Below are 144,179 nucleotides of genomic sequence, written 5' to 3' on the forward strand. Positions count from 1 at the left end.
TTTAGAGTGAGTATTGAACTATGGAACAATAGCACAAGTGATTAAGCGAGAACTCGAGAGAAGAAACCAATCACACACAAGAGCGACGCAAGAGACACAGTGATTTTATTCCGTGGTTCGGCTAAGTATAACACTTGCCTACTTCCACATTGTGGCATCCAATGGACGAGGGTTGCACTCAACCCCTTTCAAGTGATCCAGTGATCCACTTGAATACCACAGTTTCTTCCTTATAGTGGTTTTCCCGTTTGTGAGGAATCTCCACAAGTTGGAGCCTCTCACCCTTACAAAGTCGATCACAACACAAATGTCACACCCGGATTTAAGGAACAAAGCCAGGTGCATCTCATACATGCGCCAAAGAAGACAACATATATAATAACAGAGTGTATAGAGATAAATGTCACAAAACATCAGAGTATTTATTACATAGCGGAAGACTTATTACAAAATAAAAGAATAATTATAAAACGAACTAAGGATCGTCGGCGCCAATGTCGACCGAGACACGCCACCTAGATCAGATCGAACTCCTCAGTGTTAGGCGGCTCCTCTTCGACCACCTGTTCTTCTCCTGTGGGGGGGGGTGAGACAGCAAGAGTGAGCTCACATACGTTCATAGCTCAACAAGTCGTGGGGAATAATGTGGCATGAACTCACCAAAGGTGGGAGTTCATGTAGTGTAAGGCTGATCAATGAAATAGAGGTTGAGGCTGAGCATTGCTTTTATAAGTTGGTCAAAATTTTATTAGCAATTACTAAGTGTAAGTAAATACCAAACCTTAATAATAATAAAGAACAGTAATAGTAAAATAATCCCAAATGCGATGCAAATGTCAAATTGAATTTAAGTTCCATAATTAATCATGTGAGGGTCCGAGCCGCTCTTGACCGTGAGCACGGCTAGTATACTAGTTTTACACTCTGCAGAGGTTGCGCATCTTTACCCACAAGTCGTGTATCCCATGTCGCCTGGGTTTGCAAGGCCCTTAGACACTACCGAGGTGAATGGCTAGGGATCCACTACGAGGCCTTTACAAAGTTCCACTAGCTTCCGAAAACCCGCTACAGTTTATAGGAAGATCCAGTACAGAGTTCCTGGCTGACAGCCATCGCAGCAAAATCAACCAGGGACCTCCCCGCACTGACCTCTCCCCTACTGCCCTTGCCCCTTTCGGGTAAGGTAGTCTTCCACTAGCTTTCCTAATTAGTCAGCCAAGGGCGTCCCATTATACCCTTGTGGTAGCACTGTTTTCCCGGGTGGTCGCTCCATGTTCCCATTAATTTAATGATCTTAACATGAACAATAATAATAACAAGTTAATAACAGAATAGTCATGAATAGTGCATCTCCATACCCAATCCACATAAAGCAATAGCAAGTACTACCCAAAAATATTTCAGGGGTGAACAAGGTATAGAGGTAATCAAAACTGGGGTAACATAAAGGCTCCCATCAAAATTATCCTATGCAGATCATTAAAATTAATAAGAACATGGCTGGGAAAGTAAGTGATCAAGGGCACAACTTGCCTGCAATGAGCTCCTGCTCAGCTACTTCTACTTGTTGAAGCTCAGGTTCCACAGTGGGTTGCTCGTCTACTCGCATCAACACAATACATACATAGTATAGCCAAAATCAACATCACACCAAACAGATGAATGAAATATACAGTAAAAATCTACACATTAAAATGAAACCATAGGAACTGGAATCACTAAATTTTGAGTTATAGAATTCAAGTTATGAATTTCCTAAGATTTAAGGTGATTATAATAGGATTAGATGATAAATTAATTTTCTAACAGAGTTCATGTCGAAACAGTGATTCTAAATGATAGAGAATATTATTACCAAATTTTAGGAATTGGAATGACTCAATTTGGAGCTAAAATGAATTTTCTATGAATTAACTAAGTTCTAGGAATTATTTTTGTATTAATAATACCTTTACTAATTCATTTATATGTTTTAAACGTGCTCTGGACTGGGCGCCAATTTCTGGAAAGTCCAGGGGTCTGCGCGAATAAAATCCTAGACTCAGTGAATAGTAACACATGGACTGCGGGTTGATTCTATAATATTCCAGGGGCTCTTTAACAAAGTATACCCGCGAAGGGGTATCGACGATTTCTGGCCGTTGGATCTAAATCAAGCGCCCAGATTACACTCCGTCGTTATAACACAGTTGCGCTCCTTGTGACCGTCGGATCAAAGATCTGGGGCCGAGATCCAATCACGCGCGCCAACCCTGCTGGACCATCCGATATGATCTAACGGCACAGATGCAATCTAGCGAAGGGGTACGCTACTTCTAATCTCAGCCGTTCTCTGGGATATCGACGGCGCATAAGCCTTCATCTCCCCTGGTGGCCGAGCGCGACGGCGCCCGCTCCCACGGCGACCCGTTCGCCGGAGAACCGGCCAATCGGTCACAAACCCGCCCGAATTTCCAATCCAACCGAGCCACACTGAGCCAAAGGTAGGGCGAACCCGATAGAGCCCCCAATTTGATGTTTGACTAACGCTACCGCCCTGGCCACGGAGTAGGGCGGATACGCGGCGGCGCATGGACTCCGGTGAGCAATTGCCGCGATTAGACCGGTCGGCTTCCCCACCGGCTAGGTACTACACGTCAAGAAGAGATAGGCGGAAATCGAGGTGGCTTCATACCGGTCTATTGCCGCGAGGAAGATCCCGACGACGTGAAGGCGCGGTTCCTCGATCCGGTACGACGTCGACGAGCGATTCAATGCCCCAGGGACGAAGATAATCCCGGGTGGTCCTTGCGCTGGCTTCAGGAGATCACGGAGGGGAATCCCGTGCGCTACACGAAGGGCAAGTCGACGGCTAGCGAGTCTTGGCGCGCGGCGGATTGAGCTCTAACCTGGCGGCGGCGCGTTTGCGTTCCAGGGAACGGAAAGCGGTCAAGGGTGTCGGGCGATGGGAACGGGGCCTTTAAGACGTGCAGGAGCACGGCCGTTGCCCAGCTCCGAGGTTCCCGGAGGGCTCCCCGCGCGAGGTAGGCGCGGTCCGCGCGGCGAGGATCACGCGGCGTTCTGTTGAAGACGGCGCTGACGACTGGGACCAACCGGTCAGTGGCGGAGGAACGGGGCGCGATTCTGGGTCCACGCGCCAGCGGACGATCGCGGCAGCGAGCACACGAGAGGCCGTTCGGCGGGGACCCGTGCGGCAGTGAGGGAGCGAGGCGCGGGCGCGAGGGAGGCTGACGAGAAGGGCCCAGGTGTCGGCGCTTCCCTCCCCCCTGGTTGATGGGCCGCGCGTGTGAGAAAACGCTGGTGGGCCAAAATACGGGGTTCCGGCCCAGGTAAGGTTTTTATTATTTTTTTTTCTGCTTTCTTTCTTTTAAATTTGAATTTAGTTTTCAACCCTTGTGCACATTTGTTATCAAATCATATTCTGGAATATGAAATACAAATTTTTGGAATATATTTACATTATTTTCTTTATTTTCATAACATTTCTCTTCTTCCTTTAAACCCTAGTTTTCAATGTGGCTTAATCAAGCTTCAAATAATTATTACCTTATCATTTTTATCATCATGGTTTTATTTAATGCACAACACATAAAACTCCAACAAATGCACTTTTTCTTTATTTTAGAATAATTGTTTTATTTAGTCACTCTCAATTACATAGGTGCACTTTTTATGATGCAAATGAAACACACAAAATGAGGAACTCTCTTTATTACTCTTGGTATACAACTTGAGTGTTACAAATCCTACCCCCCTTAAAATAATCTCGTCCTCGAGATTTAAGAAGATCTAGGGAAAAGGTGGGGAAAATCTATACGAAGTTCTTCTTCTCTTTCCCAAGTTGCTTCATCTTCACCGTGGTGACTCCATTGCACTTTGCACATCTTTATAACCTTATTCCTCGTAACTCGAGTCAGAGTATCCAAAATCTTGATGGGGTACTCAGCATAAGTCAAGTCCTCTTGAACACTAAGGTCTTCCATTGGTAACTGTTCTTCAGGCACCCTGAGACATTTCTTCAGCTGAGATACATGAAAGACATCGTGAACATCCGCGAGATGATCCGGTAACTCCAATTGGTATGCAACCTCTCCCACTCGCTTTAAGATTAAGAAGGGTCCAATAAAGCGAGGGGACAACTTTCCTTTGACTTTGAACCTTCTCATGCCCCGGAGTGGTGACACCTTCAAATAGACATAATCTCCCTCTTTAAACTCAAGCAGTCTTCTCCGGGTATCAGCATAACTTTTCTGCCTGGATTGTGCAGTTCTCAAATTCTCCCTTATTTGCTGAACTTGTTCCTCTGCTTCTTGTATAATCTTAGGTCCAAACAACTGCCTTTCACCAGTTTGATTCCAATACAAGGGAGTCCTGCACTTTCTGCCATACAAAGCCTCAAACGGTGACATCTTCAAGCTGGCCTGGTAGCTATTATTATATGAGAACTCCGCATACGGCAAACTCTTATCCCAACTACCACCATGTTTAAGAGCACAAGCTCTTAACATATCTTCAAGCACTTGGTTAGTCCTCTCAGTCTGCCCATCAGTCTGGGGATGGTAAGCCGAACTGAAATTCAATCTTGTATCCAATGACTCGTGCAACTTCTTCCAATACCGAGAGGTAAACTGTGATCCTCGATCAGACACGATCTTCTTTGGCACACCATGTAAGCATACAATCCGTGCCATGTACAACTCTGCCAACTTGGCACCTGAATACGTGGTCTTCACTGGAATAAAGTGGGCTACCTTGGTTAGCCTGTCCACAATCACCCATATAGAATCATAACCAGCAGACGTGTGGGGTAATCCAACAATGAAGTCCATGCCAATCTCTTCCCATTTCCACTCAGGTATCTTTAGTGGGTGCAGTAGTCCGGCTGGCCTCTGGTGTTCAGCCTTAACTCTTCGACACACATCGCACATAGCCACATGTGCAGCCACATCTCTCTTTAGTCCATACCACCAATACTTTTGCTTTAAATCCTGATACATCTTAGTGCTCCCAGGGTGGATAGAATAAACTGAATCATGTGCCTCCTTCAATATGGTTTCCCGAAGACTATCGATATCGGGAACACAGATCCGATTCTTGAACCATATCGTGCCTTGCTCATCCTCTGTGAACTCTGGGCCTCTACCCTCTGTTACCAGATCCTTGATCTCCTGGATTTTGGCATCACCAACCTGACCTTTACGAATTTGTTGCTCCAAGGTAGGTTCCAATTCAATAGTAACTCCTTCCGTATGTGTAACAATTCCCAGGTTGAGCCTCTCAAAATCCTTTGCTAATTCATCAGGTAGCTGGACAACGAAAGCGGAGTGAACATGCTCCTTCCGACTCAAGGCATCTGCAACCAAATTCGCCTTGCCTGGGTGATAGTGAATCTCCAAGTCATAATCCTTAATGAGCTCCAACCAACGGTGTTGCCTCAGGTTGAGATCCTTCTGAGTGAATATATACTTCAAACTCTTATGGTCCGTGTATACTTGGCACTTAGTTCCCATAATGTAGTGTCTCCAAATCTTAAGTGCATGCACAACGGCAGCCAACTCTAAGTCATGGGTGGGGTAGTTCAATTCATGCTTCCTCAACTGACGAGATGCATAGGCAATCACATGACCATCTTGCATAAGCACACATCCAAGTCCTTGGCCACATGCATCACAGTAAATGTCAAATCCCTTCTGCAGATCTGGCATAATCAATACTGGTGGAGACATCAATCTCTCCTTCAATTGATCAAAGCTCTCTTGGCACTTCTCATCCCACTTGAATTCTCTTCCTTTCTCCAAAAGCGATGTCATGGGCTTAGCAATCTTAGAAAATCCTTCAATAAATCTCCGATAATATCCTGCGAGTCCCAAGAAACTCCGAATCTCCGTAACTGTAGTGGGCACTCTCCACTCCATTATCTCCTTTACTTTAGCAGGATCCACAGCTATTCCTCCATTAGAAATAATATGACCAAGGAATGGCACCTTGTCAATCCAAAACTCGCACTTGCTGAACTTAGCATAGAGTTGATTATCTCGTAACTTCTGTAGCACCAACCTTAGATGTTGTTCATGATCACTTTCATTCTTAGAATAGATAAGAATATCGTCGATGAATACCACGACGAACCTGTCCAAATACTCCATAAACACCTTATTCATCAAATTCATGAAATATGCTGGTGCATTGGTCAATCCAAACGACATAACAATGAACTCATATAATCCATATCGAGTCGAGAAAGCCGTCTTGGGAATATCCGATGGTCTAATCCTCATCTGATGGTAACCGGATCGGAGATCAATCTTCGAGAATACTCTAGCACCTCGCATCTGATCAAATAAATCCTCAATACGGGGCAACAGATACTTGTTCTTTACCGTAACATCATTAAGAGATCTATAATCCACACACATTCTTTGTGATCCATCCTTCTTCTGCACAAATAAAACCGGCGCTCCCCAAGGTGAGGAACTCGGACGAATGTAACCGGCCTCTTGTAACTCCGTCAACTGCTTCTTCAGTTCCTTCAACTCCTCTACGGACATTCTATATGGCCGTTTAGAAATAGGGGCGGTTCCAGGTAAGAGATCAATAACAAACTCAACTTCTCTATCAGGTGGCATCCCTGGTAACTCCTCTGGAAAGACATCCGGAAAATCTCTAACCACCCAGATGTTATCACCAACAAACTCCTCAGGCATAAAGAACATTGCACGCATGGATGAGGAGGTCACTGCAATATTAACTTGAAATCTTTCTCCTTTAGTGGTAGTGAGCTCTATGGTACCTCTACCACATGCTATAACGACCTTTGCCTTTCTTAGCCACGACATACCAAGGATCAGATCTATACTGCTTGACTCTAATATTATAGCAGTAGCTCCAAAATCTCTACCCATAATGGTTAATGTCAATCTACGTGTCATTTGATTCGCCTCAACAGGCCCTTTAGGTGTAATTACTATCATGGGTTTTCTCATATTTAGCAGTGGTATTTCATTTGTGTTGGCATATCGAGCAGACATGAATGAATGTGTAGCACCAGAATCAAATAATATGGTTGCAGGAATTGTATTAACATAAAACATACCAATTACGAGGTCCCCACCATCAGGAGTATCATCAACGCTGACTTGATTCACCCTGGCTATAGAATATCCCTTGCTAGGGGTCTGTTGCTTGTTCTGAGCTGGAGTAGTAGCAATCCTCTGTGGGCAGACATTTGCATAATGACCAATCTTCCCACACTTGAAACATTGAGTGCCCGGACTCTGTCCTGCAAACTTTGTCGGGGTGCCCGTGGGAGTAGCCTGTCGAGGAGGTGGAGTCCTCAGTGGTGATTGCTGAACTGGGCGTGGTCCTCCGGGTCGAGTCGGTGTACCCTGTGGTGAACTGTAGCGAGGACGAACACTGCTGCTACCCTGTCCCTGTGAGATAGCCTTCCTCTTCAAATCGCCCAGTTGAACACGCTTGTGTTCAATAGCAAGAGCCTTATCCAACAGTCTCTGAAATGATGGAAATGTGTGTGCCACTAGAGCATACTGCAAGGGTCCATTAAGTCCTTCAATGAAATGCTCCTGCTTCCTCTCGTCTTCAGCAACTTCTTCAGGGGCATATCTGGATAACTGAATAAACTTGTCGCGGTACTCGCTGACTGACATACTTCCTTGCTTCAGCGACAGAAATTCCTTCTTCTTGATCTTTATCATCCCAGCTGGAATATGGTAGTTCCTAAACTGCGTACTGAACTCTGCCCAGGTAATAGTATCAGCAGCATCATGGGCAGCAGTATAAGAATCCCACCAGTCAGCAGCAGGACCCGTCAGACGTCCAGAAGCATATAAAACCTTCTCTCGGTCAGTGCATTGTGCAATGTTGAGCATCTTTTCAATTGCTTTCAGCCAATCATCTGCATCAAGTGGATCTGGAGAACTGGCGAAGGTCGGTGGCTTATGACTCATAAACTCCCGGTGCTTATCACGAGGTGGAACTTGTGGTGGTGGTGGAGGCAATGGCACTTGTTGCTGCTGTTGCTGTTGTTGCATTTGCTGTTGCAGCTGCTGCTCTTGCGCCCTCCTTTCTTGGCGTATCTCATCTCTCTCCTGGCGCAACTCCTGGCGTATGTCTTCTCTTTCCTGACGCATCTCTTGGCGTTCTTGCTGCATCTGGGCACGCATATCAGCCATAGTGTCCGCCATTTGCTGCATCACCGCCATCTGAGCAGCAACTAGTGGGTCAACTCCGCCTGGTGGAGGATTAGGAGGATTCATCTCTGCAGGCTGCGGCTGAGGTTGTCTATAAATTCTTCGAGTGTGTCGGTTAGGAGGCAAATCAATTCCACCACCCCTCCTGGTATTGACCATCTGAGTTAGATACATATGGTAAGAAAGAGCAGTAGACAAGGCAGTAATTACAATCGTGTTACTTTGGGGGATTTATTAGCTAAGCAGATTAATATTTCACCTACTATAGCTAATTCAATACCTTATGTTGGTACATGCTAAGATGTCCATCTATAATAATTCAATCAATCAAAGAAGCAAATCAGACATTTAGCATCAGCACAATCAACCAACATTTTTTTAAGAAAATAGTTTTAACTTTTGTTTCGGGTTCCCTAACTCTTAAGAATGTCATAGGGGTAGGGATTCCAAGGTTTGAAATCCATCTTGTCTCAGAGTAGAAAAGGTAAGAATGATCAGAGTAGAACAGTAGAAGGTGAGATAGGATCAAGATAAGGTAAGTATGGAATGAATCAGAGTAAGATAAGTAGATAAGGGTTTTGTCCATTTCTATCTAGGTTTCGTCCTACAGTCAACATTTCCTCTGATACCACTTCTGTCACACCCGGATTTAAGGAACAAAGCCAGGTGCATCTCATACATGCGCCAAAGAAGACAACATATATAATAACAGAGTGTATAGAGATAAATGTCACAAAACATCAGAGTATTTATTACATAGCGGAAGACTTATTACAAAATAAAAGAATAATTATAAAATGAACTAAGGATCGTCGGCGCCAATGTCGACCGAGACACGCCACCTAGATCAGATCGAACTCCTCAGTGTTAGGCGGCTCCTCTTCGACCACCTGTTCTTCTCCTGTGGGGGGGGGGTGAGACAGCAAGAGTGAGCTCACATACGTTCATAGCTCAACAAGTCGTGGGGAATAATGTGGCATGAACTCACCAAAGGTGGGAGTTCATGTAGTGTAAGGCTGATCAATGAAATAGAGGTTGAGGCTGAGCATTGCTTTTATAAGTTGGTCAAAATTTTATTAGCAATTACTAAGTGTAAGTAAATACCAAACCTTAATAATAATAAAGAACAGTAATAGTAAAATAATCCCAAATGCGATGCAAATGTCAAATTGAATTTAAGTTCCATAATTAATCATGTGAGGGTCCGAGCCGCTCTTGACCGTGAGCACGGCTAGTATACTAGTTTTACACTCTGCAGAGGTTGCGCATCTTTACCCACAAGTCGTGTATCCCATGTCGCCTGGGTTTGCAAGGCCCTTAGACACTACCGAGGTGAATGGCTAGGGATCCACTACGAGGCCTTTACAAAGTTCCACTAGCTTCCGAAAACCCGCTACAGTTTATAGGAAGATCCAGTACAGAGTTCCTGGCTGACAGCCATCGCAGCAAAATCAACCAGGGACCTCCCCGCACTGACCTCTCCCCTACTGCCCTTGCCCCTTTCGGGTAAGGTAGTCTTCCACTAGCTTTCCTAATTAGTCAGCCAAGGGCGTCCCATTATACCCTTGTGGTAGCACTGTTTTCCCGGGTGGTCGCTCCATGTTCCCATTAATTTAATGATCTTAACATGAACAATAATAATAACAAGTTAATAACAGAATAGTCATGAATAGTGCATCTCCATACCCAATCCACATAAAGCAATAGCAAGTACTACCCAAAAATATTTCAGGGGTGAACAAGGTATAGAGGTAATCAAAACTGGGGTAACATAAAGGCTCCCATCAAAATTATCCTATGCAGATCATTAAAATTAATAAGAACATGGCTGGGAAAGTAAGTGATCAAGGGCACAACTTGCCTGCAATGAGCTCCTGCTCAGCTACTTCTACTTGTTGAAGCTCAGGTTCCACAGTGGGTTGCTCGTTTACTCGCATCAACACAATACATACATAGTATAGCCAAAATCAACATCACACCAAACAGATGAATGAAATATACAGTAAAAATCTACACATTAAAATGAAACCATAGGAACTGGAATCACTAAATTTTGAGTTATAGAATTCAAGTTATGAATTTCCTAAGATTTAAGGTGATTATAATAGGATTAGATGATAAATTAATTTTCTAACAGAGTTCATGTCGAAACAGTGATTCTAAATGATAGAGAATATTATTACCAAATTTTAGGAATTGGAATGACTCAATTTGGAGCTAAAATGAATTTTCTATGAATTAACTAAGTTCTAGGAATTATTTTTGTATTAATAATACCTTTACTAATTCATTTATATGTTTTAAACGTGCTCTGGACTGGGCGCCAATTTCTGGAAAGTCCAGGGGTCTGCGCGAATAAAATCCTAGACTCAGTGAATAGTAACACATGGACTGCGGGTTGATTCTATAATATTCCAGGGGCTCTTTAACAAAGTATACCCGCGAAGGGGTATCGACGATTTCTGGCCGTTGGATCTAAATCAAGCGCCCAGATTACACTCCGTCGTTATAACACAGTTGCGCTCCTTGTGACCGTCGGATCAAAGATCTGGGGCCGAGATCCAATCACGCGCGCCAACCCTACTGGACCATCCGATATGATCTAACGGCACAGATGCAATCTAGCGAAGCGGTACGCTACTTCTAATCTCAGCCGTTCTCTGGGATATCGACGGCGCATAAGCCTTCATCTCCCCTGGTGGCCGAGCGCGACGGCGCCCGCTCCCACGGCGACCCGTTCGCCGGAGAACCGGCCAATCGGTCACAAACCCGCCCGAATTTCCAATCCAACCGAGCCACACTGAGCCAAAGGTAGGGCGAACCCGATAGAGCCCCCAATTTGATGTTTGACTAACGCTACCGCCCTGGCCACGGAGTAGGGCGGATACGCGGCGGCGCATGGACTCTGGTGAGCAATTGCCGCGATTAGACCGGTCGGCTTCCCCACCGGCTAGGTACTACACGTCAAGAAGAGATAGGCGGAAATCGAGGTGGCTTCATACCGGTCTATTGCCGCGAGGAAGATCCCGACGACGTGAAGGCGCGGTTCCTCGATCCGGTACGACGTCGACGAGCGATTCAATGCCCCAGGGACGAAGATAATCCCGGGTGGTCCTTGCGCTGGCTTCAGGAGATCACGGAGGGGAATCCCGTGCGCTACACGAAGGGCAAGTCGACGGCTAGCGAGTCTTGGCGCGCGGCGGATTGAGCTCTAACCTGGCGGCGGCGCGTTTGCGTTCCAGGGAACGGAAAGCGGTCAAGGGTGTCGGGCGATGGGAACGGGGCCTTTAAGACGTGCAGGAGCACGGCCGTTGCCCAGCTCCGAGGTTCCCGGAGGGCTCCCCGCGCGAGGTAGGCGCGGTCCGCGCGGCGAGGATCACGCGGCGTTCTGTTGAAGACGGCGCTGACGACTGGGACCAACCGGTCAGTGGCGGAGGAACGGGGCGCGATTCTGGGTCCACGCGCCAGCGGACGATCGCGGCAGCGAGCACACGAGAGGCCGTTCGGCGGGGACCCGTGCGGCAGTGAGGGAGCGAGGCGCGGGCGCGAGGGAGGCTGACGAGAAGGGCCCAGGTGTCGGCGCTTCCCTCCCCCCCTGGTTGATGGGCCGCGCGTGTGAGAAAACGCTGGTGGGCCAAAATACGGGGTTCCGGCCCAGGTAAGGTTTTTATTATTTTTTTTCTGCTTTCTTTCTTCTAAATTTGAATTTAGTTTTCAACCCTTGTGCACATTTGTTATCAAATCATATTCTGGAATATGAAATACAAATTTTTGGAATATATTTATATTATTTTCTTTATTTTCATAACATTTCTCTTCTTCCTTTAAACCCTAGTTTTCAATGTGGCTTAATCAAGCTTCAAATAATTATTACCTTATCATTTTTATCATCATGGTTTTATTTAATGCACAACACATAAAACTCCAACAAATGCACTTTTTCTTTATTTTAGAATAATTGTTTTATTTAGTCACTCTCAATTACATAGGTGCACTTTTTATGATGCAAATGAAACACACAAAATGAGGAACTCTCTTTATTACTCTTGGTATACAACTTGAGTGTTACAACAAAGCACAAGAGTAAGGAAGGGAAAGAAACACACACAAGACTCCAATCGCAGCAAGCACACGCACACAAGTTAAGACGTGAGCACACAAACACGGCGCAGGGAGTTTACAACTCAAACGGTGCTCAAATCTCAAACACGATGATCCGATTGTGTGGTTGCAGAGTCTAGGCGTCTTAGGATGTTTAGTGAATGCTTGGTTTTCTGCTCCATGCACCTAGGGGTCCCTTTTATAGCCCCAAGGCAGCTAGAAGCCGTTGGAGATCCAATTGGAAGGCAATTCTTGCCTTCTGTCGGGTGGCACACCGGACAATCCGGTGCACCACCGGACATGAACAGTAGTTGTCCAGTGCCTGATCTCCTTCCTTATCGAGCACAGCCGACCGTTGGTTCTTTGGTCCCGTTGGCGCACCGGACACTGTCCGCTGCACACCGGACAGTCCGGTGTGACCAACTGACCGTTGGCGCGGGCCACACGTTGCCCACTGATTGCGCTGCCATCCGTTGGCCGCGGGCGTCGTTGGCTCACTGGACAGTCCGGTGATTTTTAGCCGTAGTGCCTTTGCATTTTCTCGAGAGCGACGAGTTCATCGCCGGGCCAGCCTGGGCATCGGACACTGTCCGGTGCACCACCAGACAGTCCGGTGCACCACATGCTAGTGCTGGTTTGGCTAAACTCAGCCAAAACTTCTCCAATTTATTTCCACTTTTCTTGGCAGTGTGCCTAGCACTTAGAGAGATATGTTAGCATCCAAAAACAATTTACTAGAACTAGAAACATACCTTGATTCTTGATTTGCACTTCTCAACCACTAAGCACATATGAACTAAAACAATATGTGTTGGGCATCTAATCACCAAAACATTTATAGAAATGGCCCAAGGGCACATTTCCCTTTCAATCTCCCCCTTTTTGGTGATTTATGCCAACACATTAAAAAGCAACTAAAAGTGCAACATCGTTCTCAAAAGTGTAGATTTGAAGACCAAATTTTCTCACTTGAGATTTGGCATATTTGGATCACTTTTGCCACCACTTGGTTTATTTTCGCAAATCAAATTCTTCTAAGTCAAAAACACTTGTTTGGGCAAATAGAGAGATGTTTCAAGAGTAATTTTGATCAAGTGCCAAAAACTTCTCTTTTTCCCATAATCAAAATTCTCCCCCATAAGAGACCAAATTTTGCAATAAGAGGATTTTGGACAAAATACAAATTTTAACTCTACTATTTTCAAAGTTCACAAGTGGTTGGCTGATCCATTTGCTTTGGCCTTAATTTCTCCCCCTTTGGCAGTAAGCACCAAAATGGGATAACTTTTGGCCTTTTAACCCCATTGCCTCACCAAACTGTCAAATAAGAGCGAAAAGGCAATGTGAGTATAACAAAGAACTTAGGACAAGATACATTTTACCGAAATGAGTGGAAGCTCTTTCTTTGTCCTAGTTCACTTTTGCCTTTCAATATCCCTTTGAGACTATTACAAGAGTACTCACAAATAGGTTAGTCTCAAGGGAGTCAAGTTGTAACACATCCTCCCCCTAAATAAGTGCATCATTTGCATAGGGACTTGTGAGGTCCAGGGATGATTTGTACAACTTGAGCACCAAATATAAGCAATAAGGACAATAAAGCTTAAAGTAACATGATCAAAGGCATAGAACACATGTATGATATAGATCAATCCAAGTTATGTGAATCTAAGACATTTAGCTCACTACGCAACCTGCAAAACCTTTTCTCATCTAAAGGCTTGGTGAAGATAACGACTAGCTGGTTCTTAGTGCTAATATGGTAAATGTCGATATCTCCCCTTTGCTGGTGGTCTCTCAGGAGGTGATGCTGGATGTCTATGTGCTTAGTGCGGCTATGTTCAACAGGATTGTCCGCCAAGAGGATTGCACTCTCATTGTAACATAGGAGTGGGACTTTGCTCAGATTGTAGCCAAAATCCCGGAGGGTTTGCCTCATCCAAAGCAGTTGCGCGCAACACTGTCCTGCGGCAACGTACTCGGCCTCAACGGTGGATAGGGCAACAGATGTTTGTTTCTTAGAGCTCCAGGACACCAGGGACCTTCCCAGAAACTAGCACGTCCCTGATGTGCTCTTCCTATCAACCTTGCACCCGGCATAGTCAGAATCTGAGTATCCAATTAAGTCAAAGGTAGACCCCTTTGGATACCAGATCCCGAAGCAAGGCGTAGAAACTTAATATCTAAGAATTCTCTTAACGGCCACAAGGTGACATTCCTTGGGGTTGGATTGAAATCTAGCACACATGCATACACTTAGCATTATATCCGGTCTACTAGCACAAAGATAAAGTAATGATCCTATTATTGACCGGTATGCCTTTTGATCAATAGACTTACCTCCTTTGTTGAGGTCTAGATGTCCGTCAGTTCCCATCGGTGTCTTCACGGGCTTTGCATCCTTCATCCCAAACCTCTTGAGAAGATCTTGAGTGTACTTCGTTTGAGAGATGAAGGTGCCTTCCTTGAGTTGCTTCACTTGAAATCCGAGGAAGTAGTTCAACTCGCCCATCATCGACATCTTGAACTTTTGCATCATTACCCTGCTAAACTCCTCACAAGACATTTGATTAGTAGAACCAAATATAATGTCGTCGACATATATTTGGCAAACAAAGAGATCACCATCACAAGTCTTTGTGAAAAGAGTGGGATCAGCTTTCCCAACCTTGAAAGCATTAGCAATAAGAAAATCTCTAAGGCAATCATACCATGCTCTTGGGGCTTGCTTAAGTCCATAGAGCGCCTTAGAGAGCTTGTACATGTCGTCGGGATACCTGTCATCCTCAAAGCCAAGGGGTTGTTCCACGTATACCTCCTCCTTGATTGGTCCATTTAGGAAAGTGCTCTTCACATCCATTTGGAACAACTTAAAGGAATGGTGAGCGGCATAGGCTAATAAAATTCGAATTGATTCTAATCTAGCCATAGGAGCGAAAGTCTCCTCAAAATCCAAACCTGTGACTTGGGCATAACATTTTGCCACAAGCCGAGCTTTGTTTCTTGTCACCACTCTGTGTTCGTCTTGCTTGTTGCGGAACACACACTTGGTTCCCACAACATTTTGCTTTGGACGTATCACCAGGCTCCAGACTTTTGAAGTTGTTGAGCTCTTCCTGCATGGCCAATACCCAGTCCGGATCCAGCAAGGCTTCTTCTATCCTGAAAGGCTCAATAGAAGAAACAAACGAGTAATGCTCACAAAAATTAGCTAATCGTGAGCGAGTTGTTACTCCCTTGCTGATGTCACCCAGAATCTGATCCACTAGATGATTTATTTGGATCGTCGCTCAGACTTGAGTTGGAGGGGCCCGTGATGCTTTTTCCTCCAAAACTTGTTCTTCATGTGCTCCCCCTTGATCCTGCCCTTCTTCTTGAGGTACCTGTTCATCGTCTTGAGTTGGGGGTTGCACCACCATAGAGGAAGAGGGTTGATCTTGTTCCTGTAATTCCTGTGGTCGCACATCACCTATTGCCATCGTTCGCATGGCGGCCGTCGGAATCTCATCTTCATCTACATCATCAAGATCAACTTGCTCTCTTGGAGAGCCATTACTCTCATAAAATACAACATCACTAGAGACTTCAACCAATCCTGATGATTTGTTGAAGACTCTATACACCTTTGTATTTGAGTCATATCCTAGTAAAAAACCTTCTACAACTTTGGGAGCAAACTTTGAATGCCTACCTTTCTTTACCAAAATGTAGCATTTTCTCCCAAATACACGAAAATAGGAGACATTAGGTTTGTTACCAGTTCATAGGAGGTCTTCTTGAGGAGGCGGTGCAGATAGAGCTGGTTTATGGCATGGCAAGCTGTGTTCACATCTTCCGGCCAATACCACTCAGGCGTCTTGTATTCCCCGAGCATAGACCTTGCCATATCAATTAGCGACCTGTTCTTCCTCTCTACTACACCATTTTGATGTGGTGTGTAGGGAGCAGAGAATTCGTGCTTGATGCCTTCCTCCTTAAGATATTCTTTGACCTGAAGATTCTTGAACTTAGACCCATTATCGCTTCTTATCTTCTTCACCTTTAGCTCAAATTCATTTTGAGCTCTCCTTAAGAAGCGCTTTAGGGTTCCTTGGGTTTCAGATTTATCCTGCAAGAAGACTACCCAAGTGAAGCGGGAAAAGTCATCTACAATAACAAGACCATACTTACTTCCCCCGAAGCTGAGATAGGCCACAGGTCTGAAGATATCCATGTGTAGAAGTTCCAGTGGTCTTGAAGTTGTCATCACATTCTTGCTATGATGAGTGCTTCCCACCTGCTTTCCTGCCAAGCATGCTGCACAAGGTATGTCTTTCTCAAAACAGACATCGGTTAGTCCTAACACATGTTCTCCCTTTAGAAGTTTATGAAGGTTCTTCATTCCAACATGTGCTAGACGGCGATGCCAAAGCCAGCCCATATTAGTCTTAGCAATTAAGCATGCATCTAGATCGGCATTCTCTTTCGAAAAATGAACTAAATAGAGTTTGTTGTCTAATACACCCTTAAAGGCTAATGAACCATCACTCCTTCTAAAGACAGATACATCAATATTTGTAAATAAACAATTATAGCCCATGTTACACAATTGATTCACATACAATAAATTATACCCGAGCGATTCAACTAAAAACACATTAGAGATTGAATTCTCGGATGTGATGGCTATTTTGCCTAAGCCTTTGACCTTGCCTTGGTTCCCATCTGCAAAGATAATAGTATCTTGGGAATCCCTGTTCTTGACGTAGGAGGTGAACATTTTCTTCTCCCCCATCATGTGGTTTGTGCATCCGCTGTTGATAATCCAGCTTGAGCCCCCGAATGCATAAACCTGCAAGGTATTTAACTTTGGGTTTTAGGTACCCAACTCTTGTTGAGTCGTACAAGGTTAGTTACAACAACTTTTGGAACCCAAATGCAAGTCTTGTCTCCCTTGCATTTAGATCCCAATTTTCTAGCAAATACTTTGGCATTTTTGCAAGACAATACAAAAGAAGCATTACACATTTGATACATAGCAGTTGGACTAGTGTAAACTTTCCTAGGTGCACGAGAAATAGTATGATTGCGCCTAGGCCTACTCTTATCATGAACATATTGTAACACCTCAAATCTCGATTTTGGGATTTAGCAGAGTTTATCTTAATGTCTAAATAATTGCGGTTTAAAATAAGAGATTTAAATAAAGGATCCTCATATAAGTTAATAGTTTCATTAAATCATATATTCAATATATATATATATTCTCCCTAAGATTCAAAGTAAATTATCTCTCCACAACAATCATACTAAAGAAGTAAGCATAAAACATTAAATTTTGAATAAGAGTTTAATGGGCAAACCTTGTATCTCTTGAAAATTTAAAAGTTCTTTGTGTGTATAACACATTTGCAATACTATAATTAATATAAAAATATAATAATAATAAGTATATATTGCATCATTCTGGGTTTTCGATTTTGTATTTTAGTTAAAGTTGAAATTCAAAACCAGAATAAAATTTGAATTCGGAATTGAGATAGAAAATGGAAAATAGAAAATAAAAGTAAAGAGAAGGAAGCCTAATGGGCCGAATTCTTACCTTGGCCCACCTTTTCTTTTTCCCCTTACGCCAGCCCCTAATTCCCCTTCACCCACATGGGCTATGTGGCGGCCCAATCATGGACTGCACGCCGCGCTCTGGCCTCCCATGGGGTCGCTGTGGGGTGGGTCCCATGTCGGGTGATTTTCCCAGCGCCGCCAGGCGAGCCCCGCTCGCCAGTCTTGACTTCATGTGGACGTACGGGCCCATTCACCAGTTGCAGCGTGCGCGCCACCCGTGACACCGACTAGTGGGACCATTTCGTCAGGTGCTTTCCCCTTTCCCCGTTCGCTTGGCTCAACCCAATCTCAACAGATCGCCATGCCGTCAGGCCGTTGCAATGGCCAGCCATACCCGATGCTTGCGGATCCTTGGGACTCGGGGCCATATAAATCTAGGACGCATGACCTCCTCTCCTTCTGCCATCCATGGCACTCGACACCCAGTGCCCCTGCTCCTCTTCCTTGGTGGCCGAGCGAAGCTCCCTCCATGGACGAGCCTCCTTTCCTGTCAAGGCTCCTTCCTCGCTGCTCGTTGTGCCCACTCCCGTGCCTCTCCTCCATATCCGTCTCTGCCACGCATCGATCGCGTCCTAGGCAACCACGTCACGGGCTCTGTCGCGTCGGTGTGCCTCGTCGCTCGCTGTGACACAGCAACGGGCTCGCGGGCGTGGTTCTGGGGATGTCCAGCCGCCGTCATTCAAGCGCCCTTGAAAGGACCAGGTGGAGTTTGCCTAGTTGTGTGTTAGCGCGTGGTGGAGAAGGGAAGAGTAGAGGAAGAGATCCGAGGTAGGAGAATGATGAGGACATCACCTGCAACATGAGTATGACTACACCAGCAGCACCTCCACATCAAGCGCCATTTCCTTCATTAGCTGGGCCAATCACTCGGGCCCGTGCCAGAGATCTTAACTTCGTCATGCTACTGAAGAATGAGGGCCCAGAAGAATAGATGACCAGCCCAACTGCGGCCCTTAGTGGACGACCTAGGGTTGGCCGCCATTAGGGGCTGTGCCCCCTCTATCTATTTATCTAGGAGCTGCGCCTTCTTTGTTCTTTGAGTTTTGTTTTACGTTAGCTTTAGCTACTCTCGAACACGCGCAAATCAGCGCTGTCTTCGTGTATTCAGAACTCCACCCTCGAGTAATAGATTAGATTGCTCGCATCTTTTTCTTGTTCATTCTTCGATTGCGCACAGGAAACGATCTTTGTGATCAGGCCGATCTCGCATCAGCAAGGTCGGTAACCACAGGGAGTTGGTTCAGCGATTGCATTGGCGCCTCGGGCTTGCTCGTCGTAGTCGGATCGCGAGGGTCATCTTTCGCCAAATCGGAATTATCTCCACTTGCCGAAAGATCGGGCACCTCAGCTATATCAAGTGGTATCAGATTTCCAAGTTGATCAGTGAGTTTATCAAGTGTTTTTTTCTCCTACAGTCCACAAAACCACATAAAAATTCAGGTTAGACCTTATCCCAGCACCCTTTTGAGTCTCGCACCTTCTTTCAATAATCTGCATTGTTGAATTTGTGTGCTTTCACGTCATTTGTTGCTGGTCGCATTGTCTTTTTCTCACCATCCTTCTTTCTTCCACCATTCAAACCCTAGCGCGCCGCCACCATCTTCCGTTTGAGCACGCCACAAACCGAGTCAACGCCGCTTCCTTGTTTTTCTCCTTCGGTTATGTAAAAAAACAGAAACAAAAGAAAAAAAAGAAAATGAACGAGAAAGGATAGAACCAGAGAACAAACAAAAAAAAAGAAAGGAACTTATTGACTCATCCAGGTCGTTTTAAACATTACTTGAGGTAATTTCCTTAAACCAGGCATAACTTTTCGCTCGGTTGTACAAAAAATCTGAAATTTTTACAGGAGCTTGTTGACACCATTCTGAGGCCAGCCAAACTTGCCTATGGCTTGTTTGGTTTCGATAAAATTGTCAAATAAATTCAGGAAAATAAAGAAAAAATTCGTCAAAGTTCTTGCACGCTTTTCAGAGAACTTGCTCTTTTTCTGTAGACCACATCTGATCTCTGTTTTAGGTGAAACTTGGTGTAGCTCCTATTTTGTTGCTTCTTGAGAAAAATATCAAAAAAATCATACAAAAAAGAAAAACAAAATCACCTGTGATTCCTACTAGTGCCTTTTTGGCCTCGCTAGTACAATATTTACGGTACTGCCATTCTGCTAGTTCCCTCCGTCCTTTGCACTTGTGGCCAACAATATAGTTTCGTGTTTTGCACTATAATTCAACTTTGCATTATTGTTTGATCGTGCTGATCCTTGAATTGAGTGTAGCCTACCCAGAACTCCACATATTTCTACAACGAGTAGGTTTCTGTTTCTCTAGGCAATCGCTCATCCAATCTTTCACCGGTTCCACCTGTTGGTTGCAGTTCACCACTGTGGCTTGGTAAGAATTGATAAGAACTTGATAACAGCATTCCATTGAGCGAGTTGTCACCACCATTTCCCTGTTGTCGTCGGTTTTTCTCCTTTTGGTGTTTTGGTGTTTGCGCTAACCATGGCAGGAGCACACGACACGGTGGATATCCAGTTGCAGGAAGTAAGGGGACAAGTTGATGGACTTGCTGCTGACATTAGGACGATGCATGAACGGCTTGATTCAACGGTCACTTCGACGACCACGCGTTTCAACCAGCTTGACCTTGCTCAAACGGCGACTCGCACCACACTCGACACCATCCTGGCACGCCTTGATGCGTTGACCACAAAGATGGAGCAGGACTACGACGGTGACACTGAGCAGGACGATGGAGATTGCCGTGGTCGTGCACGCCGTGTGGTCGTCATCCTCCTAATGACTCATTTGCTAAGATTAAATTTAAAATTCCATCTTTTAATGGTAAATATGATCCTACTGCATATCTTGATTGGGAATTGGAGATAGAACAAAAATTTTCATGCCATGATATTCCTGCTAATAGCCAAGTGAAGGCTGCCATTAGTGAATTTACTGATTTTGCTTTAATTTGGTGGCGTGAGTATAAACAAAAACTTCCCATTAATAGTGTCACTACTTGGACCCAATTAAAAACTGCCATACGCCACAGATTTGTTCCTTCCTATTATGCCCGTGATTTGCTTAACAAAATGCAGCGTTTTCAACAAGGTTCACAATCTGTTGAGGAATATTACCAGGAGTTACAAAAGGGTATGTTTCGTTGTGGTTTGGTTGAGTCGGATGACGCTGCTATGGCGTGTTTTCGTGGTGGTTTGAACAGGGAAATTCAGTATATACTTGATTATAAGGATTATTTTGATATAACCACATTGTTTGAATATGCTTGCAAAGCTGAACGTGAAGTGCAGGGACGATGATCAAAGACATATACTAACTCTTTTGCAGGCTGAGGTTTGACACATAGCTCAACTCCTTCCAGCCCTGCACCTTCTACGCCTAGCACTACACCGCGCACAGGGACGGCCAAGCCAACGGCGCCCCCTGCCAAAGGCGTCGTTTCTTCCATAGGACGTACACAGGATATTCAGTGCCATCGTTGCAGAGGGTTTGGGCACATGATTCGGGACTGCCCAAACAAGCGTACCTTGCTTATACGTGACAATGGTGAGTACTCTTCAACTAGTGATTCCGAGGAAACTAGTCATGCTATGATTGCCACTAACCATGCAGAAAATGAGGAAGTCCACGTTGATCCCATCGACGCCGATAGGTATAAGAGTCTTGTTGTGCAGTGTGTTCTCAACACACAGGTTGCCCAGGCCAAAAAAAATCAACGACACACTCTATTCCATACCAAGGGCGTTGTGCACGAACGGTCGATTCGCATCATCATCGATAGTGGCAGCTGCAACATTTTGGCAAGTACAGCTTTGGTAGAGAAATTATCCTTGCCCACTCGCGCACACCCACATCTGTATCACATTCAATGGCTTAATGATGGTGGTAAAATAAAGGTAACACGTTCGGTACGTGTCCCCTTTTCGCTGGGTTCTTATTCTGATTATGCTGATTGTGATGTTATTCCTATGGAAGCATGCTCTTTGTTATTGGGTTGACCTTAGCAATATGATACTGATAGTTTACATCATGGTCTTTCAAATCATTATTCTTTCATGTTTAAAGGCTAGAAAATAATTATACATCCAATGACCCCTGACCAAATTTTGAAAGATGATCTTACTAGGGCTGCTAAAACTGTACAACACATCAAATCGACATCAGCCGCACCTATTAAATCTGAAATCAAGTTGCACTCTCCTGTTTTACTTGCTACGCGTACTGATTTTGATGATCTCCATGAAGCTCATATGCCCTGTTATGCACTTGTATGCTCACGCATGCTTGTTCCGCTTGATGATGCACCGTCTTTGGATATACCCCCTGCTGTTGTTAACCTTTTGCAGGAGTATGCTGATGTTTTTCCTACAGACTTACCACCGGGTCTTCCTCCGCTCCGTGGCATTGAGCATCAGATCGATCTCATCCCTAGTGCTTCTCTTCCGAACCGCGCCCCGTACCGTACAAATCCAGATGAGACGAAGGAGATCCAGCGCCAGGTGCAGACGCTGCTTGATAAAGGTTACATTCGTGAGTCTCTTAGCCCTTGCTTGGTTCCTGTTTTACTCGTTCCAAAGAAAGATGGGTCATGGCGTATGTGCGTAGATTGTCGTGCTATTGATAACATCACTGTTCGTTATCGATATCCTATTCCATGCCTTGATGATATGTTAGATGAGTTTAGTGGTGCCGTTATTTTCTCTAAGGTTGATTTGCGTAGCGGTTACCATCAGATTAGAATGAAACTCGGTGATGAATGGAAAACGGCTTTTAAAACGAAATTTGGTTTATATGAATGGTTGGTTATGCCATTTGGATTGACTAATGCTCCTAGCACCTTTATGCGTTTAATGAACGAAGTTCTACGGGCCTTCATAGGTTTGTTTGTTGTTGTTTATTTCGATGATATCCTTATTTACAGCAAGTCTATAGAGGAGCATTTAGAACATTTGTGTGTTGTTTTTGTTGCTTTGTGTGCTGCTCGCTTGTTGTAACACCCAAATACTGAATTTGGGATTGGTAGAAGAAGTCGGAGCAAAGTACCCTTGATAAATAATTAAACTTTATAATTCACCCTTTTTAAAAGGTAAATGATCATAATAGAATAACGATGGTTAAAATAAATCATAATAAAGATTAGACATTGGAAAAAAAAGTTCCTATCAAAACAAAGGGGGAATTTTTGAATATACCTTTAATTCGACTACACACTCAAATAATAATATATTGCTATAATGTGGTGTGTGTACTTCATGTTGAAAACATTACCTAATTAAAGTAAAAATAAATTAATTGAAGAAATACTAAGTAGAAATTGTGCATCATGTGGAGTTTTTCTTGTGCATAAATTTGAAATTTAGAATTTAAAACTTGGTTTGATTTGAAATTGAAATAAGAAAGGAAAATAGAAACAATAAAGAAAAGAAAAAAAGGGAAAAAACTCACCTTGGGCCGAATTCTCGCGCGCCTCGGCCCAATACCATTTTACCACCGCGCCAGCCCAGCTCCCTTCAACTCCACTGGCGCGCGCTTGGTCACTTACCAGTGGGCCCCGCATCGAAGACTCTACTCCTACCTCGTAACGACCCCCCAAACAGACTGCGGAGCTCTCGGCAGGGTCCTTGATCCGAATTCCGTGCTTCGCCAAAACAAACCGGAGACATCGGGCGGGCGTAACAACTTTCCTCCCCTTCGGACTCTGCTTTCCTCGGCTTCGGGGTATAAAGCCGGGGGCATGTGCGGAAGATCCGCCGCTGTCCATCCCATCCGTGCATCGCCGCTGGGAGCCATAGAAGGGGTCAGGGGCGTTCGCCTGCAACCAAGGAGCGTGCGCGGGCTTGCAATCGGACGTGAGCGTCGCCATGGTCCAACGAATTCCTCGCCGTCGCTCCTACGCCGCCGCGGGTCCGCTCCTCGCTATGGCTAGCTCTCGTCACCAAATTTCTAGTCTGGTAAGTTGCATCCCTAGGTTCGCCTTTATCCTGTAGTCGTATTGCGCGCGCATGTGGTCGGTTTGGGTAGCGGAGTGTGGGGTTGGACGTTCGCCGGCGAGTACGCCGCCGGGCGAGCTCTGTTTCTCGCGCGGGGTGTTCTGTCGATGGCGTGGGGCGTATCCTCCGTCGATCAGTGAACGAACGAGCGCGATTAGTTCATCTTACTGGTGCGAGGGGGACGAAGTTTGGTCGTTGGATCATAGATGAAGGAGTGGGATCGGATCTCGCGCGTATTAAATCTAGGGCCTTGGATCTAGATCCAACGATCCCTGGCACATACAGATTCCTCGACGGCAGGATCTAATCCTTGCCACAGGACTCAGATCGTGTGGCTCGGGTTATCTCGTACCCCTTCGGGCGACGACTTTGCAAAAGAATCCCTGAACCTTGGAGAATTAAACTCGCAGTCCACCGCGGGTAGGTTCTGAGTCTGTGGAACCTTTGCGTTTTAACCCCAAACTCTCTGCAAATTATGCACGCCATCCAGGACTCGAAAGAAAGAAATAAATGAATATAGAAAATGAATTCCTAGTGTAAAAATAATCCTAAAACTTGTTTAATTCATACAAAACTCATTTTAACTCCTTTTTAGTCCATTCAGGTTCTCATAATTTTGTATTAATATTGCCTACTACTTGGTAACACTGTTTTGACATGAAACCTATACTAGAATTGATTACTCAATAAATTTTGTAGCAAGCACATAAAATCTTCGGAAATTCATAACTCCTCTGTTTTAAATCCGAATTAACTCGTTCAAGTTGCGTTAGTCTCGTATAAATATTTACTATGCAATAACGACATTTATTATACCATATCTCATTATTTTATGACTAAATCTTTATTTAACTTATGTGGTTTAGTCTTGTTAATCTACTTACCATTATAATCTACTAGAATATGATCTAAGGTCAATTTATGACTTAGATTAAAGTTGAGACAATTATTTATAGAATAACCTCTTATATTATTTATATTAACCAATTTATAATATAGTTTAATATTTTAATCACATAAATCTTATATACATTATAACTCCTTAACCGTAACTCCGATTTTAGTGGATCTCGTTCCCACGATCTCGTAGCGACACGTAGATCATTATTACGTAGTTTATTCTTATGTTTGGCGTGATGTTAATTTGCCTATCCCATGTTTGTTTGTATTGCTACGACTAGTGCGAGGTTACAAGTCACCTGAAGAGCAAGTTGGTACCTGGAATCTCAAGTCCCAGGCAAGTTGTGCCCTTGATCACTTCTTTTTACCCACTCATGTTCTAATTAATCATAATGATCTGCATAGGTTAATTTTGATGGGACCCAATAGGTTATCTTAGTTTGATTATCTTTATACCTTGTTTACCACTGAACTTTTTGGGTAGTACTTGCTAGTGCTTTATGTGGTTTTGGGTATGAAGATACATTATTCATGATTATACTTTTGTTATCCGTTGTTATTTACTGTTCATGATAAGATCATTATGTTAATTGGAACATGGAGCGACCACCCGGGAAAACAGTGCTACCATAAGGGTTTATGGACGCCCTTGGCTGATTAATTAGGAAAGCTAGTGGAGGACTACCTTACCCGAAAGGGGCAAGGGCAGTAGGGGAGTGGTCAGTGTAGGGAGGTCCTTGGTTGATTTTGCTGCGATGGCGGTCAGGCAAGGGATCCCTGCATTGGAGCTTCCTATAAACTGTAGCGGGTTTTCTGAAGCTAGTGGAACTTTGTAAAGGCCTCGTAGTGTTACCCTGCCTCGCCTCCTCGGTAGAGGTGTATGGGAAGTCGCGATCCCTTGGCAGATGGGTAACATGACTTGTGGGTAAAGATGTGCAAACTCTGCAGAGTGTAAAACTGGTATACTAGTCGTGCTCACGGTCATGAGCAGCTCGGACCCTCACATGATTAACTTATGGAACTAAATTCAATTTGTCATATGCATTGCATCGCAGTTGATGTTGTTACTTCTGTTCTACTATTTAATTGGGTTGGTATTTACTTATACTTAGTAACTGCTAATAAAATTTTGACCAACTTTAAAAGCAATGCTCAGCTCTAACCATCCTCTTTGGTAAGTCTTACACTTCACGTGAGCTCCCACCTTTGGCGAGTTCATGCACATTATTCCCCACAACTTGTTGAGCGATGAACGTATGTGAGCTCACTCTTGCTGTTTCACACCCCCCACAGATGAAGAACAGGTACCACAGGATGAGGCGCATGGAGGATGCTGCGATGTGTTTGTGAGAGGTCTAGGTCGTTGTCTCCCAGTCAACTTTGGGTTGCTGGACCGTTGTCTCCTTATAATGTAATTATTTATTTATTTTGTATAGAACTCTTGTTATGTAGTAAAGATGTGACATTCGATCTTGTGCCATGATTCATCATATGTGTGAGACTTGGTCCCAGCACACCTGGTGTTTATGTTCGCGCCCGGGTCTTGGTGCCCCTGAAATCCGGTTGTGACAGAAGTGGTATCAGAGGAAATGTTGTCTGTAGGACGAAACCTAGATAGAAATGGACAACCAATACTTACTTACCTTTGCTACTCTGATTCTTTTCTAAACTTTTCTTAATCTGTTCTCATCTATTTCCGCTTTACTCTGATTATTCTTACCTTTTCCTTCTAAAGACAAAAGTGGATTTCGCACTTTGAAATCCTGTACCTGAAGTGACCTTTAGGAATAGGAGACCTACTCTTAGGAAAAAAAATCAAAACTATTTTTATAAATATTTGTATACTTGAGTGTTTGTTCTTATGATACTTGTATGATTTGGATCTTTGATTGAGTGTGATGGGTTGTGGAGTAATGTCCACAATTACATCTACATATATATAATGCTTATAAAACTAACTAGACAAACTAGATTATCCCTCATTAAAATATCTAGCCTAATAATATCTATCTCATCTTAAAATATTCTATCCTACACTCATAGATCCATCTTATCTTAACAGATACTCTATCTTGAAAAGATGTTATCTTATCCTAATAGATCTAACTGACCTCATATCTTAACCGATCTAATCTAGATCCCATCTAATCTAATATTATCTAATCTAAAGGAGTTATTAGCAGGTTAGTTAATCTGGTGATATGGGTTAGACACTGCTTCTACAAACATAACTTAACCTAAATTAATGTATTATACCAACTCGTCCGTGAACAACAACATAACCTACACCATAGCCTGCCTAGTCCATTTGTCCCAAAAGCAAAGTAAAACTCTGTTCAAACCTACCTACCTCGTGTACCCCGGCTATCTTAACTATATGTCCTTAACTCAGATGGCAACTCCAAGATTAAAGGCCAAAGAAGACCAACCACGTCAAAGGGGGATAACCATCAACTCAAGTCGTCAAAGATCAAGTTGGATCGCTAGATGAAACAAGATCCACTGTACATGATGGAGTCTTTCATTACCATAATCCTGGTTATCCCAACCTATACATTGATTATCTCACATAATAAGTGGCTAGATATCTATACTCTCATGATCACCCATTAAGGATTATTATAAAAAATGGACTCTTAATTTTGAACTAATGGGAAACTAAAAGCTAAATTACATACAGATCTCTCTACATCCTTTTTCTTACAAATCTCGAGGACAAGATTTTTGTTAAGGAGGGTAGGATTTGTAACACCTAAATTCTGAATTTGGGATTGGTAGAAGAAGTCGGAGCAAAGTACCCTTGATAAATAATTAAACTTTATAATTCACCCTTTTTAAAAGGTAAATGATCATAATAGAGTAACGATGGTTAAATTAAATCATAATAAAGATTAGACATTGGAAAAAAATGTTTGTATCAAAACAAAGGGGGAATTTTTGAATATACCTTTAATTCAACTACACACTCAAATAATAATATATTGCTATAATGTGGTGTGTGTACTTCATGTTGAAAACATTACCTAATTAAAATAATAATAAATTAAATGAAGAAATACTAAGTAGAAATTGTGCATCATGTGGAGTTTTTCTTGTGCATAAATTTGAAATTTAGAATTTAAAACTTGGTTTGATTTGAAATTGAAATAAGAAAGGAAAATAGAAACAATAAAGAAAAGAAAAAAGGGAAAAAAACTCACCTTGGGCCGAATTCTCGTGCGCCTCGGCCCAATACCATTTTACCACCGCGCCAGCCCAGCTCCCTTCAACTCCACTAGCGCGCACTTGCTCACTTACCAGTGGGCCCCGCACCGAAGACTCTTCTCCTACCTCGTAACGACCCCCCAAACAGACTGCGGAGCTCTCGGCAGGGTCCTTGATCCAAATTCTGTGCTTCGCCAAAACAAACCGGAGCATCGGGCGGGCGTAACAACTTTCCTCCCCTTCGGACTCTGCTTTCCTCGGCTTCGGGGTATAAAGCCGGGGGCATGTGTGGAAGATCCGCCGCTGGGAACCATAGAAGGGGTCAGGGGCGTTCGCCTGCAACCAAGGAGCGTGCGCGGGCTTGCAATCGGGCGTGGGCGTCGCCATGTTCCAACGAATTCCTCGCCGTCGCTCCTACGCCGCCGCGGGTCCGCTCCTCGCCATGGCTAGCTCTCGTCACCAAATTTCTAGTCTGGTAAGTTGCATCCCTAGGTTCGCCTTTATCCTGTAGTCGTATTGCGCGCGCATGTGGTCGGTTTGGGTAGCGGAGTGCGGGGTTGGACGTTCGCCGGCGAGTACGCCGCCGGGCGAGCTCTGTTTCTCGCGCGGGGTGTTTCGTCGATGGAGTGGGGCGTATCCTCCGTCGATCAGTGAACGAACGGGCGCGATTAGTTCATCTTACTGGTGCGAGGGGAACAAAGTTTGGTCGTTGGATTGTAGATGAAGGAGTGGGATCGGATCTCGCGCGTATTAAATCTGGGGCCTTGGATCTAGATCCAACGATCCCTGGCACATACAGATTCCTCGACGGCAGGATCTAATCCTGGCCGCAGGATTTAGATCGTGTGGCTCGGGTTATCTCGTACCCCTTCGGCCGACGACTTTGCAAAAGAATCCCTGAACCTTGTAGAATTAAACCCGCAGTCCACCGCGGGTAGGTTCTGAGTCTATGGAACCTTTGCGTTTTAACCCCGAACTCTCTGCAAATTATGCACGCCATCCAGGACTCAAAAGAAAGAAATAAATGAATATAGAAAATGAATTCCTAGTGTAAAAATAATCCTAAAACTTGTTTAATTCATACAAAACTCATTTTAACTCCTTTTTAGTCCATTCAAGTTCTCATAATTTTGTATTAATATTGCCTACTACTTGGTAACACTGTTTTGACATGAAACCTATACTAGAATTGATTACTCAATAAATTTCGTAGCAAGCACATAAAATCTTCGGAAATTCATAACTCCTCCGTTTTAAATCCGAATTAACTCGTTCAAGTTGCGTTAGTCTCGTATAAATATTTACTATGCAATAACGATATTTATTATACCATATCTCATTATTTTATGACTAGATCTTTATTTAACTTATGTGGTTTAGTCTTGTTAATCTACTTACCATTATAATCTACTAGAATATGATCTAAGGTCAATTTATGACTTAAATTAAAGTTGAGACATTTATTTATAGAATAACCTCTTATATTATTTATATTAACCAATTTATAATATAGTTTAATATTTTAATCACATAAATCTTCTATACATCATAACTCCTTAACCGTAACTCCGATTTTAGTGGATCTTGTTCCCACGATCTCGTAGCGACGCGTAGATCATTATTACGTAGTTTATTCTTATGTTTGGTGTGATGTTAATTTTGCCTATCCCATGTTTGTTTGTATTGCTACGACTAGTGCGAGGTTACAAGTCACCTGAAGAGCAAGTTGGTACCTGGAATCTCAAGTCCCAGGCAAGTTGTGCCCTTGATCACTTCTTTTTACCCACTCATGTTCTAATTAATCATAATGATCTGCATAGGTTAATTTTGATGGGACCCAATAGGTTACCCTAGTTTGATTATCTTTATACCTTGTTTACCACTGAACTTTTTGGGTAGTACTTGCTAGTGCTTTATGTGGTTTTGGGTATGAAGATACATTATTCATGATTATACTTTTGTTATCTGTTGTTATTTACTGTTCATGATAAGATCATTATGTTAATTGGAACATGGAGCGACCATCCGGGAAAACAGTGCTACCACAAGGGTTTATGGACGCCCTTGGCTGATTAATTAGGAAAGCTAGTGGAGGACTACCTTACCCGAAAGGGGCAAGGGCAGTAGGGGAGTGGTCAGTGTAAGGAGGTCCTTGGTTGATTTTTCTGCGATGGCGGTCAGGCAAGGGATCCCTGCATTGGAGCTTCCTATAAACTGTAGCGGGTTTTCTAAAGCTAGTGGAACTTTGTAAAGGCCTCGTAGTGTTACCCTGCCTCGCCTCCTCGGTACAGGTGTATGGGAAGTCACAATCCCTTGGCAGATGGGTAACATGACTTGTGGGTAAAGATGCGCAACCTCCGCAGAGTGTAAAATTGGTATACTAGCCGTGCTCACGGTCATGAGCAGCTCGGACCCTCACATGATTAACTTATGGAACTAAATTCAATTTGTCATATGCATTGCATCGCAGGTGATGTTGTTACTTCTGTTCTACTATTTAATTGGGTTGGTATTTACTTATACTTAGTAACTGCTAATAAAATTTTGACCAACTTTAAAAGCAATGCTTAGCTCTAACCATCCTCTTTGGTAAGTCTTACACTTCACGTGAGCTCCCACCTTTGGCGAGTTCATGCACATTATTCCCCACAACTTGGTGAGCGATGAACGTATGTGAGCTCACTCTTGCTGTCTCACACCCCCCCCCACAGGTCAAGAACAGGTACCATAGGATGAGGCGCATGGAGGATGCTACGATGTGTTCATGAGAGGTCTAGGTCGTCGTCTCCCAGTCAACTTTGGGTTGCTGGACCGTTGTCTCCTTATAATGTAATTATTTATTTATTTTGTATAGAACTCCTGTTATGTAGTAAAGATGTGACATTCGATCATGTGCCATGATTCATCATATGTGTGAGACTTGGTCCCAGCACACCTGTTGTTTATGTTCGCGCCCGGATCTTGGTGCCCCTGAAATCCGGGTGTGACACTTGTTTGGTAACATGGAAAAGTGCACATTTTGCACGCAACGTGTCTCGTTTCTTGGTTATGTGGTTACTCCGCTGGGCATTGAGGTGGATAGCAGCAAGGTTGAAGCCATTCAGGACTGGCCTACACCAATGACGGTCACCCAAATTCAGAGTTTTCTTGGACTTGCAGGATTTTACCGCCGTTTTGTGCGTGATTTTAGCTCCATCGCTGCCCCTTTGCACGAACTCACAAAGGAAGGTGTGTCTTTTGCTTGGGACCCCCCACAAGAAGAGGCGTTCAACACTTTGAAAGATAAGTTAACCCATGCTCCACTCTTACAATTGCCCGACTTTCAGAAAATGTTTGAACTTGAATGTGATGCTAGTGGTATTGGGTTAGGTGTTGTTTTGTTACAAGAAGGAAAACCGGTTGCTTATTTTAGTGAAAAATTAAGCGGTGCTAGCTTGAGATATTCTACTTATGATAAGTAACTTTATGCTTTAGTTCGCACTTTGCAAACATGGCAGCACTACCTTTGGCCTCGTGAGTTTATAATTCATTCTGATCATGAGGCTTTAAAACATATTCGTACCCAAACAAATCTGAACCGTCGTCGCTAGTTGGGTAGAATTCATCGAGTCCTTTCCTTACATCATTAAACACAAGAACGGGAAGGAAACTGTCATTGCTGATGTGTTGTCCCGTAGATATACCATGCTTTCACAATTAGAATTTAGAATCTTTGGCTTGCAAACTATGAAAGATCAATATGTGGATGATGCTGATTTTAAAGATTTCTATATAAATTGTAAGGATGGCAAACCCTGGGGAAAATTTCACATACAGGATGGATTTTTGTTCCGCGCTAACAAGCTGTGTATTCCAGAAAGCTCGGTTTGTCTTTTGTTGCTGCAGGAAGCTCATGGAGGCGGTCTCATGGGGCACTTTGGCATTTACAAGACACATGAGGTGCTGGCCGCACACTTCTTTTGGCCTCGGATGCGCCGTGATGTTGAGCGTCTTGTTGCACGTTGCACTACTTGCCAGAAAGCTAAGTCACGTTTGGGCAACCATGGTTTGTATATGCCTTTGCATGTTCCTTCTTCTCCTTGGCTTGATATTTCTATGGACTTTGTTTTGGGCTTGCCTAGAACTAAGAAGGGGAGGGATAGTATTTTTGTGGTTGTTGATAGATTCTCTAAAATTGCTCACTTTATACCTTGTCATAAAACTGATGATGCTAGCATTGTTGCTGAATTGTTCTTTAGAGAAATTATTCGTTTACATGGTATTCCAAAAACAATAGTCTCTGATCGCGATGCTAAGTTTATAAGCCATTTTTGGAGATCTCTTTGGAATAAATTGGGAACTAAATTGCTTAGGGCTGAGGTAGTAAATAGAACTTTATCTACCATGCTTAGGGCTGTTTTAGACACAAATTTGAGACGTTGGGAGGATTGCTTGCCTCATGTTGAATTTGCTTACAATCATGCCACGCATTCTTCTACAAAGATGTGCCCTTTCCAGATTGTTTATGGTTACATCCCTAGGGCACCTATTGATTTGATTTCACTTAATGCTGCGAACGCCCCACATGTAGATGCTGCTGCACATATTGAACAAATGATTACCATACATGAACAAACGAAACAGAACATTGCTGCTACTAATGCAAAAAATCAGGTTGCTGGTAGTAAAGGAAGAAAACTTGTTACTTTTGAGCCAGGTGATATGGTTTGGTTGCACTTGAGAAAGGATCGGTTTCCTACTTTGCGCCGTTCTAAATTAATGCCTCATGCTGTTGGTCCTTTTAAGGTGCTAACGAAGATTAATGATAATGCTTATATCCTTGACCTGCCTACGGAATTTGGTGTTTCCACTAGTTTCAATGTTGCAGATTTGAAACCTTATATGGCCGAGGATGAGGAGTTGCCGTCGAGGACGACTTCACTTCAAGAAGGGGAGGATGATGAGGACATCACCTGCAACATGAGTACGACTACACCAGCAGCACCTCCACATCAAGCGCCACTTCCTTCATTAGCTGGGCCAATCACTCGGGCCCGTGCCAGAGATCTTAACTTCGTCATGCTACTGAAGAATGAGGGCCCAGAAGAATAGACGACCAGCCCAACTGCGGCCCATAGTGGACGACCTAGGGTTGGCCGCCACTAGGGGCTGCGCCCCCTCTCTCTATTTATCCAGGAGCTGCGCCTCCTTTGTTCTTTGAGTTTTGTTTTACGTTAGCTTTAGCTACTCTCGAACACGCGCAAATCAGCGTTGTCTTCGTGTATTCAGAACTCCACCCTCGAGCAATAGATTAGATTGCTCGCATCTTTTTCTTGTTCATTTTCGATTGCGCACAGGAAACGATCTTCGTGATCAGGCCAATCTCGCATCAGCAAGGTCGGTAACCGCAGGGAGTTGGTTCAGCGATTGCATTGGCGCCTCGGGCTTGCCCATCGTAGTCGGATCGCAAGGGTCATCTTCCGCCAAATCGGAATTATCTCCACTCACTGAAAGATCGGGCACCTCAGCTATATCAGAGAAGGAGATTGGGAGACAGCGGCGACCAAGACAGTCGGCCGCCAGAGAGTAATTTATTATCTCTTCTGTTTTTCGATGTCTTCCGTGAGTTCGTTTCCAGGTTTTATCCTCCTTATTACAATACGGCCCATCAGGCCTACACAGTCCACTCTAGCCCAGATACCCTCACGTTACAATGCTTTACTCGTTGTGGACGTGTAGCCGCTCCATCCTCGTACTTGCCATCCGCTTCATTGTCCACTTGTCCGATGTCCTGGCCGCCGGAGCTGACATTCCCTTGTTCTTGAAACGCTGCTTGTCCCCAAGCTGGCGCGTGTGGAAACCTGTCCTGTAGCGCCTTCAAGTCTTCCCAGGTTGCCAAGGACTCATCCATGTCGGACCATATTACTTTGACTTGCGCCACCGTTGCTCCTCCCTTTTGGATCAGCCGACTTTGTAACAGCTGAATAGGTATCTGGAGAGCGTCAGTATGAACCGGAAGGGAGGCAGCCACCACCTGGTTGCGGCTGACTGCAGCTTTGAGCCACGAGATGTGAAAAACTGGATGAATTTGAGCTGAATCAGGCAGTTGCAGCTTGTACGCGGTGTCACCAACTCGCTGTATAATGGTATATGGGCCGAAATATCTGAAGGCTAGCTTTTGATTGGCGCGCCTTGTCACTGATGACTGGACATAAGGTTGCAGTTTGAGATACACTCGAGCACCCATAGTGAAAATCCTCTCAGATCGGTGCTTGTTAGCATACTTCTTCATTCAACATTGAGCTCTGAGCATATGCTGTTGTATGAGTTTGGAAACCACTTCCCTTTTCTGCATCCACTGTTCTAGATCTGTCACAAGAATAGCTGAATTTTGATGCAGACCGAAGTGTTTAGGAGGATGCCCATATAACACCTCAAATGGAGATCGATCCAGCGAGGAATGAGAATTGGTGTTGTACCAGAATTCAGCTACAGGAAGCCACTGAATCCATTAGCTTGGGCATGCATGAACGAAACATCGGAGGTATGTCTCAGTGCATTGATTCACCCGTTCCGTCTGACCATCCGATTATGGATGATACGATGAACTCAAGCACAGTTGTGTGCCGGACAGTGCAAATAGTTGTTGCCAGAAGGCGTTGGTGAAGACACGATCATGGTCTGAAACAATTTTGTCTGGCATACCATGTAGCCGATAAACCTGATCCAAAAAGAGCTTGGCAACTTTGGGTGCTGAAAAGGGGTGAGACTAAGCTAGAAAGTGTCCGTACTTGGAAAAACGATCCACCACCACCAGTATACAGTCCACCGCACCAGACTTCGGAAGTCCCTCAATGAAGTCCATGGAAATGGAATGCCAAGCATGGGGAGGCACTAGTAGAGGTGCCAGCAGTCCTGGATAACGAGATCTATCTGGTTTGGCCTGTTGACATGTGCTGCACGACTGAACATAAACATGCACTGCCTATTTCATTCCTTGCTAATAGAACAGTTGTTTAATTCATCTATAGGTTACTGGAAAACCGGAGTGGCCGCCAATAGGTGAATCATGAAGGGCCAAAATGATTTGGCGTTGTCTATCCTCAGAACTCCACAGCCACACTCGTCCTTTGGTGTATGGAGCAGCAGCATCCGCAGATACGGCCAGTTTTGTCAAGAGTTCCTGCGCCTGCGGATCATCTCTGTAGCTTGCGACAACCTCTTGGATCCACAGTGGAGTACCCTAAGATATGTGCATGGCTTGCCCCTCTGTTGAAACCCGAGAAAGAGCATCAGCAGCCATATTGTCACAACCCTTTTTATAAATAATGCGATATTGCAAATCAGCCAACTTTACATATAATTTCTGTTTCCAGATAGTATGGAGCCGTTGTTCATTTAGTTGCATCAGGCTTTGATGATTGGTGTAAATATGAAACTCGGCCAATTGTAAATAGGAACCCCACTGCGTCACTGCAATCAGAATGGCCACATACTCTTTTTCATATGTAGAAAGTTCTTGATTCTTGGGTCCTAGAGATTTGCTTAGAAATGCCAGTGGGTGGCCTCGTTGCATGAGAACCGCGCCAACACCAGTGTTGCAGGCATCAGTATAAATGCAGAAGGGAACTGAAAAGTCTGGCAAAGCAAGGACTTGTGCTGAACTTAAGGCCTGCTTTAGTAACTCAAACGCTTGTTGGTGTTCCACAGTCCAAATAAACATCACATTTTTCTTTAACAAATCAGTCAAAGGACGAGATATCATGCCAAAATGCCTTACAAACTTACGATAGAAACCAGCAAGTCCCAGAAAACTGCGCAACTCTTTGGTATTTGCTGGTGTAGGCCATTGTTGCACGACAGTTATCTTGTCTGGGTCTGTTGAGACACCCTGTGCACCGATTATATGGCCGAGGTAGGTGATACTGGTTTGAGCAAATTCACATTTCGACAACTTCACCTTCCACTAATCTTTCCAAAGCAAGTGCAACACATATGACAAGTGATTCAAATGAGAATCAAAATTGGGACTATATATTAGAATGTCATCAAAGAATACCAGAGCACATTTACGTAATAGTGGCGCTAATGTAGTATTCATGGCCTCCAGGAAAGTGTTGGGTGCTCCAGTGAGTCCGAAAGCCATCACCCGAAATTCAAATTGTCCCAAATGCGTTTGAAAGGCTGTTTTCGATTCTTCTCCTGGACGCAAGCGGATTTGATGATAACCGACCTTCAAGTCTAATTTGCTGAACCACTTAGCTTGAGTGAGTTCGTCCATTAACTGATCAAATACCGAAACTGGATATTTTCCTTTAACTGTGATAGCATTGAGATAATGGTAGTCGATGCAAAATCTCCATGTCCTATCTTTTTTCTTCACCAATAAAACTGGGGATGAGAACGGACTATGACTTTTCTGAATTACTCCTTGGGCCAGCATCTATTTCACCTGTGTCTCAATCTCGTCCTTGAGCACTGGGGGATAACGATAAGGACGCACAGCAAAAGGGTTGGCGCCTGGCAACAATGGAATGGCATGATCACACTGCCTGGTCGGTGGTAAACCAATCGGATCATCAAATACTTCTATGAATTGTGATAGCACTGCTTGCACCCTGTCGTCGGTAGTGATTTGTTGTTGCTCGCTGGTTGGTGCTTGAGAATCAGAGAACAGACGCAGTTCGATCACCGCTCCCACTGGCAAAGTAGATAGCATTCCTTGAAGACAAACAGTGGTGCCCGATAAGGAATAGTAATCCACTTGTGATACCAATCAATATGCATGGGACTATAATGCTGAATCCAATCCATGCCCACCACTAAATCCACGGATGGAAGAGGTAAAAATATGAAGTCTAAAATGAACTGGTAAGTAGCCATAGACCAAGTTGCTTGTGGTAGATGTTGCGAATAATTGATGATTTATCCATTAGCCACCCTGACCGCCATGGGGCATTGCAAGGGCTATATGTCCATCAACAGTGACACAAATCAGTCGCTAATAAAAGAGTGGGTTGATCCAGAATCAATAAGTATCATCAAAGGATGCTGTTGAATATTGCCCTGAAAACATAATGTGGATACTGCATCTGTCCCTGTCCACGCCGCCTCAGACAGTGTCATCAGTAATTGAGGCTGGCTGTCTTGGACTGTTTCACTATCCTCTAGTTCATCCAACAAATCCCAAACCTCTTCGATAGCTTGTAGTTCTACAGTATTGGGGCATTTGTGTCCCCTGAACCACCTTTCCGCACAGCGATCATAGAGACCCCGAGCACGACGATAGCTTTTCAATGAAGCTACCCGAGCAGTAGAAGACCCCAGCCTATGGGCTTCATGCACCAGCTTGTCAACTCCTGGAGCAACGCCATCAGCACGATCATGGTCAGTCATCGTTGCGGTATGAGGCCAAGCCAGCCGGTTGGAAATAGGCTCGACCCATCGGCATCTTGTGGATTCCAGCACCTCTTCCTGCACAAGAGCTAGAGCACAGGCATCATCGAGGTTTGGGGGATGTTGTACCATAATTACAGCCTTAATGTCATGCCTAAGACCATCAATGAAACACATAGTGTAATACAATGGGTCAGTGTGAGATTCATATTATCGGCGTTTCGACCCCGGGGGGTCCCTGGACCGACGAGTAAATTGTCGTTGCGTGTCCCAGCCCAGATGGGTCGGCGCGAGACGGAGCACAAGGGGGAAACAATAAGGGGAATCACGGCCTCGTGTTGTCATGCGCCCAGGGCGGATGCGCTTGCAGTAGGGGGTTACAAGCGTTCGTGAAGGAGAGAGAGAGAGCCTGTGCGTCAGCCCGTCCTCCCGCGCGGCCACCTTTTCGTACGAGGGCCCTGGACCTTCCTTTTATAGATGTAAGGAGAAGGCCTAGGTGTACAATGGGAGGTGTAGCAATATGCAACGTGTCTAGCAGAGGGAAGCCAGAGTCCTATGTACATGCCGACGTGGCTATTGGAGAGGTGTTGCTGCCCTGTTCATGTGATGTCGTGGCCGTCGGAGGAGCGCTTGAGCTCTGTGGAAGCACAGCTGTCGGGTGCTGTCGGATCCTTGCTGACGTTTCCTTGCTTCCGTAAGGGGCTGAGAACTGTCGTTGTCATTTAGCACGTGGGGTGCCATCATTACTTGTTTACTGGGGCAAGCCAGATGGGACATCGGTCTTGTTCCCCGTAGCCTGAGCTAGCTAGGGGTAGGGTAATGATGGGCCCCCCTGTAGCGTGGTCGGTCCGAGCCCAAGGTCGGGCGAGGCGGTGATTCCTTCGAGGTCGAGGCTGAGTCCGAGCCCTGGGGTCGGGCGAGGCGGAGTCCGTCGTCCGAGGTCGAGGTTGAGTCCGAGCCATAGGGTCGGGCGAGGCGGAGACCGTCTTCCGAGGTCGAGGTGGAGTCCGAGCCCTGGGGTCGGGCGAGGCGGAGACCGTCTTCCGGTGTTGAGGCTGAGCCCGAGCCCTGGGGTCGGGCGAGGCGGAGACCGTCTTCCGGTATCGAGGTTGAGTCCGAGCCCTGGGGTCAGGTGAGGCGGAGCTTCCTATGGCGCCTGAGACTGGACTTGGCTGCTGTCAGTCTCACCTTGGCGGGTGGCACAACAGTCGGAGCAGGGCAGGCGGCACTGTTTTCCTGTCAGGTCAGTCAGTGGAGGGGCGAAGTGACTGCGGTCACTTCGACCTTGTCGACTGAGGAGCGCGCGTCAGGATAAGGTGTCAGGCGATCCTTGCATTGAATGCTCCTGCGATCCGGTCGGCTGGCGACGCGATCTGGCCAAGGTTGCTTCTCCGCGAAGCCTGCCCGAGCTGGGCCTCGGGCGAGTCGAAGGTGTGCCCGTCGCTTGAGGGGACCCTCAGGCGAGACGTGAATTCTCCTGGGTCGGCTGTCTTCGCCCGAGGCTGGGCTCGGGCGAGGTGAGATCGTGTCCCTTGAGTGGACGGAGCCCTGACCTAAATTGCGCCCATCAGGCCTTTGCAGCTTTGTGCTGATGGGGGTTACCAGCTGAGATTAGGAGTCTTGGGGGTACCCCTAATTATGGTCCCTGACAGTAGCCCCCGAGCCTCGAAGGGAGTATTGGTACTCGCTTGGAGGCTTTGTCGCACATTTTTGCAAGGGGACCGACCTCTCTCGGTTGCATTTTGTTCCGGTGGGTGCGCGCGAGCGCACCCGCCGGGTGTAGCCCCCGAGGCCTCGGAGGAGTGGTTTGACTCCTTCGAGGTCTTAATACCTTTCGTGATGCCTCGATCGGTCTGATTGTTCCCTCATGCGAACTGGTCGTAGCCCGGGTGCATAGTCAGGTTCCGAGTTCTCAGGCTGGTATGTTGACGCTGTCAACGGTTTGGCCGGAGCCGGGTTTGCGAGAGCAGCCCCCGAGCCTCCGCACAGAGTGAGAAGACGGTCAAGGACTGACTCGGCTTTTTTCATACGCCCCTTCATCGCCTTTTCGCAAGGAGGAGGGGGGGGGAAAGCGCCATGTTGCCCTCGGAGGGCGCCGAACATGATGTCTCCAGTGAGTTGCTAACGGGTGATCCGAGTGGACGCCCGTGCCCCGTTCGATAAGGGTCGGCTAGTGGCTCAGAGACGTGCTCCAAAATTACCTGCAGGTGATTTGCCAGACCCGGTCCCGTTTGATAGGGTCCGAGGGCTCGATGCCTCCCTCTAATGGGATTCTGTTACAGAATCGCTCCTGCTGGTCTCGGAAATGTCCTAGGGTACCTCGGGAGCGTAGCACGAGCCTCGGCCGTGTATCGGACGTACCCAGAGTCATCCCTCGCTCTGTGTGCTCTGAGGCGGCTGTCGAACCCTTCGGGGGCCAGCCTACGAACCCCTGATCAGTAGTAGGCGCGGAGCCCGAGTGGCCTGAGGTGGCTGTCGAACCCTTCTGAGGGGCCAGCCTTCGAACCTCTGACCAGTAGTGGGCGTGGAGCCCGAGTGCTCTGAAGCGGCTGTCGAACCCTTCCGAGGGGCCAGCCTTCGAACCTCTGATCAGTAGGAGGGCTCGGGGCCCGCTTCCTTAACAGAGAAGGATCCCTTTCGGAGTATCCCCTTTTTGGTCCCTGTAGCAAGAGAGAGAAAGGGGAAAAGGACATGAAATTGAACGACGTGGCACACCTCTTTTGACGCGGTCATTATGGCGGAGGTGAAGCGTCGCCTGCTTCGCCTGCCAAAGGTGTCGCCTGCCCTGCCGCAGAGTTAATGCGACAGGACGAGTGGTTGGCGGGGCAGACGTAGTGCATGCGCGAGCCGTTTGAGGAACGGAACACGGGCGCGTCGTCTTCACGCGGTGGGAGAGGGCTCTCTCGCTGTCCCAGGAGGGGACGTGAGCCTGTAGACGATTTGACTGCTGCTTCTGTGGCGGAATTGCCCGAATTATTCCAACTTAAGTTACTAAGTCCCACCTTAGAGGCTAGACTACACTTAAATGGGAATAACCCATCAATCCCTCGGATCTAGTCCGACAAGGCCACTGACAGGATCAAGTACCACAATCTCACTCGACGGTGAGTCAGAGAGCAAATACAATAAAGCATAAAACCATGCATATAAGAGTATTAAATTATTACATCACCATCGGAGTTTTGCAAAAGTAGTCATCATTGTTCGAGTGCAGCGGAATAAAACTAACGATAAATAAATAGAGAGATGGGGAAGCCTGTCCCATCACTCCTCATGCTCCTCCTCGGCCGAGGCGAGGTCCCACTCGACAGTCCAACCCGGTGGCAAGATGGACGGCCAAGTCACTCCAGCAACCATGTCCTCCAAAGAACCTGTAAAATTGTGCCACAAGCAAGGCTGAGTATACTAATACTCAGCTAGACTTACCCGGTGTGAGGAGTCTACTCCTCTACCTCTAGACATGCAGCTGTTTGGCTGTGGGGTTTGGTTGCCAAAAGCACTAGCTGAGTTCTAAATCAAGTTTTAGCTTTGTCAAATTTAAGTGTGACTCTCTTAAGGCTAAATATGTACTATCTACTCATACATAGTAGCAAACATTTTTAGCAATCAACATCTTATATGAACTCATCATATTTCCACTTGTTACTCAATGCAGTACAATGGATCAAGCAGTCTCATTAGCTGCGAGAAGCAGACGATTCGAATCGATTTTTTATCCTTGCAAGGTAAACCTAAACACACGACATGCAGGGGCACTCCGTCCCCACACACATCAACCGTCCCCATCGATTCCCTGGCAACAGATCAGGGCTCACCGCCTTGGCGTACAATGCCTCACTGACCCCGACTGCCGTCGTGCAGTGACCGCACTTGTACCCACCATAACCGGAATGGGAGACCACGTCTCAGGTCGCGTGAGGGGATATGTCTGCGGGCAGGTTCACTCAGGTACTAGGCTTACCGATTTACCATATTTCTCAGTATGTGTTTAGTATGTTCAAACGCTTGACACAGGTATCCGCACGTTAATCCTTATTCAAATTTTCCATCTCGTAGACAACCAATCCCCATGGATTGTTGTCCACAGACCAGCATCATGATGATCTGAAAGTGGGTACAACCAATTCCTGATCTCGCGCGAGTGCTAGAAAAATCACTCGTCTTCTACCGAGATCCTAATTAAATAAAGCAGCTACTCGACCTAGCATACTAGTATCCATCTCAATAGGATTCCTGGGATCATGCAACTAGGGTTTCAAACAACTCCTATACCTAAGTGCACATCCATTCCTACAATCATTAAGTATAGCAAAATAGCATAAATAACAGGTTATGCATAAACTGGGGCTTGCCTTCCAAAGCTGTGGCAGGCAGATCCTCTGGTGCAGGCTCTGGTGCTGGATCCGGGGCTACCTCCTGAGCAGCTCCTTGCTCCGGCACGAGGACGTACTCTCCGTCAGCGAGGTTACAATCTATCGAAATGCAAGGAATATGCATGTCATGATTATGCAGGATTTAATAACATTATGCTAAAGGAAGGAAAACCAAGTTAATGAGTAACTTAGGGTTTTCTTGGTCATACATGGCTTCTAGTGGTTTATGCTTATCACTCTAGGTTTTGGTTTGTTAAGGATAAGCATAGTGGATTGGTATTTCCTTTATGTAGTTCAGTGGACAATTTACAAAGGGTTTTAGGATGACACTAATTCCCATTATTCATTTTTTCTTTCTTTATTTTGTAATTATGGTTTCTAGTGTAGGTTTGAACTACAACAGTGGTTTAACTTTTTCCAAAAATTCTGTAAAAATTACAGTGGGTTGCCATTGGTCATTATAGCCCATTCTAGGAATTTGAGGTTCAAAATAAAAAGACTATGCTTTAGACAAAAATAACAAAAGTTGTGTAAAAGGGCCACTTTGTACTACAACTCTCAACTAGAAGTGGGTTATGTCCTAAGGGTTATTTTTGTTGGCATCTAACAGTAATAATAAGCTTTTGTGCCAAAAATCACAGAAAGCTAAGGGATGGTTATTTAGTTGTGATTTTCCAAAGTTTTAATGCCAAAAAGGCACTTTCTACTGCCTTGCCATTTGAAAAATGTCAAACAGCAGATTTCATATTTTTCCTAAGTTCTTAATAACAAAGCATTTGCTATCCCAAGGGTTGGGGTGTTTTCACCTTGGGGTTATTTTTGTAGGGTTTTTCTAAGTTTTCCTTGTTTTCTTAAATTAAAAGGTATCCTATTTATTTTATACTAAACCAGAGTATAATAGATTTTTCTAGTGAACTACACTGAATAAGTATCCGAACAAAAATAGGAGTGCCCCCTGGTTCATCATTTTAATCACCTTTTTTATTTTTCTTAACCTTAAGCATATTGTAAAATAAATGGCAAAAGCTACCTTAATGGGGTGGACAGAAAGGTTAAGCATTTTTAAACAGGTCATAAACTTCTCTAAATTTTCTTAACCTTAGTCAAATAGTGCAACTATTTTTCTTCCTATTATTTAGCTTTTGGCCAAAACAATAATTAAATCAAAACCTTAAAGTTTTCTGTAGTACATAGGGGTTTTATATTTTTCCTAAGTAGTTTATATTATTCAAGATCTGACAAAATTGGTTTGACTAAATTTGGATGAATAAAACAGAAGTTATGAATTATTCAAGTTCTGTTCAAATTTTAAATCAGATTTAATAAAAGGTTTCCTGGAAAACCACTTTGCACCGAGGTCCTTGGGTTATTTCTAAACTAACTCTCTCAGTTATACCCCCGCGCTACTATTCATCCGAGTCACTGACATTGCGCAAAACCCCCTGGCTTTCTCTTCTTCTCCCCCGCGGTCCCTCCCTAGGTTTAAACAGTACCCGCGCGAAAGAAAAGGGTGGCGTGGCTTACCGGCAGCGAGAGAGGTCCGGCGAGGGGCGGGGTTGGCTCCAGGAGGTTCTAGCGGTCACAATGATGTATGGCTCGATGGCGGGGGTGGCCGAAATCGCTCGGTCCACGTGCGCAGGCGGGTGTCCTCGTCGGCGGCGGGTGTGCCGGCCAAACTACGGCGACCTAGTCCAATCCGATGGCACGGTGAGCTTCACGGGGTGATGTAGAGGCTATCTGTGCATTGAATCGAAAAATGGCACAGTGGCTTACCCGGTCCACGTGCGCCGGCGGGGTTCTGAACTTCGGCGAGCACGATTTCGCTATTCCGGTGGTGCGGGTCCTCGGTTTAAGCCTTGGCAAGCTTTACGGCCTCCCAGGGAAGCTATCCGAAGGCTTGGATCGAGCAAAGGAGGGCGGGAAAGGGGCTAGCCACGGTGGTTGCCCTCGGGCGGCTCTGGCGGGTCGCGGGGAGGTCGCCGGAGCTAAGGGCGAGCTCGGGGGAGTTAGGCGTGGTACGGAGGAGGCAACGGGGAAGGCAGCCGGGCACTGGGACGGGCTTTATAGCCGTGGCGCGGGCGTGGTCACGGGCGGCCGCGGGCGCGCGGAGGTTTGCGCACGGGCGTGCTCTGAGCATGCCCCCGAGTGTCAGCCCGCGTCGAACACGTGGGAGCTCGCTTCTGCCATGGTTCAACGGCAGATTTGAGCACCTTAGCGTGCGTATCTTGGCAAAACCACTATGTACGGTCTCTTCCCTGCTCCATATCCTACCTTTTTGCTGTTAGTTCCAAGTCAAGATATGGTCGGGGAAGGGAGATAGAGGGGTGAGAAGTTGCCTATGTCATAGCTGTGCAAACCGGGACAAAAGCAATGCCAAGTCGTGTCAAACGACTTAGGGTAGGTGTCAACCTCCTCCAGGGTATTCTAAGGGTAATTTGGCGCCACTTTGTCAATTGGGTCGAAGTGTTTTGAATTTTGGATGAGGGTGAACATGGGTGATCTTTGTCCAAGGGTTAGTTTTGGACTTAGGCATTTTCTGATTTTTCTTTTGTGTTCAAACCTTTGGTGAACATTTTGGGGTTACTTTCTTACTATTATTTGTAGGTTATGAAGTATACTACAACTTTTATATTTGGCCCAAGTCATGATCATAAGGTTTTCATGACCTTTTGGTCATACTTACATCTAGGGTTCCAATTGTCCAAAGGGGTTTGCTTAAGGTTTTTGGGCAATTCTCCCCTTTTTATGTGCATGACAAGTTAGGGTATGATATCCAAGATGGGTTGCACTTGCTTAGGACCTTGAATTCCAAGTTTGATGTACTTTGCTCAAACTAAACCACATGTGATAGTAGGTTAAATGGGGTAGCCCTGGGTGGACACCCTGAGTAACACTTGGGGTGTTACAGCCCTCCCCCCTTAAAGGAATCTCGTCCCGAGATTTAGGTAGGGTCCCTTGGAGGGGGTACGTGAAGGTGTGTTGGTGTGCTACTCTTTCTTTCATGCAAATTTCTCTTGTTAACTGCTCTTCGAATGTCATTCTCTTTGCAACTTCAGAAGGAAGTCCTTTTTAAGTTAAAATCACAACTTAGACTATCCTTGTTATCTAAGTTTTTCTTATAATTGGATTCAAACGGCAGGTGGCGGTGGGGTTTTGGGTCACGTACCGACTCCTTTGGGCAGAACGTCGGGGAAGCGAGAGCTTAGAAAATCCTCAGTCTCCCATGTAGCTTCTTCTATTGAAAGGTGACTCCATTGAACTTTATACATTCTGATCGACCTTGCCCGTGTTGATCTCTCCTTCTGATCCAATACCTTGACGGGGTACTCTTGATAGGACAGGTCTGGTTCTATCTCAATGTCTGGTTCAAGTAGCACTTCAGTGGGTAGGCAGACACATTTCCGCAGCTGAGATACATGAAACACATTGTGAACTGCTGACATGTGAGGTGGTAATTCCAATTGATAAGCTACAGGTCCACAACTTGCTTTGATCTCATAGGGTCCAATGTAGCGAGGAGCAAACTTGCCCTCGATCCCAAATCTCTGGACGCCCTTGGTGGGTGATACCTTAAGATAAACATGTTCTCCTACTTCAAACTGTAGGGGCTTCCGCCTCTTGTCATGATAGCTCTTTTGCCTGGCCTGAGCAGCTTTTAAGTTCTTTGTAATAACTCTGACCTTTTCCTCGGCCTCAAGTACCAAATCTGGCCCAAATATTTCCCTTTCTCCTGCTTGAGACCAATTCAGCGGGGTCCTACACCTTCTCCCATATAAGGCTTCAAAAGGTGCCATCTTCAGACTGGACTGGTAGCTGTTATTATAAGAAAACTCTGCCAAAGAAAGACACTTGTCCCAATCCTTTCCGTAGTGTAGGACACATGCCCACAACATGTCTTCCAAAATCTGATTTACCCTTTCCGTCTGGCCATCTGTTTGAGGATGGTATGCTGAGCTTCGTATTACCTGGGTCCCAAGTGAGTCTTGCAGCTGCTCCCAAAAGCGTGCCTCAAACAATGCTCCTCTGTCAGATACAATGGTTTTTGGAATACCATGCAACCGCACTATTTGATCAACATAAATTTCTGCATATTTCTCTGTCTTGTGGGTGGTATGCAGTGGTAAGAAATGAGCGATCTTGGTCAATCTGTCCACAATAACCCAAATGGAATCATGGTGCCTGGAGGTATTGGGCAATCCCACGATAAAGTCCATGCAGATGTCCTCCCATTTCCAAGATGGTATGGGAAGGGGTTGCAAAGGGCATGCTGCCTTCAAATGACTGGCTTTAATCCTTTGGCAGGTGTCACACTCAGATATATACTTGGCAATTTCCCTCTTCATCCTGGTCCACCAGTATAAGGATCTGAGATCATGGTACATCTTGTTGCTACCAGGGTGCATGGAGAATTTGGAAAGGTGAGCTTCATCCAATATCCTCTTTCTGAGTTCAGGGTCCTTGGGGACAACCAATCGATCTCCAAACCATAGAATTCCCTTGCTGTTCTGACAAAAGCACTTGTATTTCTCTGCCTTCTGCTTGATCATTTCCTTGATAACCTGAACACCCTTGTCTTCAATCTGTGCCCTGACTATTTGCTCTTGTAATGTGGGCTCCACCGAGATATAATTTAATTCACCTGAAGGAACAACTTCTAGGTTCAGCTTGCACAATTCATCACACAGGGTGGTAACTCTTGCATCCATGCTCATACAATTGCACTGGGCCTTTCTGCCCAAGGCATCTGCCACAACATTGGCTTTGCCCGGATGGTAATGCACCTCCAAATCATAGTCCTTGATTAACTCCAACCATCTCCTCTGCCTCATGTTCAGATCTGCATGGGTGAAAATGTATTTGAGGCTCTTGTGATCAGTGTAAATATTACAGTGAGCTCCCATCAAGTAGTGTCTCCATATCTTGAGAGCATGAACCACGGCTGCTAACTCCAGATCATGTGTAGGGTAGTTCTGCTCATGGGGTCTGAGTGCCCGGGAGGCATAAGCAATTACTTTGTTATCTTGCATTAGTACACATCCCAATCCAGTGCCGGAAGCATCACAATAAACTTCAAAGGGCTTTGTGTTATCAGGTTGAGCTAGCACTGGGGCTGTTGTCAAATGCTGCCTTAGTGTATGAAAAGAATCTTCGCACTTTTGGCTCCAATTATACTTGACTCCCTTCTTTAATAGTTCAGTCATTGGTTTGGCAATTTTGGAGAAATCCGAAATAAATCGTCGATAATACCCTGCCAATCCCAAAAAACTCCGAATCTGCCTTACTGTAGTCGAGGGTTTCCAATCCATTAACTCTTGTACCTTCTCAGGATCAACTGATATCCCATCCTGAGAAATTGTGTGACCCAAGAATTTAATTTCCTTCAGCCAGAATTCGCATTTAGACAATTTGGCATACAACTGATGGTCACGTAGCCTCTGAAGTACAGTATGCAAATGTTTGGTGTGCTCGGCTTCATTCTTGGAATAGACCAGAATATCATCAATGAAAACGACCACGAATTTGTCCAGCTCTGGCATGAATACTGAGTTCATCAGGTACATAAAATAAGCCGGGGCATTGGTCAGCCCAAAAGACATCACCAAAAACTTATAAAGCCCATATCTGGTTGAGAAGGCCGTCTTGGGAATATCACTGGCACGGATCTTGATCTGATGGTAGCCCAAGCGAAGGTCTATCTTGGAGAACACTTTGGCTCCCACCAACTGATCGAACAAAACATCAATGCGGGGCAGTGGGTATTTGTTCTTGATAGTCACCGCATTGAGAGGGCGGTAATCTACACACATCCTCAAACTCTCATCCTTTTTCTTCACAAATAAGGCCGGACATCCCCAAGGGGAAGTACTTGGGCGAATGAATCTCTTGTCCAACAACTCTTGCAATTGCTTTTTCAGTTCTGCCAATTCCGCGGGAGGCATCCTATAGGGTCTCTTAGAAATAGGAGCAGTCACGGGTTGCAATTCGATTGCGAATTCGATGTCTCGGTCAGGTGGCATTCCTGGCAATTCATCTGGAATAACATCTGGATATCCACAGACTACTGGGATCTTTTCCACTAGGGATTCTATCATAACGAAGGCACAAGAACGGGTACATCCTTGGTCGGGCAAATATAATGTGGTTTCACCACAGGTCGGTGAGGTGAGTGCACTTCAATGGCCCTAGCTGCAATATCAATCACAGCCTGATGTTTGGTCAACCAATCAGTTCCCAATATGATATCCACACTATCCAAACCCAAAATGAGGAGGTTGGTTTTGATTATCAGACTACCAAACTTTATAGGCACATTCTTGTTGATTTGGTAGGTGGCAACCCTGCCCCCTGGTGTTGAAATTGTAATACCCCCATTGGTGTGGTGAAAAGGCAATTGACACTTGGCACTAAATTTTGCACTCATAAAACTATGCGATGCACCAGAATCAAAAAGAACAATAGTAGGATAATTCAAAACTGTAAAGATACCAGTCAAGACGGGTGCTCCCTCTGAAATATCAGCCATGGTGGTGAAGTTCAGCCTGCCTTGCCTCACTTGCACTTTCTGCCTCTTGCCTTGGTTCTGATTAACATTCTGCCCCTGCCTCTGCTGGTTTCTGGGGCAATTCTTGGCATAATGTCCGGTGTTGCCGCACGTGAAACACCTGTTGTCATTTGCCTGGCGATACTACTGCTGTTGTTGATTGTTCCTCTGAGCTGAAACTAGGTACGGTTGGGTGCCTGCTGCTGCTGTTGTGGTCGGATCACCCATCACCCTTGCTGCTGCTGAGGTCCCTTGTTCTGAGTGTCAGACACAATCCTGAAGCGTTGTGGCTGAGCTGAAGGTCCTACCACAGGGATCTTCCATTTCTTTTCTGCCTGACGAGCTGTGATACATTCCTCCTGGGAGATGGCCATATTGACCAACTCATTATAGCTATTGGCCCTGACGGTGTTGAGACGGTCACGGAGCTTAGTGCTGAGCCCCCTCCTGAACCTGTCTCTCTTCTTCTCGTCCGTGTCTGCATGATACCCGGCATACTGGCATAGGTCATTAAAAGCCTGAGCATACTGTAACACTGTCCTGTTGCCCTGAGTGAGTGCCAGAAACTCGTTGAGCTTTCGGTCCATAATTCCGGCTGGTATATGGTGCCCCCTGAAAGCTGCCTTGAACTCTCTCCATTCCACCTCTCGGTCATCTGGCTGCATAGCAAGAAAATGGTCCCACCAAGTCCTTGCGGGTCCGCGAAGCTGCTGGGTGGCGAACCTGACCTTAGTGACCTCTGAGCAAACTCCATGGAGTAGCGAGAATTTGGATTCCACTACTCTCAACCACACATCTGCATCAAGTGGGTCCTCTGCCCTGGTGAACAATGGAGGCTGGGTACTGAGGAACTCCTGGTAGGTAGCTGCCGCGGGGTGACGGTGATGATCTCCACCACCATAGTGCTGAGGTGGTGGCTGACGCGGAGCTAGCTGCCTCAAGATCTCATTCTGCTGAGCCATTAGCTCCTGCAGAGTGGGAGGCGGTGGCGGCGGTGGAGGAACGCGCTCATTCTGGCCACGACGTGCTCTCCCGGCCACCTAAAAAATCACATATTTTCTTAATACCACATCTTCAAGTTTAAGGTTTAATCGCGGTGAAAGAGTCAAAAGGCGAAATTGATAGATTCTTGCATAAATATAAAGGATTTCTTAAGGCATAAACTTTTCTTCCCAAATTAAGACTAACATCATCCATCAACCATGTTTCTAAAAGGGTTTATCACGATTACATCAATGGCCCAAAAGACTCAACTCTATCTAGCCTAGTACCCCAAGGGTGCAAAAGCTAAGCTAGCTATGAGGAGTCCTACCATCACCGACTTCTAACTCTATTCCTGATACTCAATGAGCGAACGAGGCAACACTCGACTCGGGGGAAGGTGGTCTCCCTGAGCCAGCAGTGTCCAAGCTGGAGGCAGGCTCCTCTCCTCCCTCAATGTCGACGTCCTCGTTGGCCTCCATGTCCTGGATCTCCTGGTGATGCATATCCAGGTGCTCATTAGCCTCGGCAAGCTGCTGCTGGGTGTTAATAAGCTGATCCTCGAGAACCTCTATGGTGTTCTCCCTGGTTCCCACTAATTCCTCCAGCTCTTGGATCTCATTTGACAGCTGTTCCACCTGCAAGTCCTTTTCCACCATCTCAGTGGACAAATCGACTACAAGCTCCTCTCTGTTGTCCAGGGTGATCTTTGTTGCCTCCAACAGTGCCATCAGATGGGACATTGCTTCGCCACGCATCACTTGCAGACGATACAGGGCATTCATGCACCGCACGGTCAAGTGAGCAGTCTGTCCCAGGTAGATAGCCCAGATGTCCTCGGCATGCTCCACCCGATCCTTCCACATTGGGTCGTCCTCCCTTTCCGCGGGGAACAAGCCAATGGGGTGGGTAGACAGCTCCAAGGGATGGAATCCGCAGAAAGTGGTCAACCCGTGCAGAGCAATCGCCTCAATCGTGTCCTCAGCCCGGTATCCAAAGGACTCAGAGTCCAGTGAACGCCAGCCTGGCTGCAGGAGATGAGGCTCCAAGGTCATCCTCACCCTACAGCGGGGCACTCGGTGCTTCTCGAACTGCTGCACTGCGTACTGAGGAGGTGTCGTGTATCCGGCCCCCTGAAGTACCTCCCACAAAATGCGGGGAAAGCCCTCTCGTGCAAGCCCGTCAGTGTGGGACCGTGCATTCCCGTCGTCTGAGGATCCGTGGGAAGTCATCTGTGTACGGTTAAGCGTAAGTAAAAGGAAAAAATTATAAAAAGAAAAAGGAAATACGACTCAGCCTCTCTCTAATTATAAAAATGGTACTGGGGTACTTAGTTGGTCATCATTTTGTATTTAAGTCTTTACTCAATTATCTATCTGTTTATTTAAGAATGCATGCATGCTCGTCCTGAACGACCTCACATCAATATAAAGGGAATAGGGAAGAATTCCCATCCCTTATAGTAGCCCGTAGGGCTTAAACACTTAGCCACCTAGCTACCCTTCTATCATCCTAAGGCTTCACGTCCTAGGTCTATCCTGATCGTCCTACGATCTATCCAACATTGTTTCTATCAAGTTTTACTTCGGAAAAGGATGGTATTTATATTTTATTGATTCCTCTGTGGTGGTACAAGCTCCGATACCAGCTGTGGCGGAACTGCCCGAATTATTCCAACTTAAGTGCCTAAGTACCACCTTAGAGGCTAGACCACACTTAAATGGGAATAACCCGTCAATCCCTCGGATCTAGTCCGACAAGGCCACTGACAGGATCAAGTACCACAATCTCACTCGACGGTGAGTCACAGAGCAAATACAATAAAGCATAAAACCATGCATATAAGAGTATTAAATTATTACATCACCATCGGAGTTTTGCAAAAGTAGTCATCATTGTTCGAGTGCAGCGGAATAAAACTAACGATAAATAAATAGAGAGATGGGGAAGCCTGTCCCATCACTCCTCATGCTCCTCCTCGGCCGAGGCGGGGTCCCACTCGACAGTCCAACCCGGTGGCAAGATGGACGGCCAAGTCACTCCAGCAACCATGTCCTCCAAAGAACCTGTAAAATTATGCCACAAGCAAGGCTGAGTATACTAATACTCAGCTAGACTTACCCGGTGTGAGGAGTCTACTCCTCTACCTCTAGACATGCAGTTGTTTGGCTATGGGGTTTGGTTGCCAAAAGCACTAGCTGAGTTCTAAATCAAGTTTTAGCTTTGTCAAATTTAAGTGTGACTCTCTTAAGGCTAAATATGTACTATCTACTCATACATAGTAGCAAACATTTTTAGCAATCAACATCTTATATGAACTCATCATATTTCCACTTGTTACTCAATGCAGTACAATGGATCAAGCAGTCTCATTAGCTGCAAGAAGCAGATGATTCGAATCGAGTTTTTATCCTTGCAAGGTAAACCTAAACACACGACATGCAGGGGCACTCCGTCCCCACACACATCAACCGTCCCCATCGATTCCCTGGCAACAGATCAAGGCTCACCGCCTTGGCGTACAATGCCTCACTGACCCCGACTGCCGTCGTGCAGTGACCGCACTTGTACCCACCATAACCGGAATGGGAGACCACGTCTCAGGTCGCGTGAGGGGATATGTCTGCGGGCAGGTTCACTCAGGTACTAGGCTTACCGATTTACCATATTTCTCGGAATGTGTTTAGTACGTTCAAACGCTTGACACAGGTATCCGCACGTTAATCCTTATTCAAATTTTCCATCTCGTAGATAACCAATCCCCATGGATTGTTGTCCATAGACCAGCATCATGATGATCTGAAAGTGGGTACAACCAATTCCTGATCTCGCGCGAGTGCTAGAAAAATCACTCGTCTTCTACCGAGATCCTAATTAAATAAAGCAGTTACTCGACCTAGCATACTAGTATCCATCTCAATAGGATTCCTGGGATCATGCAACTAGGGTTTCAAACAACTCCTATACCTAAGTGCACATCGATTCCTACAATCATTAAGTATAGTAAAATAGCATAAATAACAGGTTATGCATAAACCGGGGCTTGCCTTCCAAAGCTGTGGCAGGCAGATCCTCTGGTGCAGGCTCTGGTGCTGGATCCGGGGCTACCTCCTGAGCAGCTCCTTGCTCCGGCACGAGGATGTACTCTCCGTCAGCGAGGTTACAATCTATCGAAATGCAAGGAATATGCATGTCATGATTATGCAGGATTTAATAACATTATGCTAAAGAAAGGAAAACCAAGTTAATGAGTAACTTAGGGTTTTCTTGGTCATACATGGCTTCTAGTGGTTTATGCTTATCACTCTAGGTTTTGGTTTGTTAAGGATAAGCATAGTGGATTGGTATTTCCTTTATGTAGTTCAGTGGACAATTTACAAAGGGTTTTAGGATGACACTAATTCCCATTATTCATTTTTTTCTTTCTTTATTTTCTTATTATGGTTTCTAGTGTAGGTTTGAACTACAACAGTGGTTTAACTTTTTCAAAAATTCTGTAAAAATTAAAGTGGGTTGCCATTGGTCATTATAGCCCATTCTAGGAATTTGAGGTTCAAAATAAAAAGGCTATGCTTTAGACAAAAATAACAAAAGCTGTGTAAATGGGCCACTTTGTACTACAACTCTCAACTAGGAGTGGGTTCTGTCCTAAGGGTTATTTTTGTTGGCATCTAACAGTAATATTAAGCTTCTGTGCCAAAAATCACAGAAAGCTAAGGGATGGTTATTTAGTTGTGATTTTCCAAAGTTTTAATGCCAAAAAGGCACTTTCTACTGCCTTGCCATTTGAAATATGTCAAACAGCAAATTTCATATTTTTCCTAAGTTCTTAATAACAAAACATTTGCTATCCCAAGGGTTGGGATGTTTTCACCTTGGGTTTATTTTTGTAGGGGTTTTCTAAGTTTTCCTTGTTTTCTTAAATTAAAAGGTATCCTATTTATTTTATACTAAACCAGAGTATAATAGATTTTTCTAGTGAACTACACTGAATAAGTATCCTAACAAAAATAGGAGTGCCCCCTGGTTCATCATTTTAATCACCTTTTTTATTTTTCTTAACCTTAAGCATATTGTAAAATAAATGGCAAAAGCTACCTTAATGGGGTGGACAGAGAGGTTTAGCATTTTTAAACAGGTCAGTAGGTGGACATAAATTTCTCTAAATTTTCTTAACCTTAGTCAAATAGTGCAACTATTTTTCTTCCTATTATTTAGCTTTTGGCCAAAACAATAATTAAATCAGAACCTTAAAGTTTTATGTAGTACATAGGGGTTTTATATTTTTCCTAAGTAGTTTATATTATTCAAGATCTGACAAAATTGGTTTGACTAAATTTGGATGAATAAAATAGAAGTTATGAATTATTCAAATTCTGTTCAAATTTTAAATCAGATTTAATAAAAGGTTTCCTGGAAAACCACTTTGCACTGAGGTCCTTGGGTTATTTCTAAACTAACTCTCTCAGTTATACCCCCGCGCTACTATTCATCCGAGTCACTGACATTGCGCAAAACCCCCTGGCTTTCTCTTCTTCTCCCCCGCGGTCCCTCCCTAGGTTTAAACAGTACCCGCGCGAAAGAAAAGGGTGGCGCGGCTTACCGGCGGCGAGAGAGGTCCGGCGAGGGGCGGGGTTGGCTCCGGGAGGTTCTGGCGGTCTCAACGATGTATGGCTCGATGGCGGGGGTGGCCGGAATCGCTCGGTCCACGTGCACAGGCGGGTGTCCTCGTCGGCGGCGGGTGTGCCGGCCAAACCACGGCGACCTAGTCCAATCCGATGGCACGGTGAGCTTCACGGGGTGATGTAGAGGCTATCTGTGCATTGAATCGAAAAATGGCGCAGTGGCTTACCCTGTCCACGTGCGTCGGCGGGGTTCTGAACTCCGGCGAGCACGATTTCGCTATTCCGGTGGTGCGGGTCCTCGGTTTAAGCCTTGGCAAGCTTTATGGCCTCCCAGGGAAGCTATCCGAAGGCTTGGATCGAGCGGAGGAGGGCGGGAAAGGGGCTGGCCACGGTGGTTGCCCTCGGGCGGCTCTGGCGGGTCGCGGGGAGGTCGCCGGAGCTAAGGGCGAGCTCGGGGGAGTTAGGCGTGGTACGGAGGAGGCAACGGGGAAGGCAGTCGGGCACTGGGATGGGCTTTATAGCCGTGGCGCGGGCGTGGTCACGGGCGGCCGCGGGCGCGCGGGGGTTCGCGCACGGGCGTGCTCTGAGCGCGCCCCCGAGTGTCAGCCCGCGTCGAACACGTGGGAGCTCGCTTCTGCCATGGTTCAACGGCAGATTTGAGCACCTTAGCGTGTGTATCTTGGCAAAACCACTGTGTACGGTCTCTTCCCTGCTCCATATCCTACCTTTTTGCTGTGAGTTCCAAGTCAAGATATGGTCGAGGTGGGGAGATAGAGGGGTGAGAAGTTGCCTATGTCATAGCTGTCCAAACCGGGACAAAAGCTATGCCAAGTCAGGTCAAACGACTTAGGGTAGGTATCAACCTCCTCCAGGGTATTCTAAGGGTAATTTGGCGCCACTTTGTCAATTGGGTCGAAGTGTTTTGAATTTTGGATGAGGGTGAACATGGGTGATCTTTGTCCAAGGGTTAGTTTTGGACTTAGGCATTTTCTGATTTTTCTTTTGTGTTCAAACCTTTGGTGAACTTTTTGGGGCTTTTCTGAAATCTTTTTGGGGTTACTTTCTTACTATTATTTGTAGGTTATGAAGTATACTACAACTTTTATATTTGGCCCAAGTCATGATCATAAGGTTTTCATGACCTTTTGGTCATACTTACATCTAGGGTTCCAATTGTCCAAAGGGGTTTGCTTAAGGTTTTTGGGCAATTCTCCCCTTTTTATGTGCATGACAAGTTAGGGTATGATATCCAAGATGGGTTGCACTTGCTTAGGACCTTGAATTCCAAGTTTGATGTACTTTGCTCAAACTAAACCACATGTGATAATAGGTTAAATGGGGTAGCCCTGGGTGGACACCTTGAGTAACACTTGGGGTGTTACAGCTTCCGCCCGCCTGCCGCCGCCATTACTGTCGGCCCACTTTTGGCCATATCGACCGTCGCGCCTTCTCCCGCGGCGGACTGACCCGTGACCGATGTGCTCGGTTGGCACTGTTGGGCCATGCGCAGGGTTGCCTCGAGTCACGGCACCGGTTCCGTAGTCGAGAAGGCGCGGTACTGGCACAAGTGGCGGTGCAGTTTCTTGCACGTAGTAACCGGCGCGCTGGTTACATGACGTGTGGGCCTGGGCCTCCATGCTAGACGCGTCGAAGTCGAAAAGGTGCATCCCCATGGTGCAGTTGCATGCCGCCTGCATGGTGGTCCGCCCTTTTGCCCGTTGGTTTAGGCAAAGATGGAGGAGCGCTTGTAACCGCTCGGCAGTTATGCGCTCCACGCGCGGCGGTTTGGCTTCTTTTGTCCTAGGCCAGCTCGCATGACGCGTGGGACCCAGCCCCGTGTCGTAGGGGGAGGACCTTGGAGCGTGTTGGTGAAGACTCAGTCCGCGACGGCTAAGGACGCAAGTGGGGAGAGTCGCCTTTAAAAAGGGGGCGACCCCTTGGATGGCAGCCATGCCTTCGCAGTCCCCTCATGCATTATGCCCTTCCACCTTCCGAGCCCCCGGATGGGGAGCGCCCGCGTTGCTTTCGTCTTGCTGCTGTTGGAGGAGCGCAACTTCGCGGAAGTTGGTACCTTTCAGCCATCGCTCGGCTTCAAGGATTTTCATCAGGCAGCCCGGCTGCATCCCCTCGCCGATGGTCACCCAAGACGGTGACCACCAGTTTGATGGTGGGGAGAAGCAAGCCGGGCTGCGGCCTCTGCCCCGCCCTCAGCTTCAAGGATCTTCATCATCCTTGCTGGGGAGGAGGGCGAGGCGAGCAGGAGCTCTACCTCCCGTACGGGCCGGCGGGCCACCTCCTCCTTCAGCATTCAGGGGATAGGGCGCTCACCAGCCTAGCCGGGGGGACTTCGACAACGCGGGGCCAATCGGCCGCAAGCGTCGTCAACTCCAGTGTGCCCGGTTCGCTGGCGCAGCTTCCGGTGCCACCTCCCACCGCTGGGCGGAGTGCGGCTATCTGCCCGCCGTACGGGCGGTTGTTGCGCCGCGCGCACCGGGGGACTGCCCAAGACGTCGCGCGCTGCTAGGGCGGCGTTCGTGTTCTTGGGCTGTCCTGCCCTTGCTCCGGTACAACGCCTCTGCGTGGAGGTCGGTGCTCGCCCGTCCGGGAGGACCCGAGTGGGGATCTGTCGGTGGGCAGATGGCTGCCGTCGTCGGTGCTGAGGTGGTGGCGGCTGAAGAAGTCCTCGTCGCCGACGAGATCGCTGCCACCATCTGCGCTCTAGGCCTCCTGCTCTTTGGCTTTGATAGCTTGTCCTCACCCCTCGAGTGGGGACGTGGGCGAGGGCCTTATCGCAGCAGCGTCTGTCCTGAGGTCATCGCTGCTTATGTTTGGTCGCCCGGAGCGGAGGTCATTGTCGCTGCTGCCGGAGTGGGTGGCGGCGAGCCACCTGGGATTTTGTCGTCCCGCAAGCCCTCCAATGTGGGGGGTTGTTCGTACCTGCGGGGGTGGAACCGGAGTTCCGTCTGTAATGGCACCTTGAGTGCCGGTGTCTGTTCATTGCGGCTGTCGGGGCCTGAACATCTGTGTATTTGGGCGTAGAGCCATGTTTTTTCCTCATTTCGAGCACTAGGACTCGCCTGTCAGCTAACTGAACCGCTTAACCAAGTGTGAGTTGCCCTGTGCGGAAAGGTGACGAGTGAGGTATCCGAATCTCGGAGGTGTAGGAGTCCCTCGGCTCGGTCGGCCTTGCTGCTCGAGGCTTCTCTTGCCCAGTTAAAGAAACCCTCGGCCACTCTGCGATGAGCCGGAGCCGGAGGCAGCGGTGTCAGCATGGACAGAGGCGGAGTTGGCTCGAAAAGAAGACTTCGTCGGCCCAGGAGTAGGTGGCTTTCTAGGCCGAGGAGGTGTGGCAGCGGCGGCCGGAGCCTAGCTGGGTCGTCCACTGGCGGGGTCAACCCTGGAGTCGGGCTGCCGAGGCCATGAGCCGGGCCGGTGTCCCTGGGGGACGGCTGGCTGAGGCTACAGAGCGGCCGGTCTGACCGTCTGCTTGGGCTGGGTTTCTGGAGGAGACCCTGGCGGCGATGGCCCAGGTGCGGTGCTGACGTCTTCCTTCGAGGGAGAGATCCTCCGACCGTGTCGCCGTCCGAGGCTGGGTCGGATTCCGCCGAAGGTGGAGTCGACGCCGAGGGTGCTGCTGCCCCCCTATTGATGTCTGAACCTGCAGGATCAATTTGTCTATAGTATGCGTATGTTTTTTTGCGGCCACCGAGGCCCAAACATACCGTCGTCGTTTCGTAAAGCTGCGTTTCTTTTCCCCTTGTTTCGAGTATCAGGACTTGTTCGTCGGTAGCAGAATCGTTTATCCGAGAGAGAGTTATTTTTCACGGAAGGTGATGAGTGAGGTATCCGTATCCCGGAGGCGTAGGAGTCCCTCGGTTCGGTCGGCCTTGCCGCTTACGTGTACTCTTACTTGTCCGTAGGATTCTGTTATCGATATAGTCGAGAAGGCACAAAATATCGTTTCTATGGCGGAACTGCCCGAATTATTCCGACTTAAGTGCCTAGGTCCCACCTTAGAGGCTAGACCACACTTAAATGGGAATAACCCGTCAATCCCTCGGATCTAGTCTGACGAGGCCACTGACATGATCAAGTACCACAATCTCACTCGATGGTGAGTCATAGAGCAAATACAATAAAACATAAAACCATACATTAAGGAATATTAAATTATTACATCACCATCGAAGTTTTGCAAAAGTAGTCATCATTGTTCGAAGTGCAGCGGAATAAAACTAACGATAGATAAATGGAGGGATGGGGAAGCCTATCCCATCACTCCTCATGCTCCTCCTCAGCCGAGGCGGGGTCCCACTCGACAGTCCAACCCGGTGGCAAGATGGACGGCCAAGTCACTCCAGCAACCATGTCCTCCAAAGAACCTGTAAAATTGTGCCACAAGCAAGGCTGAGTATACTAATACTCAGCTAGACTTACCCGGTGTGAGGAGTCTACTCCTCTACCTCTATACATGCAGCTGTTTGGCTGTGGGGTTTGGTTGCCAAAAGCACTAGCTGAGTTCTAAATCAAGTTTTAGCTTTGTCAAATTTAAGTGTGACTCTCTTAAGGCTAAATATGTATTATCTACTCATACATAGTAACAAACATTTTTAGCAATCAACATCTTGTATCAACTCATCATATTTCCACTTGTTACTCAATGCAGTACAATGGATCAAGCAGTCTCATTAGCTGCAAGAAGCAGACGATTCGAATCGAGTTTTTATCCTTGCAAGGTAAACCTAAACACACGACATGGCGAGGCACTCCGTCCCCACACACATCAACTGCCCCCATCGATTCCCCATCATCAGATAGGGGCTCACCGCCTTGGCGTACAATGCCTCACTGACCCCGACTGCCGTCGTGCAGTGACCGCACTTGTACCCACCATAACCGGAATGGGAGACCACGTCTCAGGTCACATGAGGAGGGCAATATGCTGCCAGGTTCAATCAGGTACTAGGCTTACCGATTTACCATATTTCTCGGTATGTGTTTAGTACGTTCAAACGCTTGACACAGGTATCCGCACATTAATCCTGATTCCAATTGCCCGTCTCGTAGACAACCAATCCCCATGGATTGTTGTCCACAGACTAGTATCATGATGATATGAAAGTGGGTACAACCAATTCCAGATCTCGCGCGAGTGCTAGGAAAATCACTCGTCTTCTACCGAGATCCTAATTAAATAAAGCAGCTACTCGACCTAGCATACTAGTATTCATCTCAAAAGGAATCCTGAGATCATGCAACTAGGGTTTCAGTCAACTCCTACACCTAAGTGCACAATCGATCCTACAATCATTAAGTATAGTAAAATAGCATAAGTAACAGGTTATGCATAAACCGGGGCTTGCCTTCCAAAGCAGTGGCAGGCAGATCCTCTGGTGCAGGCTCTGGTGCTGGATCCGGGGCTACCTGCTGAGCAGCTCCTTGCTCCGGCACGAGGACGTACTCTCCGTCAGCGAGGTTACAGTCTATCAAAATGCAATGAATATGTATGTCATGATTATGCAGGATTTAATAACATTATGCTAAAGGAAGAAAACTAAGTTAGTTGGCAACTTAGGGTTTCTTGGTCATACGTGGCTTTTAGTGGTTTATGCTTATCACTCCAGGTTTAGGTTTTGTTAAGGATAAGCATAGTGGATTGGTATTTTCTTTATATATTTCAGTGGACAATTTACAAAGGGTTTTAGGATGACACTAATTTCCATTATTCCTTTTCCCTTTCTTTATTTTCTATTTATGAACTCTAGTGTAGGTTTGAACTACAACAGTGAATTAACTTTTTCCAAAAATTCTGTAAAAATTTCAGTGGCTTGCCATTGGTAAATATAGCCTGTTCTAGGAATTTGAGGTTCAAAATAAAAGGCTATGCTCTAGACAAAAATAACAAAAGTTGTGTAAATGGGCCACTTTGCATTACAACTCTTAATTATGGGTGGGTTCTGTCCTAAGGGTTATTTTTGTTGGCATCTAACAGTAATAATAAGCTTCTGTGCCAAAAATCACAGAAAGCTAAGGGATGGTTATTTAGTTGTGATTTTCCAAAGTTTAATGCCAAAAAGGCACTTTCCACTACCTTGTTGTTTGAAAAAATGTCAAACAGCAGATTTCATATTTTTCCTATGTTCTTCATAACAAAAGATTAACTATCCCAAAGGTTGGGGTGTTTTCACCTTGGGGTTATTTTTGTAGGGTTTTTCTAAGTTTTCCTTGTTTTCTTAAAATAAAAGGTATCCTATTTATTTTATACTAAACTAGGGTATAATCAATTTTTCTAGTAAACTATACTGAATAAGTATACTAACAAAAATATGGGGGCTCCCTGGTTCTTTATTTAAATCACCTTTCCTATTTTCTTTAACCTTAAGCATAAGGTAAAATAAATGGCAAACTCTACCTTAATGGGGTGTACAGAGGGGTTTAGCATTTTTAAATAGGTCAGTAGGTGGTCATGCACTTCTCCAATTTTTCTTAACCCCAGTTAAATAGTGCAACTATTTTTCTTCCTATTATTTAGCTTTTGGCCAAATCAGTATTTAATTCAGAATCCTAAAGTTTTCTGTAGCACATAGGGGTTTTATATTTTTCCTTAGTAGTTTATATTATTTAAGATCTGACAAAATTGGTTTGACTCAATTTGGATGAATAAAACAGAAGATATGAATTATTCAAGTGCTGTTTATATTTTAAATCAGATTTAATTAAAGGTTTCCTGGAAAACCACTTTGCACCGAAGTCCTCGGGTTATTTCCAAACTAACTCTCTCAGTTATACCCCCGCGCTACTATTCATCCGAGTCACTGACATTGCGCAAAACCCCCTAACTTTCTTTTCTTCTCCCCCGCGGTCCCTCCCTAGGTTTAAACAGTACCCGCGAGAAAGGAAAGGGTGGCGCGGCTTACCGGCGGCGAGAGAGGTCCGGCGAGGGGCGGGGTTGGCTCCGGGAGGTTCTGGCGGTCGCAACGGTGTACGGCTCGACGGCGGGGGTGGCCGGAATCGCCCGGTCCACGTGCGCAGGCGGGTGCTCTCGTCGGCGGCGGGAGCTCCGGCCAAACCACGGCGATCTAGTTCAATCCAAGGGCACAGTGAGCTTCACGGGGCAACGTAGAGGCTGTGTGCACAAGGAATCGAAGAATGAAGTAGAGGATTACCCGGTCTAGGCTCGCCGGCGGTCGGGTGGAGTCCGGCGACCGTAGACTGGCCTCTCCAGCGAAGCAAACTCCGATTCCTCGCTCGGGGAGCTTCACCGAGGTGTGCTCAGTCCTCTCCGAGGGCTGGACGGGGTTGGGAAGGGTCCTGTTGGCCGGTCTACGGTGGCAGGGGGATCGAGCGGCCGCGGACACGCTGTGCACGGGCAAACGCCGGTGGGGTTGGGCTCCGGTGAGGTCGAGCGCGTGCGGAGGGGTACGGTCAAGGTCCCTGGGGGCTTTATCGGCGCGGGCGCGGGCCATGGTGCCGGCTGGGCTTTGGCGCGACGCGGGGCACGTGGGGCGCGCGTCGGGCGTGCTCTGGCGAGCCCAGAGTGCGTCGAACACGTGGCCGTTGCTTTCTGCCCTTGTTCTTGCGCCTGCTGAGCAGCCAAACGTGTGAATCTCGCCCTATGGCTTGTGTAAGATTTCTTCCCTGCACCTAGGGCTACCTAGTTCATGTAAGTTCCAAGGGAAGATCGGGTCTGGTTTAGAAGATATGGTGGCGCCAAGTCTTGTCTGTCTGCACTGTTCAACCCGAGACAAAACAGGTGCCAACTCGTGTCAAACGGTCTTGGCTTGGGTTCAAATTCTTCCAGGGGGTTCCTTAGATAATTTAGCTCCTTTTTGCTATTTAGACCCTAGGGTTTTGGTGCCATTAGCTAGGTGAACACCCCTGATCTCTAGATTAGGGCTGATTTTGGACTTAGAGGGAATGGGGGTGATTCCATAGTGTTCTCTACTTGGGGGCTGATTTAGGGGTCTTATAGGGGTCTTTTTGTAAAGTTCCTTTGCTGTCTTTTGTAAACATTTTGGTACTCTTAAACTTTGGCTAAGGTTTAAATTATGAAATGTGCATTTGCCTAATCTTTCTCTCAACTAAAGGCTTCAAGAGAGGGGGGGTCCAAGGTTCAATCCTCCCTTGCCCTAGGTGATCATTGCCTAAAAGCTTGGGTAATACTTTGGTCCTTGGCATTACTTAACTCACTAATGCTTCCAAGGTCTTAGGTACTCCCTCTCCTCCAAGTTTTAACCACATGTGATAATAGGTATATGTGCCATTAGGAAGCCAACACCTTGGTAACACCTGGGGTGTTACAGCCTTCCCCCCTTAAAGGAATCTCGTCTCGAGATTTTAGGTAGAGTCCCTTGGAGGGGTGCCGTGAAGGTGTGTTGGTCTGCTACCCTTCCCTTTATCCAAGTTTCTCTTGTTAACTGCTCTTCGAATGTCATTCTCTTTGCAACTTCAGAAGGAAGCCCTTTTTAAGTTAAATCCACAACTTAGACTATCCTTGTTATCTAAGTTTTTCTTATAATTGTATTCAAAGGGCAGGTGGGGTGGGGTTTTAAGTTACGTACCGACTCCTTTAGGCAGAAAGTCGGGGAAACGAGAGCGTAGAAAATCCTCAGTCTCCCATGTAGCTTCTTCTACTGAATGGTGACTCCACTGAACCTTATACATTCTGATCGACTTTGCCCGCGTTGACCTTTCTTTCTGATCCAAGACCTTGATGGGGTACTCTTGATAGGACAAGTCTGGTTCTATCTCAATGTCTGGTTCAGGTAGCACTTCAGTAGGTAAGCGGACACATTTCCGCAGCTGAGATACATGAAACACATCATGAACAGCTGACATGTGAGGTGGCAATTCCAATTGATAGGCCACAGGTCCACAACTCGCTTTGATCTCATAGGGTCCAATGTAGCGAGGAGCTAACTTGCCCTTGATCCCGAATCTCTGGACACCCTTGGTGGGTGACACCTTAAGATAAACATGGTATCCCACTTCAAACTGTAGAGGCTTCTGCCTCTTGTCATGATAGCTCTTTTGCCTGGCCTGAGCAGCTTCTAAGTTCTTTGTAATAACTCTGACCTTTTCCTCTGCCTCAAGTACCAAATCTGGTCCAAATATTTCCCTCTCTCCTACTTGAGACCAATTCAGCGGGGTTCTACATCTTCTCCCATATAAGGCTTCAAAAGGTACCATCTTCAGACTAGACTGGTAGCTGTTATTATAAGAAAACTCTGCCAAAGAAAGACACTTGTCCCAATCCCTTCCGTAGTGTAGTACACATGCCCGCAACATGTCTTCCAAAATCTGATTTACCCTTTCCGTCTGGCCATCTGTTTGGGTGTGGTATGCTGAGCTTTGTATTACCTCAGTCCCAAGTGATTCTTGCAGCTGCTCCCAAAAGCGTGCCACAAACAGTGCTCCTCTGTCAGATACAATGGTCTTTGGAATACCATGCAACCGCACTATTAGATCAACATAAATTTCTGCATGCTTCTCTGTCTTGTGGGTGGTATGCACTGGTAAGAAATGAGCGGTCTTGGTCAATCTGTCCACAATAACCCAAATGGAATCATGGTGCCTGGAGGTATTGGGCAATCCCACGATAAAGTCCATGCAAATGTCCTCCCATTTCCACGATGGTATGGGAAGGGGTTGCAAGGGGCCTGCTGCCTTCAAATGACTGGCTTTGATCCTCTGGCAGGTGTCACACTCGGATATGTACTTGGCAATTTCCCTCTTCATTCTGGTCCACGAGTATAAGGATCTGAGATCATGGTACATCTTGTTGCTGCTCGGGTGCATGGAGAATTTTGAAAGGTGAGCTTCATCCAGTATCTTCTTTCTGAGCTCAGGGTCCTTGGGAACAACCAATCGATCTCCAAACCATAAAATTCCCTTGTTGTCCTGACAGAAGCAGTTGTATTTTTCTGCCTTCTGCTTGATCATGTCTTTGATAACCTGAACACCCTTATCTTCATTCGGTGCCCTGACTATTTGCTCTTGTAATGTGGGCTCCACCGAGATATAGTTTAAGTCACCTGAAGAAACCACTTCCAGGTTTAGCTTGCACAATTCATCACACAGGGTGGTAACTCTCGCATCCATGTTCATACAATTGCACTGGGCCTTTCTGCTCAAGGCATCTGCCACAACATTGGCTTTGCCAGGATGGTAATGCACCTCCAAATCATAGTCCTTGATTAATTCTAACCATCTCCTCTGCCTCATGTTCAGATCTGCCTGAGTGAAAATGTATTTGAGGCTCTTATGATCAGTGTAAATGTTACAGTGAGCTCCCATCAGGTAGTGTCTCCATATCTTGAGAGCATGAACCACAGCTGCTAACTCCAGATCATGTGTAGGGTAGTTCTGCTCATGGGGTCTGAGTGCTCGGGAAGCATAAGCAATTACTCTGTTATCTTGCATTAAGACACATCCCAATCCAGTATCAGAAGCATCACAATAAACATCAAAGGGCTTGGTGTAATCAGGTTGAGCCAGCACTGGGGCTGTTGTCAAATGCTGCCTTAGTGTATGAAAGGCATATTCGCACTTTTGGCTCCAATTATACTTGACTCCCTTCTTCAACAGTTCAGTCATTGGCTTGGCAATTCTAGAGAAATCCGGAATGAATCGTCGATAATACCCTGCCAAACCCAGGAAACTCCGAATCTGCCACATTGTGGTAGGAGGTTTCCAATCCATTACCTCTTGTACCTTCTTAGGATCAACAGATATCCCATCCTGAGAAATTGTGTGACCCAAAAATTTAATTTCCTTCAGCCAGAATTCACATTTAGACAACTTAGCATAAAGATGATGATCGCGCAGCCGCTGAAGCACGACGTGCAGATGCTCAGTATGTTCGTCCTCATTCTTGGAATAGACCAGAATATCATCAATGAAAACGACCACGAACTTGTCCAACTCTGGCATGAATACTGAGTTCATCAAGTACATGAAATAAGCTGGGGCATTGGTCAGCCCAAAAGACATCACCAAAAACTCATAAAGCCCATATCTGGTTGAGAAGGCCGTCTTGGGAATATCGCTGGCACAGATCTTGATCTGATGGTAACCCGAGCGAAGGTCTATCTTGGAGAACACTTTGGCTCCCACCAACTGATCGAACAAAACATCAATGCGGGCAGTGGGTATTTGTTCTTGATAGTCACCGCATTGAGAGGGCGGTAATCAACACACATTCTCAAACTCTCATCCTTTTTCTTCACAAATAAAGCAGGACATCCCCATGGTGAAGTACTTGGGCGAATAAACCCCTTGTCCAACAACTCCTGCAGTTGCTTTTTCAATTCTGCCAATTCCGCGGGAGGCATCCTATAGGGCCTCTTGGAGATAGGAGCAGTCCCGGGTTGCAACTCAATGGCGAACTCAATGTCTCTATCGGGTGGCATTTCCGGCAATTCATCTGGAAAAACATCTGGGTAGTCACAAACCACTGGGATCTTTTCCACTGGGGATTCTATCATAACAAAAGCACAAGAACGGGTACAACCCTGATCAGGCAAATATAAAACAGTCTCGCCATAAGCAGGGGAGTGAATTTCAATGGCCCTCGCTGCAATATCCAATACTGCCTGATGCCTGGTCAACCAGTCAGTTCCCAATATAATATCCACGCTATCCAATCCTAAGATGAGAAGGGTGGTTCTAATCACAAGACTACCAAATTTTATAGGCACTTGCCTGTTGATTTGGTAGGTGGCAACCCTGCCTCCTGGTGTTGAAATTGTGATACCCCCATTGGTGTGGTGAAAAGGTAACTGGCACTTGGCACTAAATTTGGCACTGATAAAACTATGCGATGCACAAGAATCAAAAAGAATAATAGTAGGATAATTCAAAACTGTAAAGATACCAGTCATGACGGGTACTCCCTCTGGAATATCAGCCATGGTGGTGAAGTTCAGCCGGCCTTGCCTCACTTGCACCTTCTGTCTCTTGCCTTGGTTCTGGTTAACATTCTGCCCCTGCCTCTGCTGGTTTCTGGGGCAATTCTTGGCATAATGTCCGGTGTTGCCGCATGTGAAACACCTGTTGTCATTTGTCTGGCGATACTGCTGCTGCTGTTGATTGTTCCTCTGAGCTGGAAATTGGGTGCAGTTGGGTGCCTGCTGCTGCTGCTGCTGTGGTCGGATCACCCATCGCCCTTGCTACTGCTGAGGTCCCCTGTTCTGAGTGTCAGACACAATCCTGAAGCGCTGTGGCTGAGCTGAAGGTCCTGCCACAGGGGTCTTCCTTTTCTTTTCTGCCTGACGAGTTGTGATACAGTCCTCCTGGGAGATGGCCATGTTGACCAACTCATTATAGCTGTTGGCCCTGATGGTGTTGAGACGGTCACGGAGCTTAGTGCTGAGCCCCCTCCTGAACCTGTCTCTCTTCTTCTCGTCCGTGACTGCATGATACCCAGCATACTGGCACAGGTCATTAAAAGCCTGAGCATACTGCAACACTGTCCTGTTGCCCTGAGTGAGTGCCAGAAACTCGTTGAGCTTTTGGTCCATAATTCCGGCTGGTATATGGTGCCCCCTAAAAGCTGCCTTGAACTCTCTCCATTCCACCTCTCGGTCATCTGGCTGCATAGCAAGAAAATGGTCCCACCAAGTCCTTGCGGGTCCGCGAAGCTGCTGGGTGGCGAACCTGATCTTAGTGACATCTGAGCAAACTCCATGGAGTAGCGGGAATTTGGATTCTACTATTCTCAACCATACATCCGCATCAAATGGGTCTTCTGCCCTGGTGAACAATGGAGGCTGGGTACTGAGGAACTCCTGATAGGTGGCTGCCGTGGGGTGACGCTGATGATCTCCACCACCATAGTGCTGAGGTGGTGGCTGGTGCTGAGCTAGCTGCCTCAAGATCTCATTCTGCTGAGCCATTAGCTCCTGCAAAGTGGGAGGCGGTGGCGGCGGTAGAGGAACGCGCTCATTCTGGCCACGACGCGCTCTCCCGGCCATCTGAAAAATCACATATTTTCTTAATAACACATCTTCAAGTTTCAAGGTTCAGTCACGAAGAAAAAGTCAAAAGGCAAAGTGATAGATTCTTGCATAAACATAAAGGATTTCACAAGGCATAAACTTTTCTTCCCAAATTAAGACGAACATCATCCATCAACCATGCTTCCAAAAGAGTGTATCATGATTACATCAATGGCCCAAAAGACTCAACTCTATCTAGCCTAGTACCCCAAGGGTGCAAAAGCTAAGCTAGCTTTGAGGAGTCCCACCATTACCGACTTCTAGCCCTACCCATGAACCTAGTGAGCGAACGAGGCAACACTCGACTCGGGGGGAAGGTGGTCTCCCTGAGCCAGCAGTGTCCAAGCTGGAGGCAGGCTCCTCTCCTCCCTCAATGTCGACGTCCTTGTTTGCCTCCATGTCCTGGATCTCCTGGTGATGCATATCCAAGTGCTCATTAGCCTCGGCAAGCTGCTGCTGGGTGTTAATAAGCTGATCCTCGAGAACCTCGATGGTGTTCTCCCTGGTCCCCACTAATTCCTCCAGCTCTTGGATCTCATTGGACAGCTGCTCCACCTGCAAGTCCTTTTCCACCATCTCAGTGGACAAATCAACCACAAGCTCCTCTCTGTTGTCCAGGGTGATCTTTGTTGCCTCCAATAATGCCATCAGATGGGACATCACCTCACCGCGCATCACTTGCAGACGGTACAGGGCATTCATGCACCACACAGTCAAGTGAGCAGTCTGACCTGGGTAGATAGCCCAGATGTCCTTGGCATGCTCCACCCGATCCTTGCACATTGGGTCGTCCTCCCTCTCCGCGGGGAACAAGCCAATGGGGTGGGTGGACAACTCCAAGGAATGGAATCCGTAGAAAGTGGTCAACCCGTGCAGAGCAATCGCCTCAATCGTGTCCTCAGCCCGGTATCCAAAGGACTCAGAGTCCAGCGAACGCCAGCCTGGCTGCAGGGGATGAGGCTCCAAGGTCATCCTCACCCTACATCGGGGCACTCGGTGCTTCTTGAACTGTTGCACCGCATACTGAGGAGGTGTCATGTATCCAGCCCCCTGAAGTACCTCCCACAAAATGCGGGGAAAGCCCTCTCGTGCAAGCCCGTCAGTGTGGGACAGTGCATTCCCGTCGTCTGAGGATCCATGGGAAGTCATCTGTGTACAGTTAAGCGTAAGTAAAAAAAAAGAATTATAAAAAGAAAAAGGAAACACAACTCAGCCTCTCTCTCTAATTATGACAATGGTACTGGGGTACTTGGTTGGTCATCATTTTGTATTAAAGTCCTTACTCAATTATCCATTTGTTTAATTTAAGAATGCATGCTCGTCCTGAACGACCTCACATCAATGTAAAGGGAATAGGGAAGGACTCCCACCCCTTATAGTAGCCGATAAGGCTTAATCACTTAGCCACCTAACTACCCCTCTATCATCCTAAGGCTTCACGTCCTAGGTCTATCCTGATCGTCCTACGATCTATCCAACATTCTTTCTATCAAGTTTTACTTCGGAAAAGGATGGTATTTATATTTCATTGATTCCTCTGTGGTGGTACAAGCTCCGATACCAGCTGTGGCGGAACTGCCCGAATTATTCCGACTTAAGTGCCTAGGTCTCACCTTAGAGGCTAGACCACACTTAAATGGGAATAACCCGTCAATCCCTCGGATCTAGTCCGACGAGGCCACTGACAGGATCAAGTGCCACAATCTCACTCGATGGTGAGTCACAGAGCAAATACAATAAAACGTAAAACCATACATTAAGGAATATTAAATTATTACATCACCATCAGAGTTTTGCAAAAGTAGTCATCATTATTCGAAGTGCAGCGGAATAAAACTAACGATAGATAAATGGAGGGATGGGGAAGCCTGTCCCATCACTCCTCATGCTCCTCCTCAGCCGAGGCAGGGTCCCACTTGACAGTCCAACCCGGTGGCAAGATTGACGGCCAAGTCACTGCAGCAACCATGTCCTCCAAAGAACCTGTAAAATTGTGCCACAAGCAAGGCTGAGTATACTAATACTCAGCTAGACTTACCCGGTGTGAGGAGTCTACTCCTCTAACTCTAGACATGCAGTTGTTTGGCTGTGGGGTTTGGTTTCCAAAAGCACTAGCTGAGTTCTAAATCAAGTTTTAGCTTTGTCAAATTTAAGTGTGACTCTCTTAAGGCTAAATATGTACTATCTACTCATACATAGTGTCGGCGTTTCGAGACAGGGGGGTCCCTAAGCCGACGAGTGAGTGTGCTGCGTGCCCCAACCCAGATGGGTCGAGCGCGTGGGCGAGCGCGAAGGGGGGAGAGGCGAGGTGGCCGGAGTCGGGCGTGAGAGAGGTGGAAGTCCCGCGGTCTTCGTGTTCGTCCCGCGCCCAGGTCGGGTGCGCTTGCAGTAGGGGGGTTACAAGCGTCCACGCGGGTGAGGGAAGCGAGCGGCCCCAAGAGAGCGCCTGTCTCGTCCTCGTCCCCGCGCGGCCAACCTTCTCTAAGAAGGCCCTGGTCCTTCCTTTTATAGTTGTAAGGAGAGGATCCAGGTGTACAATGGGGGTAGCAGAGTGCTACGTGTCTAGCGGAGAGAGAGAGCTAGCGCCCTGGATACATGCCAATGTGGCAGCCGGAGAGGTCTTGGCACCTTGCTGGCGTGATGTCGTGGCTGTCGGAGGAGCGACGGAGCCTGGCGGAGGGACAGCTGTTGGAGCGGTCGAGTCCTTGCTGACGTCGCTCTGCTGCCGTAAGAGAGCTAAGAGCCGCCGTCGTCACAGAGCTTGGGGGCGCCATCATTGCCCATCCGGCGGAGCTGGCCAGATGGGACGCCGATCTTGTCCTTCATGACCCAAGTTGGCTCGGGGTAGGTTGGTGATGGCGCTTCCTGTTGACGTGGCGGACCTGTGCCCTAGGCAGGGCGACGTGGGGGCTCCTTCGAAGCCGAGGTCGAGTCTGTCTTCCGTTGCCGAGGCCGAGCCCGAGCCCCCGGGTCGGGCGAGGCGGAGATCATTTGGCCGAGGCCAGGGCGGAGTCCGAGCCCTGGGGTCGGGCGAGGCGGAGATTCGCCGTCTTCCGGGTCTTAGCCCGAGTCCGAGCCCTGGGGTCGGGCGGAGCGGAGTTCGCCGTCTTCCGGGTCTTAGCCCGAGTCCGAGCCCTGGGGTCGGGCGGAGCGGAGTTCGCCGTCTTCCGGGTCTTAGCCCGAGTCCGAGCCCTGGGGTCGGGCGGAGCGGAGTTCGCCGTCTTCCGGGTCTTAGCCCGAGTCCGAGCCCTGGGGTCGGGCGGAGCGGAGTTCACCGTCTTCCGGGTCTTAGCCCGAGTCCGAGCCCTGGGGTCGGGCGGAGCGGAGTTCGCCGTCTTCCGGGTCTTAGCCCGAGTCCGAGCCCTGGGGTCGGGCGGAGCGGAGTTTCCCATGGCGCCTTTGACAGGGCCCGACTGCCTGTCAGACTCACTCTGTCGAGTGGCACTGCAGTCGGAGTGGCGCAGGCGGCGCTGTCCTTCTGTCAGACTGGTCAGTGGAGCGGTGGAGTGACGGCGGTCACTTCGGCTCTGCCGGGGGGCGCGTGTCAGGATAAAGGTGTCAGGCCACCTTTGCGTTAAATGCTCCTGCAACCTGGTCAGTCGGCGCGGCGATTTAGTCAGGGTTGCTTCTAAGCGAAGCCAAGGCCTCGGGCGAGCCGGAGGTGTGTCCGCCGTAAAATGGGGGGCCTCGGGCGAGACGGAAGTCTCTCGAGGTCGGCTGCCCTTGGCCGAGGCTAGGCTCGGGCGAAGCGTGATTGAGTCACTCGTGTGGACTGATCCCTGACTTAATCATACCCATCAGGCCTTTGCAGCTTTATGCTGATGGGGGTTACCAGCTGAGAATTAGGCGTCTTGAGGGTACCCCTAATTATGGTCCCCGACAGTAGCCCCCGAGCCTCGAAGGGAGTGTTAGCACTCGCTTGGAGGCTTCCGTCGCACTTTTTTGCAAGGGGACCAGCCTTTCTCGGTTGCATTTCGTTCCGGTGGGTGCGCGCGAGCGCACCCGCCGGGTGTAGCCCCCGAGGCCTCGGAGGAGTGGTTACACTCCTTCGAGGTCTTAATGCCTTGCGTAATGCTTCGGCTGGTCTAGTCGTTCCCTCATGCGAACTGGCCGTAGCCCGGGTGCACGGTCGGGGCCCAAGCTCTCGGGCTGGTATGTTGACGCTGTCAACGGTTTGGCCGGAGCCGGGTTTGCGAGAGCAGCCCCCGAGCCTCTGCACAGGGCGAGAGGACGATCAGGGACAGACTCGGCTTTTTTACATACGCCCCTACGTCGCCTTTCCGCAAGGAGGAGGGGGGGAGTGCGCCATGTTACCCTCGATGGGCACCGAACATGGTGTCTCCGGTGAGCTGCAAGCGGGTAATCCGAGTGGACATCCGTGCCCCGTTCGTTGGGGGTCGGCTAGGGGCCCAGAGGCACGCCCAAAAGTACCTGCGGGTGATTTGCCGGACCCGGTCCCCTGGCGACGGGGTCCGAGGGCTCGATGCCTCCCTCCGATGGGATTCCGTTACAAGATCGTTCCCGCTGGTCTCGGAAATGTCCTAGGGTACCTCGGGAGCGCAGCCCGAGCCTCGGTTATGTATCGAACGTACCCCTGGTCATCCCTCGCTCGGTGTCTGAGGCGACTGTGAACCCTTCGGGGGCCAGCCTTCGAACCCCTGATCAGTAGTGGGCGCGGAGCCCGAGTAGCCTGAGGCGGCCATGGAACCCTTCGGGGGGCTGGCCTTCGAACCCCTGAGCAGTAGTGGGTGTCGGGCCCACGCGATCTGAGGCGACTGTTGAACCCTTTGGAGGGCCAGTCTTCGAACCTCTGATCAGTAGGGAGGGGCTCGGAGCCCGGTTCCTTCGCGGAGAAGGATCCTTTTCGGGGTATCCCCCTTTCCCGGTCCCTGTTGCAAGAGATAGAGAAAGAGGAAAAAGGAAAAGGATGCGAAATCGAACGACGTGGCGTACCTTTTTTGACGCAGTTGTTATGGCGAAGGCGAAGCGTCGTCCGCTTCTCCTGCCAAAATCGCCGCCTGTCCCGCCACGGAGTTAATGCGACGGGGCGAGTGGTTGGCGGGGCGGCCGTTGCGCGTGTGCGATCTGTTCGAGGAACGGGTCACGGGTGCACCGTCTTCACGCCGTGGGAGGAGGCTCTCTTGCTGTCCCAGGATGGGACGTGATCCTGGCTGACGACGTGACTGCTGCGCCCGCCCGCCTGCCACCGCCATTACTGCCGGCCCACTTTCGGCCGCTTTGACCAACGCGCCAGGCTGGCGCTGCTGGGTCGTGCGCTGGGTCGCCTCGAGTCGCGGCATAGGCTCCGCAACCGAAGAGGTGCGACGACGGCACAAGTGGCGGTGCGGTTGCTTGCATGCAGCAACTGGCGCGCTGGTTGCGCGACGCGTGGGCCTGGGCCTCCAAGCTGGCGTGTCAGAAGTCGGAGAAGCGCGTCCACCTGGCGCGGTTGCATGCCGCCTGCATGGCTGCCCGCCCCTTCCGCCCGTTGGTCTGGGCAAAAGTGGGGGGTCGCTTGTAACCGCCGGGCGGTCGTGCGCACCACGCGCGGCGGTTTGGCTTCTTCCGCCCTGAGCCGGTTTGCATGACATGCGGGACCCAGCCCCCAAGTCGCAGGGGAGGGCCTTGGAGCGTGTTGGAGAAGACTTAGCCCATGGCGTCTGGGGGCGCACGTAGGGAGAGTTGCCTTTAAAAGGGGGGAGACTCCTTTCAGAAGGCAACCATGGCTTCCTCCTCCCTTAAGCGTCGCGTCTTTCCATCTTCCAAGCCCCCGGATGGGGGGTATCCGCCGCCTTTCCGCCTCCTCGTTGGAGGAGCGCAACTCCATGGGAGTTGGTACCTCTCAGCCATCGTTCGGCTTCAAGGATTTTCATCATGCAGCCCGGTCGCACCCCTCCACCGGTGGTCACCCAGGATGGCGACCTCCGACTTGATGGTGGGGGAAAGCGAGCCGGGCTGCAGCCTCTGCCCCTCCCTCAGCCTCAAGGATTTTCATCACCAGGGCTGGGGAGGGGAGTGCGCCGAGTTGAGGTCGGCCCCCGCGTGGGCGGCGACCCGCTCCTTCACTCAGTGATGGGGGGGAGGAGCGGTTGTTGTCCGTGGCGCTGGCAGCTGCAGCGTGCCCGGTCTTCAGATGCGAGTGGCTTCGGAGCCGCTCGCGGCGCCGGCGTCCGCCACGGCAGCTGGAAGAGGTTCTTCCGCCGGCGCGACAGCCGGGGCCGGCCACGGACTGACCTCCAACTCTACGGCCTTCTGCCCGTCCTTGCCTCACGAGTTTTGGCGTGGGCGGGGGCCTCCTGGCAGCAGCATCCGCCCTGAGGTCAGTGCTGCCGCTGTTCGACCCCCCGGAGCAGAAGTCGTTGTCGTCGCCGCTGCTGGAGCAGGTGACGGCGCGCCGTTCGCCGGCCTTCCGTTGCTCCGTAGGCCTTCCCCCTCGGAGGGGGGTTGTTCGTACCTGCGGAGGGGGAACTGGAGTTCCGTTTGTGATGGCACTTTGAGTGCCAGTGTTTTTTGTTCATTGTGGCTGTCGAGGCCTGAACATGTATGTAATTTCGGCACGGAGCCGTGTCTTTTCCTCATTTTCGAGCACTAAGTCTCGCCTGTTGATTATCTGAACCGCTTTACCAAGCATGAGTTGCCCCGTGTCAAGGTGACGAGTGAGGTATCCGTATCCCGGAGGCGTAGGAATCCCTCGGCTCGATCGGCCTTGTTGTCTGGGGCTCCTCTGGCTTAGTTCAAGAGACCCCTCGGCCGCTCTTCGACGAGCCGAGGCCAGGGGTAGCGATATCAGTATGAACAGAGGCAGAGTTGGCTCGAGAATGGGAACCTGGTTGGCCGGAGCCTAGCCGGGTTGTCTGTCAGCGGGGCCGACGTCGGAGTCGATCAGCCGAGGCCTCGGGTCGGGCTGGCGCCCTCAGAAGATGCTTGGCCGAGGCCTCAGGGGTAACCGGCCGAGCCGCCTGCTCGGGCCGGACTCCCGGAGAAGTCCTTGATCGCATCGCCGTCCGAGGCTGGGTCGGACTTTGCTGAAGACGTCGTCGATGCCGAGGGTGCTACGGCTCCCTTCAGCGTGAAGACCCGAGCCTGCAGGATCAGATCGTCTTGTAGCGTGTGCCTTCTGCGGCCGCCGAGGCCAGAAAACACACCCTCGCCGTGCTTGCAAAGCCGCGTCTTTTTTCCTCTTGTTTCGAGCATCTGGACTCTCTGTTGGTAACAGGGATGTTTGTGTGAGCGAGAGTTGCTTCTCGCGGAAGGGACGAGTGAGGTATCCGTATCCCAGAGGCGTGGGAGTCCCTCGGCTCGGTCGGCCTTGCCGCTTACGCGTACTTTCACCCATCCATGAGGCCCTGTCCCCGACTTAGTCGAGAAAGCTTGAAGGACTGCTTCGGCAGGAGAGCTTCCGAACGTGAAGACTTGTTCGGTCCACGGAGTCGCTTTATCCGAACGCGAGTTACTTATCGCAGAAGGTGATGAGTGAGGTATCCGTATCCCGGAGGCGTAGGAGTCCCTCGGCTCGGTCAGCCTTGGTTGCTTACGTGTACTCCGTCGTTTCCAGGATCCGCTTTCCGAAGTAGTCAAGAAGCACGAAAGAAATCCTGCTAAAGAGATCCTTTTTTCGAGAGAAAAAATTCGACGCAGAGGGGGTCTCCCCCCTTTTAGCCCCTGAGGGAGGGTCGGGCTTCGCCGAGGCGAGGCCGACCCTTCCTTGATGACTAAACTTTGCGTTGGTGCGAGGTATGTGAATAACTTGAAAACATCTTAAGGGTAGAAGCGACGTAGCTGTTTGATGTTCCAAGCGTTGCCGTAGATCTCGCCTTGATTGTTGGCCAGCTTGTATGTTCCGGGCTTCAAAACTTTGGCGATGACGAATGGCCCCTCCCAGGGGGGCGTGAGTTTGTGCCTTCCCCGGGTGTCTTGTCGCAGCCGAAGCACCAGATCGCCCACCTGGAGGTCTCGGGACCGGACCCCTCGGGCGTGGTAGCGTCGTAGGGACTGCTGGTACCGCGCCGAGTGTAGTAAGGCCCTGTCCCGAGCCTCCTCCAGCTGGTCCAGCGAGTCTTCTCGGCTAGCTTGGTTGCTTTGGTCGGTGTAGGGCCTCGTCCTCGGGGAGCCGTATTCCAGGTCAGTGGGCAAGATGGCTTCGGCCCCGTAGACCAGGAAAAACGGCGTGAAACCCGTGGCACGACTCGGCGTCGTCCTTAGGCTCCAAACCACCGAGGGGAGTTCCTTCATCCATCGCTTGCCGAACTTGTTGAGGTCGTTGTAGATCCGAGGCTTGAGCCCTTGTAGAATCATGCCGTTGGCACGCTCTACTTGCCCATTCGACATGGGATGAGCCACGGCGGCCCAGTCCACCCGGATATGGTGATCCTCGCAAAAATCCAAGAATTTTTTGCCGGTGAACTGGGTACCGTTGTCGGTGATGATGGAGTTTGGGACCCCGAAGCGATGGATGATGTTGGTGAAGAACGCCACCGCCTGCTCGGACCTGATGCTGTTCAGGGGTCGGACCTCGATCCACTTGGAGAATTTGTCGATGGGGACCAGCAGGTGCGTGTAGCCCCCGGGCGCCTTCTGCAAGGGACCGACGAGGTCCAGACCCCATACAGCGAAAGGCCAGGTGATGGGTATCGTCTGCAGAGCCTGAGCGGGCAGGTGGGTCTGCTTCGCATAGAATTGGCACCCTTCGCAGGTGCGGACAATTCTAGTGGCGTCAGCCACTGCCGTTGGCCAGTAGAAGCCTTGCCGGAAAGCATTCCCGACAAGGGCTCGAGGTGCTGCATGATGGCCGCAAGCCCCCGAGTGTATTTCTTGCAGTAGTTCCTGACCTTCGGCGATGGAGATGCATCGCTGGAGGATGCCCGAGGGGCTACGATGGTAGAGCTCCTCTCCATCGCCCAGCAAGACGAACGACTTGGCGCGTCGCGCTACCCGCCGAGCCTCGACTTGGTCGAGGGGTAGCTCTCCCTGGCGGAGATATTGCAGGTACGGGGCCTGCCAATTTCGATCAGGCGTGGCCCCGCTCTGCTCTTCCTCGACGTCCAGTGCCTCACCCTCGGGGGCCGAGGGTACCTCGGGCTGAGCCGAGGGTGCCTCGGGCTGTGCCGAGGGTGCCTCGGGCTGTGCCGAGGGTGCCTCGGGCTCGGGCACGTCGTCGATCTTGACAGAGGGTCGATGCAGATCCCGGGAGAAGACGTCCGGGGGGACCGTCGTTCGCCCCGAGGCTATTTTAGCCAGCTCGTCTGCAGTCTCGTTGAAGCGCCGAGCGATGTGGTTGAGCTCGAGCCCGAAGAACTTGTCCTCCAGGCGCCGAACCTCATCGCAGTAGGCCTCCATCTTCGGGTCGCGGCAGTGGGAGTTCTTCATGACTTGGTCGATGACGAGCTGCGAATCACCGCGGGCGTCGAGGCGTCTGACCCCTAGCTCGATGGCGATCCGCAACCCGTTGACCAGAGCTTCGTACTCGGCCACATTGTTGGACGCCGGAAAATGGAGGCGCAGCACGTAGCACAGGTGCTTTCCAAGGGGCGAGATGAAGAGCAGGCCCGCGCCGGCTCCTGTCTTCATCAGCGACCCGTCGAAAAACATGGTCCAGAGCTCCGGTTGGATCGGAGCCGTCGGCAGCTGGGTGTCGACCCATTCGGCCACGAAGTCCGCCAACACCTGGGACTTGATGGCCTTCCGAGGGGCGAACGAGATTGTTTCGCCCATGATTTCCACCGCCCACTTTGCGATCCTGCCCGAGGCCTCTCGGCACTGGATGATCTCCCCCAGGGGGAAGGATGACACCACAGTTACCGGATGAGACTCGAAGTAGTGTCGTAACTTCCGCCTCGTCAGGATCACAGCATACAGCAACTTCTGAACTTGTGGGTAGCGGATCTTGGTTTCGGACAGTACCTCGCTGACGAAGTAGACTGGCCTCTGAATGGGCAATGCATGCCCTTCCTCTTGCCTCTCGACCACAATCGCGGCGCTAACCACCTGAGTGGTCGCGGCGACGTAGACCAAGAGGGCTTCTCCATCCGCCGGGGGCACCAAGACAGGCGCCTTTGTAAGGAGCGCCTTCAGGTTCCCGAGGGCTTCCTCGGCCTCAGGGGTCCAAGCAAAACACTCGGCCTTCCTTAAGAGGCGGTACAGAGGCAGACCTCTTTCGCCGAGGCGTGAGGTGAAGCGGCTCAGGGCCGCGAGGCATCCCATGACCCTCTGTACGCCTTTTAAGTCCTTGATGGGTCCCATGCTGGTGATGGCCGCGATCTTCTCCGGGTTGGCTTCGATGCCTCGCTCGGAGACGATGAACCCCAGGAGCATGCCTCGGGGCACCCTGAAGACACACTTCTCAGGATTGAGCTTGACTCCTTTCGCCTTGAGACATCGGAATGTCACTTCAAGGTCGGAGAGGAGGTCGGAAGCCTTCCTTGTCTTGACTACGATGTCATCGACGTAGGCCTCGACTGTGCGACCGATGTGTTCGCCGAACACATGGTTCATGCACCGCTGGTACGTCGCGCCCGCATTCCTCAAACCGAACGGCATGGTGACATAGCAGTACATGCCGAACGGCGTGATGAAAGAAGTCGCGAGCTGGTCGGACTCTTTCATCCGGATCTGGTGATACCCTGAGTAGGCATCGAGGAAGGACAGGGTTTCGCACCCAGCGGTGGAATCCACGATCTGATCGATGCGAGGCAGAGGGTAGGGAACCTTCGGACATGCTTTGTTGAGACCAGTGTAGTCTACACACATCCGCCATTTCCCCCCTTTCTTCCTCACAAGCACAGGGTTGGCAAGCCATTCGGGATGGAATACCTCTTTAATGAACCCTGCTGCCATTAGCTTGTGGATCTCTTCACCAATCACTCTGCGCTTCTCCTCGTCGAATCGGCGCAGAGGCTGCCTGACGGGTCGGGCTCCGGCCCGAATATCCAGCGAGTGCTCGGCGACATCCCTCGGTATGCCGGGCATGTCCGAGGGACTCCACGCAAAAACGTCGGCGTTTGTGCGGAGAAAGTCGACAAGCACTGCTTCCTATTTGGGGTCGAGCCCGGAACCGATCCGGATCTGCTTGGTGGTGTCGCCACTGGGGGCAAGAGGGACGGCTTTAACCGTCTCCGCTGGCTCGAAGTTGCCGGCGTGACGCTTCACGTCTGGCACCTCCTTAGAGAGGTTCTCCAGGTCGGCGAGGAGGGCCTCGGACTCGGCGAGGGCCTCGGCGTACTCCACGCACTCCACGTCGCATTCGAACGCGTGTTTGTACGTGGGGCCGACGGTGATGACCCCGTTGGGGCCCGACATCTTGAGCTTCAGGTAGGTGTAGTTGGGGACGGCCATGAACTTCGCGTAGCATGGCCTCCCTAGTACGGCGTGGTAGGTTCCTCGGAACCCGACCACCTCGAACCTCAGGGTCTCCCTTCGGAAGTTGGAGGGCGTCCCGAAGCAGACGGGGAGGTCGAGTCGTCCGAGGGGCTGGACGCGCTTCCCAGGGATGATCCCGTGGAAGGGCGCAGCGCCTGCTCGGACGGAGGACAGATCGACGCGCAGGAGCTTGAGGGTCTCGGCGTAGATGATGTTGAGGCAGCTGCCCCCATCCATCAGGACCTTGGTGAGCCTGACGTTGCCGACGACGGGGTCGACGACGAGCGGGTATTTCCCCGGGCTCGGCACGTGGTCGGGGTGGTCGGTCTGGTCGAAGGTGATGGGCTTGTCAGACCAGTCTAGGTAGACTGGCGCCGCCACCTTCACCGAGCGGACCTCCCGGCGCTCTTGCTTGCGGTGCCGAGCCGAGGCGTTTGCCGCATGCCCACCGTAGATCATGAAGCAGTCGCGGACCTCGGGGAATTCTCCTACTGGGTGATCTTCGTTCTTGTCGTCGTCGCGAGCCCTGCCACCCTCGGCGGGTGGCCCGGCCCTGTGGAAGTGACGCCGAAGCATAACGCACTCCTCGAGGGTGTGCTTGACGGGCCCCTGATGGTAGGGGCACGGCTCCTTGAGCATCTTGTCGAAGAGGTTTGCACCTCCGGGGGGCTTTCGAGGGTTCTTGTACTCGGCGGCGGCGACAAGGTCCACGTCAGCGGTGTCGCGTTTCGATTGCAACTTCTTCTTGCCTTTCTTCTTGGCGCCGCGCGGAGCAGACGCCTCGGGAGCTTCTTCCGATGGGCGGCCCTGGGGCTGCTTGTCCTTTCGGAAGATAGCCTCGACCGCCTCCTGGCCAGAGGCGAACTTGGTGGCGATGTCCATCAGCTCGCTCGCCCTGGTGGGGGTCTTGCGACCCAGCTTGCTCACCAGGTCGCGGCAAGTGGTGCCGGCGAGGAACGCGCCGATGACATCCGAGTCGGTGATGTTGGGCAGCTCGGTGCGCTGCTTCGAGAATCGCCAGATGTAGTCCCGGAGCGACTCCCCCGGCTGTTGCCGGCAGCTTCGAAGGTCCCAGGAATTCCCGGGGCGCACGTATGTGCCCTGGAAATTGCCGGCGAAGGCTTGGACCAAGTCGTCCCAGTTGGAGATCTGCCCCGGAGGCAGGTGCTCCAACCAGGCGCGAGCAGTGTCGGAGAGGAACAGGGGGAGGTTACGGATGGTGAGGTTGTCGTCGTCCGTCCCACCCAGTTGGCAGGCAAGGCGGTAGTCCGCGAGCCACAGTTCCGGTCTCGTTTCCCCCGAGTACTTCGTGATAGTAGTCGGGGGTCGGAACCGGGTCGGGAATGGCGCCCGTCGGATGGCCCGACTGAAGGCCTGCGGACCGGGTGGTTCGGGCGAGGGACTCCGATCCTCCCCGCTGTCGTAGCGCCCCCCACGCATGGGGTGGTAGCCTCGGCGCACCCTTTCGTCGAGGTGGGCCCGACGGTCGCGTCGATGGTGCTTGTTGCCGAGGTGGCCCGGGGCCGCAGGCGCGGTGTTACGCGTGCGCCCGGTGTAGACCGAGGCTTCCCGCATGAATCGGGAAGTCGCGGCATGAGGTTCCGAGGGATGTCCCTGCCTTCGGGAGGCAGTGCTCTCGGCCCGTCGGGCCGCAGCGCCTTCCAGGAGATTCTTGAGCTCTCCCTGGATTCGCCGACCCTCGGTGGTTGATGGCTCCGGCATCGCGTGGAGGAGCATCGCTGCGGCTGCCAGGTTCTAACCAACCCCGCTGGATGCGGGCGGCGGCCTGACCCTGACATCGTTGGCAACGCGGTGCTGGAGACCTTGGGGCAGGTGACGTATTTCTCCGGCCAGGGGTTGGCCCGCCCATACCTGCCCGACGTCCCGACGGATCGGCTCAAGCGCTCCTGTTCCCTCGTTGAGCCTGGCCTGCACCTCGCGGACTTGCTCGAGTTGTGGGGTCGTAACCCCCCGCTGGAGCGGGGACCACAGCTAGCTCCCGTGGGATGTCGGCGCGAGGCACCGGCCTAGGAAGATCACCATCCTCCGGCATGCCGAGACGGTTGCCTTCGGAGGGATCCCCTAGCTCGATGTGGAAACATTCGCGGCTTGGGCCGCAGCTCTCGTTGTCAAGGCTGCGGCTTCCGTCGGAACAGTCGGAGAGGCAGTAGTCACATGCGGTCATGAAGTCCCGCATGGCACCGGGGTTGCCAAGTCTGGAGAAATCCCAACAGATGCTGGGATCGTCATCTTCCTCAGACCCAGAGGGCCCGTAGGTCGAGACGTCCGTCAACCGGTCCCAAGGCGACCGCATACAAAACCCCAGTGGGGTTGCACTCGCCTCAATGAGAGCGCCCGCCAAAGCGAGGTCGTTTGGCGGGTTGAGGCCGAGTCGAAATGACATTAGATGGGAGTTAGTCGGTACCTTTTGGTCGACGAGGAGCGACGTAGTCACATCGGGGACTGGTTGCACCACCATCTCAGGTACGAGGGTGACGTCCTGCAGGCTTTCCGCGAGCGCGCTGGCGTCGTCTTCTTGCTCGGGATCAGCGTGTCGCGGGGGGACGGCGCTTGCCTTCGTCTCGAACGCGAGGTCGACGTCCGGCGTGCCTTCCGTCGGGGCGTCGGGGGCGTCGATTCGCTCGACAGCCGACGGAGCGCGGCCTCCCGCTTGGCCTTGGTTGCCTCGCCTCCTCCTCCGTTGACGGGGGAGAGGACGAAGCGAGCTCGAATGTTGTTCTTCCACCACGCGGGGAAGGTGTCGTCGATTCCGCCGCCGGCGGGCGGGTTGTCGGCCGCCATTGTCGTTGTCGCGCGGCGGTGGAAGAAGTATCATGTCGTAGCCGCCGCCGAAGGACATGAACTCAAGAGTCCCGAAACGAAGCACCGTCCCGGGCCGGAGAGGTTGCTGGAGACTGCCCATCTGGAGCTTGACGGGAAGCTGTTCGTCAGCACGCAGCAGGCCCCTACCTGGCGCGCCAACTGTCGGCGTTTCGAGACAAGGGGGTCCCTAAGCCAACGAGTGAGTGTGCTGCGTGCCCCAGCCCAGATGGGTCGAGCGCGTGGGCGAGCGCGAAGGGGGGAGAGGCGAGGTGGCCGGAGTCGGGCGTGAGAGAGGTGGAAGTCCCGCGGCCTTCGTGTTCGTCCCACGCCCAGGTCGGGTGCGCTTGCAGTAGGGGGGTTACAAGCGTCCACGCGGGTGAGGGAAGCGAGCGGCCCCAAGAGAGCGCCTGTCTCGTCCTCGTCCCCGCGCGGCCAACCTTCTCTAAGAAGGCCCTGGTCCTTCCTTTTATAGTTGTAAGGAGAGGATCCAGGTGTACAATGGGGGGTAGCATAGTGCTACGTGTCTAGCGGAGAGAGAGAGCTAGCGCCCTGGGTACATGCCAATGTGGCAGCCGGAGAGGTCTTGGCACCTTGCTGGCGTGATGTCGTGGCTGTCGGAGGAGCGACGGAGCCTGGCGGAGGGACAGCTGTTGGAGCGGTCGAGTCCTTGTTGACGTCGCTCTGCTGCCGTAAGAGAGCTAAGAGCCGCCGTCGTCACAGAGCTTGGGGGCGCCATCATTGCCCATCCGGCGGAGCTGGCCAGATGGGACGCCGGTCTTGTCCTTCGTGACCCAAGTTGGCTCGGGGTAGGTTGGTGATGGCGCTTCCTGTTGACGTGGCGGACCTGTGCCCTAGGCAGGGCGACGTGGGGGCTCCTCCGAAGCCGAGGTCGAGTCTGTCTTCCGTTGCCGAGGCCGAGCCCGAGCCCCCGGGTCGGGCGAGGCGGAGATCGTTTGGCCGAGGCCAGGGCGGAGTCCGAGCCCTGGGGTCGGGCGAGGTGGAGATTCGCCGTCTTCCGGGTCTTAGCCCGAGTCCGAGCCCTGGGGTCGGGCGGAGCGGAGTTCGCCGTCTTCCGGGTCTTAGCCCGAGTCCGAGCCCTGGGGTCGGGCGGAGCGGAGTTCGCCGTCTTCCGGGTCTTAGCCCGAGTCCGAGCCCTGGGGTCGGGCGGAGCGGAGTTCGCCGTCTTCCGGGTCTTAGCCCGAGTCCGAGCCCTGGGGTCGGGCAGAGCGGAGTTCGCCGTCTTCCGGGTCTTAGCCCGAGTCCGAGCCCTGGGGTCGGGCGGAGCGGAGTTCGCCGTCTTCCGGGTCTTAGCCCGAGTCCGAGCCCTGGGGTCGGGCGGAGCGGAGTTTCCCATGGCGCCTTTGGCAGGGCCCGACTGCCTGTCAGACTCACTTTGTCGAGTGGCACTGCAGTCGGAGTGGCGCAGGCGGCGCTGTCCTTCTGTCAGACTGGTCAGTGGAGCGGTGGAGTGACGGCGGTCACTTCGGCTCTGCCGGGGGGCGCGTGTCAGGATAAAGGTGTCAGGCCACCTTTGCGTTAAATGCTCCTGCAACCTGGTCAGTCGGCGCGGCGATTTAGTCAGGGTTGCTTCTAAGCGAAGCCAAGGCCTCGGGCGAGCCGGAGGTGTGTCCGCCGTAAAATGGGGGGCCTCGGACGAGACGGAAGTCTCTCGAGGTCGGCTGCCCTTGGCCGAGGCTAGGCTCGGGCGAAGCATGATCGAGTCACTCGTGTGGACTGATCCCTGACTTAATCATACCCATCAGGCCTTTGCAGCTTTATGCTGATGGGGGTTACCAGCTGAGAATTAGGCGTCTTGAGGGTACCCCTAATTATGGTCCCCGACACATAGTAACAAACATTTTTAGCAATCAACATCTTGTATCAACTCATCATATTTCCACTTGTTACTCATTGCAGTACAATGGATCAAGCAGTCTCATTAGCTGCGAGAAGCAGACAATTCAAATCGAGTTTTTATCCTTGCAAGGTAAACCTAAATACATGACATGGCGAGGCACTCTGTCCCCACACACATCAACCGTCCCCATCGATTCCCCGTCAGCAGAGAGGGGCTCACCGCCTTGGCGTACAATGCCTCACTGACCACGACTGCCGTAGTGCAGTGACCGCACTTGTACCCACCATAACCGGAATGGGAGACCACGTCTCAGGTCGCATGAGGAGGGCAATCTACTTCCAGGTTCAATCAGGTACTAGGCTTAGTACGTTCAAACGCTTGACACAGGTATCCGCACGTTAATCGTTATTCCAATTTCCCGTCTCGTAGACAACCAATCCCCATGGATTGTTGTCCACAGACTAGTATCATGATGATATGAAAGTGGGTACAACCAATTCCTGATCTCGCGCTAGTGCTAGGAAAATCACTCGTCTTCTACGGAGATCCTAATTAAATAAAGCAGCTACTCGACCTAGCATACTAGTATTCATCTCAAAAGGAATCCTGAGATCATGCAACTAGGGTTTCAGTCAACTCCTACACCTAAGTGCACAATCGATCCTACAATCATTAAGTATAGTAAAATAGCATAAGTAACAGGTTATGCATAAACCGGGGCTTGCCTTCCAAAGCAGTGGCAGGCAGATCCTCTGGTGCAGGCTCTGGTGCTGGATCCGGGGCTACCTCCTGAGCAGCTCCTTGCTCCGGCACGAGGACGTACTCTCCGTCAGCGAGGTTACAGTCTATCGAAATGCAATGAATATGTATGTCATGATTATGCAGGATTTAATAACATTATGCTAAAGGAAGAAAACTAAGTTAGTTGGCAACTTAGGGTTTCTTGGTCATACGTGGCTTTTAGTGGTTTATGCTTATCACTCCAGGTTTAGGTTTTGATAAGGATAAGCATAGTGGATTGGTATTTCCTTTATATATTTTAGTGGACAATTTACAAAGGGTTTTAGGATGACACTAATTTCCATTATTCCTTTTCCCTTTCTTTATTTTCTATTTATGAACTCTAGTGTAGGTTTGAACTACAACAGTGAATTAACTTTTTCCAAAAATTCTGTAAAAATTTCCGTGGCTTGCCATTGGTCAATATAGCCTGTTCTAGGAATTTGAGGTTCAAAATAAAAGGCTATGCTCTAGACAAAAATAACAAAAGTTGTGTAAATGGGCCACTTTGCATTACAACTCTTAATTAGGGGTGGGTTCTGTCCTAAGGGTTATTTTTGTTGGCATCTAACAGTAATAATAAGCTTCTGTGCCAAAAATCACAGAAAGCTAAGGGATGGTTATTTAGTTGTGATTTTCCAAAGTTTAATGCCAAAAAGGCACTTTCCACTACCTTGTTGTTTGAAAAAATGTCAAACAGCAGATTTCATATTTTTCCTATGTTCTTCATAACAAAAGATTAACTATCCCAAAGATTGGGGTGTTTTCACCTGGGGGTTCATTTTGTAGGGTTTTTCTAAGTTTTTCTTGTTTTCTTAAAATAAAAGGTATCCTATTTATTTTATACTAAACCAGGGTATAATCAATTTTTCTAGTAAACTATACTGAATAAGTATACTAACAAAAATATGGGGGCTCCCTGGTTCTTTATTTAAATCGCCTTTCCTATTTTTTTAACCTTAAGCATAAGGTAAAATAAATGGCAAACTCTACCTTAATGGGGTGTACAGAGGGGTTTAGCATTTTTAAATAGGTCAGTAGGTGGTCATGCACTTCTCCAATTTTTCTTAACCTCAGTTAAATAGTGCAACTATTTTTCTTCCTATTATTTAGCTTTTGGCCAAATCAGTATTTAATTCAGAATCCTAAAGTTTTCTGTAGCACATAGGGGTTTTATATTTTTCTTTAGTCGTTTATATTATTTAAGATCTGACAAAATTGGTTTGACTCAATTTGGATGAATAAAACAGAAGATATGAATTATTCAAGTGTTGTTTATATTTTAAATCAGATTTAATTAAAGGTTTCCTGGAAAACCACTTTGCACCGAAGTCCTCGGGTTATTTCCAAACTAACTCTCTCAGTTATACCCCCGCGCTACTATTCATCCGAGTCACTGACATTGTGCAAAACCCCCTAACTTTCTTTTCTTCTCCCCCGCGGTCCCTCCCTAGGTTTAAAAAGTACCCGCGAGAAAGAAAAGGGTGGCGCGGCTTACCGACGGCGAGAGAGGTCCAGCGAGGGGCGGGGTTGGCTCCGGGAGGTTCTGGCGGTCACAACTATGTACGGCTCGACGGCGGGGGTGGCCGGAATCGCCCGGTCCACGTGCGCTGGCGGGTGCTCTCGTCGGCGGCGGGAGCTCCGGCCAAACCACGGCGATCTAGTTCAATCCAAGGGCACAGTGAGCTTCACAGGGTGACGTAGAGGCTGTGTGCACAAGGAATCGAAGAATGGAGTAGAGGATTACCCGGTCTACGCTCTCCGGCGAAGCAAACTCCGATTCCTTGCTCGGGGAGCTTCATCGAGGTGTGCTCAGTCCTCTCCGAGAGCTGGACGGGGTTGGGAAGGGTCCTGTTGGCCGGTCTACGGTGGCAGGGGGATCGGGCGGCCGCGGACACGCTGTGCACGGGCAAACGCCGGCGGGGTTGAGCTCCGGTGAGGTCGAGCCCGTGCGGAGGGGTACGGTCAAGGTCCCTGGGGGCTTTATAGGCGCGGGCGCGGGCCATGGCGCCGTCTGGGCTTTAGCGCGATGCGGGGCACGCGGGGCGCGCGTCGGGCGTGCTCTGGCGAGCCCAGAGTGCGTCGAACACGTGGCCGTTGCTTTCTGCCCTTGTTCTTGCGCCTGCTGAGCAGCCAAACGTGCGAATCTCGTCCTATGGCTTGTGTAAGATTTCTTCCCTGCACCTAGGGCTACCTAGTTCATGTAAGTTCCAAGGGAAGATCGGGTCTGGTTTAGAAGATATGGTGGCGCCAAGTCTTGTCTGTCTGCACTGTTCAACACGAGACAAAACAGGTGCCAACTCGTGTCAAATGGTCTTGGCTTGGGTTCAAATTCTTCCAGGGGGTTCCTTAGATAATTTAGCTCCTTTTTGCTATTTAGACCCTGGGGTTTTGGTGCCATTAGCTAGGTGAACACCCCTGATCTCTAGATTAGGGCTGATTTTGGACTTAGAGGGAATGGGGGTGATTCCATAGTGTTCTCTACTTGGGGGCTGATTTAGGGGTCTTATAGGGGTCTTTTTGTAAAGTTCCTTTTCTGTCTTTTGTAAACATTTTGGTACTCTTAAACTTTGGTTAAGGTTTAAATTATGAAATGTGCATTTGCCTAATCTTTCTCTCAACTAAAGGCTTGAAGAGAGGGGGGGGGTCCAAGGTTCAATCCTCCCTTGCCCTAGGTGATCATTGCCTAAAAGCATGGGTAATACTTTGGTCCTTAGCATTACTTAACTCACTCATGCTTCCAAGGTCTTAGGTACTCCCTCTCCTCCAAGTTTTAACCACATGTGATAATAGGTATATGTGCCAGTAGGAAGCCAACACCTTGGTAACACCTGGGGTGTTACAGTTTCTACAGAAAAGTTTTTGAGCGTTAAGACTTGTTCGGTCAGCGGAATCGCTTATCCGAGCGTGAGTTACTTATCGCAGAAGGTGATGAGTGAGGTATCCGTATCCCGGAGGCGTAGGAGTCCCTCGGCTCGGTCGACCTTGCCGCTTATGTGTACTCCGTCGTTTTCAGGACCCCACTATCGAAATAGTCGAAAAGCACGAAAGATGTTCTGGCAGAAAGACCTTTTCTGAGGAAAATTTTGACGCAGAGGGGGTACCCCCCCCCTTCTAGCCCCCGAGGGAGGGTCGGGCTTTGCCGAGGCAAGGCTGACCCTTCCTTGATGGTTAGACTTTATTGGTGTATGTAAACGAGTTATATGAACGACTTGAAAACATCTTAAGGGTAGAAGCGATGTAGCTGTCGGATGTTCCAAGCGTTGCTGTAGACCTCGCCTTGACTGTTGGCTAGCTTGTATGTTCCGGGCTTCAAAATCTTGGCAATGATGAACGGCCCTTCCGAGGGAGGTGTGAGCTTGTGGCGCCCTCGGGCGTCTTGTCGTAGCCGAAGCACCAAGTCGCCCACCTGGAGGTCTCGGGACCGAACCCCTCGGGCGTGGTAGCGTCGCAGAGACTGTTGATACTGCGCCGAGTGTAGTAAGGCTACGTCCCGAGCCTCTTCCAGCTAGTCCAGTGAGTCTTCTCGGCTGGACTGGCTGCTTCGGTCGTCGTACGCCCTCGTCCTCGGGGAACCGTATTCTAAGTCTGTGGGCAAGATAGCCTCAGCCCCATAGACTAGAAAGAACGGTGTGAAGCCCGTGGCTCGGCTTGGCGTCGTCCTCAGACTCCAGACCACCGAGGGGAGTTCCTTCATCCATCGCCTGCCAAACTTGTTGAGGTCGTTGTAGATCCTTGGCTTGAGTCCCAGCAGAATCATGCCGTTGGCACGTTCTACCAGCCCATTCGTCATGGGGTGGGCTACGGCGGCCCAGTCCACCCGGATGTGGTGGTCCTCGCAGAAGTCCAGGAACTTCTGCTAGTGAACTGGGTGCCGTTGTCAGTGATGATGGAGTTCGGGACCCCAAAGCAATGTATGATGTTGGTGAAGAACGCCACCGCCTGTTTGGACCTGATGTTGTTTAGGGGTCGGACCTCAATCCACTTGGAGAATTTGTCGATAGCGACCAGCAGGTGCGTGTAGCCCCTGGGTGCCTTCTGCAAGGGATCGACGAGGTCCAGACCCCACACAGCAAACGGCCAGGTGATGGGTATTGTTTGCAAGGCCTAAGCGGGTAGGTGCGTCTGCCTTGCGTAGAATTGACACCCCTGGCAGGTGCGTACAATCCTAGTGGCGTCGGCCACCGCGGTTGGCTAGTAGAAACCCTGTCGGAAGGCGTTTCCAACGAGGGCCTGACGTGCTGCGTGGTGGCCGCAAGCCCCCGAGTGTATTTCTTGCAATAGCTCCTGACCTTCAGCGATGGATATGCATCGCTGGAGGATGCCTGAGGGGCTGCGGTGGTAGAGCTCCTTTCCGTCACCCAGCAAGACGAACGACTTGGCGCGCCGCGCCAATCACCAAGCTTCGGCTCTGTCGAGGGTTAGCTCTCCTCGGTGGAGATATTGCAGGTACGGGGTCTGCCAGTTTTGATTAGGCGGGACCCCATTCCGCTCTTCCTCGATGCGCAGTGTCTCACCCTCGGGGGCCGAGGGTACCTCGGGCTGAGCCGAGGGCGCCTCGGGCAGGGCCGAGACCTTCTCGGGCTCGGGCGTGTCGTCGGTCTTGACTGAGGGTTGATGTAGGTCTTGGGAGAAGACGTCCAGAGGAACTGTTGTCCGCCCCGAGGCTATCTTAGCCAGCTCGTCCGCAATCTCGTTGTATCGTCGAGCGATGTGGTTGAGCTTGAGCCCATAGAACTTGTTCTCCAGGCGCCGAACCTCATCGCAGTAGGCTTCCATCTTTGGGTCGCGGCAATGGGAGTTCTTCATGACTTGGTCGATGACAAGCTGCGAGTCACCACAAGCGTCGAGGCGCCGGACCCTAGCTCGATGGAGATGCGCAACCCGGCCATGTTGTTGGAAGCCGGGAAATGGAGGCGCAGCACGTAGCGGAGGTGCTTCCCGAGGGGTGAGATGAAGAGTAGGCCCACGCCTGCTCCTGTCCTCATCAGCGACCCACCGAAAAACATGGTCCAGAGTTCCGGTTGGATCGGAGGTTCTGGAAGCTGGGCGTCGACCCATTCAGCCATAAAGTCCGCCAAGACTTGGGACTTGATGGCCTTCCGAGGAGCGAACGAGATTTTCTCGCCCATGATCTCCACCGCCCACTTTGCAACCCTACCCGAGGCCTCTCGGCACTGGATGATCTCTCCCAGGGGGAAGGATCACACCACAGTCACCGGATGAGACTCGAAGTAGTGTCGCAACTTTCGCTGCGTCAGAATTACCGCGTACAGTAGCTTCTGAATTTGCGGGTAGCGGATTTTGGTCTCAGACAGTACCTCACTGATGAAGTAGACCGGCCTCTGGACGGGCAATGCGTGTCCCTCTTCTCGTCTCTCGACCACGATCGCGGCGCTGACCACCTGAGTGGTAGCGGCGACGTAGATCAAGAGGGCTTCTCCGACAGCGGGGGGCACCAAGATGGGCACGCTTGTAAGGAGCGCCTTTAGGTTCCCGAGGGCTTCCTCGGCCTCACGGGTCCAAGTGAAGCGCTCGGTCTTCCTTAAGAGGCGGTACAGAGGTAGGCCTCTTTCGCCGAGGCGCGAGATGAAACGGCTCAGAGCCGCAAGGCATCCCATGACCCTCTGTACTCCTTTCAAGTCCTTGATGGGCCCCATGTTGGTGATGGCCGCGATTTTCTCTGGGTTGGCCTCGATGGCCCGCTCGGAGACGATGAACCCCAGGAGCATGCCCCGGGGGACTCCGAAGACACACTTCTCAGGATTGAGTTTTATGCCTTTCGCCTTGAGACACTTGAATGTTGTTTCAAGGTCGGAGAGGAGGTCGGAGGCTTTCCTCGTCTTGACTACGATGTCATCGACGTAAGCCTCGACCGTTCGACCAATGTGCTCTCCGAACACGTGGTTCATGCACCTTTGGTATGTCGCACCCGCATTCCTCAAACCGAATGGCATAGTAATGTAGCAGTACATGCCAAAAGGTGTGATGAAAGAAGTCGCGAGCTGGTCGGACTCTTTCATCCTGATTTGGTGATACCCTGAGTAGGCATCGAGGAACGACAGGGTTTCGCACCCAGCAGTAGAATCCACGATTTGATCGATGCGAGGCAGAGGGTAGGGAACTTTTGGACATGCTTTGTTTAGACCAGTGTAGTCTACACACATCCGCCATTTCCCGCCTTTCTTTCTCACAAGCACATGGTTGGCTAGCCATTCGGGATGGGATACCTCTTTGATGAACCCTGCAACCATCAGCTTGTGGATCTCCTCGCCTATGGCTCTGCGCTTTTCTTCGTCGAATCGGCGCAGAGGCTGCTTCACGGGTCGAGCTCCAGCTCAGATATCCAGCGAGTGCTCGGCGACATCCCTCGGTATGCGAGGCATGTTCGAGGGACTCCACGCAAAAACCTCGGCGTTAGCGCGGAGAAAGTCGACGAGCACTGCTTCCTATTTGGGGTCGAGCTCGGAGCCGATCAGGATCTGCTTGGAGGCATCGTTGCTGGGGTCGAGAGGGACGGACTTAACCGCCTCATCAGGCTCGAAGTTGCCGGCGTGGCGCTTCGCGTCTGGCACCTCCTTGGAGAGGCTCTCTAGGTCGATGATGAGGGCCTCGGATTCAGCGAGGGCCTCGGCGTACTCCACGCACTCCACGTCGCATTTGTACGCGTGTCGGTACGTGGGGCCAACGATGATGACCCCGTTGGGGCCTGACATCTTGAGCTTGAGGTAGGTGTAGTTGGGGACGACCATGAACTTGGCGTAGCATGGTCTCCCCAGCACTACGTGGTAGGTTCCTCGGAACCCGACCACCTCGAACGTGAGGGTTTCCTTTCGGAAGTTGTAGGGAGTCCCGAAGCAGACGGGCAGATCGAGTTGCCCAAGGGGTTGGACGCGTTTCCCGGGGATGATCCCGTGAAAGGGCGTCGCGCCGGCCCGGATCGAGGACAGATCGATCTGTAGGAGCCCGAGGGTCTCGGCATAGATGATGTTAAGGCTGCTGCCTCCGTCCATGAGGACCTTGGTAAGCCTGACGTTGCCGATGACGGGATCGACAACGAGCGGGTACTTTCCCGGGCTCGGCACGCGGTCGGGGTGGTCGCCCTGGTCGAAGGTGATGGGCTTGTCGGACCAGTCTAGGTAGACTGGCGCCGCCACCTTCACCGAGCAGACCTCCCGGCGCTCTTGCTTGCGGTGCCAAGCCGAGGCGTTCGCCACTTGCCCACCGTAGATCATGAAGCAGTCGTGGACCTCGGGGAACTCCTCTGCCTTGTGATCCTCCTTCTTGTCGTTGTTGTGGGCTCTGCCACCTTCCGCCGGGGGCCCGACCTTGTGGAAGTAGCGCCGAAGCATGACGCACTCCTCAAGGGTGTGCTTGACGGGACCCTGATGATAGGGGCACGACTCCTTGAGCATCTTGTCGAACAGGTTGGCGCCTCCGGGAGGCTTCCGAGGGTTCCTGTGCTCGGCGACGACGACAAGGTCTACGTCGGCGGCGTCGCGTTTCGCTTGCGACTTCTTCTTGCCCTTCTTCCTTGCGCCGCACTGAGCGGACACCTCGGGGACATCTTCTGGCTGGCGCCCCTAAGGCTGCTTGTCCTTCCGGAAGATGGCCTCGACCGCCTCCTGACCAGAGGCGAACTTGGTGGCGATGTCCATCAGCTCGCTCGCCCTGGTGGGAGTCTTGCGACCCAGCTTGCTCACCATGTCGCGGCAAGTGGTACGGGCGAGGAACGCGCCGATGACATCCGAGTCGGTGATGTTGGGCAGCTCGGTGCGCTGCTTCGAAAATCGCCGGACGTAGGGCGTGTTTGGTTCGGCTTTTTTCTGACCAGCTTTTCTGAAAAGCTGGCTGTGGGGAAAAGCTGGCTGTTGGGAAAAGCTGGTGGTTAGAATTTAGGTGTTTGGTTCGCCAGCTGTGCAGAAAAGTTGTTCGTGAGAATTTACGTGTTTGGATAATCAGATTCTCATATTGCAGATTTTGTTCGAACAAATGATAAAATGAAACCCATAACAAACAAAAGGTCATTACACAATAATTAGTGGAGTTGATTACATCATAAGTACCGTTACATTGACATACTTAACTATGACACTAATGCATTAGCAATTGCATCTTGAAAAGCACTCATGTCTAACTCATCAGATGTGCTACTACTACTCTCACCTAAAGGTACATCATGACTGATGCTATTAGGTCCTAGTTCATCAAAGTCTCTATCGTGTAGAGCACTCTCTCTAATGAAGTTATGCAATGTCATACAAGCAATAATTATCTTGGATTGTTTAGTAAGCGAAAAAGAAGGGAGACTTAATAGAACTCTCCACTTCATTTTAAGCACCCCAAACGATCGCTCTATAACATTGCGTAGCGAAGAGTGTGCATAGTTGAATACTTCTTTGCTCCCAATAGGTTGCCTCGCATTTTGCCATTCAGAAATGTGGTACTTCTGACCCTTATAAGGTGCAAGGTAGCCCTTTCTATTTGGATAGCCTGAATCGACAAGATAGTATTTACCTGCACAAACATGAAATACAAAAGTTAAATACTTAAGACATTAATTAATAGCATATGACAAAAAAGTACAACATATTTATATACCTTCTGGTGGCTGGGGGAACCTGTCCGCATAAGTTATCAAAGTATCTTGTAATACTCTAGTGTCATGTACGGATCCTGGCCATCCTGTGACAACAAATGTGAACCTCATATCGAAGTCACAAACGACCATTACATTCTGCGATGTGTAACCGTGCCGTCCAATATATTTGGCTTGCTCCGAGGCCGGGACTGCCGCTGGAAAGTGACTACCATCAATTGCTCCTATGCAATCCTTGAAGTGTGGCCAAAATCTCGCCTCTCGCAAACGAGAATGAATCTCGATGAAATTTGGGTCTTTGGGCTTAATTATGTCAGATGACATCTTATACAGTGCATTAAGGACTTCACTATACTTGTGACTAATTGTTTCCAAGGAGTGACCAAACTTATTCCTTATCTGCCTAAATGACTGTGGACCCCCACATGCTCACAAGAAAATGCCAAGAGCTTCCATAGTACTGACACCCCGGCTTGGAAGCAGACCATAATTGTCCACCAATGTGTCATGCAATCGTCTAAAAACAGTTCGTCGCATGCGAAACATATCGAAGCAGTCGTTACTATTCTCCAACGTTCTCTCCACCCATTGAATACCAGTTTCAACCAATGTTCTTCTAGGAACCTGACTAAAACTCCTGCCCCAAATGTCTACAGCATATATAGCAACAAGCATTTCTGCATCTGTGTCATCCATTTCATGATCATATGTGTGTGCAGCAGGGTCACACATCTGCATGGAGACAAACAGCAGCCACATATTCATATGTAACAACAGTTTATAAGGCACATATTAATGTACAACCACAGTTTACAAGCCACATATTCATGTATCAAAGATGACAGAAAGTTCGCAGATTCACATTGTTCACAAGCTGACAAGTCTGATTATTGAAATACAAGTTCAACTCGAATATTTGGAAAATTGTTTGAAAGGGAAAATGATGCGTACGAAAAGTTTATGTTCTAAGACGACAATCCTCATAAAACTGAAACGACATGACTCATAAACTAGACACAACTAACATAATACTCAACATAAGGCTCCGTTGTCGGACCAGCAGCATCTAATTGGACCTTTTAACATCTATCTCGAATGCATGGCACAGCCAAGCGTTCCTTCCTTCTGTGGTCTTCAGTGAAGCAAATATATCTCTATACTTTTTCTCAATGAACAGATGAGTGGCAAACAAATGTAGGTCGCTGCCTTCTGGTGAACCATCATCGATCACTTGTTGCAACTGCGCACTAACCTCAACACGCACAGGGTCGGTCTCAGTAGAGGTGATGGACTTGTTAGTGGTCATTGAACGTGACTCAAAAGCCTCCACAAGGCGTTTCATGTACTCTTCCCTCGAATCTTTTTTCCTCTTTGGTTTAGGAGAATCATGACGCACCTTACGCTTCCCAGTCGCATTTGAGCATGGGTCAGGTGTGCTGTTTTCACCTCCACCTAAAGTGGCTTCCAAATGATCATCAGATGATGAATTAGCATCCTCGACGCCAGGAACAAGGGTTCTTTCATTTGTGCAGACAATGGGTCCAAACATAACCTTTAGCTCGTCCTCATTCTCTAGGGGGGCTATTTTGAACATAATACAACCTGGCATTGCCTGCAGCAACATGGTAGTTCCTAGTTTTAGATGACCAAAACTATTGTTAGTCTACAAAAAATTGATCTACTTACTTCATTTTGCTTAGCCCACCACTCATCTGGCGCACTGATTGAACCAGTATGAGGGTCTCGACCAAGACCTGTAGCCCTTTCATTAAGAGTTTTCCACTGTGTGAACATTCTCTTTAAGGAGTCCCACCTATGGCACTGTTTTGATCCCTCGTGTAAGTGCGACCAGTGCGTTCCTTAAACTTCCTTATAAGGTTAGCATACCCTTCTGCATTAAGAAAGTCTTGTGGCCTGTTCCGGGCATTGACCTCTTCTACACAAATTTCTGTGTATATTTTTGTAGCTCTACTATCCCACTTTGCAATCACTTTGCCAGACTTGTCCATCTAGTGCAAAACAAGTGTAGAGTTTTGAAAATACGAACAAGTCTCGGATTAAGAAGAAAATAAATACAACAGTGACCTGACCATAATAACATAAGGTAGAACCAGAAGTACTAAAATTAGGATTTCCTTAAGTACACAAAGACAACGTTAATTAACGAGGTACTGGACATAAAAGGACAGGGAAGACATTTACAGCAGCCCATTAAGCAAAAGCCTGATCATATCCCTGTTTCACTAAGACCTTCCTGAACCCTAAACCAAGGTGTAACTTAAACCTCATTGTCACTAAAGGAAGGCATCTGATCAGAGTCATATTCAATACCCCAAAACCTTTCGAAGTGCTCGGCAAAGTCCCAGTCTGGACTAAGGTTGTCTTCACCAGGGGGTGGTGAGGACAACTCTGAGGGTTCGTAGTTGCTCTCAGGCTGGTGGGTTACGTTGTTGACCTTGTCCAAATACTCTTGGAAAACCAGAGAATCTTGCTCCATCATGCAAGCAATGTCCTCTAATGCTACACGAAGTTTGGTAGCGTCAAAGGAGGTCAACCCGCGTCCTAGACGGATTGTTTCCCGAGCTACGGAACAAATCTTGTCCGCAATCTCTTGCATCCTTCCAATTGCCTTGTCGGCTATGGAGTCTGCTGAATCCATCTGATGTGGATTTAGGTGGTTAGTGTACTAGACAAGGGGACAATCTACTAACTTCCATTTATTCACATGAATTGCGTGGTAACATGGCCAAACTTTGGTTGAAAGTACTAACATACATGTAGTAACTAACAAAGTACGAACTGAACCCTGAACATGCAAAAGGTTGTGACACACATACTAATATAGACCCCGAGTAAACCATAAACAAACTACAGGTAGTAACTAACAAAGTATGAACTAATCCGTCAACAAATTTTACTGACAGAACAGATCAATGGTATGGCAAGTAAACCATAAAAAAATTGGCTCAGCACCTGTTGACAGTAAAGTGCGCAAGAAATTGAGTATCAAATTACCTTGGTTGCTACGGGATCTTGGAACCGAAGACGAAGACCCCGAGATGATACAGATATCTGAAGGGGACAATGGACAAATAATTAGTTTACTACGTCGATCCATACCAGTCATGAACTGGAGATCAGTCGGCAGTGGTTGAAGCCTAAAGAAATAGCAAACGAGGCAGGCTAAACCCTAAACACGAGAGGAGGGGGAGGCAAGGGTCGGGATCGAGGTGAGGTACATCGTACCTCGGAAGATGACGACGCGACGTGGGGGAGCAGAGGAACCTTCACGACGAAGCAGTGGCGCTGGTGTGGGGGCGGCAACCCTAGCGACAGTAGGGTCAAGGAACGTCCGAGGCGGCGGCGGTAAATGAGAGGAGAGAGTAATGGAGGAGAGAGCCCGTACCTGCGAAGACGAAGACGGCGGGGAGAGGTTCCTTCGCTACGGGGATGCGACGCCGACGTGGGTGCGCGAACCCTAGAAATGACGGGAATGAGACGCGGCGCAGGGGAACAGACGGTCGAGATGGAGGAGTTCGCGGATGGAGGTCAGCCGTATCTGCAAAGACGACGGCGGCGGCGCATTGGGTGCGCGGCGGCGGCCCATGCTTGGGCGAGTACCCTAGCGAAGTGGAGAGACTTCTATCCGAAGCCATGTGACGGCCGCTTCCAGCGGACCGTGCGTGGGGGGGCTTCTTACCGAAGCGCGTCGCGCAGAAGCCGGGCCAAAATCTGCGCGTTTGGTAGCAGCTTCTACTTCTGGCGGCAGCTTCGGAGATCCCAGGAGTTCCCAGGGCGCACGTATGTGCCCTCGAAGTTGCCGGCAAAGGCTTTGACCAGGTCGTCCCAGTTGGAGATCTCCGCAGGAGGCAGATGCTCCAGCCAGGCTCGGGCGGCGTCGGAGAGGAATAGGGGAAGGTTGCGGATGATGAGGTTGTCATCGTCCGTTCCACCCAGCTGGCAGGCCAGCCAGTAGTCCGCGAGCCACAGTTCCGGCCTTGTCTCCCCCGAGTACTTGGTGATGGTAGTCGGGGCTCGGAACCGGGTCGGGAACGGCGCCCGTCGTATGGCCCGGCTGAAAGCTTGCAGACCGGGTGGTTCGGGCGAGGGGCTCCGATCCTCCTCGTTGTCGTAGCGTCCCCCACACCTGGGGTGGTAGCCTCGGCGCACCTTCTCGTCGAGGTGGGCTCGACGGTCGCGGCAGTGGTGCTCGTTGCCGAGGTGACCCGGGGCCGCAGGCGCTGTGTTCCACGTGCACCCGGTGTGGACCGAGGCTTCCCGCATGAATCGAGAAGTCGCGGCGCGATGCTCCGGGGGGTACCCCTGCCTTCGGGAGGCAGAGCTTTCGGCCCGTCGGACCGCGGCATCTTCCAGTAGATTCTTGAGCTCTCCCTGGATACGCCGCCCCTCGGTGGTGGATGGTTCAGGCATCGCTCGGAGTAGTATTGCAGCTACAGCCAGGTTCTGACCGACCCCACTGGAAGCCAGGGGGCAGCCTTGCCCTGGCATCGTTGGCGATGCGGTGCTGGACGTCCTTGGCCAGATGACGCGCTTCTCCAGCCGGTGCTCGGCCTACCCACTCCTGCCCGATATTTTGCCGGAGCTGCACAAGTTGTCCTGCTTCCTCGTCGAGCCTGGCCTGCATCTCGCGGATTTGCTCGAGATGTGCGTCCTGACCTGAAAGTTGCCTAGAGGGGGGGTGAATAGGGCGAAACTGAAATTTACAAAGTTAATCACAACTACAAGCCGGGTTAGCGTTAGAAATATAATCGAGTCTGCGAGAGAGGGTGCAAAACAAATCGCAAGCGAATAAGAAGTGTGACACGCGGATTTGTTTTACCGAGGTTTGGTTCTCGCAAACCTACTCCCCGTTGAGGAGGCCACAAAGGCCGGGTCTTTTTCAACCCCTTCCCTCTCTCAAACGGTCCCTCGGACCGAGTGAGCTTTCTCTTCTCAAATCAACCGGGAACAAAAACTTCCCCGCAAGGACAACCACACAATTGGTGTCTCTTGCCTCGGTTACAAGTGAGTATTGATCACAAGAAAGAATGAGAAAGAAGAGAGTGATCCAAGCGCAAGAGCTCAAAAGAACACAACAAATCACTCTCACTAGTCACTAAAGCTTTTGTGGAATTGGGAGAGGATTTGATCACTTGGGTGTGTCTTGTATTGAATGCCTAGCTCTTGTAAGTAGTTGGAAGGTGGAAAACTTGGATGACTTGAATGTGGGGTGGTTGGGGGTATTTATAACCCCAACCACCAAACTAGCCGTTTGGTGGAGGCTGTCTGTCGCATGGTGCACCAGACAGTCTGGTGCACACCGGATAGTGTCCGGTGCGCCAGCCACGTCACCAGGCCGTTGGGTTCCGACCGTTGGAGCTCTGACTGCTGGGCCCGCCTGGATGTCCGGTGGCACACCGGACATGCACTGTAGAGTGTCCGGTGCGCCACTTCGCGCGTGCCTGACTTCTGCGCGCTCTAGCGCGCATTTAATGCTTCTGCAGGTGACCGTTGGCGCGAAGTAGCCGTTGCTCCGCTGGCTCACCGGACAGTCCGGTGTACACCGGACATGTCCGGTGAATTATAGCGGAGCGAATTCCCGAAGCTGGCGAGTTCAGAGTCGCTCTCCTCTGGAGCACCGGACACTGTCTGGTGTACACCGGACAGTCCGGTGAATTAAATCGGAGCGCCTCTGAGAATTCCCAAAGGTGCGAAGTTTGGCTGGAAGTCCCCTGGTGCACTGGACACTGTCCGGTGGTGCACCAGACACTGTCCGATGGCACACCGGATAGTCCGGTGCGCCAGACCAGGGCTGCCTTCGGTTATCCCTTGCTCTCTTTGTTGAACCCAGTTCTTGGTCTTTTTATTGGCTAAGTGTGAACCTTTGGCACCTGTATAACTCATGGACTAGAGCAAACTAGTTAGTCCAATTATTTGTGTTGGGCAATTCAACCACCAAAATCAATTAGGAAATAGGTGTAAGCCTAATTCCCTTTCAATCTCCCCCTTTTTGGTGATTGATGCCAACACAAACCAAAGCAAATATAGAAGTGCATAATTGAACTAGTTTGCATAATGTAAGTGCAAAGGTTGCTTTGAATTGAGCCAATATAAATACTTATAAGATACGCATGGATTGTTTCTTCAATTTTTGACATTTTGGACCACGCTTGCACCACATGTTTTGTTTTTGCAAATTCTTTTGTAAATCCTTTTCAAAGTTCTTTTGCAAATAGTCAAAGGTAAATGAATAAGATTTTTCGAAGCATTTTCAAGATTTGAAATTTTCTCCCCCTGTTGCAAATGCTTTTCCTTTGACTAAACAAAACTCCCCCTAAATGAAATCCTCCTCTTAGTGTTCAAGAGGGTTTTGATATATCAATTTTGAAATACTACTTTCTTCCCCTTTGGAACATCAATAAGAAATTTCCAATTGAAAATCATTTTAAAATTAGGTGGTGGTGCGGTCCTTTTGCTTTGGGCTAATACTCTCTCCCCCTTTGGCATGAATCGCCAAAAACGGAGTCATTAGAGCCCTTTTAACTACTTTCTACCCTTTGGTAAATAAAGTATGAGTGAAGATTTTACCAAAGATGGAGTCCTTTTGCTTTGGACTCAGGCTCTCTCCCCCAAACATGGAGAGTTGCCCGGAGCGACGGCGAAGGATGAGTTACGGAGTGGAAGCCTTTGTCTTCGCCGAAGACTCCAATTTCCTTTTAATATACCTATGACTTGGTTTGAAATAGACTTGAAAAGACATTAGTCATAGCATATGAAAGAGACATGATCAAAGGTATATAAATGAGCTATGTGTGTAAATCAACAAAAGAAGTTCCTAGAATCAAGAATGTTTAGCTCATGCCTAAGTTTGTTAAAAGTTTGTTCATCAAGTGGCTTGGTAAAGATATCGGCTAATTGATCTTTAGTGTTAATATATGAAATCTCGATATCTCCCTTTTGTTGGTGATCCCTTAGAAAATGATACCGAATGGCTATGTGTTTAGTGCGGCTATGCTCAACGGGATTATCCGCCATGCGGATTGCACTCTCATTATCACATAGAAGAGGAACTTTGGTTAATTTGTAACCATAGTCCCTAAGGGTTTGCCTCATCCAAAGCAATTGCGCGCAACAATGACCTGCGGCAATATACTCGGCTTCGGCGGTAGAAAGAGCGACGAAATTTTGCTTCTTTGAAGCCCAAGACACCAAGGATCTTCCCAAGAACTGGCAAGTCCCCGATGTGCTCTTTCTATTTTTTTACACCCCGCCCAATCGGCATCCGAATAACCAAAAATCAAATGTGGATCCCCTAGGATACCAAAGCCCAAACTTAGGAGTATAAACTAAATATCTCAAGATTCGTTTTACGGCCGTAAGGTGAGCTTCCTTAGGGTCGGCTTGGAATCTTGCACACATGCATATGGCAAGCATAATATCCGGTCGAGATGCACATAAATAGAGTAAAGAACCTATCATCGACCGGTATACCTTTTGATCGACGGATTTACCTCCCTCGTCGAGGTCGAGATGCCCATTGGTTCCCATGGGTGTCTTGATGGGTTTGGCATCCTTCATCCCAAACTTGCTTAGAATATCTTGAGTATACTTCGTTTGACTTAGGAAGGTGCCCTCTTGAAGTTGCTTTACTTGAAATCCTAAGAAATACTTCAACTCCCCCATCATTGACATCTCGAATTTTTGTGTCATGATCCTACTAAATTCTTCACATGTAGACTCGTTAGTAGACCCAAATATAATATCATCAACATAAATTTGGCATACAAACAAGTCATTTTCAAGAGTTTTAGTGAAGAGTGTAGGATCGGCTTTTCCGACTTTGAATCCATTAGTGATAAGGAAATCTCTAAGGCATTCATACCATGCTCTTGGGGCTTGCTTGAGCCCATAAAGCGCCTTAGAGAGTTTATAAACATGGTTAGGGTACTCACTATTTTCAAAGCCGGGAGGTTGCTCAACATAGACCTCTTCTTTGATTGGTCCATTGAGGAAAGCACTCTTCACGTCCATTTGATAAAGCTTGAAGCCATGGTAAGTAGCATAGGCTAATAATATACGAATTGACTCAAGCCTAGCTACAGGTGCATAGGTTTCACCAAAATCCAAACCTTCGACTTGGGAGTATCCCTTGGCCACAAGTCGGGCTTTGTTCCTTGTCACCACACCATGCTCATCTTGCTTGTTGCGGAACACCCATTTGGTTCCTACAACATTTTGATTAGGACGTGGAACCAAATGCCATACCTCATTCCTAGTGAAGTTGTTGAGCTCCTCTTGCATCGCCACCACCCAACCCGAATCTTGTAGTGCTTCCTCTACCCTGTGTGGCTCAATAGAGGAAACAAAAGAGTAATGCTCACAAAAATGTGCAACACGAGATCTAGTGGTTACCCCCTTATGAATGTCACCGAGGATGGTGTCGACGGGGTGATCTCGTTGGATTGCTTGGTGGACTCTTGGGTGTGTCGGCCTTTGTTCTTCATCCTCCTTGTCTTGCTCATTTGCATCTCCCCCTTGATCATTGCCGTCATCTTGAGGTGGCTCATTTGCTTGATCTTCTCCTTCATCAACTTGAGCCTCATCCTCATTTTGAGTCGGTGGAGATGCTTGCGTGGAGGAGGATGGTTGATCTTGTGCATTTGGAGGCTCTTTGGATTCCTTAGGACACACATCCCCAATGGACATGTTCCTTAGCGCGATGTACGGAGCCTCTTCATCACCTATCTCATCAAGATCAACTTGCTCTACTTGAGAGCCGTTAGTCTCATCAAACACAACGTCACAAGAAACTTCAACTTGTCTGGAGGACTTGTTAAAGACTCTATATGCCCTTGTGTTTGAATCATATCCTAGTAAAAAGCCTTCTACAGTTTTAGGAGCAAATTTAGATTTTCTACCTCTTTTAACAAGAATAAATCATTTTCTACCAAAGACTCTAAAATATGAAATATTGGGCTTTTTACCGGTTAGGAGTTCATATGATGTCTTCTTGAGGATTCGGTGTAGATACAACCGGTTGATGGCGTAGCAGGCGGTGTTGACCGCCACGGCCCAAAACCGATCCGAAGTCTTGTACTCATCAAGCATGGTTCTTGCCATGTCCAATAGAGTTCTATTCTTCCTCTCCACTACACCATTTTGTTGTGGCGTGTAGGGAGAAGAGAACTCATGCTTGATCCCCTCCTCCTCAAGGAAGCCTTCAATTTGAGAGTTCTTGAACTCCGTCCCGTTGTCGCTTCTAATTTTCTTGATCCTTAAGCCAAACTCGTTTTGAGCTCGTCTCAAGAATCCCTTTAAAGTATCTTCGGTATTGGATTTTTCCTTCAAAAAGAACACCCAAGTGAAGCAAGAATAATCATCCACAATAACTAGACAGTACTTACTCTCGCCGATGCTTATGTAAGCAATCGGGCCGAATAGATCCATGTGTAGGAGCTCCAGTGGCCTGTCAGTCGTCATGATGTTCTTGTGTGGATGATGAGCACCAACTTGCTTCCCTGCTTGGCATGCGCTACAAATCCTGTCTTCTCAAAATGAACATTTGTTAATCCTAGAATGTGTTCTCCCTTTAGAAGCTTATGAAGATTCTTCATCCCAACATGGGCTAGTCGGCGGTGCCAGAGCCAACCCATGTTAGTCTTAGCAATTAAGCAAGTGTTGAGTTCAGCTCTATCAAAATCTACCAAGTATAGCTGACCCTCTAACACTCCCTTAAATGCTATTGAATCATCACTTCTTCTAAAGACAGTGACACCTACATCAGTAAAGAGACAGTTGTAGCCCATTTGACATAATTGAGATACGGAAAGCAAATTATAATCTAAAGAGTCTACAAGAAAAACATTAGAAATGGAATGGTTAGGTGATATAGCAATTTTACGCAATCCTTTGACCAATCCTTGGTTTCCATCCCCGAATGTGATCGCTCTTTGGGGATCTTGGTTTTTCTCGTTGGAGGAGAACATCTTCTTCTCCCCTGTCATGTGGTTTGTGCACCCGCTGTCGATGATCCAACTTGAGCCCCCGGATGCATAAACCTACAAAACATGTTTAGTTCTTGACTTTAGGTACCCAAATGGTTTTGGGTCCTTTGGCATTAGATACAAGAACTTTGGGTACCCAAACACAAGTCTTTGACCCCTTGTGCTTGCCCCCAACATATTTGGCAACTATCTTGCCGGATTTGTTAGTTAACACATAAGATGCATCAAAAGTTTTAAAAGAAATGTCATGATCATTTGATGCACTAGGAGTTTTCTTCTTAGGCAACTTAGCACGGGTTGGTTGCCTAGAACTAGATGTCTCACCCTTATACATAGATGCATGGTTAGGGCCAGAGTGAGACTTCCTAGAATGAATTCTCCTAATTTTGCTCTCAGGATAACCAGCAGGGTACAAAATGTAGCCCTCGTTATCCTGAGGCATGGGAGCCTTGCCCTTAATAAAATTAGACAATTTCTTAGGAGGGGCATTAAGTTTGACATTGTCCCCCTTTTGGAAGCCAATGCCATCCTTAATGCCAGGGCGTCTCCCACTATAGAGCATGCTTCTAGCAAATTTAAATTTTTCATTTTCTAAGTCATGCTCATTGATTTTAGCATTAAGTTGAGCTATGTGATCATTTTGTTGTTTAATTAAAGCCATGTGATCATGAATAGCATCAACATTAATGTCTCTACATCTAGTACAAATGGAAGTATGTTCAACAGTAGATGTAGTGGGTTTGCAAGATTTTAATTCTATAACCTTAGCATGCAATATATCATTTTTACTTCTAAGGTCGGAAATTGTAACATTGCAAACATCTAGTTCTTTAGCCTTAGTAAGCAATTTTTCATTCTCAGTCCTAAGGCTACCAAGAGAAATGTTCAATTCTTCAATTTTAGCAAGCAAATCTACATTATCATTGGGAATTGAAACATTACAAGCATTTGAATCAACCTTAGCAATAAGTTTAGCATTGTCATTTCTAAGGTTATCAATAGTCTCATGGCAAGTGCTTAGCTCACTAGATAATTTTTTGCACTTTTCTACTTCTAGAGCATAAGCATTTTTAACCTTAACATGCTTTTTGTTTTCTTTAATAAGGAAGTCCTCTTGAGAGTCCAAGAGATCATCCTTTTCATGGATAGCACTAATCAATTCATTTAATTTCTCCTTTTGTTGCATGTTGAGGTTAGCAAAAAGAGTACGCAAATTATCTTCCTCATCACTAGCATTATCATCGCTAGAAGACTCATATCTAGTGGAGGATTTGGATTTAACCTTCTTTTTGTCGTCCTTTGCCATGAGGCACTTGTGGCCGACGTTGGGGAAGAGAAGTCCCTTGGTGACGGCGATGTTGGCGGCGTCCTCGTCGAAGGAGGAGTCGCTAGAGCTTTCGTCGGAGTCCCACTCGCGACAAACATGGGCATCGCCGCCCTTCTTCTTGTAGTACCTCTTCTTCTCCTTTCTTCTCTCCTTCTTGTCGTTGCCCCTGTCACTGTCACTAGATAGTGGACATTTTGCAATAAAATGACCGGGCTTACCACATTTGTAGCACACTTTCTTGGAGCGGGGTTTGTAGTCTTTCCCCCTCCTTTGCTTGAGGATTTGGTGGAAGCTCTTGATGACGAGCGTCATTTCCTCGTTGTCGAGCTTTGAGGCGTCGATTGGTTGTCTACTTGGTGTAGACTCCTCCTTCTTCTCCTCCGTCGCCTTAAATGCGACCGGTTGTGCTTCGGATGTGGAGGGATCATCTAGCTCGTTGATTTTCTTCGAGCCCTTGATCATATACTCAAAGCTCACAAAATTCCCGATTACTTCCTCGGGAGTCATTAGTGTATATCTAGGATTACCACGAATTAATTGAACTTGAGTTGGGTTAAGGAAAATAAGTGATCTAAGAATAACCTTAACCATCTCGTGGTCATCCCACTTTTTGCTCCCGAGGTTGCGCACTTGGTTCACCAAGGTTTTGAGTCGGTTGTACATGTCTTGTGGCTCTTCTCCTTTGCGAAGCCGGAAGCTACCGAGCTCCCCCTCGATCGTCTCCCGCTTGGTGATCTTCGTTAGCTCATCCCCCTCGTGCGCGGTCTTGAGCACGTCCCAAACTTCCTTGGCGCTTTTTAATCCTTGCACCATGTTATACTCCTCTCGACTTAGAGACGCGAGGAGTATCGTTGTGGCTTGGGAGTTGAAGTGCTCGATTTGGGCCACCTCGTCCTCATCAAAAACCTCATCCCCTACGGATGGTACCTGTACACCAAACTCAACAACATCCCATATACTTTTGTGGAGTGAGGTTAGGTGAAACCACATTAAATCACTCCACCTAGCATAATCTTCACCATCAAAAGTTGGTGGTTTGCCTAATGAGACGGAAAGTAAAGGCGTATGTTTAGGAATGCGAGGGTAGCGTTGGGGGATCTTACTAAACTTCTTGCGCTCATGGCGCTTAGACGTTACGGAGGGCGCGTCGGAGCCGGAGGTGGAAGGTGATGAAGTGTCGGTCTCGTAGTAGACCACCTTCCTCATCTTCTTTACCTTGTCGCCACTCCGATGCGACTTGTGGGAAGAGGCTTTCTTCTCCTTCCCCTTTCCCTTTTTGCGGGACTCTTCCGATGAAGCCTTCCCGTGGCTTGTAGTGGGCTTGTCGCCGGTCTCCATCTCCTTCTTGGCGTGTTCTCCCGACATCACTTCGAGCGATTAGGCTCTAATGAAGCACCGGGCTCTGATACCAATTGAAAGTCGCCTAGAGGAGGGTGAATAGGGTGAAATTGAAATTTACAAAGTTAATCACAACTACAAGCCGGGTTAGCGTTAGAAATATAATCGAGTCCGCGAGAGAGGGTGCAAAACAAATCGCAAGCGAATAAGAAGTGTGACACGCGGATTTGTTTTACCGATGTTCGGTTCTCGCAAACCTACTCCCCGTTGAGGAGGCCACAAAGGCCGGGTCTTTTTCAACCCCTTCCCTCTCTCAAACGGTCCCTCGGACCGAGTGAGCTTTCTCTTCTCAAATCAACCGGGAACAAAAACTTCCCCGCAAGGACCACCACACAATTGGTGTCTCTTGCCTCGGTTACAAGTGAGTATTGATCACAAGAAAGAATGAGAAAGAAGAAAGCGATCCAAGCGCAAGAGCTCAAAAGAACACAACAAATCACTCTCACTAGTCACTAAAGCTTTTGTGGAATTGGGAGAGGATTTGATCACTTGGGGGTGTCTTGTATTGAATGCCTAGCTCTTGTAAGTAGTTGGAAGGTGGAAAACTTGGATGACTTGAATGTGGGGTGGTTGGGGGTATTTATAACCCCAACCACCAAACTAGCCGTTTGGTGGAGGCTGTCTGTCGCATGGTGCACCGGACAGTCCGGTGCACACCGGACAGTGTCCGGTGCGCCAGCCACGTCACCAGGCCGTTGGGTTCCGACCGTTGGAGCTCTGACTGCTGGGCCCGCCTCTGAGAATTCCCAAAGGTGCGAAGTTTGGCTGGAAGTCCCCTGGTGCACTGGACACTGTCCGGTGGTGCACCGGACACTGTCCAGTGCGCCAGACCAGGGCTACCTTCGGTTATCCCTTGCTCTCTTTGTTGAACCCAATTCTTGGTCTTTTTATTGGCTAAGTGTGAACCTTTTACACCTGTATAACTCATAGACTAGAGCAAACTAGTTCGTCCAATTATTTGTGTTGGGCAATTCAACCACCAAAATCAATTAGGAAATAGGTGTAAGCCTAATTCCCTTTCAATCTCCCCCTTTTTGGTGATTGATGCCAACACAAACCAAAGCAAATATAGAAGTGCATAATTGAACTAGTTTGCATAATGTAAGTGCAAAGGTTGCTTTGAATTGAGCCAATATAAATACTTATAAGATACGCATGGATTGTTTCTTCAATTTTTGACATTTTGGACCACGCTTGCACCACATGTTTTGTTTTTGCAAATTCTTTTGTAAATCCTTTTCAAAGTTCTTTTGCAAATAGTCAAAGGTAAATGAATAAGATTTTTCGAAGCATTTTCAAGATTTGAAATTTTCTCCCCCTGTTGCAAATGCTTTTCCTTTGACTAAACAAAACTCCCCCTAAATGAAATCCTCCTCTTAGTGTTCAAGAGGGTTTTGATATATCAATTTTGAAATACTACTTTCTTCCCCTTTGGAACATCAATAAGAAATTTCCAATTGAAAATCATTTTAAAATTAGGTGGTGGTGCGGTCCTTTTGCTTTGGGCTAATACTCTCTCCCCCTTTGGCATGAATCGCCAAAAACGGAGTCATTAGAGCCCTTTTAACTACTTTCTACCCTTTGGTAAATAAAGTATGAGTGAAGATTTTACCAAAGATGGAGTCCTTTTGCTTTGGACTCAGGCTCTCTCCCCCAAACATGGAGAGTTGCCCGGAGCGACGGCGAAGGATGAGTTACGGAGTGGAAGCCTTTGTCTTCGCCGAAGACTCCAATTTCCTTTTAATATACCTATGACTTGGTTTGAAATAGACTTGAAAAGACATTAGTCATAGCATATGAAAGAGACATGATCAAAGGTATATAAATGAGCTATGTGTGTAAATCAACAAAAGAAGTTCCTAGAATCAAGAATGTTTAGCTCATGCCTAAGTTTGTTAAAAGTTTGTTCATCAAGTGGCTTGGTAAAGATATCGGCTAATTGATCTTTAGTGTTAATATATGAAATCTCGATATCTCCCTTTTGTTGGTGATCCCTTAGAAAATGATACCGAATGGCTATGTGTTTAGTGCGGCTATGCTCAACGGGATTATCCGCCATGCGGATTGCACTCTCATTATCACATAGAAGAGGAACTTTGGTTAATTTGTAACCATAGTCCCTAAGGGTTTGCCTCATCCAAAGCAATTGCGCGCAACAATGGCCTGCGGCAATATACTCGGCTTCGGCGGTAGAAAGAGCGACGGAATTTTGCTTCTTTGAAGCCCAAGACACCAAGGATCTTCCCAAGAACTGGCAAGTCCCCGATGTGCTCTTTCTATTAATTTTACACCCCGCCCAATCGGCATCCGAATAACCAATTAAATCAAATGTGGATCCCCTAGGATACCAAAGCCCAAACTTAGGAGTATAAACTAAATATCTCAAGATTCGTTTTACGGCCGTAAGGTGAGCTTCCTTAGGGTCGGCTTGGAATCTTGCACACATGCATACGGAAAGCATACGAAATCTGGCGCGCATTTAATGCTTCTGCAGGTGACCGTTGGCGCGAAGTAGTCGTTGCTCCGCTAGCTCACCGGACAGTCTGGTGTACACCGGACATGTCCGGTGAATTATAGCGGAGCGAATTCCCGAAGTTGGCGAGTTCAGAGTCGCTCTCCTCTGGAGCACCGGACACTGTCCGGTGTACACCGGACAGTCCGGTGAATTATAGCGGAGCGCCTCTGAGAATTCCTGAAGGTGCGAAGTTTGGCTGGAAGTCCCCTGGTGCACCGGACACTGCCCGATGGCACACCGGATAGTCCGGTGCGCTAGACCAGGGCTGCCTTCGGTTATCCCTTGCTCTCTTTGTTGAACCCAATTCTTGGTCTTTTTATTAGCTAAGTGTGAACCTTTGGCACCTGTATAACTCATAGACTAGAGCAAACTAGTTAGTCCAATTATTTGTGTTGGGCAATTCAACCACCAAAATCAATTAGGAAATAGGTGTAAGCCTAATTCCCTTTCATGACCCCCCGCAGGGACTGGGACCACAGCTAGCTCCCGAAGGATGTCAACGCGAGGCGCAGGCCTAGGGGGATCGCTGTCCTCCGGCATACCAAGGTGGTTGCCTTCGTCGAGACCCCCTAGATCGACGTGGAAACATTCACGACTTGGGCCACAGTCCTCGTCGTCAAGGCTGTGGCCATCATCGGAGCAACCGGAGAGGCAGTAGTCACATGCGATCATGAAGTCTCGCATGACACTGGGGTCACCGAGCCTAGAGAAATCCCAACCAGAGTCGGGCTCATCATCTTCCTCGGAACCCGGGGGCCTGTAGGTCGAGACGACCGTCAGTCGGTCCTAGGTTGACCACATATGGTACCCCGGAAGGTTTGGATATGCCTTTATGAAAGCGTCCACCGAAGCGGGATCGCTCGGTGGGTCGAAGCTGAATCTAAAAGGCACAGGATGGGAAACGGACGATACCTCTTGATCGACGGATGGTGACGAAGTCGCGTCAGGGACGGACTGCACCGTTATCTTAGGTACGAGGCTAACGCCCAGCAAGCCCTTCGCGAGCGTGCTGGCGTCGCCCGTCTGCTTGGGGTTGGCGTGTTGCGGGGAAACGACGCTCGTCTTCGTCTCAGACGCGAGGTCAATGCCCGACGTGTCCCCCACTGGGGCGCCGTCGACTCGCTCGACAGCCGACGAGGTGCCGCCTCCTGCTTGGCCATGGCTGCCCCGCCTCCTCCTCCGTCGGCGGGGAAGGTGACGGGACAGACCCGGATGTTGCTCTTCCACCACATGGGGAAGACGTTGTTGATTCCGTCGTCGGCGGGCGGGCTGACGGCCGCCATTGTCGTTGTCGCGCGGCGGACGAAGGAGTATCATGTCGTAGCTGCCGTCGAGGGACATGAACTCAAGACTCCCGAAACGGAGCAGCGTCCCGGGCTGGAGAGGTTGCTGGAGACTACCCATCTGGAGCTTGACGGGAAGTTGTTCGTCAACACACAGCAGGCCCCTACCTGGCGCGCCAACTGTCGGCGTTTCGACCCCGGGGGGTCCCTGGACCGACGAGTAAATTGTCACTGCGTGTCCCAGCCCAGATGGGTCGGTGCGAGACGGAGCACAAGGGGGAAACAATAAGGGGAATCGCGGCCTCGTGTTGTCCTGCGGCCAGGGCGGATGCGCTTGCAGTAGGGGGTTACAAGCGTTCGCGAGGGAGAGAGAGAGAGAGAGCCTGTGCGTCAGCCCGTCCTCCCGCGCGGCCACCTTTTCGTACGAGGGCCCTGGACCTTCCTTTTATAGATGTAAGGAGAAGACCTAGGTGTACAATGGGAGGTGTAGCAATATGCTAACGTGTCTAGCAGAGGGAATCCAGAGTCCTATGTACATGCCGACGTGGCTGTTGGAGAGGTGTTGTTGCCCTGTTCATGTGATGTCGTGGCCGTCGGAGGAGCGCTTGAGCTTTGTGGAAGCACAGCTGTTGGGTGCTGTCGGATCCTTGCTGACGTTTCCTTGCTTCCGTAAGGGGCTGAGAACTGCCGTCGTCATGGAGCACACGGGGTGCCATCATTACTTGTTTACCGGGGCGAGCCAGATGGGACGCCGGTCTTGTTCCCCGTAGCCTGAGCTAGCTAGGGGTAGGGTAATGATGGGCCCCCTGTAGCATGGTCGGTCCGAGCCCAAGGTCGGGCGAGGCGGTGATTCCTCCGAGGTTGAGGCTGAGTCCGAGCCCTGGGGTCGGGCGAGGCGGAGTCCGTCGTCCGAGGTCGAGGTTGAGTCCGAGCCCTAGGGTCGGGCGAGGCAGAGACCATCTTCCGAGGTCGAGGTGGAGTCCGAGCCCTGGGGTCGGGCGAGGCAGAGACCGTCTTCCGGTGTCGAGGCTGAGCCCGAGCCCTAGGGTCGGGCGAGGCGGAGACCGTCTTCCGGTGTCGAGGTTGAGTCCGAGCCCTGGGGTCGGGCGAGGCGGAGCTTCCTATGGCGCCTGAGGCTGGACTTGGCTGCTGTCAGTCTCACCCTGGCGGGTGGCACAGCAGTCGGAGCAGGGCAGGCGGCGCCGTTTTCCTGTCAGGTCAGTCAGTGGAGGGGCAAAGTGACTGCGGTCACTTCGGCCTTGTCGACTGAGGAGCGCGCGTCAGGATAAGGTGTCAGACGATCCTTGCATTGAATGCTCCTGCGATCCGGTCGGCTGGCGAGGCGATCTGGCCAAGGTTGCTTCTCCGCGAAGCCTGCCCGAGCTGGGCCTCGGGCGAGTCGAAGGTGTGCCCGTCGCTTGAGGGGACCCTCGGGCGAGACGTGAATTCTCCTGGGTCGGCTGTCTTCGCCCGAGTCTGGGCTCGGGCAAGGTGAGATCGTGTCCCTTGAGTGGACGGAGCCCTGACCTGAATTGCGCCCATCAGGCCTTTGCAGCTTTGTGCTGATGGGGGTTACCAGCTGAGATTAGGAGTCTTGGGGGTACCGCTAATTATGGTCCCCGACACATATGCTGCTAACTCATCAACTAAGGACACAAATTGTTCTACATACTCGGACATAGGGCCTAGCTACCTGATATGAAACAATTGTCTAATCAATGATTCATGTTGCTCCCTACCAAATCTTTCATGAATAAGCTCACACAATTCTTCCCAAGACATAAAACGTAATCGACGCTCTACTGACTGCAACCAGCGATGAGCCTTACCCTCAAAGTGCATTGATGCCACTTTGACCCACATATGATATTCTGTTTCGTACATCTCAAAGTAGTTCTCAGCTTGCACGCGCCACAATTGTTGATGTGAGTCGTCAAAGCGAGGAAAGCTAATCTGAGGCAAATTACCAGGCGCTGAGCGTCCTGCGTCACGTCCCGATTCATACGCAGAAATCAAGATAGGCGAGTAGGATGGGGAGGATGCGTACCCTTGACCAGGCCATGAGACGGGGTAAATTCATACTTGTACTCACGCTCCCAGTGGTATTGTTCTTGGCGGTGGCCATACGGCCCTACAACAGGTGGTGGCGCGGCCGCGCAGCATTGGGGCATTGCCGCCGTGCGCAGGGGCGCCTCCGTGCCGGAGCCAAAGATGCCTGGTTTGTCGATGGATTTGGCTCGACGTTCGCGCTCGAGGAACTTGTTGACACGCAGGACCTCGAGGGCGACGTCCTCGACACACTTGACCAGATCCGGCCGCCAGCGCTCAATGTCGAAACGCATTTCTTCCAGCGCCACGAGGCGGTCATTGCCACGGAGAGCCGCCACATCGACCTACTCCTAGATCTTGTCGCAGCGTGTCATGAAGTGAGAGTGGATATCCTCGACATGCCTTTTGATGTTGTCACGGCATCCAGCGAACTTCTCAGAGAGTCGCGCTTCCATCAGGCGCAAGTCGTCGAGCACCTGGCGGTTACTGTAGTCAGTGTACTCCACTATTGTGGTGGTCGCACGAGTACGCCATGGGCAGTTGCTGCTTGGATCCAGAGTGCCTGAGTCTGATACCAGATTGTTAGCACGTGGTGGAGAAGGGAAGAGTAGAGGAAGAGATCCGAGGTAGGAGAAGGAGATTGGGAGACGGTGGCGACCAGGACAGCCGGCCGCTAGAGAGTAATCTATTATCTCTTCTGTTTTTCGATGTCTTCCGTGAGTTTGTTTCCAGGTTTTATCCTCTTTATTACAATACGGCCCATCAGGCCTACATAGTCCACTCCGGCCCAGATAACCTCACGTTACGACGTTTTACTCATTGCGGACGTGTAGCCGCTCCATCCTCGTACTCGCCATCCGCTTCGTTGTCCGCTTGTCTGATGTCCTGGCCACCGGAGCTGACATTGTGCTGAGCGTTTTCGCAGGATCACGGGGGTCTGTGATCGACTATGGTGGTTGGGATCTCCTCGTTGGTGTGGTGCTGACGTGACGGACCCGCTCGACCGTGGCCAGGCATCCCCTCGACCTATCGACCGGTAATACTCCTATCCCCGGGTCCTCCTAATCTAGGTCATTGAGTTCATCAGATTCAGGTTTGGTGTGTGGTATTTGGCGCTTGTAATTGCTCACTTGAGAAATTTCCCCACCGTGGGAGCACCATGCCGTGGGCCGGCTTTATCCCATTGCCTAAACCAATTAGTAAGGGTTCATCGGATTCGCCACATTGGTCGCTCTATCACCGCAAGAATGCATTGGATTTGGGGTCGGGGCATGGCTTGCCTGCGAGGAGCCGCTGCCCTGTGCGCTTGCTCCTCCATGGTTGCGGCTGAGGGAAGAAGACGTGATGTCCATTTGATCATAAAGTGATGGTTAGGATTAGATGACAGATGTCCATTTGGTGGGACTGATTCTAGACCGTTGGATCGGGTGTTGATGGATAGGATTAGATTGAGCATACCTTTTCATCACATTAGAACCTGGATCATTGATCCTTGATCTGTGGGCTGAGATTTCAAATCTCTTCATAGTCTAATATGGACCGCAAGGAATGGATCGGACGGTTCTGGTGGGTCGATACCCTTTCGGCCCGGCTCTATTGCAAATGAGTCCCTAAACTTATTACAAAATAACCCGCCATCCGTGTGGTTGTAGTATGAGTCTTGAGAATGTTTCGGTTTAGCCCTGATTTTCCTTTGTTTTATACCCGCAGTCCAGTGACCAAGGAAAGTGAAAAAACATTATGGAAATTGATTTATAGTAAAAAAATAATTGGAGAAACTTGTATAATCCATAGAAAATTCATATGAAGTCCAAATTCGTCCATTTCAGTTTCTATAATTTTGTAATATTATTGTTTATCACCTAGAGTCTCTGTTTTGACATGAAAACAGTAATAAAATTGATTTCTCAATTAATCATATATCAAGCACATAAAACCTTTGGAAATTCATAACTTAAAATCTATAACTCAAAAATTATTGATTCCTATTCCTAGGAGCTTATTTTAATGTGTAGATTATTATTATGTATTTTGTTTCATGTTTGGTGTGATGTTAGTTTTCTCTATATATTGTGCTTGTTTGTATTGTGGCGAGTAAAAGAGCCAGTGGCTGAGGATTCTGGTGCCCAACAGATAGAAGTTGCTGAGCAGGAGCACATTGAAGGCAAGTTGTGCCCTTGACCACTTTTATTACCCAATAATGTTCTTTATTATCACTATCAAAGCATAGGTTCAATTTTGATGGGACCCAATAGGTCACCCTAGTCTGTTTATCCTTTTTACCGTGTTTACCCCTGAATCATTTGGGTAGTTATGCTATTGCTTTATATGGTTTTGGGTTAATATTTCATTATATCCATGTTCCAGTTATTCTGTTATGTTATTTATGTTCATGTCAAGATCATTATCTTTAATTGGAACATGGAGCTTAACTTGAGAAACACGTGCTACCACAAGGGTGAAATGGGATGCCCTTGGCTGACTAATTAGGAAAGCTAGTGGAAGACTACCTTACCCGAACGGGGCAAGGGCAGTAGGGGAGTTGCATGCATGGAGGTTCTTCGGTTGATTTTGCTGCGATGGCGGTCAGACGAGGGATTCATGCAAGTGCTCTTACCATAAACTCTAGCGGGTTTTCGAAAGCTAGTGGAACTTTGTAAAGGCCTCGTAGTGTTACCCTGCCTCGCTTCCTTGGTAGAGGTGTATGGGATTCATGACCCCTTGGCAGATGGGTAACATGACTTGTGGGTACAGGGTATAACCTCTGCAGAGTGTAAAACTGGTATACTAGCCGAGCTCACGGTCAAGAGCAGCTCTGAACTCTCGCATTGCATGGGATTATTTATTAATTTTGTTCTATTACTCTTATTATGGTTTGGCATTTACTTACACCTAGTAACTGCTAATAAATTTGACCAGCTTATTAAAAGGAATGCTCAGATTTAACCATTCTCTTTGGTAAGTCTTACACTTCACATGGGCTCCCACCTTTGGTGAGTTCATGCCACATTATTCCCCACAACTTGTTGAGCGATGAACATGTGTGAGCTCACCCTTGCTGTCTCACACCCCCACAGGAGAAGAACATGTGGTCCAAGAGGAGCCACACAACGAGGAGTTCGATTCGATCTAGGTGGCGTCTCCAAGTTGACTTTATGGCGCCAAGGATGGACTTTAATTCAATTTATAATTATCTTTAATTTTGTAAGACTTCCGCTATGTAATAAGTACTCTGATTATTGTGACATTTATCTCAAAAACAAAACTATTTTATAGGTATCTATACGCTTGAGTGTTTGTTCTTATGATACCTGTCTGTTTTAGATCTTTGATTGAGTGTGATTAATTGTGGAGTAATGTCCACAATTATATCTGCATATACGTATAGGCATAAATAGAATTCATAAGATAACTAAACAACTTAGATTATCCTTCATTAAAGTGTATATATTACATATAGATCCCTCTTATCTTAAAAGACTCTCTCTTATCTTAAATGATCCATCTTATCTTAAAAGATACTCTCTTACCTTAATAGACTCATCTCATCTCGAAAGGATTTTCATCTTATCCTAATAGATCTAACTAATCTCAAAAGATTATACCATGATCTTAGAGACTCATATTGACCTAACAAGCATACTTATCCCAACCACTTTGCTTATCTCCTAATAGTATAACAAACATGATCTGTTCCAAAATAAATTTGGTAGATCTTATCTAGTCTAATCTGGTTACACCAATTTAATTCTGATCCCATCTAATCTGGTCAAATCTAATCTAATGGACAAAACTGTTAGATAATACTGATAAAATAAGATTGGATCCTACTCTGACAAATATGTTTTAATTTAAATTGGAGCCTTAGTCCAACCTGACCATATGCAACTACCTTAACCACCCGATAGTTGCACAACCCCTTTATTTTAACCGACAGAGATTCCGACTTACCTACACCATATAATCCCTCCTATCTCAAAAGATTCTAACACATCCTAATAATAAATATTCTACCCTAGTAGATCTATCTAAATCAAACTAGTCTAATCTAGTTATATCCACTCTAACCTAGACCCTACCTAATCTGTCATGATCTAATCTAAAGGAAGTTACATAAACAAGTATTTAATACTGGTAACATAGATTGGACCATATTCTTATAAATGGGTTTTAAACCTAAACAGGTGTCTTAGACCAACTCGTCCGACAAACCACGATCTAGTCTATGTTATAGGTTGCCTGTAACACCCTAGGTGTTACTGTACATTAACTGTGAATATGGACTTAAGCGCGGGATATCAGTAAATAAAATGGTCAGTGAATTCTAGTCATCTTTGTCTAACACGATTTTCATATCGTATCTGTCTCCGTCTATCTAAGCCGTTTAAAAAAATTAGAGAAATTTGGATTGTAAAAATCTTTCAAGACGTTGAGTCTATGCTGTTCAGATCGATCGAGTACGTGAATATAATTTTAGAGAAAGTTCAATTTTATAAATTCGACCACGATCCATATCAAGAAAAACAAGGCGTAGAGTTATAAATTGTGTTGTTCTCTAGCCGAATGTTCAGATAGCGGCGAAATTCGTTTAGGTTCAACTAAATCAAACGTCGACTAAAATATCGAATCCGATATCGTCTAATTTAATCCGTCTACATCTCGCTCCCGTGACGATGCTGACATCGTCTCCGGAGGGATTCCGATTGCGATGCCGCATTCGGCTTGCGTAGTTCAAAATTTATTTATTTCATAAAGTGTCAAGTCTGATGCTAGTTTAAAATTAGTCAAATAAGGTGGATTGGAAAGATCATCCAAATATTTCGCTTTTGTTCGAGTGATCTCTATGAATTCGGTAGAGACACTACTAGGGGCAGGTTATTTAAATAAACCGAACCCGAATTGACCGAAACCGGAATAATTGTTAGCCAATTCAGTTTCTTATTTCAAAGTCAAAAAAATAATATGTGTCACCCAATGTCGTTTTAATTCGATTTATTTGCATCATGCCTGAACAAATCCAATGGATCGGATATTAATAACTGGTAGAAATTTATCTGGTCCCGAGATGTTCACCAAATCGAATTTGGTCTAAATTGTATACCTGATATTGTTTTTATTGTTTTCATCCAACACATTTATGCCTCTTTTAATCCCTAAAAATTAGATTTGTCTCTATATCTACGTTAACTAAATGCAGAAAATATCACCTAGAGTGGATAGGAACGTATATTATACCTGGCCACCGCTCATGCTCATACGGGTTCTCTATACGTCTGATTTTTATCCCCTGTCATCTCCGTTCCTTACGTAGCACAGGCGCTCATCGTTCCTGGATATTTCCTTGGTCGCCGCTGCCTACAGACTTCGGCTTCTTCCCTCACATCCCTCTCTTCCCAGCCGCGGCCCTGAGGGTAGGCAGGGTATGCCGCCGCTCAGGGCCCCCAAAGTCAGTAAGGCCCCCACTATAGCCTAAATAGATATATACTCTTATATATGTGTGTATTGTATACATTTATTCTATTCTAAAAAAATCCTAGACATCGTGGTAACCGGCGGCGTGCACGACGCACCCTTTGTCTTCTCTCTCCCTGCTGACCGCCCCTGCATTTACCACTTCAGTAGGAAGCCAAAAAGCCAACTCCACTCCATCTCCATCACGTGCACGTCAAGTCTGTAGGTGGCCAGAAGCCAGCGGCCAGGCGGTAGTGGAGGCCAGCGGCCAGCGACCAGGCTGCCAGGCGGCAGCGCCACAACAGACTGCAGGTGGTCAGAAGTTAGATCAGACGCAACAGCAGGTGCAGGTCTAGGTACGAATAATATTTTTTTATTTTATCTTACAACATTTTACTTAGCCGATCATATGATTTTAATTCTTTGTTGCTGTATCGCAGATAATGTCTTCAAGAAAATATCCATCTGGTAGTGAGAAAAGAAAAAGAAAAAAACAGGAAGATGAGTTCATACAAATGACTTTATTGATTCGTTGTGTTAACTTGTCTTATGGAAAGATAAACATTGAGGAGTATTTTTTGGGGTTCCTGAAGGTGGATGACACATCTGGTTTAGGCATTTTTAATATATTGATTGATGCTATGGAGTCATTTGGATATTTCCTTGGTCACCGCTGCCTACAGACTTCGGCTTCTTCCCTCACGTCCCTCTCTTCCCAACCGCTCCTTCCAGCCCTCACCTCGCCGGTCTGGCGGTCTCTAGCACCTCGGCGTTGTCTCTGTCTCAGCCGGCCGCTCGACCCTAGCATCTGCTCGCTTGCCTTCACTCTGTCCCCAGCTTGCCCCGAGGTCTGTCCTCTATGTGTTTCTTCAAGCTCGCCATGGCTGGCTTCGGATCCTGCTCGCGAGTTTCCTCAGCGCCGTCAGCTTGCCGGCCTCCAGCTCGCCTGTATCATGGTCGTCGCGCCGTCTTTGCTCGTTGGGTCTTGCGTTGCCGCGCACACGTGCCGGACACCCCTGCTTCTCTGTTGGCTGCGCGCGCCGGACTACGTCCTTCGCAGCTCGCTGGCTTTAGCTGCAGGACACCACCAGCCGTGCCTTCCTCGACTCGTCCACAGCGTCGCTCGTGAGGTGCTCGACGTAATGGCGGAATTACGTAATGGCGGAAATGAAAATCGTAGCTGTGCTCGTGACCTTTGAGATAAATTAAATTATTGGTGAGCTATCATCGCTCTCGCTCTTCGTTTTAATATTTCTCATCAGTTTGGTATGTTTGCGCTGTTAATGTGGGCCGGTGACGTACGAGTAAATCGTAGTAGTGGATTATTGCGAGAATAAAATTTGATCGTGTAGAATAGCGAAGTCTAGTACTTCGCTCGTCACGTATTTGGTGATATGCGCGAACCGGGAAACCGTCGTCCTTCTCGCGGATTTTAGTCGTTTGGTTATAGTACGTTGTGTGATATCGTCAGATCCCTGCTGGTTGCCTGTGTATGGCTCGTGGCGGTGCCTTAAAAATAGCATCATTTGGTAATCGTCAAATCATAGGTTTCGTGTTTTGAATGTTCTGGTGGTAGGCGTTTCCTATATTGCTCGTATCAAATAATGATGGTTTGATGAAGTCGATGCTCTGCTTTAGTGATCGTTATATTATAACTAGTGACCGGTTAAATGTCTTGAATAAATGTTAATTGTTGCTCTGAATGTTTAAAAGAGAGTAGCATCGTCGATTTCGTGGGTTCAAGTCGGATTTTAGTATGGTGAGCTGATTCGTTATTCCTGTTAGCCGAATCGTTAGATAGATTGAATAAATATGAGTGGTGCGAAATAAAATTAAAATAATTCTTTGTGAGTATAATTAATAATGCGATGGGTAAGTTTAGCATTTAATTAATTAGTGGATAAGTTATGTCTAGGCCAATTGTGTTAAGTGTGTAATTTAAGTTAATTAAGACGCATGGTTTAAAGAGTTAATTAGATTGTTCCTATAACTATTTTAAGTCGTTGGCATTTAATAATAGCGAGTCCAGGTTTTATTAGACTTCTGAAATATATTTTACTAAGGATGATAGTGTGGGTTAAATAATTTATTCTTGCTTGATTTCGGAATTAGATCCGATCAAAAAGCAGGAACATGAGTGTTGCACTTAGTGTGTATGCTTTGCTGTTTTGGGATGTTTGCGTTAGATTCGGTTAATCTAGAGAAGCATAATCATTGCGCTTAGTCGTATATCGATGTTGGGGACCTTCGGCTTCCGAAGGTCCTCAAAAACGTGATTTAACAATGTTTTCTAAGTATGCGAGCAGGTATCTTCGGAATCAGGAATCAGGTTGCGGGTATACAGAAGCATGGTCAAGACGAAGCTTGACTAGGATGGTGATCACGACGAAGGATAAGATGATCACGAAGCTATATGCTGAAGAGCTTCGGTATCACGGCGGGAAGGGGAAACCGACTTAAAGATGAAAAGCCAAACTAGACCTCGAAGAATTACTATAGAGTTATTGATAAATGTAAAGGGCATTAATGTAATCTTACATGGGCTGCGACCCGTGCCTATAAATAGGTGAACAGTATTCTCGTACTGTTCACGCTGACTTGGCATTCACTTTTGCCTCACGCCTGTATTCCTTTCCTTCAAGTCGAAGGTACATTTGTAATTTATCTTTGTTTGAACAAGTAATAAAAATAGAAATAGATTAATAATAATGTTTATAGAAATTGTGTCATTTTCTATATTTTGTCTGAATGTTCTCCATTTTTTATCATGATCACGAAGGTATGTCCTTCATGACCTTCGTCCTAAATTCATTATGTTCGAAGGGAAATAATGATTTGAGGGACGAAGGGCCTTTGATATTTAACATTTTGTGTTGCCTTTTCTTGAATCATAGCATTTGAGAACAAGTCCCCAACATTGGCGCCCACCTCCGGTGAACTCACTTCCATTTTTTTTTGAGTCTTGAACACTTTCGGCAAGCATCACCTTCGTCATGCCGCCGAAAAAAGCTTCAGCGACAGGGGCTGGTACTTTACAACCGCTGGATCCCAATCAGGACGTCCTTTCTCTTAGAGAGGCCCGATCCCAATCCGGAGGATGACCTAGATCAGGAGATCCAAAACCTGGAGATCCTTCAGCAACAGGTGCAGCGCAAGAAGGAGTAGATGGCTCGTCTAGCTGATCTTCAGAGACAGATAGACGAAGCTTCTGAAGAGGTTCGTCATCTTGTTCAAGATGATCAGAGCCGAAGGCCTCCACGCAGAGAGCTCCATCAGGAAGGCTTCCACAATGAGGACGACTGGTATGAAGATTTCCATCATGGAAACTTTGCTTTTGATGATGCTTCTCCTCTCTCAACAGAATTGCAGGCTACACCATGGCCCCAGTCTTACAAGCCACCCCAGCTCCCCATGTATGACGGTCATACAGACCCGAAGCAATTCCTGATGAGCTATGAAGCAACCATATCTTCGTATGGTGGCAATACGGCAGTCATGGCAAAATCTTTTGTCATGGCCGTCAAGAGCGTTGCTCAGACCTGGTACCCTTCTCTTCGGCCAGGGACAATCACTTCTTGGCAGAAGTTGAAGGATATGCTGATAACTAGCTTCCAAGGGTTTCAGACGAAGCCAGTCACTGCTCAAGCTTTATTTCAGTGTACCCAGGACCACGAAGAATACCTCCAGGCGTACGTTCGAAGGTTTCTACGTCTGAGGGCACAAGCGCCAACAGTGCCCAATGAAATTGTCATTGAGACCATGATTAAGGGGCTTCGGCCGGGACCTTCAGCGCAGTACTTTGCCAGGAAACCACCACAAACGTTGGAGAAGCTGCTCCAAAAGATGGACGAATACATTCGAGCTGACAATGACTTTCGCCAAAGAAGGGAGGAAGCATTCAGGTTCTCTGAAATGACCAGGGGCTTCGGAGGAAGATTTCACCCGAGGCACGTTAGGTCAATTCATAACTCTGCTCAAACTGATGATCGAGGGAGTCAGCAGCAAAGGCCGCAATACTCTTCACAAGCTTCGGGTCAGCAGCAAAGTTCTTTTCGGCCGCCAGCGCCAAGAGGCAGAGGCGCCAGGGGCTTCGGGGGAAGGTTTGGAGATCAGCCAAGAAAAATTTATTGCCTATTCTGTGGTGAAGATAAGGGCCATACCACCAGGATGTGTCACGTTACCATCCAGAAGCAGAAGGAGATAGCAGAAGCAGCTGCGCAACAAAGTCAGCCGAAGCAGGTCATGCATACTGCTTCGTATCATTCGCCTTATATTCTAGAATATGTAGGCAACCACCCCGCAGCTTCTGTCGCTTCGGCAAGCCAACCCCAAGCATCTTGGCAGCATCCTCCACCACCGCCACCGACGCAGCGAGGACAGCAGCCAGAAGGGAGTCAGCACAATCACCTTCAGAGGGATTTCAGAGAGGAGTCCGAAGCTCGCACAGTCAACATCACTGTGCTGGAGTCGAAGCACATTTATTGATGAATATCCTACCTCAACATCAGTTCTTTCGCATTCTTACATTCAGTATTACTTTTTTGTTAGTAAGGAGCAATTATGAGGAGTTTAAGTGTCTTTTATCGTTTTTCGATTTCTTGTAACACTTTCGTCTATTACCATAATAAAAATATGTCTTTTCCATAGGCTTGATTTGCCGAAGCATACAAATTTATGGTGGCATGAAGGACCTTTGTATTATCAAACATTTGTCCTAACGGACATAGTACAAATTCCTCGAAATAGTAAAAAGTCGCTCCTAAGGGAACGTAGTGTAAGTTTTCTGAAACTGCAACGAAAAATAAGCGCTGATTCTGCCGAAAGTAAAAGGCGAAGAAGCTCCTAAGGGAGGCTTACAGCGAAAAATAAACGCTGATTCCGCTGAAAGTAAAAGGCGAAGAAGCTCCTAAGGGAGGCTTACAGCGAAAAATAAACGCTGATTCCGCTGAAAGTAAAAGGCGAAGAAGCTCCTAAGGGAGGCTTACAGCGAAAAGTCAGCTCTGAGATAAAAAGTGTGTGTGCTCTATTACAGGGATATGTATCTGCGGCACAAATATCATTTTGCATAACATAACATCATCACATCATTTTGCATAACATAAGCATCATACAGCATATTGCATGAGGAACAAGAAGGGGATACAGTGTTGGTCTTCGGAGAATATTTTGGAAAAGAGAAAATCGTGCTAAGGCACAAGACAAATCGAGATGAAGTGTAGCCTCATCGGAGATGCAACACAAAACCTTTTTATAGCTTCGGAGAATATTTCACGAAGCTTGGATATTCTTCATCAGATAAGTATGAAAAGATTTTCTTTACGAAGCATGAAAAGAAGGGAAGGTGTTTTTTTTCGCCGAAGGCTCAAAAAATGGTATGTATGCAAAATTTCATGCATCGTAAAGAATTAAACTATAAATAAATTATATATTACATTCAAATTTACAATGTATTACACATGTTACGTTCCAAATGTTTCTACAATAGCGTTTAGTCCTCCTTAAGAACTATTTCCGCAGCTTCGTTCAGTAGCTGGTCGACAACCTTGTCCATAATGGCTTCGGCCATTTTTGTAATTTCATCGTCCTCCTTCGGGTGGGGGCCTGGAGATGCCTCAGCAGGTTCTGAGGGAAGAGAAGATATGACTATATTACTATTACAAACCGCGAACAAAGTCTGGAATTAGAAATTACAGCATAATAAAAGCCACTAATTAATACCTATTTGCCCTTCGCGCTCTGTACTTTTCTCGGCAGCTTCTGCTACTTTTCTAGCATCGTGGATGCCTTTTTCACTCTTTTGAATAATTTCTCGCGCCATTTCTCGGCCGCCGTTGTCCCAGATATCGGTGAAGAATTTTCCGCCGACCATGCTTGCTTCGGCTGAGGGGTCTTTAATGTCTTTAGAGGATAAGGTAGCTTCGGACTGCGCTAAGGATTTTACATGCTCGCAGCCTTTCCTCTCCAAAACAGCAGCAATCCCTCTAGCACCCGAAAAAGCGCAGATGTCACCACGACTGTTCAGGATTTCCTCGAAGGCCTCTGCTTCATGACTGATTCATTCCATTGGACCTTCAGGATTGCCTCTTGAGAAATTCTCTTCACTAGAGAATGCGCCAACGCTGGCGAAGCTGGATTTTATCTTCTTAACGCACTCTATGGACTTAACATAGAATTTTCTCTAGGATGCGCGAAGCTCCTTAACACTTATCTCTAAATGATTGGCCAATTGATCACTAAGCTCTCGTTTTGTTTCTTCAAGTATACGTTCTTCTTTAGCTCTAGCTAGCTATTTCTGAAGATCTTTAATTTCACGTTTTTGGGCTTCGGCCTGGGCCTTTGAGGCAGCTTCGTCCTTTTTACCTTGTCTACCAATGTAAGCAGAATTTTATCCTTTTCCAGAGCCTCGTTTCTCAGTTTAATAACTTCTGATCGTAGGTTGTTGAACGCAATTTCATAGCTCTCGTCTTCGGCATTCTTTTGTGCTCTCAATGCGTTGCTTAGAATTAAACCCTATATGTAAAAGAGTTGGTATAAGAATAAAAGAATGAGTTGTGAATTATAAAATTTCCAAACGCCCAATTCTCATACCTTCAGGCTATTGTACGCAAGACTATCCGCGAGATCGTCCTTCGTCATAGCACATAATCCAGCTTCGAGCTTCGGAAACCCCATACTTCTAGCCATCTCCCGACAGACAGATAATTCTTTGTTGTCTGGGAGGCAGTATAGGAAATCTTCTTCGTTTGTCCCATTGAACACTAGTGCCCCCTTCGGATATTTCAATTCTTTGGCATAGTGATTAGCTTCAAAAACTTCTTCTTCCGATAACTTTTTCCCCGAAGCATGTCGCACGATATAATCGTATATTTTGGAAGATGCTTCGGGGGCAGCGGTATCAATTTCTTCGACCAAAGTTGGCTCTGACATTTTCATTTCTTCGGTTGCCTTTGCAATTTTTGCTTCTTCTGCTTCCAAAGGTATTACCTTGGTTGGTTCTGAAGGCCCGGTTTCAACTCCAGTCTGTTGCTTCGGAGCTTCAGCAACAGACACTTCAGCAAGCGCCTCAGAAGTTTCAACAGTCTTCTTTGGGGTTGTGCTTGAAAGTTTAATTGTTTCCAAAACATCTAACACATTAACCATTCTTTTCCTTTTTGGGGTCACTGTTGGCCCCTTTTTAATTTTTGCTGCTTCAATTTCTTCTGAAGGACTTAAAATTTCTGATATTTTCACTCCCTCAGCTGATGCTTTCGCTTCTTCCGTCTTTGGTTCTTCCATCTTTTCTGTCGCTGGCACTTCGGCCATTTCTTTGACTTCTGGCAGCAGGGTTGGCTCTTTAGCTTTGGTGGCCGAAGAGGTCTCACCGGCGAATGCAGGCACCGTGGCTGGTTCAATGTAGCGCGACCGGTGTGTGAGAACTTTTACCCTTTTTCTCTTCGGCGTTAGCTCGCTAGGAGCAGCTGCAGCTGTTTCTTTCGCAGAAGTTGTGCCCTTTCTTTTTTGCCCCCGCACTGGATAGCGATAGTCGGGGTAGACAAACCCGACTGCATCAAACACTCGGTTGAGTCTTTTCTTTTTTCGGCCTCCGAAGGCCGATGACAATGCAGTGTCTTTGGCCTTCGAATATACCCCAAGCAATTCATCACTTACAGTCTCAATGCTCTTTAACCAATCATCATCTGGTTCAACGAACTTGTCTCCGTACTTGAATGTATACTTCAGCCTGACTAGCCCACCTTCGTCAGTTTCTTTAATAGTTTCTTTCGGCATTTCCCAATTATCTGCAAGAGGCCACACTCTGAAGGCAATGTGTTCTTGTATTAAATCCCTTGTCCCAATAAAAGAGCAGACTACGCCGAAGGCCCGTTGGCATTCTTCGGCTACTTCATCCATTTCTACCTTCGGTTTTCGGAGTCCGAAGCGCTGCCAGATGGGGCACATGATGACATCCTTAATATCTTCTCGAACCTTCAAATCATTTTTTACATAGAACCATTCTTTCATCCATTCTCCGGGTCATCTCTTCCGAAAGGTGGGCACGGGACAGCTTGATCCAGAGCGAGCACCGAAGTTGTAGCAACCAAAGTTGTTATGATATTGCTCTTTACCCCAGGGCTTCATTTCATATAACAATTCATGTATATTGCAAAAGCTTTTCGCACTTGGCTCTAGGCCCTGACTCTTCACAGCCCAGACGAAGATTCCCATTTTTATTATTGCTTCAGGGGTAAGTTGATGAAGGTAAACCTGATATATTTTCAGAACTTCTACCACAAATCTTCTTATAGGGAATCGTAGCCCAGCTTTTAAAAAGCTTCGGAAGATAACGACTTCATCATCTTCGGGAGTCGGCACAGTTCTTTCTCCGGCATCTGCTCTCACAATGGACGTATCTCAAAAATATCTCCCCCTCATGTTTTCAAGGTGACTTTGCCCAATAGTTGATTTTCCGAAGACTGAATGGCTTGGTCGCCATGGTCGATCTTCGGAATCTTCACCCCCACTGTCTGCATCATAACTGTCACTATCACCAGTATCTTCAGATAAACCTTCTAAAATCTCCCTTGTAATCTTCTCCGTATTCGTCTTTGCTATTGACTCAAGAAAACCCAGATGCATCTCTTCAGAAAGGCTCAGCTTCATTTCGGCAGCAACCTTCTTCTCCTCAGACATCCCTTCCGAAGCTTCCGAAGCTTAAAACTAGGGAGGCAACCAAATATTTGTGGGCAGAAAACTATTTGAGCAGGCAAAACAGATGGCAAGAGGGCATGCCAAATAAATTGTGGCGAGCCCTTATTTATACACCCATTATGTCGAAAACTGGAGGGTCCCGCTTGTCAAAGATCGTTGCTATTCTAGCAAAGGGAAGGTGTTTTTTCGGACCTTCGGCTCAAAGCCTCCGTCCATATCGCAATATGAATTTATCATTACAGCAAAATTAATATTGCGAGGGGCTACTGTTGGGGACCTTCGGCTTCCGAAGTTCCTCAAAAACGTGATTTGACAATGTTTTCTAAGTATGCGAGCAGGTATCTTCGGAATCAAGAATCAGGTTGCGGGTATACAGAAGCATGGTCAAGACGAAGCTTGACTAGGATGGTGATCACGACGAAGGATAAGATGATCACGAAGCTATATGCTGAAGAGCTTCGGCATCACGACGGGAAGGGGAAACCGACTTAAAGATGAAAAGCCAAACTAGACCTCGAAGAATTACTATAGAGTTATTGATAAATGTAAAGGGCATTAATGTAATCTTACATGGGCTACGACCCGTGCCTATAAATAGGTGAACAGTATTCCCGTACTGTTCACGCTGACTTGGCATTCACTTTTGCCTCACGCCTCTATTCCTTTCCTTCAAGCCGAAGGCACATTTGTAATTTATCTTTGTTTGAACAAGTAATAAAAATAGAAATAGATTAATAATAATGTTTATAGAAATTGTGTCATTTTCTATATTTTGTTTGAATGTTCTCCATTTTTTATCATGATCACGAAGGTATGTCCTTCATGACCTTCGTCCTAAATTCATTATGTCCGAAGGGAAATAATGATTTGAGGGACGAAGGGCCTTTGATATTTAACATTTTGTGTTGCCTTGTTCTTGATTCATAGCATTTGAGAACAAGTCCCCAACAATCGATAACTAGTGTTTCCGTATGAAATGGTACAACGCCTCGCCGCTAGGTGTTTAATTCGCTGTCGTGTAGCATTATTCAGGTTTGTGATATTCCTGTTTATATGCATTCATGTGCATTATGCAAATCATTTAGGTATGTTTATTGACTATGTGATGCGGAGAATCAAAGCCAATTCGACCCCAGGATAATGCAGAGATTGGACATCTTCGCAAGACGACGTCGTCAGTCGGACGAACCTGAAGATGGATAAATTGAACGAGTACCAAGACAAAGGGTGATCGTCAAGTGATCGACGTCTAACAAACACTAACCTTGTGTTATCCAGGCAAGCCCCAGTGCATGCAACCCCTTTCTTGTGTTTTAAAATATTTTTTACACACTTTAAGTCTAGCGAAATGTGCATTTGGTTTATAGGAGTTGCTTGGAGACCCTTTGATGCATTGGCTACCTTGAAATCCATTCCTTTTATAGATACTTCTGGTGAAGTATCAAATATGATTTACAAAATTGCTTAGCCCTGCCTAGAGGTAAATCTTGAGGATAGAGTTTGTCCTTTGCACTAATGCCTAGCTCAGGGGTTATCCTGAGGAAGGATGGCTTCTGCCTGCAAGAATATTTTCATTGGGAGCATGGTGGGATCTTACTGCAAAGTTCCCTTTAATGCTCTTTTCATCCTAAGGAACACAAACAATCCTAAGGGCTTGTTCGGTTAGCTCTCAATCCATGTGGATTGAGTGGGATTGGGTGGGTTTAAATCCCAAGCAAGTCAAAATTCTTCTAAATTTTTTCCAATCCCATTCAATCCATGTATAATGGGAATAACCGAACAAGGCCTATGGGTGGAAGTACTTAAATCGAGACTTGGGCTAGAAACAAGTGATGTTCTACCCAGGTTGATTAAGGATTATAGAGAATGTAGGCCTGATGATCGAGGACCTTTTAACTGGCCACATGCCTCATCATGGGTAAGCTTTGCCTCGGGCAGACTAATACCAGAAAGGCCAACACGTAATGGGAGTGGAGAGATTGCGAGAGTAGCGTGTACCCTCCGTGGCAAGAGGCTGGACGGTGGTGTATCTGTGCTCTCGGTTGGCGTGAACCCGGTCTGGTCTTAAGAAACCCGGTGGCGAGTTGACATATGCAAGGGTTAAGTGCTACATATGTCGTGTGACTGGTGTTGGAACTTGGTCTCCCGAGCAAGTTGATCCAATGGGGGAGTGAGAGCAACGTAAACAAGGTTTCAATTCGAGATGGCAAAAGCTCTGTTAATCTAGCCTCTCAAGGGCACTATGCGGGGGTATTTATAGGTGTCTGAGCGCCCAGCATCCTGAGTTAAGGACGCATGTGCCCTCAGGCGCCTAGGTTATCCCCGGAATATTCCCATAAAGCAGGGTTACAGACTGTAATTACAGGGAGACCTTTACAAATCAGGCCCGTAATACGCAGCGGCCACACAGGGCCTGATACAATGGGCCGGATCACACGTGGGCCTCCATGTTGGAAAGGGTCGCGAGATGGGATGACCTCGTCACAGGCCTTCGTCCGGCGACGCGTGGGACGAAGGGTAAGTCTGCCAGTCGTCTTGTCTCCGTTGGTGCAGCGAGGCTGGTGAAGGCATCGAGCGAAGGGTGGCGTCTTCACCTTCGCCCCAACATTTGCCCTCCGAGGGACCAGTTCGACTAAGTCATTTGGTGCCAAAGGCGTCGCTAGATGGTGGAGACGCTGCCCTCGCTCGAAGTGGTTCCGCGGGGGTTTTTGACTTGACCGTTGATTGACGCCGCACTGTTGGATTGCGGGTTTCCCTAAGCGTCGCGCCCTGTGTATATAAAGGGGGCGGGGGCGGCACGGATTGAAATTTACCTTTCTACGCGCTGTGAAAACCCTAGCCTCACTTTCAAACTGCTCCTACTCGTCTGCCCTCCTTGCTCCTGTTCGTCGAAGAACTGGCCCGCGTGAAGCAGACCGCACGCCACCGTCGACGGTACGTAGCCATGTCGTCTTCCTCCTCGTCTGCTGCGACCACACCGACGACCGGGGCGTCTTCTGAAGATCTCTCGGACACTGTGGCGGCGACGGAGTTGCGACCAGATGATACAGTGGAATTCGGTGTTTCGCGGATGTCGTTGGCCCGCGTGCAAGATATGCAACGGTTGGGGTATTTTGGCGGCGGGGTTGGTCGGGTCCCGGGGGCGGAGGAGGTCCCCGAGCCCGAGGGCGAATTGGTTGTTTTTGAGGCGTTTTTCATCGCCGGACTTCGCCTGCCGGCGCATCGTTTTGTGTCGGAGGTTTTGCAGAAGTTTGAAGTCCTGGTTCATCAGTTGACACCAAACGCCGTGGTGGCGTTGGCAAAGTATGTCTGGGCAACATCGTCATATGGCGACCAGCCTTCAGTGGAGGTCTTCGCCAAGCAATACTGTCTGCACTGGCAGAAGAGAAAAATTGGACATAAGATTGCGCAATTTGGATCGTGCACTTTCACGCTGAAGTCCGGGAAGACTTCGATGGAAGTTGTGGAGTTGGTCTCCTGTGCCCGGAATAAGTGGGGCAACTGGTGGGACTACTGGTTTTATGTTTCGGAGGCTGAAGTCGAAGATCACCCAGGGCTCTCTGCCGCCATTATGTGTTCGCATTATTATGTGGCGTACCCGTCGTTTGAAGTGGCGGAGGATGATGAGAATGAGACGGCCCTTCGGATTGCTGCCCGCACGAGTAGTGGGCGCGATCTGGTTGAGGAATTCATAGGGTATGGGGTGTGGCCTTTGGCGCATGGATGGGCGCTGGGCGAAGTATGCCCTCGCGAGATGCCCTCCCTGGGTGGACGGAAGGTGCGAAGTCCGCGTTTTGCTTTGGATTTGCGAGGGCGGGATCCTGCCGCGGTTGTGCGTGAGGCAGAGGATGGGACGGTGAGAATTGTTGGGCGCTATGTGCCGAAGACGGAGGCCCAGCGGAGTTGGGATATACGTGGATCCAACGACTGCTTGAATAGGGTCTTCGAGTTGAATTGTTTGCCGTATGGCGGTTACCCTGGGGAGGACGTCGTCGATCGCCGCGGGAAAAAACCAGCGGCTGTGACTGAGGATGACCCCGCGCCGGAGGCCGCCCCAGCCACTAAAAAAAGGAAGCTAGGTACTGCGGTGGGAGAACTGGGGGTCTCCGATAGCTTTGCTATGGAGTTGATGGGAACATGCGCGGCCCCCGGGGGAAGGATGTCTTCGCACGAGCTCCGGGAGTCTTCGGCACGGATGCTGGAGGTTACCGGGGGTCGATGGCCCAAGGACGTTCCTATCCCCCGCGCGGCCGGCGAAGACTTTTTTACGTCCCGCATGGCTCGTGACTTGAGAGTGTTTCCTTACGGACGAAATATTGCTGCTGTTGTGTCAGCAGTGATGAACAAGGATCGCCAAGAAGCTGCGCAGAAGCGCCGGGCGGTCATCAGGCTACCCAAAGCTAGGCCGAAGAGGGCGCGGGGGACTGCAAAGGCTACCGTCCCCGGCGGTAGCCAGCCGACGCTGGCGGCGAAGCCGGCCGCCCCTGGGTCCAGCAAGGTGCCGGAGAGCGTGAAGGCGGCCGGCGCCAGCGGAACCAAGTCTGCCCCGGACGGAGCTGCGAAGGTCCGGGAATTGCCTTCGTCGAGGAAGCGGGTTGCCGACTTCGGCACAAATATTAGCGTGGACGACTATCTCGTTGGTAAGCATTTTTTGACTGGTGATACGTTGCAGGATCGGGCGAGGGGCAACTTGTTGTTGTTCCGCCTGCGGTGGCGACCACGGCGTCTGCCGCGGTGCTTGGGGTGAAGGGTAGCACTTTCAGCGCTGGCGGCGATATTTCGGCGGTCACTGCTGTCAAGGACGAAGCGGGCACTGTGTCCCGCCGGCTGAGGGAGGCGTCGCAGCAGCTGAGTCAAGTAAGTTGAGCTGGACTTCGGTGTTTACCACTTTCATGGGGATTGTGGTCTCATGTTTGTCTGTTAGGCAGCCGACTTCGCCGATCGCGTGGCGTCGGGGGCCCTTGAGAGCACCTAGAGGGGGGGGTGAATAGGTGATCCTGTAAAAACTTGAATCTTAATCCACAAAACTTTGATTAAGAGTTATCACAATAAAGCCAAGTGGCTAGAGAAGAGTTCTTGCACAACACGATAACCATAAGAATATCAACACAGAGATGGCACAGTGGTTTATCCCGTGGTTCGGCTAAGTCCAACACTTGCCTACTCCACGTTGTGGCGTCCCAACGGACGAGGGTTGCACTCAACCCCTTTCAAGCGGTCTGAGGACCCACTTGAATACCACGGTGTTTTGCTTTCACTTTACTATATCCCGCTTGCGAGGAATCTCCACAACTTGGAGCCTCTCACCCTTACAAAGATGTTCACAAAGAAGCACGGAAGTAAGGATGGGATGAGCAACGCACACAAGACACAAAATCAGAGCAACACACGCACACAAGTCACAACACGAGCTATCAACACAACTCAAAGAGTTCTCTACTCAAATGGAGCTCTAGTTGCTATCACAAAGAATCGAATGCGCGGAATTGAAGTCTTGGTGCTTAGGAATGCTTAGAGAATGCTTGGTGTCCTCCTCCATGCGCCTAGGGGTCCCTTTTATAACCCCAAGGCAGCTAGGAGCCGTTGAGAGCATTCCAGGAAGGCAATTCTTGCCTTCTGTCGCCTGGCGCACCGGACAGTCCGGTGCACCACCGGACACTATCCGGTGTGGATTTCTTTCCTTCTTTGGCGATGACCGTTGGAGATTCAGAGCCGTTGGCGCATCGGACACTGTCCGGTGCACACCGGACAGTCCGGTGCCCCCTTTCAGATCGTTGGCTCTGTCACGCGTCGTGCGCGGATTACGCGGCTGACCATTGGTCGGCCGACATTTGGCTCACCGGACAGTCCAGTGCACCACCGGACTGTCCGGTGATTTTTAGCCGTACGCCGCCGACGAAGTCCCGAGAACAGCCTTTTCACCAGAGCCAGCCTGGCGCACCGGACACTGTCCGGTGCACCACCGAACAGTCCGATGCACCCAGGCCGAGCAGCCTTTTGGCTGTACATAGCCAACTTCTCCAAAATTGTTTCTCCTGTTTCTAGCACTTAGACACAATACATTAGTCTTCAACACAATTGTCGGCGTTTCGACCCCGGGGGGTCCCTGGACCGACGAGTAAATTGTCGCTGCGTGTCCCAGCCCAGATGGGTCGGCGCGAGACAGAGCACGAAGGGGGGAAGAAACAGGCAAAGGGGAAACCCGCGGCCTTCGTGTTGTCCTGCGCCCAGGTTGGGTGCGCTTGCAGTAGGGGGTTACAAGCGTTCGCGTGGGAGAGAGAGAGAGAGAGGGAGAGCCTTATGCGCCGGCCCGTTCTCCCGCGCGGCCAACCTTCTCGTACGAGAGCCCTGGACCTTCCTTTTATAGGCGTAAGGAGAGGGTCCAGGTGTACAATGGGGGGTGTAGCAGTGTGCTAACGTGTCTAGTAGAGAGGAGCTAGAGCCCTAAGTACATGCCGTCGTGGCAGTCGGAGAGGTTTTGGCACCCTGTTCATGTGATGTCGTGGCCGTCGGAGGAGAGCTGGAGCCCTGCGGAAGGACAGCTGTCGGGGCTGTCGAATCCTTGCTGACGTCTCCTTCCTTCCGTAAGGGGCTTGAGAGCCGCCGTCGTCATGGAGCACGCGGGGCGCCATCATTACTTGTTTACCGGGGTGAGCCGGATGGGATGCCGGTCTTGTTCCCCGTAGCCTGAGCTAGCTAGGGGTAGGGTAATGATGGCCTTCCTTTTGACGTGGCGGGTCCGAGCCCGAGGTCGGGTGAGGCGAAGGCTCCTCCGAGGTCGAGGCTGAGTCCGAGTCCTGGGGTCGGGCGAGGCGGAGTTCGTCTTCCGAGGTCGAGGCTGAGTCTGAGCCCTGGGGTCGGGCGAAGCGGAGTTCGTCTTCCGAGGTCGAGGTTGAGTCCAAGCCCTAGGGTCGGGCGAGGCGGAGTTCATCATCCGAGGCCGAGGCTGTGTCCGAGCCCTGGGTTGGGCGAGGCGGAGACCGTCTTCTGAGGCCGAGGCTATGTCCGAGCCCTGGGGTCGGGCGAGGCGGAGTCCGTCGTCCAGCGTCGAGGTTGAGCCCGAGCCCTGGGGTCGGGCGAGGCGGAGCTCCCTATGGCGCCCGAGGCTGGAGTTAGCTGCTGTCAGCCTCACTCTGTCGAGTGGCACAGCAGTCGGAGCGACGCAGGCGGCGCTGTTTTCTTGTCAGGTCGGTCAGTGGAGCGGCGAAGTGACTGCGGTCACTTCGGCTCTATAGACTGAAGAGCGCGCGTCAGGATAAGGTGTCAAGCGATCCTTGCATTAAATAATCCTGCGATACGGTCGGTTGGCGTGGCGATCTGGCCAAGGTTGCTTCTCTGCGAAGACTGGGCCTCGGGCGAGCCGAAGGTGTCTCCGTTGCTTGAGGTGGCCCTCGAGCGAGACGTGAGGCAAGATGGTGTCCCTTGAGTGGACTGAGCCTTGACCTTAATCGCGCCCGTCAGGCCTTTGCAGCTTTGTGCTGATGGGGGTTACCAGCTGAGATTAGGAGTCTTAGGGGTACCCCTAATTATGGTCCCCGACAGTAGCCCCCGAGCCTCGAAGGGAGTGTTGATACTTGCTTGGAGGCTTTTGTCGCACTTTTTTTTGCAAGGGGACCGACCTTTCTCGGTTGAGTTTCGTTCCAATGGGTGCGCGCGAGCGCACCCGCCGGGTGTAGCCCCCGAGGCCTCGGAGGAGTGGTTTGACTCCTTCGAGGTCTTAGCGCGTTTCGTGATGCTTCGGTCGGTCTGGTTGTTCCCTCATGCGAACTGGCCGTAGCCCGGGTCCATAGTCGAGTCCCAAGTTCTCGGGCTGGTATGTTGACGCTGTCAACGGTTTGGCCGGAGCCGGGTTTGCGAGAGCAGCCCCCGAGCCTCCGCACAGAGCGAGAGGACGGTCAAGGACAGACTTGACTTTTTTTTCATACGCCCCTGCGTCGCCTTTCCACAAGGAGGAGGGGGGAAAGCGCCATGTTGCCCTCGGAGGGCGCCGAACATGGTGTCTCTAGTGAGTTGTTAACGGGTAATCCGAGTGGACGCCCGTGCCCCATTCGTTATGGGTCGGCTAGTGGCCCGGAGGCGCGCTCCAAAAGTACCTGCGGGTGATTTGCCGGACCCGGTCCCCTTTTGACGGGGTTCGAGGGCTCGATGCCTCCCTCTGGTGGGATTCCATTACAAAATCATTCCCGTCGGTCTCGGAAATGTCCTAGGGTACCTCGGGAGCGTAGCCCGAGCCTTGGTTATGTATCGAACGTACCCAGGGTCATCCCTCGCTCTGCGTGCTCTGAGGCGGCTGTCAGCACCCTTCGGGGGCCAGCCTACGAACCCCTGATCAGTAGTGGGCGTGGAGCCCAAGTGGCCTGAGGCGGCCGTTCAACCCTTCCGAGGGGCCAGCCTTCGAACCTCTGACCAGTAGTGGGCGCGGAGCCCGAGTGCTCTGAGGCGGCTGTTGAACCCTTCCGAGGGGCCAGCCTTTGAACCTCTGATCAGTAGGGGGGCTCGGGGCCCACTTCCTTCGCGGAGAAGGATCCCTTTCGGAGTATCCCCTTTCCCGGTCCCTGTAGCAAGAGAGAGAAAGAGGAAGTGGAAAAGGATACGAAATCGAAACGACGTGGCACACCTTTTTTGACGTGGTCATTATGGCGGAGGTGAAGCATCGCCTGCTTCGCCTGCCAAAGGTACCGCCTGTCCTGCCGCAGAGTTAATGCGACGGGACGAGTGGTTCGTGGGGTAGCCGTTGTGCGTGCGCGATCCATTCGAGGAACGGAACACGGGCGCGTCGTCTTCACGCCGTGGGAGAGGGTTCTCTCGCTGTCCCAGGAGAGGGCGTGAGCTTGCTGACGACTTGACTGCTGTTTCCGCCCGCCTGCCACCGCCATTACTGCCGGCCCATTTCTGGCCGTATCGACCGTCGCGCCTTCTCCCGCGGCTGACTGACCCGTGACCGATGTGCTCGGTTGGCACTGTCGGGTCATGCGCAGGGTCGCCTCGAGTCGCGGCACCGGTTCCACAGTCGAGGAGGCGTGGTACTGGCGCGAGTGGCGGTGCAGTTTCTCGCACGTAGTAACCGGCGCGCCGGTTACATGACGCGTGGGCCTGGGCCTCCATGGTGGACGCGTCGAAGTCGAAAGGGTGTGCCCCCTTGGTGCGGTTGCATGCCGCCTGCATGGCGGTCCGCCCTTTCACCGGCTGGTCTGGGCGAAAGTGGAGGAGTGCTTGTAACCGCTGGGCAGTTGCGCGCACCGCGCGCGGCGGTTTTGGCTCCTTCTGTCCTGGGCCAGCTTGCGTGACGCGTGGGACCCACCCCCCGTGTCGAGGGGGAGGACCTTGGAGCGTGTTGGAGAAGACTCAGTCCGCGACGGCTGAGGACACAAGTGGGGAGAGCCGCCTTTAAAAGGAGGGTGACCCCCTTGGATGGCAACCATGTCTTCGCACTCCCTTCATGCATCGCGTCCTTCCACCTTCCGAGCCCCCGGATGGGGGGCGCTCGCGTTGCCTTCGTCTTGTCGTCGTTGGAGGAACGCATCTTCGCGGAAGTTGGTACCTTTCAGCCATCGCTCAGCTTCAAGGATTTTCATCAGGCAGCCCGGCTGCATCCCCTCACCGGTGGTCACCCAAGACGGTGACCACCGGTTCGAGGGTGGGGAGAAGCAAGCCAGGCTGCGGCCTCTGCCCCTCCCTCAGCTTCAAGGATGTTCATCATCAGTGCTGGGGAGGGGAGTGCGCCGAGTTGGGGCCTTTCTCTGCGTGGGCAGCGGCCCGCTCCTTCCCTCAGTGATCGGGGGGAAGGGCGTTCGCCGTTCGTGGCGCTGGCAGCTGCCGCGTGTCTAGCTCTCCGGTCTGAGCGGCTTCGGCGCTGCTTCCGGTGCCACCTGTCACCGAGGCAGCCGGAAGAGGTTTCTCCGCCGACGAGATAGTCGGCGCCACCCGCGGACTGACCTCCAACTCTACGGCCTTCCGCATGTCCTCGCCCCTTGAGCGGGGACGTGGGCGAGGGCCTTGTCGCAGCAGTGTCTGCCCTCCAACTCTACGGCCTTCCGCATGTCATCGCTGCTGCTGTTTGGCCGTCCGGAGCGGAAGTCGTTGTCGCTGCTGCCGGAGCGGGCGGCGGTGAGCCACCTGGGGTTTCGTCGCCCCGTAGGCCCTCCAATGTGGGGGTTGTTCGTACCTACGGGGGTGGAACCGGAGTTCCGTTTGTAATGGCACCTTGAGTGCCTGTGTCTGTTCATTGTGGCTGTCGGGGCCTGAACATGTATGTATTTATGGCATGAAGCTGTGTTTTTTCCTCATTTCGAGCACTAGGACTCGCCTGTCGGCTAACTGAACCGCTTAACCAAGTGTGAGTTGCCTCGTGCGAAGGTGACGAGTGAGGTATCCGTATCCCGGAGGCGTAGGAGTCCCTCGGCTCGGTCGGCCTTGCCGCCCGAGGCTTCTCTTGCTTAGTTAAAGGAGCCCTCGGCCGCTCTGCGATGAGCCGGGGCCGAGGGCAGCGGTGTCAGCGCAGACAGAGGCGGAGTTGGCTCGAAAAGAAGACTTCGTCGGCCGGAGCCTGGCTGGGCCGTCCACTAGCGGGACCAGCGCTGGAGTCGGGTTGCCGAGGCCATGAGCCAGGCTGGTGTCCTCGGGGGACAGCTAGCTGAGGCTTCGGGGCGGCCGGCCGAGCCGTCTGCTCGGGCCGGGTTCCTAGAGGAGACCCTGGCGGCGATGGCCCGGGCGTGGTGCTGACGTCGTTCTTCGGAGCAGAGATCCTTCGCCCGCGTTGCCGTCCGAGGCTCGGTCGGACTTCGCCGAAGGTGGAGTTGACGCCGAGGGTGCTGCTGCTCCCCCTCCATCGACGTCTGAGCCTGCAGGATTGGTTCGCCTGTAGTATGCATATGTTTTTTGTGGCCGTCGAGGCCCAAACATACTGTCGTCGCGTTGTAGTGTTGCGTTTCTTTTCCTCTTGTTTCGAGTATCAGGGCCTGCTTGTCGGTAGCAGAATCGTTTATTCGAGCTAGTGTTACTTCTCACGGAAGGTGATGAGTGAGGTATCCGTATCCCGGAGGCGTGGGAATCCCTCGGCTTGGTCGGCCTTGCCGCTTACGTGTACTCTTGCTCGTCCGCGGGATTCTGTTATCGACGTAGCTGAGAAAACCCGAAAAACTGTTTCGGCAGAAAGTCTTTTGAGCGTTAAGGCTTGTTCGGTCAGCAGGATCGCTCATCCGAACGCGAGCTACTTCTTGCAGAAGGCGATGAGTGAGGTATCCGTATCCCGGAGGCGTAGGAGTCCCTCGGCTCGGTCGGCCTTGCCTGCTTACGTGTACTCCGTCGTTTTCATGATCCCACTACCGAAGTAGTCGAAAAGCACGAAAGATATTCTGGCAAAAAGACTTTTTCCGAGGAAAATTTTGACGCGGAGGGGGTTCCCCCCTTCTAGCCCCCGAGGGAGGGTCGGGCTTTGCTGAGGCAAGGCTGACCCTTCCTTGATGGTTAGACTTCATATGTAAACGAGGTATATGAACGGCTTGAAAACATCTTAAGGGTAGAAACGACGTAGCTGTCGGATGTTCCAAGCGTTGCTGTAGACCTTGCCTTGACTGTTGCCAGCTTGTACGTCCCGGGCTTCAGAACCTTGGCGATGACGAACGGCCCTTCCCAGGGAGGCGTGAGCTTGTGCCGCCCTCAGGCGTCTTGTCGTAGTCGAAGCACCAAGTCGCCCACCTGGAGGTCTCGCGACAGAACCCCTCGGGCGTGGTAGCGTCGCAGGGACTGCTGATACCGTGCCGAGTGTAGTAAGGCCATGCCCCGAGCCTCTTCCAGCTGGTCCAGTGAGTCTTCTCGGTTGGTTCGATTGATTTGGTCGTCGTACGCCCTCGTCCTCGGGGAACCGTATTCTAAGTCTGTGGGCAAGATGGAGTCGGCCCCATAGACTAGAAAGAACGGTGTGAAGCCCGTGGCTCGGCTCGGCGTTGTCCTCAGACTCCAGACCACCGAGGGGAGTTCCTTCATCCATCGCTTGCCGAACTTGTTGAGGTCATTGTAGATCCGTGGCTTGAGTCCTTGCCGAATCATGCCGTTGGCACGTTCTACCTGCCCATTCGTCATGGGGTGAGCCACGGAGGCCCAGTCCACCCGGATGTGGTGATCCTCGTAGAAGTCCAGGAACTTTCTGCCGGTGAACTGGGTGCCGTTGTCGGTGATGATGGAGTTCGGGACCCCAAAGCGATGGATGATGTTGGTGAAGAACGCCACCGCCTGTTCGGACCTGATGTTGTTTAGGGGTCGGACCTCGATCCACTTGGAGAATTTGTCGATGGCGACCAACAGGTGCGTGTAGCCCCCGGGTGCCTTCTGCAAGGGATCGACGAGGTCCAGACCCCACACAACAAATGGCCAGGTGATGGGTATTGTTTGCAGAGCCTGAGCGGGTAGGTGCGTCGCCTTGCGTAGAATTAACACCCTTGGCAGATGCGGACAATTCTAGTGGCGTCGGCCACCACGGTCGGCCAGTAGAAACCTTGTCAGAAAGCGTTTCCAACAAGGGCTCGAGGCGCTGCGTGATGACCGCAAGCCCCCAAGTGTATTTCTTGTAATAACTCCTGACCTTCGGCGATGGATATGCATCGCTGGAGGATGCCAGAGGGGCTGCGGTGGTAGAGCTCCTTCCCATCACTCAGCAAGACGAATGACTTGGCGCGCCGTGCCAGTCGCCGAGCCTCGGCTCTGTCGAGGGGTAGCTCTCCTCAGTGGAGATATTGCAGGTATGGGGTCTGCCAGTTTCGATTAGGCGTGACCCCATTCCACTCTTCCTCGATGCGCAGTGCCTCACCCTCGGGGGCCGAGGGTGCCTCGAGCTGAGCCGAGGGTGCCTCAGGCTGAGCTGAGGGCACCTCGGGCAGGGCCGAGACCTTCTCGGGCTCGGGCGTGTCGTTTGTCTTGACTGAGGGTTGATGTAGGTCCCGGGAGAAGACGCTTGGGGGAACCGTTGTTCGCCCCGAGGCTATCTTAGCCAGCTCGTCCGCAGTCTCGTTGTACCGCCGGGCGACGTGGTTGACCTCGAGCCCGTAGAACTTGTCCTCCAGGCGCCGAACCTCGTCGCAGTAGGCTTCCATCTTCGGGTCACGGCAGTGGGAGTTCTTCATGACTTGGTCGATGACAAGCTGCGAGTCACCACGAGCGTCGAGGCATCAGACCCCTAGCTCGATGGCGATGCGCAACCCATTGACCAGAGCCTCGTACTCAGCCACGTTGTTGGACGCAGGGAAATGGAGGCGCAGCACGTAGAGGAGGTGCTTCCCGAGGGGCGAGATGAAGAGCAGACCCACACCTGCCCATGTTTTCATCAGCGACCCGTCGAAGAACATGGTCCAGAGTTTCGGTTGGATCGGAGCTGCTGGAAGCTAGGTGTCGACCCATTCAACCATGAAGTCCGCCAAGACTTGGGACTTGATGGCCTTCCGAGGGGCGAACGAGATTGTCTCGCCCATGATTTCCACCGCCCACTTTGCAATCCTACCCGAGGCCTCTCGGCACTGGATGATCTCCCCCAGGGGGAAGGATGACACCATAGTCACCGGATGAGACTCGAAGTAGTGTCGCAACTTCCGCCGCGTTAGAATCACCGCGTACAGCAGCTTCTGAATTTGTGGGTAGCGGGTCTTGGTCTCGGACAGTACCTCACTGATGAAGTAGACCGGCCTCTGGACGGGAAATGCTTGCCCTTCTTCTCGTCTCTCAACCACGATCGTGGCGCTGACCACCTGAGTGGTAGCGGCGACGTAGATCAAGAGGGCTTCTCCGACAGCGGGAGGCACCAGGATGGGTGAGTTCGTAAGGAGCGCCTTCAGGTTCCCGAGGGCTTCCTCGGCCTCGGGGGTCCAAGTGAAGCGCATGGTCTTCCTCAAGAGGCGGTACAGAGGTAGGCCTCTTTCGCCGAGGCGCGAGATGAAACGGCTCAGAGCCGCAAGACATCCCATAACCCTTTGTACTCCTTTCAAGTCCTTGATGGGGCTCATGCTGGTGATGGCCGCGATTTTCTCCGGGTTGGCCTCGATGCCCCACTCGGAGACAATGAACCCCAAGAGCATGCCTCGGGGGACTCAGAAGACGCACTTCTCGGGATTGAGTTTTACGCCTTTCACCTTGAGACACCGGAATGTCGTTTCAAGGTCGGAGAGGAGGTCAGAGGCTTTCCTCGTCTTGACTACGATGTCATCAACGTAGGCCTCGACCGTTCGACCAATGTGCTCTCCGAACACGTGGTTCATGCACCTTTGGTATGTCGCACCCGCATTCCTCAAACCAAATGGCATAGTAACGTAGCAGTACATGCCAAAGGGTGTGATGAAAGAAGTCGCGAGCTAGTCGGACTCTTTCATCCTGATTTGGTGATACCCTGAGTAGGCATCGAGGAAAGACATGGTTTCACACCCAGCAGTGGAATCCACGATTTGATCGATGCGAGGCAGAGGGTAGGGAACCTTCGGACATGCTTTGTTTAGACCAGTGTAGTCTACACACATCCGCCATTTCCCTCCTTTCTTTCTCACAAGCACAGGGTTGGCAAGCCATTCAGGATGGAATACCTCTTTGATGAACCCTGCGGCCATCAGCTTGTGGATCTCCTCGCCTATGGCTCTGCGCTTTTCTTCGTCGAATCGGCGCAGAGGCTGCTTCACGGGTCAAGCTCCAGCTCGGATATCTAGCGATTGCTCGGCGACATCCTTCGGTATGCCAGGCATGTCCGAGGGACTCCACGCAAAGACTTCGGCGTTCGCGCGGAGAAAGTCGACGAGCACTGCTTCCTATTTTGGGTCGAGCTCGGAGCCGATCCGTATATGCTTGGAGGCGTCGTTGCTGGGGTCGAGAGGGACAGACTTAACCGTCTCTGCTGGCTCGAAGTTGCCGGTGTGGCGCTTCACGTCTGGCGCCTCCTTGGAGAGGCTCTCCAGGTCAGCGATGAGGGCCTCGGATTCGGTGAGGGCCTCGACGTACTCCACGCACTCCACGTCGCATTCGTACGCGTGTCGGTACGTGGGGCCGACGGTGATGACCCCGTTGGGGCCCAACATTTTGAGCTTGAGGTAGGTGTAGTTGGGGACGACCATGAACTTGGCGTAGCATGGCCTCCCCAATACTGCGTGGTAGGTTCCTCGGAACCCGACCACCTCGAATGTGAGGGTTTTCCTTCGGAAGTTGGAGGGAGTCCCGAAGCAGACGGGGTTGGACGCGTTTCCCGGGGATGATCCCGTGAAAAGGCGCCGCGCCTGTCCGGATCGAGGACAAATCGATCTGCAGGAGCCCGAGGGTTTCGGCGTAGATGATGTTGAGGCTGCTGCCTCCGTCCATGAGGACCTTGGTGAGCCTGACGTTGCCGATGACGGGGTTGACAACGAGCGGATATTTCCCCGGGCTCGGCACGCGGTCGGGGTGGTCGCCCTGGTCGAAGGTGATGGGCTTGTCAGACCAGTCTAGGTAGACTGACGTAGCCACCTTTACCGAGCAGACCTCTCGACGCTCTTGCTTGCGGTGCCGAGCCGAGGCGTTCGCCACTGGCCCACCGTAGATCATGAAGCAGTCGTGGACCTCGGGGAACTCCTCTGCCTTGTGATCCTCCTTCTTGTCGTTGTTGTGGGCCCTGCCACCCTCCGCAGGTGGCCCGACCTTGTGAAAGTGGCGCTGAAGCATGACGCACTCCTCAAGGGTGTGCTTGATGGGCCCCTGATGATAGGGGCACGGCTCCTTGAGCATCTTATCGAAGAGATTGGCACCTCCGGGAGGCTTTCGAGGGTTCTTGTACTCAGCGGCGGCGATAAGGTCCACGTCGGCGGCGTCGCGTTTCGCTTGCGACTTCTTCTTGCCCTTCTTCTTGGTGCCGCGCTGAGCGGACACCTCAGGGACGTCTTCCAACTGGCGGCCCTGGGGCTGCTTGTCCTTTCGGAAGATGGCCTCAACCGCCTCCTGGCCAGAGGCGAACTTGGTGGCGATGTCCATCAGCTCGCTTGCCCTGGTGGGGGTCTTGCGACCCAGCTTGCTCACCAGGTCGCGGCAAGTGGTGCCGGCGAGGAACGCGCCGATGACGTCCGAGTCGGTGATGTTGGGCAGCTCGGTGCGCTGCTTCGAGAATCGCCGGATGTAGTCCCGGAGAGACTCTCCCGGCTGCTGGCGGCAGCTTCGAAGATCCCAGGAGTTCCCAGGGCACACGTACGTGCCCTGGAAGTTGCCAGCGAAGGCTTGGACCAGGTCATCCCAGTTGGAGATCTGCCCCGGAGGCAGATGCTCCAGCCAGGCTCGAGCGGTGTCAGAGAGGAACAGGGGGAGGTTGCGGATGATGAGGTTGTCATCGTCCGTTCCACCCAGCTGGCAGGCTAGTCGGTAGTCCGCGAGCCACAGTTCCGGCTTCGTCTCCCCCGAGTACTTTGTGATGGTAGTCGGGGTTCGGAATCGGGTCGGGAACGGCACCCGTCGTATGGCCCGGCTGAAAGCCTACGGACTGGGTGGTTCGGGCGAGGGGCTCCGATCCTCCCCGCTGTCGTAGCGTCCCCCACGCCTGGGGTGGTAGCCTCGGCGCACCCTCTCGTCGAGGTGGGCTCGACGGTTGCGGTGGTGGTGCTCGTTGCCGAGGCGACCCGGGGCCGCAGGAGCCGTGTTGCGCGTGCGCCCGGTGTGGACCGCGGCTTCCCGCATAAATTGGGAAGTCCCGGCGCGATGCTCCGAGGGGTACCCCTGCCTTCGGGAGGCAGAGCTTTCGGCCCGTCGGACCGTGGCATCCTCAAGGAGATTCTTGAGCTCTCCCTGGATACGCCGCCCTTCGGTGGTCGATGGTTTGGGCATCGCGCGGAGTAGTATTGCTGCTGCAGCCATGTTCTGGCCGACCCCACTGGAAGCCGGTGGCGGCCTTTCCCTAACGTCGTCGGTAATGCGGTGCTGGATGCCCTGGGGCAGATGACGCGCTTCTCCGGCCGGAGCTTGGTCTGCCCATTCCTGCCCGATGTTCCGCCGGAACTGCTCAAGCGTTCCTACTCCCTCGTCGAGCCTGGCCTACATCTCGCGGATTTGCTCGAGCTGTGCGTCCTGACCCCCCGCAAGGACTGGGACCACAGCTAGCTCCCGAAGGATGTCAACGCGAGGCGCAGGCCTAGGGGGATCGCCGATTTCCGGCATACCAAGATGGTTGCCTTCGCCGGGACCCCCTAGATCGACGTGGAAACATTCACGACTTGGGCCGCAGTCCTCGTCGCCGAAGCTGCATCTACCATCGGAACAATCGGAGAGGCAGTAGTCGCATGCGGTCATGAAGTTCCGCATGGCACTGGGGTTACTGAGCCCGAAGAAATCCCAACAAAAGTCGGGCTCGTCATCTTCCTCGGAACCCGAGGGTCCGTAGGTCGAGACGTCCGTCAGTCTGTCCCAGGGCGACCGCATATGGTACCCCAGAGGGTTGGTACATGCCTCTATGAAGGCTTCCACCGAAGCGAGGTCGCTTGGTGGGTCGAAGCTGAATCCAAAAGGCACGAGATGGGAATCGGTCAGTACCTCTTGGTCGACGGGCGGTGACGAAGTCGCGTCAGGGGCGGACTGCATCGTTATCTCAGGTACGAGGGTGACGCCCAGCAAGTCCTTCGCGAGCGTGCTGGCGTCGTTCGTCTGCTTGGGGTTGGCGTGTTGCGGGGAAATGGCGCTCGTCTTCGTCTCAGACGCAAGGTCGAAGCCCGACGTGTCCCCCGCTGGGGAGCCGGCGTCGTTGACTTGCTCGACAGCCGACGAGGTGTCGCCTCCTGCTTGGCCATGGTTGCCCCGCCTCCTCCTCCGCCGGCGGGGGAGGTGACGCGACAAACCCAGATGTTGTTCTTCTGCCATGTGGGGAAGACGTCGTTGACTCCGCCGCCGGCGGGCGGGCTGACGGCCGCCATTGTCGCTGTCACGGCGGAGGAAGGAGTATCATGTCGTAGCTGCCGTCGAGGGACATGAACTCAAGACTCCCGAAATGGAGCATCGTCCCGGGCTGGAAAGGTTGCTGGAGACTACCCATCTAGAGCTTGACGGGAAGCTGTTCGTCAACACGCAGCAGGTCCCTACCTGGCGCGCCAACTGTCGGCGTTTTGACCCCGGGGGGTCCCTGGACCGACAAGTAAATTGTCACCGCGTGTCCCAGCCCAGATGGGTCGGCGCGAGATGGAGCACGAAGGGGGGAAGAAACAGGCAAAGGGGAAACCCGCGGCCTTCGTGTTGTCCTGCGCCCAGGTCGGGTGCACTTGCAGTAGGGGGTTACAAGCGTTCGCGTGGGAGAGAGAGAGAGAGAGCCTTATGCGTCGGCCCGTTCTCCCGCGCGGCCAACCTACTCGTACGAGAGCCCTGGACCTTCCTTTTATAGGCGTAAGGAGAGGGTCCAGGTGTACAATGGGGGGTGTAGCAGTGTGCTAACGTGTCTAGTAGAGAGGAGCTAGAGCCCTAAGTACATGCCGTCGTGGCAGTCGGAGAGGTTTTGGCACCCTGTTCATGTGATGTCGTGGCCGTCCGAGGAGAGCTGGAGCCCTGCGGAAGGACAGCTGTCGGGGCTGTCGAATCCTTGCTGACGTCTCCTTGCTTCCGTAAGGGGCTTGAGAGCCGCCGTCGTCATGGAGCACGTGGGGCACCATCATTACTTGTTTACCGGGGCGAGCAGGATGGGACACCGGTCTTGTTCCCCGTAGCCTGAGCTAGCTAGGGGTAGGGTAATGATGGCCTTCCTTGTGACGTGGCGGGTCCGAGCCCGAGGTCGGGCGAGGCGAAGGCTCCTCCGAGGTCGAGGCTGAGTCTGAGCCCTGGGGTCGGGCGAGGCGGAGTTCGTCTTCCGAGGTCGAGGCTGAGTCCGAGCCCTGGGGTCGGGCGAGGTGGAGTTCGTCTTTCGAGGTCGAGGTTGAGTCCGAGCCCTGGGGTCAGGCGAGGCGGAGTCTGTCATTCGAGGCCGAGGCTGTGTCCGAGCCCTGGGTCGGGCGAGGTGGAGACCGTCTTCCGAGGCCGAGGCTGTGTCCGAGCCCTGGGGTCGGGCGAGGCGGAGTTCGTTGTCCAGCGTCGAGGTTGAGCCCGAGCCCTGGGGTCGGGCGAGGCGGAGCTCCCTATGGCGCCCGAGGCTGAACTTAGCTGTTGTCGGCCTCACTCTGTCGAGTGGCACAGCA

General features: G+C 49.7%; 2 long non-coding RNA genes and 1 pseudogene across 2 annotated transcripts; 1 reads left to right on the forward strand and 2 right to left on the reverse strand.

Annotated features, from left to right (window-relative positions):
* Positions 1–33,676: 33,676 nt before the first annotated feature.
* On the reverse strand, positions 33,677–94,340 carry LOC118477065 (uncharacterized; annotated as a pseudogene).
* Positions 94,341–116,861: 22,521 nt separating this feature from the next.
* Positions 116,862–118,569, reverse strand: LOC112577541 (uncharacterized). The gene has a single exon (NR_157211.1). It is a non-coding gene; the product is annotated as an uncharacterized lncRNA (long non-coding RNA).
* LOC100278923 (uncharacterized) lies at positions 117,012–117,603 on the forward strand. Its single transcript, NR_157210.1, has one exon. It is a non-coding gene; the product is annotated as an uncharacterized lncRNA (long non-coding RNA).
* Positions 118,570–144,179: the final 25,610 nt, after the last annotated feature.

The sequence above is a fragment of the Zea mays genome, chromosome 4 (assembly GCF_902167145.1).
Source record: "Zea mays cultivar B73 chromosome 4, Zm-B73-REFERENCE-NAM-5.0, whole genome shotgun sequence".
NCBI lineage: Eukaryota > Viridiplantae > Streptophyta > Magnoliopsida > Poales > Poaceae > Zea > Zea mays.